This window comes from Larimichthys crocea, chromosome XXIV (genome assembly GCF_000972845.2).
Source record: "Larimichthys crocea isolate SSNF chromosome XXIV, L_crocea_2.0, whole genome shotgun sequence".
Classification (NCBI taxonomy): domain Eukaryota; kingdom Metazoa; phylum Chordata; class Actinopteri; family Sciaenidae; genus Larimichthys; species Larimichthys crocea.
In genome coordinates this window covers 9,078,507-9,222,685 of record NC_040034.1, presented here as the reverse complement: position 1 = coordinate 9,222,685, position 144,179 = coordinate 9,078,507, and the positions used below count along the sequence as shown (strand labels likewise).

At 39.7% G+C, this 144,179-nt stretch overlaps 5 protein-coding genes and 2 long non-coding RNA genes across 14 annotated transcripts; 5 read left to right on the top strand and 2 right to left on the bottom strand.

Moving 5' to 3' along the window:
* Positions 1–32,522: 32,522 nt before the first annotated feature.
* On the top strand, positions 32,523–35,592 carry htr1d (5-hydroxytryptamine (serotonin) receptor 1D, G protein-coupled). Its single transcript, XM_027274590.1, has one exon. The coding sequence runs from the start codon at positions 33,351–33,353 to the stop codon at positions 34,488–34,490; it is 1,140 nt and encodes a 379-aa protein (XP_027130391.1). The 5' UTR covers positions 32,523–33,350; the 3' UTR covers positions 34,491–35,592.
* A 19,849-nt stretch (positions 35,593–55,441) lies between these two features.
* Positions 55,442–57,476, top strand: LOC113744572 (serine/threonine-protein phosphatase 2A 56 kDa regulatory subunit delta isoform-like). The gene is made up of 3 exons (XM_027274760.1): positions 55,442–55,708; positions 55,802–55,867; positions 56,852–57,476. The coding sequence occupies exons 1-3, from the start codon at positions 55,682–55,684 to the stop codon at positions 57,104–57,106; spliced, it is 348 nt and encodes a 115-aa protein (XP_027130561.1). The 5' UTR covers positions 55,442–55,681; the 3' UTR covers positions 57,107–57,476.
* A 6,088-nt stretch (positions 57,477–63,564) lies between these two features.
* Positions 63,565–78,988, top strand: ppp2r5ca (protein phosphatase 2, regulatory subunit B', gamma a). 3 transcript variants are annotated; one of them, XM_019279064.2, is made up of 14 exons: positions 63,565–63,787; positions 69,000–69,199; positions 70,664–70,774; positions 70,972–71,064; positions 71,162–71,292; positions 71,436–71,495; positions 72,061–72,169; positions 72,437–72,490; positions 72,623–72,793; positions 72,915–73,042; positions 73,617–73,718; positions 73,909–73,981; positions 75,161–75,242; positions 76,246–78,988. In XM_019279064.2, exons 1-13 carry the CDS (start codon positions 63,694–63,696, stop codon positions 75,224–75,226), a joined length of 1,392 nt encoding a protein of 463 aa, XP_019134609.1. In that variant the 5' UTR covers positions 63,565–63,693; the 3' UTR covers positions 75,227–75,242; positions 76,246–78,988. The 3 variants fall into 3 exon arrangements, with proteins under 3 accessions (XP_019134609.1, XP_019134607.1, XP_019134608.1); XM_019279062.2 differs by having other exon boundaries at positions 75,126–75,242; XM_019279063.2 differs by lacking the exon at positions 75,161–75,242 and having other exon boundaries at positions 63,566–63,787.
* LOC113744574 (uncharacterized) lies at positions 69,209–108,798 on the bottom strand. 3 transcript variants are annotated; one of them, XR_003461660.1, is made up of 4 exons: positions 108,363–108,798; positions 101,973–102,070; positions 84,598–84,733; positions 69,209–69,922 (listed from the first exon to the last, which is right to left on the bottom strand). It is a non-coding gene; the product is annotated as an uncharacterized LOC113744574 (long non-coding RNA). The 3 variants fall into 3 exon arrangements; XR_003461659.1 differs by lacking the exon at positions 108,363–108,798 and adding an exon at positions 107,235–107,386; XR_003461661.1 differs by lacking the exons at positions 101,973–102,070; positions 108,363–108,798 and adding an exon at positions 87,835–88,028.
* LOC113744573 (uncharacterized) lies at positions 87,634–98,651 on the top strand. 2 transcript variants are annotated; one of them, XR_003461657.1, is made up of 4 exons: positions 87,634–87,902; positions 97,002–97,108; positions 97,273–97,976; positions 98,473–98,651. It is a non-coding gene; the product is annotated as an uncharacterized LOC113744573 (long non-coding RNA). The 2 variants fall into 2 exon arrangements; XR_003461658.1 differs by having other exon boundaries at positions 87,644–87,710.
* A 13,042-nt stretch (positions 108,799–121,840) lies between the features above and the next one.
* On the top strand, positions 121,841–124,063 carry dio3a (iodothyronine deiodinase 3a). The gene has a single exon (XM_027274759.1). The coding sequence runs from the start codon at positions 122,378–122,380 to the stop codon at positions 123,164–123,166; it is 789 nt and encodes a 262-aa protein (XP_027130560.1). The 5' UTR covers positions 121,841–122,377; the 3' UTR covers positions 123,167–124,063.
* Positions 124,064–130,391: 6,328 nt separating this feature from the next.
* On the bottom strand, positions 130,392–138,125 carry dlk1 (delta like non-canonical Notch ligand 1). 3 transcript variants are annotated; one of them, XM_019279043.2, is made up of 7 exons: positions 137,919–138,125; positions 137,762–137,776; positions 137,331–137,414; positions 137,054–137,117; positions 136,435–136,565; positions 135,537–135,678; positions 130,392–131,748 (listed from the first exon to the last, which is right to left on the bottom strand). In XM_019279043.2, exons 3-7 carry the CDS (start codon positions 137,380–137,382, stop codon positions 130,959–130,961), a joined length of 1,179 nt encoding a protein of 392 aa, XP_019134588.1. In that variant the 5' UTR covers positions 137,383–137,414; positions 137,762–137,776; positions 137,919–138,125; the 3' UTR covers positions 130,392–130,958. The 3 variants fall into 3 exon arrangements, with proteins under 3 accessions (XP_019134588.1, XP_019134589.1, XP_010755284.1); XM_019279044.2 differs by having other exon boundaries at positions 137,762–137,779; positions 137,919–138,124; XM_010756982.3 differs by lacking the exon at positions 137,762–137,776 and having other exon boundaries at positions 137,919–138,124.
* Positions 138,126–144,179: the final 6,054 nt, after the last annotated feature.

The following is a 144,179-nucleotide window of genomic DNA, read 5'->3' as shown; positions in this document are numbered from 1 at the left end:
GCTTTGCGTTTGCACTGAAATAACAACCATGTTACGTGTCAACAACTGCAACTCGGGCTCACTAGACAATCTTTGTTGTTTTCTGGCTCACAATCTCTCACATGGTTTTCATCTTGGCTTGGCAACACATTCCACTAGGATGGATCTTAACAAATACTCCCAAGCCATGCTAACGTGCAATCCTTTGTTTAGTCAGCATTTAAAAGTCGGTCTGCTTGGTGGGATTTGAACTGACAGGCCTTGGGTGAGGTGCCAAGATCCCGGAGCTTTCAGTGGCAGCTGGCATAAGGATTAATGAGCTGATCCCGATTTTATCATTTCCACTACACAACACAACTGTAAGGAGCAGAAAAGACTTGACTTAATGTCAAAGTGTGGTGTGTGTGTGAGCGCAGGTGAGCATGGGTATGTGACCGAGTGGACTCACCAGCGTTAACTGTATCAGACAGTTGAGATCATGTGGAAACATTATCCTGGGGCAAACTGAAGGGGGAAGAATCCCGCTGGGATTTAAACTCATGCCTAACTTAGAGAGGAAAGTTTCTATCACACACACACATACACACACACACACACACACACACGTCTATCTCTGTGTGTCAAACTTCCCAAAATAATATAGTTGAGTGCTGCTTTAATTTCCACAATAGGTCCAGCAATTCACACAAACTGAGTATATGTCAAGTTACAGGGGCACATGGCATCCCTTTAGCGCAGTAAAAATGCTTCGAATTAGACTAAATAATCTGCCTCTGGCTCTCACCCAGGTCTATTAAAAAAAAAACATATTCATTAGTCCAGAGGGTCTTATTTAATGGGACATGTTACAGTTATTTATAATCCATTTGGCGAAAGAATACTCATTAGTGGCTTGCCATTGGAAACAGATCCCGCCATGCATCGCTGCAGTCACAGAAAACTCCATTTGCTGTAGATGTATTGATATCGGGACACAGCAAGGTTTCCCTCTGATTGCATTAATCAGGGCAAACCTCTTAACAGGCCATGTTTTTTTTTTCATTATTTCTAAAGCCTGATCATTGATTGAGCTGCTCAAGCTAATAAAGTATATGTCATATATATTATATATATATATATTATATATCTATATATATATATAATAATAATATATATATATCGAATATATATAGATCTCTATATAGATAAAACTTTTGTGTGCATGTATAACTGCACAACCAAAACAACAATGAACGGATTAAGGTTTAGTGTCAACTGACATGGAACATATTTTGAATTAATGCTCACCAACTCTGAACCCGGTTCAAAATTCAAATTCAATGTTCCAACCCTGTTTCCGAGAAATGATGGTTGGTCACTAATTTGTTTTGCAAATTATAATTTGATGGCAAACATGATCACTGCATGGATTACTCTTTCTGGTAACCTCTCTTTGAATACCCAAATATATATATACAAATATATAATACCCAAATGTAACAATGGGTAATACACACTACTCATAGGGAGGTGGTCAGATTGGGTCATAGCTGCTACAAGTGGACATTGTGTTTCAACATTTTGGCATTTGGGAGTCTAATGAAGAATTTTAATGTTCTTGTTTCTCCTCTAAACTTGTGTGTGAGCTTTGACTATAACTATGACTCCATGTTAAGGTCAACACATTTGCAAAAACAAAACGACTCTCTCAGTCCCAGTTTAAACCAGTTTCTCCGTTACACCTAGACTGTATAGTGTATAGAATTTCTGCAGCATAGGTTTTATGTTAAAATGTAATTCAGGTATGTCTCCTACATAATTATCTGTTAAAATGTAGTTAATAAATGTGATGTCTAGTAGACAGATTTGATCATTCACTGACACTGCAGATACACAGTAAATTTTAAACCACCTCGTACCTGCATGCATAGCCTTATCTAGACCTGGTTAGATAAGGCTATGCATGCTGGAAAGTTAGGACCTCATGAGGTTACCGGTCTTAACATACCAATAGAAATGATAAAAGTGTACATTAAGTTACCTAAACAGGTGCAATAAGAGAGTAAGATGTCAGTCGAGCACATTTTTATCAGTTACTGTGATTATTAATATATCTACAGTGAGTGTGCAGTTCCAGACGTACATGATGGAGCTTATCACAAGTATGCTTGTTCATGCTATTTGCTGCACTTTTTCTTGACAGCTGCTTTTATTTAGCGATTAGTATTATAAACTGTAAATCCAGCGTTTTCACCATCACTGTGAAATGAACTCACAACTGTGTAATTTTCTTTCACCTCTGGCTTTTGTCCGATCTATGTGACGCAATGATGTCGGCACCGTGGCTCATATTCTCCAACATTTCTCATACTGTCGACATGTTTCCTCATGTTTTGGTCTAGCTATGTTCAAGACGTCACTCAGCTCAGACATGAGTAGCTGTCTGAGTGTATTCTCAAATGTTTCTCAGTGTAGTGGACGTTTAGTTTTAAAGTTACATTTGAGGTGGGTGGCACTGCACCTTTGGGAGCAGCTGATTCTTCACATATTCTGTAGATAATTCACCATGTCCAAGTTTGAATGGAGCACTGATTTATCCCACAATTTCATCTAATTTATTCCTGACTGTTCCTCACTCAGCTATCATTACACAGAAATGTGCACTAGCATAAAAGGAAAGTGTGTGCACGCTGGTTGACATGCAGTGAGCTGCCCTATACACTTTAAATTTGATGTGACAATTATGATCCATTCTGTACTGGAATAAATAGTACCAGCTGTCCCCTACTGCCTAGCATCATCAAGGAAAGTATATCAAGGAATCTGTGCACAGTATGCAGGTTCTGTTTGGGACAATTTGAAACTGTCTTAACGTTTAGTCACAAATTCAGCCTTCAGAACTATCAAATAAAATTATTGTTTGTATGATGAGATCATTTAGAATATTGAGAGAAGAGTGCACAAGTGTGCATAAAAAAATACTCCATGAAAGAATTGTATTTGTAAAAATACTCTACATTATACCAGCTCTGAGAGCCTCTGCAGAACGTGTTGTTTGACACCATGCTGCATGTTAATATTTTATGTCCATGCAGGCATGTATCAAGGGGTATCATTAACATTAATATCACAACAACCCCAAGGCAATGGCGTAAATAAGAGGTGAAGTCCAGCTTATGAGATGCTGTGAAAAGAAATTAAATGACCCGGAAGTATTAACATGTCCGCCATGATAAGAGATGTCCGAATTCTCTAACTGTTAAGGAAAGGAGCTTCAATGCTTCCTTTATTATCTCCTATAGCACAAGATACACCGGACCATCCTTTAGGAAAGGAAAGGAGGTAATGCCGTGCCACAATTCCTTACGGCAGCGACAAAAATTAGGCGCACCGTTCAGTCATTCACAACCACAGAACATTAATGTATTTAAACAGTGTGATGCAGCCTGCACCAGAGAGAGTGTGTGAATATGAACGTGATCTAAAGACTTTGATCATGAAGTGTGTTCTGTTGCTGACTGTGGAGCTGCGTTCACACACGGAGTAAAAACTGTTAGTAACTGTGACATCCAGCGTCCTCCAGATCATCATAAAGTTACCGTTGCTGGTTAATCATATATGTTTGCCATAACTTGTTAATATGTTTATACATGAGTGGACAGGAAAGTGAGCAACCATACCAACGTAACACAAGCTTCATCTGAGTTCTGTGACAGGTGGACAATATTCATTTATTGTTTGAATTCTGACGTTGATAATGAAGTCATATTTTTCACCGGGTTTTCCACGTTTATCGGAGTATCTAGTAAGTATCTCAGATGCGCGTTTTGTAGTCCATCTTCTGGACTTTGTAGTTTTACCAGAGGTCACGTCAATAACATTCACCGTTGCATAATGACGAAACTGTAAGTGCAGTCGGATTCTCTGAACACCGCGGTCGTCTTCTCCCAACTCCTTATGAATTCTCCTTCACATCTTTCCGTTTTCTATCGAGGTCAAAGAAAAGTGGTTAGGAAAGGACTTAGGAGCTAAATTTTTTTGACTATTCGACCATACCCACTGTGTTTCCTTTAAGGTATCATGCAGCATCAAGCCAGATTTGGAGCACCTGGGCCGAGTTCTCCTACAGGACCCAGCTTTGTGTTGGCTCTCTCACCTGGACTCATTCCCGCCAACGTCAGCAAGCTTGTTTTGACTTTTTGTTTTGCATCCAGCACACCTACACCTCATACTGCTCACATCTAAATCACTGATGTTCAACAAAACACTCCACATTTGAAGTTATTTTATTTACTGCAATAAATACATTAATATACCATCTTCTGTTGTGTCCATCTCTGTATTTATCATGAGCGAGGTAAGCACAGTACATCTTAGATGTGTCAAAAAATAAGAGAGCAAAACTGTGTGTCGATCTGTCACTCAACCTGCAACTGAATCAATATTTGATGGCTTCAAACATTTCCTCCTCAGCTTTGACAGCAGTATTACAGCTGTGCGGTATAAGGAGTGTGTGTGTGTCTATTTATACTACCTTTGCTCTTAGAAAAACTGCATTCACAAACATCTTTTTAATATAGCAAACCTGTATTTGTTAAGTTTGAGCTTCCACTGAGTGCTGGACCTGCAATGTCGAAAAGACTACAGACATGTGTAGGCTTAGAAGGTTTATTTACAAAAAAAAAATAAAAATACACAACAGGGGAGGAGGTCTAGGGATGATCTTCAGGGCACGAGGGTGAAGGCTAGGGAAAAAACAAAGGAGGCTGAACAAGGCAGGACTGGAGGACAAAGCAGACAGACGAGCATCAAAGCAGGTATCCAAAAAAAAATAAAAAATACAAAGACCAACAAGATGCTTCAGAAAGGTTTCGCAGAGCTGGGAGGTTGAAATGCTACCACAACGGTAGAACGGTGAACTTATTTAGAAGACAGCCAGGTAAAACACCAGGAACACACAGGGATTTGCAAATCCTAACAATATTCTGAGGGGGAAAAAAACTAAATGCTGCCAATTCTTTATCACAATATCGTGAATGCAGTCGTTGATTGTGATGACATCTAAAGAGTCTGCCTGTCTGTGATCTCTACTTTATCTGAAAATAGTCACATTTATGCAACTAAACTTTCTGCAGGTCTGTGGCGTCAAAGTCTGTCACTGCACGTATGATGAGAGGAAAACAACTGTAATCTTTTCTTTCATGGAGGACATTTCAAACAAATGAATGTATAATTCTAAATTGTTTATCACGTCGTTCTTCTGACTGTTGTGAGTACTGTACTACCACTATTGTTTTATTATGTCTTCTTCCTTTGCTTTCCATGATTTCTGCCTTTGTATTTCATCACTTTGGTCTTTGTACAGTACCGACGCTGCTTCATGGTGAATAATCAGCTCTGCAGCCAAATTGCCTAGCTTATCTTCACACAAAAAGAAAGTTTGAAAAAAAAAAAAACGGACTTTGTGTTGCATATTTTCATGATGTATCTCACAGCTATCCAAATTTGTAATTAATAAGTTCTGGAAAGTTTTTGCATTGTTTACAGTGAACAAAACTACGACATTAGCATTCTGTGAAGAATCCAGCGGGATTTGTGCAAGTGAGTTTCTTCAGACTCTCAGTGAAGAATAATGACCCTGGCGTCTGACGTGCTGCCACCAGTTTGATATCTGTTGTTGTGGCTAAGGGCTTGTTCTTTTGCACAAACAAAGACATGCATTCGAAGACCCACTATTACCTAAAACAACAGGCTGCTATTATTCTATATTTTTCTCAAAAATCCCATCCAATGATAAATCCAACACTGTCTTAGTCTGTTTTATCAAAACTTCACGACACTGCAAGTTAGATTTTCATATATATCCAACTTGATACTTCACACTATGGAAAAACCACACAAAGATGGATCACTCAAAGTTGTGAGGCAGCAGCAGCGCAAGTTAAAACATGCAAAGAAAGAATAAATGGATCTTGTTCCTTATTCTGATGTCACTTTAATAAATCATCCTCATCGTCTACGATGTAAAAAAAATCAGTCAGAAGTTTAATCAACAGCTATAATTAGATATGCATGCCCTTGTTATATTTTTAATCTTCATTAATGCAAACTGTTGAATAAATTAGTATGCAGCCAGATGTTTTACATACAGCACATGAGCTGAAATAATGATATGAGAGTTTTAACTTAGGAGCCTGTCACTAAATGCATGTGCACAGTTTGATATTATAAAAAAAGGCATCAGGATTTCACTTTCAAATAACCTTAATTATGAATGACGATGGATGGTGTGAGAGGGCTGAGCATCCATCGTGCTCATTAATTAAGGCTACAAAAGTAAAATACCTCCTGATGCAGCCTGTGAATGATCAAATAACAATCGTCCTCCTCATTAAGATATTTTTAACCCTCTCAGCTCCTTCTTGTGCACCAGGTGCCAAAAAATGTGTTAAAATGTTTGAGTCCTGTTATGACTTCATGAAACCGAATATCTGAATCACAAAAATCTTCAACAGATGAAAACAATCTTACATATTTGTTGCCTGAAAAGGGATTTATATGCAACCATAAAACCGTCTGTTCACCAACTGAAATATCAGCTCCAAGTCCATTAAATTCCTACTGAACACACCAATCTTATGTAATATCTGATATTATATATCAACAATATACATTAGTCACATTTTTGAAAATGAATGCAGTCTGAAACGTCACACTTGGTGGTGGTTGTACTGAAATCTAGTGCCTGGTGAACCTAAACAAAGCACTGATCCTTACAGATTCCACATGCATGTAAAGCATGTATCCAAGTTTTTACAATGAATATTGATACCTGTGCTATTAAGTCCAATCAACTTTATTTAGATAGCCCAGAATCACAAATCACATTTTACCGCTTTAAAGTCTGTACGGCCTATGATCGATCTGCCACCTCCGTGGAACTCAGTGTGGAAGTGCCAAAAACTGCATTTTCTTGAACACCCACTTGAGGCTGGCTGCAGAACTGAGTCAGTCTCCATAAGCCCCCATGTTAAAATGTCAAACTTCACAGCAGAAATAAACATGTTTACAGACTGGTACAGTTTTGGTCTCAATAGGTAATTTTCTTTAACTCACCTGTTCAAATTGTATTAAAGCTTCAAGTTTTACCTAATTAACAGCATGGATGCTTTGATTGACAGTCAAGCTGTCACAGATGGCTTGTTTGAGCATCCAGGCGTCATTCAGCCCACATCAGGTCCTTTGATGATTCACATCTTTGCTGATTTTTAAATTAGCTGGAGGACAGAAGAGGCAGCGTTCTTTAAAACAACTCCTATGAGTGACGTCACAGATATTTATACATTACAGGAATTATAAATGTAGCATTGATCCACATGAACTGCATCTTTCAGAGTTAGACAACATTTGTTTCAGCTTCAAGTTCAGTCAATAAAAAACTATTTTATGCAACACGTTTTAAGGTACAAAGTTATTAAAAACCATTAAAACTTTTTATCCTCTCTATCGATTTATCTTCTTGCCGTGAGTGATATGTTTCTGCATTGTGGACATGATAATACAATAACGTCTTTGTTTTGTGCTCTACACACGGGGAGGGGCTGCAAATGTGATCTTTTAAGTGTTTACAGTGCAGAGGCAATAAAGATATCTGGTTCCTTCTTGGTAAAACTCCAGGAGACTATAATATGCACACTCATCCTGCTTCATCTGCCACTATGTCATATAAAAGTCTGTAAAATAGAGATGTGACAGGATTCATTGGAGTTACCACATGGTGCTACCACAACAGCTCACAAGGCAAATTAGAATAATTGTTTCAGACGAGGTTTGTTTTCAGACTTTCACTGTTTATGGTATTTGTAAGTTTTATCTCCATTTTACATTTGTTGAATATATTTCTCTCGCAAGTTGACTCCATCCTTTAGTGAATTTCATTTACCTGTTCAACACTTCATGTATTCTTAGCACTTTGAGTTATTTTTCCAAACTAGAGGCAGAAGAAACGACACACTCAGTTCTGCTGACGGATGTTAGATGGGCTGCTCTGGTCACCTTTGCGATTTAGGGACCAACCATAAATTGCTGCACGGCATTCCCCATTTCTGTCTCCCTCCATCTTCATCTTCTGTCATGCCAAAAACTGGTCTGTGCCCTGTTGTCGGAAATAATAGTATTGGAGATATTCAAACCTTTTACTTGAGTAGTACGTCTATCACTCTGTTAAACTCTGTTACATGTTAAAGTTCTGCAAAGAAAATGTTATTTAAGTAAAAGTGTTTAATCTGCAAAACTACTCAATGCAGAAAAAAGTTGTTTTACTATTGTTATTATTAGAGATTGTTTGGTTTGTAGAAAATAGTGAGAAAAACTGACTAAAGATAACCAAACCTTAAAATTATTCAAATAAATTTAAATTATTAAAAATAATCCAAAGGAAAAAAGCATGAAATTTTCATATCTATGAAGCTGAATTCATAAAATACCATTTAACTTTCTGTCGTCTGACTAATCATTTCAGCTGCATTTGTACAGTTAAATTTATAACAAAGACATGTTTCAAAAAGTTCTTGTGTTCTTTCTTTCTCTTCTTCATTTGTAAAATAACTAAGCTGTCAGATAAGCGTGATGCAGTATTTCCCGCTGGTATTGGAGGATATGAAATGATTGATTTGTGCTTATTCACAGACATATGTTCATTGGTCCACCGCTGCTTTCCACAGTTGTTATTTGGCTACAGTAATTTTGTGATTTTGTCATCAGAGTAATAAATATAAAGTGTATGTTAGAAAAATGTTATTATTCTTTGTGACTGCTTTTTATATATATTCTGTGTTGAACCTTTGAACATTTACTGAACCACAGTGTCTGTAGGTTCTTCCCTTGCTGCAAGTTACTATTAAATGATCTATCTTAAAAGTCTGACGGCGCCCTGAGGGTTGCTGAATCATTTTCTTAACAGTGTATATGGAGCGTAATTGCACATTGTTTTCAGTGTGTCTGATGTTTCAGCCATCCTTCCTGCTGAAGGTGGAGGGGTTATAACAGTTTGAGTCCTGTGGTGTTCTGCAGTGCGCCTCAGTGGTCTCAGTCTACGGCTGAAGGTGCTCTGATATGACTCCAGTGTGGCGTGCAGGCGATGAAAGGCACTGTCCATAATACGGAGTAGCTTCCTCAGGCATACCCCTCTCTGACATTTCCACCAAAGGTACCAGCTGCACTCCCAGGACAGAAGCAGCTCTTCTGATGGGATTATCGAGTCTGTTACAGTGTAGAAAATGATGCTGGCCACAGTGGCATCAGACAGCGCCACAAGTACAAATGCAAGTAGGCCCTTTTTCTGTATGTTTGTGTTCACAGCTTGTTTTTGGTATTTCTGACTCCCCTGACACCTGAAGGCAACATCATGTAAGCATCAATCTGTCAGCAAAAAATAAATTTATAATTCTGTCTCATACACCTGAATGGAGGCTTTAAAAAAGGATCTAACCACAGGAGACATATCTAATCTTTTTGTATCGGTGCTGCAAGACTCACCAGTTGACCTGTCCGGCGTCTACTGGGAAGAAAAAAACTGTCCAAACTTCAAGTTTAGCCTCTATGGGAAGAAAAAAACTGTCCAAACTTCAAGTTTAGCCTCTAAAATAAAAATGTGTAGTTCCTCAAAGCAGTTGTTTGAATAATGAGACAAATATTATTATCAAAAAACTGTTAGAAAAACTCAACTCAGGCACACTTTTGACCATCCGTTTCAAGAGGAGTATTTCAAAGAGGTAAACTGAAAAAAAAAAAAAAACAGGCCGGCACTGTTCATTCTCACGTGGTCGGTCCATCTCCCCAGGATAGAGATGATGGGATCAAAGACTCTGTCCACTTAAAGCTCAGCAGTTTTTATTTCCATTTATAACTGCCCATAAAGTGTGTGTGTGTGTGTGTGTATGTGTGTATGTACATGTGTGCAAGTGGTGTGCTCCATTTCTTCATTAACGTTTTCAATACACCGCAAGCCTGCTAATTAGCTTTCAAGGAGCTGGTATTGATTCAATTAAAGATAAAATAGGGCTATACAGAAGATGGGAGCCAGAAAGAGCAGTTCAATCAGCATTTAACGAATGAACAAGACCGCGCTTTACTGTGAATTAGGACAGATCATGCAATATGATGTCAAGAGACATTTATTTGTGTTTAAAAAACTGAGATACAAAAATTCTGAGAACTCCTTGGAGATTAAAAAGAAACGGAGCACTGTCTGTGACGAGGTACTTCGCGTAAAATATCAGTTTAAACAGAGACGTTGCTTGTCATGAACAGCCTGAGCTGTGCTTTCCTTTCAAATGTATTCGTGTAAAACAGGAGGAACAGTGTTTAGAGTATTGTACGCTCCCTAAGGCAACGCTGAAAACATTCCCAATCTTCAGTGCCGGTGTATGTTTTCACATCATTTTAGTTTCTCCTCCATTCATCCAAACAGAAACTTCCCCAGAGGTCAGAATAGTTTTCTTATGGCAGCTGCTTATTTTTTGTGACTGCTCATTATTGCAGAATCTTGACAGTGTTTGGTGATAATAGGCTAGCTAAAGTTATCAAACCACAGTTTTCATTTACATTTGTACGGCTGGGCTGAATTGTCTTTTCCAGAAGAAAACAGGAAACTTTGAAAGCATTAGTCCCTCATTAGCGATATTCTACACCGTTGTTTATCCTTGTTTTCTGCCGACGTTTGAAGAGTCCTGCTGTCTTTGGCTCTTCTTGTGCTAAATAATAAGTACGATTTGTCAACTTTTCAAAACTTATAACAAAACACAGCACAGCGAGCCAAAGCTAGCAACACTTCTTCCTCCTCTACATCATGTCCGTCCACTACTTCTTTTGTGGCTACGTCGGCAAAATAGTATCGAAACACAGCCTCCAGTGCCCTTTGCCCTTTCTGGGCTGCTGTAACGAACATGGTGGCGCATCATGGTGGACACCATGTAAGGCGACCTACGACATATGTAGATAAAACGACTTATTTAAGGTAATAAAAACAGATTAATTTTTATAAAGTGTTCATATGTTACTAAAACATCCATCCATTAGCTGTAACCACTTCTCCTCGTCAGATTCACGGTGGGGCTGGAGCCTATCCCAGTTGACTTTAGGGCGAGAGACATGGTACACCCCGAACGAGCCAACAGCTTATCACAGGGTACATAGAGACAAACAACCATTTGCACTTTCAAGTTTTTGTTCTGTCTCGTCATTTCCTGTTTTATTTTGATATTTACCTGCCCTCTTGTTTCAGGTCACTTTCCCTTCCTCATGTGTCACCGGTCTGATTGTCTTCCCAGCCCTGATTGTTTCCACCTGTCTCCCCATTACCTTGTGTATATATTGTCTGTGTCTCCCTTTTGCCTGTGCCAAAGTGTTTCATCCTAGGATCAATCACCAAAGCCTTGTTTCTTGTCCGCCCATAGCATTGTTGCTCGAGTGTTCTTTTGTCTTTTCCTCGATTGAGTGATTTTTTTGTTGTAATTTCCTTAGTGTAGCCATTTGTTTCTTAGTGCTTAGTATAGTTGTTTTTTCAGCCTCCCTAGGAGAGATTTTCAGTTAATGTTTTGCAGCCTTTTGATTTTCCTCGTTGTGAGTGATTTTGATTTTAATAATTTTTATAAAGCAGTTTAGAGTTTTTTTCTCCTTTTAGAGTGATTTTTGTTTTCCATAGTTTAGGCCTGTCATAGCCTCACTCTGTCGAGGGATTTTGTTATTTCAATAAATAAGCTCATTGACATCTCTGCGCCTGAGTCCTGTTTGAGTCCGACCTGACATCACGTCGTTTTCAAACATGACACATTTCACTGTAAATGCATCCTGTATCAGCATTGCAGCACGTCATGTCAATAATGTAATGACATACTGATTGAAGGATGTGTGTAGAAGAGGCTTTAGAAATAATCAAATCAATGCATGCAGCTAATCTCAAACTCAAGGATGTTTGTGCATCATTTATTTGTCAGGGGGCCTCTGTGAGGTCCCTGCACCCGATCCTGAGAACCTCTGCCCGACAGTCAAAGAAATGCACTTTGCAAACACATGCCTGTGGCTGCAGTCGATACAATTCACGCACAGTGTGTGTGAGAGAGAGAGAGAGAGAGGAGGAGAGAGAGAAAATGGGGAGGAGGAGGCTCCGTCGTGAAGCCAGTCCCATCAAAACCTCCAAGAAACGCACAATTGAATGCAACTTGTTGACGGACTCTCTGATTTAAACCCGGAGCACAGTGGACCGCATCAGCACCGGGAAGCTCCGTGTGTCTCTCAGGGAGTTTAATTGTTGATGGAGAAACCCCTCAGAGAGCTGCGCCCTGGTGCATCAGACGGAGCTCCGCACTTTTCCGACACTTTTCACACATTCTGGCGATTGAACTCTGGAAAAAGCGATTACTGAAGTAACGGCGGCGGACTAAAGTTCACTGAGACACACTCTCCACCTTTCAGATGAGATGTGAAGCAGTCTCACTTATAAAGGAGCAGTAACACCTACAGAAGCTGCGCGCTGGTGCTTTCTGTATGTGACCACTTCGCATTTGTTTGTGCTGGACGTGCGTAAATGAAGGACACTGCTGCCGGGATTCCCCTTTTTTTGTGCTGCCCTTTAATCAAACACAAAGAGGAGAGAAAATCACACAACTGAGAGAAAAACATCGTAAGTTTAACGATCTTTTCCCCTTTTCTTTTCTCAAATACCGACTGTCCGCGTTTGTCACCATTGCGCACGGGTTTGAGGGGCGCAAAACAGGTGATATTAGAAATGTTCCAAGTCGAGCCAACAGTGAAGTAAAATCTTTTTACTTGTAAAAACAAGCTGAACTAATATTTCAGGTTAAAAAAATACCACAGAAAGCTCAAACAGCTCCGCAGAGAACCCTGAAATATTCCCCCACACACAAGCGATGCAACAGAGCATGGAAAGGTCACTTGTGATCACCACTGGCTCCGTGTAAGTAAGATCACTATAAGCTGTTAGTATATATTCCCTATGGGGGGGAAAAAGACCTTCACATGGGTTGAAGCTTGTTAAGGAGTGTAAGACACGGATAAAACCAGCATTGAAGCCTCAGTGTGCCAAAACTGATTTGCAGGGTGAGTAAACAGCTGGTGGCTGCTGCTGGTTTCAAAAGGAACAATATATTTAAGAGCTGAAACAAGAAGAGCGTCCATTTCAGCTCCTCAAGGTCATTGAAGACCCCCAAGGCACTGGCGTTTCTTTAAGGACATTTTCCCTCAGGTGACTTTATGTGCTTAAACTTTTATATTCAATGATCCGCAATCCTCAGCATCAGCCACGTTTTGAAGAGGAAGCTTCACATGATGCAGGCTTCTCTTAATTTCTGTGGGCTTTATGGCTCTGCAATATCTGAATCAAAGCTTCCCCAGGGGTTCAAATTGTTTTCCTGTGACATTATTGCCAGCCCTGCAGAACCTCAAGTAAATATCTCTGCTGTGTGGTGGAGTTAATATAAGATTCTTCTCTGCAGGTAGTTTCCTCAATTTCTAGAAATAAATAGTTAATGGCAAACTGACAAAAACCTTGCTTTTTAATAATAATACATAAGTTTTGTTGTTTTTTTGTAACATACAGAATCTCAAACAACATTCTGCTGCATCGCAACAGTAAATATGTTACTGACATGCATTTTCACTAGTCAAAATTCAGTGCAGAAGTGCCAGGCATGCAAGTCCTCATGGATAAAACCTGCATGAACGAAGCCTCAGATGTCAAAACTGATTTACAGGATGAAATTTCTAGCTCACGGATTGTGTGAAAGACCTGTCCTTTAGTTATTCGTTACCTCAAACACCATGTTTACCCTGCAGAGTAATTTCTATGAAAATAACTGTAATATGAAGGTCGCAGGCACTTTTTTTCTAACTTCTTCACCTCTGAGTTAACAACCTGAGGATTAGGCGGGTTGCAGGAGAGAATTTAATAATGTGATAAAGCATATTTAGCTTCACTTGCAAGGCTTAAACTCCTATAATAATGAAAGGAGTATAATGTATGCCAGCAGCCTAAGAGAGAAGGTACTGGTTGACTGGTCGTGATGCTGACACTGAAGGTGTTTATCTCCAACCCAGCACACATGCGGCTGAATTCATTTAGCAAATGTAGGGCAGGAGAGAGGAGCTACATTTTGATATTGGTTATAGGTCATCCCATAAGGCTTATGTGTGTTGTGGCAATTTGGCTTCCTGCTGAATGAGACACTTTCGATATCATTCTCATTAAAAAAAAATAAAAATCTGATCATCTTGACTCTGAAGGAAGAAATGAAAATATCTGAACGACATGCCAAGATGTTTCTTCTGTCGTTTGTTGTTGCTGGTGAGGAGGAGAGGTGAGCAGCCACAGCATTAAGTCCATTTCAAGTAGGAAAAAAATAGATCTGTCCTCTGTGCTCTCAAGATTTTCACAAACCCACCTCAGGCTCTCTTGGCAGAGAGAGGGTTGCATTCTTGCTTTAAGTAGCTGAATGATGTGAGAGATACTCAGGAAAATGAAAGAGCATCACCCTCATGGTGCTCTGATGAAAAGTATTTTCCAGCACACAGTGTCCCTCCATTTTGTTGGGAGCTTCACACATGTGGGGTTTCTCACCCTTTCCTCCCCCATCCTCTCACACTGAATCAGACCTGCTACAAACCAAAAATTAAACTGACAACCCATTGACATAAACCTCATATTAATATGATGTCCTCCTTGTTCCCTGCTTAATAATGACACTACTATAATTAAAACAAATTGGAAACAATGAATCTTGGATAATGATACAGTTGGATATGTCATTTCTTTAAACAATGATGGAGGAGGTTTCTCCCCTCACGGGAGACCAGGTCACAAAAATGACTCATTTGTATCTCATTACGAAAAGTATGGTTTAATAATTGATATAGGAAGAGGCAATTAAGGCCTGATGGTTTCAAGAGTGCACCATTAGCATAAAAAGAACAGTTCTGTCTGATAATATCTTTTTACATTTAGAAACTATAGGGCTCTCTGAAGTAATATTTTTCTTCTTTCTTGAAAATGGAGCTGAACATTGAAAATTCAGACCTGGGACTTGTACATTCAATCATCTGTGCCAGAAATCACTGTTATCAGTCAGGTACAAATGATGCTGAGAGTCAGGTGTGTATAAGATGAGGGAAATATAGCTAAAGGCAATAAAAACTCTCAATAATTTCAGTACTTCTAACCTGAACTGAACAAACACTGACATATAGTTATAGCGAATGATCCATTTGATGCACCCCTGCTTAAAACAGCTTTGTATAATCAGCGTTTGTAGGGAAGTGTATTTTATTTACAGGGTAACCTCCAAAAATCTAAAATACAAGCACAAGGAGTCTCTGTTCTAGCCTAAGATGTAATCTTTATTTATATTTATATTGGGTTAAGAATTTTTTTTACTAGAACTCGCTCCACACTGCAATGTAAGGATGCTGCGTCTTTATTTTCGTGTTTTCCACATGTGCGATGAGGATGTTGGCTTTTTGTCAGTCTTTCATCATGATAGAGCCATCATAGTGCATATTTGCAGAGTTTTCGTGTTTAAAAAAAAGCCCGGTTTGACATATTAAAAGGTGAGCCAGAGAAAATATTTTCAACCGTGTATCTCATCTCATGGAAATAATGTTGGCTTAAACAGCGAGCTAGCTGCAGGTGATAAGATCTGCTACAGTTGTCATTTCATTCAGACATGATGTGCTGTGGGAATGGAAAGCTTGACCGCCTTAGCAACAGTAACCGTCAGTGTATCGGCTCCCAGCGAGGCACCTACAGAAGCTTTTCATTTCTCACAGCATGTTCATTGTTATTCTCGGGAAGGAACATATGAACAGCGCACGGCGCATGTTATTTTTCAGTCTGGCAGTACATGACAGATAATCCACTCGCAGGACTGAAACTTCTCGAGAACGAGAAGCAGATGTATGCAGGCGAGTTACGACCTCTTTCCACAATTTTATCATTTGTCACCACTTGGCGTAAACCGGGGATCGGGATCTGCTGCGAGACGTAACATCGCAAAAAAAAACACACACTAAAGCACTTGAGTTAATTTAACACAGTGTTATCGTCACATTGTTTGTCCTGCAGACTGTTTACAGTACCGTGCAGCACGTGAGTTGGCTGAGTAGCAGCATCACAGCTGAGCAGATGGTGGGGCAGTGTCTGTGAAGAAAGTCTTTACCATTCGGCTGTAAAACATCCTGCTCGGCTATCGCTGCCACAACTCTTTGAAATATTCGAGAAAGCTCTAATCGTGTGATGGAAGCAGGCCATTAGAATAATGACCAGGATACACTGGATGTGCGATGAGCAGGATGAGATGAACACTGACACTGTAGTTATTAATAGGCCCAACTGCTGACACGAGACAGAGCTAACTACTGTCAGACGAACTAGGCTTTCTAAACTCAGTGAGAAGCTACTGTGTCACACAGTGTGACAGCAGGTCTCAGTGTCCAAGTCTCAATATGTGAGCAGTAATAATACACAAGGCCAAAAGATGAACTGGGAAGTGTCCTCCGATCAAAGCAAGATCAAGTAACAAGTCAAGATCAAATAAACATGCAAAATGTTTAGGAAGCTGCGTCATCAAAGGCTGAAACTGAACAGTACGGGAAGAGCAAGGGGGAGAAATAATCATCACATAACACCAATCATCAGTGGCATCCAGAACAGGAACCAGTCACCATCACGGTAATCAGAAATCCAACTATGAGCTATAAAAACACCAGCTGAGACGGAACATAATCCACAAAGAAACAAACACACTACTGAACATGTAGCAGTACGAACAAGTTACTAATCTCTACAAACAGATACCTGCACATGGATGTGAAATCTGCAGGCAAGGGACTGAGAAGCGTTCAGGTTTTTCGTGTGAGGTGGAAATCTTAGAACCTTGACGTCGATTTACATTTTATTAGCTTTTTTAAAAGTAATCCTCGTGTATAAAGTTGTTAACCGGACTGCAGAGGAAGTCTTGGCCTGGATATTTGTTATACGTTCTCTGGATATCTGCTGGCTACAATGGAAGCCCAGAAACATCAGCCAGATGGCGATAGCCAATCGATTCCTCAGATTGCTTAAGACTGGCTAACATAAAGCAGAACAATGCAGTGGAGACAAGTTTAAGGGACCTTTCACCAGCCTGCACCTCTGTGGTTCAAGAATAATCCATCTTATCAGGATCTACAGCCATAATCAGGATGTCGGTTGGCACCAAAGCCACGGGTTAACATAACAAACACATAGGGCCGTTTAAAGAAACTATGGATGACGAAAATGAAGAGGAAGCGGGAAATCCAGACAGCATCATCTGAGTACTACCACAGAGTAAGACAGATGTGCACATACGCACAATGTACGCTCTGATGATCATCAGATATCGGCTGCTGTAGAGAGTCAGCGAAGAGAAGACATGGAAGCTGCCGATAGTCGCGCTGAAGTTCATGAATGGCTGTGATTTGACCTTTGATCAATTACCTTTAATTTTCTGTCACATGCTTAAAGTCTTCCCTTTCAGTTCCATAAGCATGAGACTTTTGCAAATGTATGTGGATGTTTACACAAATGTTCTTCATTTCACGTTACGCTTCCCTTCTCTCATCAAATCCTCTTCTCTCTGTGTATGCCGTTGTGTTTTGTCTTTACACTGAAATTAAAGCGATAGAGAAAATTGCGACTACCAGTGGTAATCCCATCAGATGTACATGCAGGATTACTCACAAGGGATTGGAGTGAGTGTGAGAAAGCAGTTAAAATAATATCCCTCTATCAGTCCCTCTTCCACCCCATCTCTTTCTCTTCGTCATCATTTTCTACCGCATTGTTTCAGCAGAGGGGTCAATCTATTCTATTTCCTTCTCTCGCATTATCTTGTTTTAATCCTCCATCACTCTACAGTCAGGCTACCCATATTTATATTTATAATTAGAGCTAAATCCTAAGATTGGGTCCTCCTGATGAAAGTCATAATTATAGATCAGGACAATTTGTCACTTAGCATGAAGATGACTGCAGGGGTCATCAGAATCCATTCAGGTCTGTACTCACAGCGGCAGCTCAGCCACTCAGGCCATTAGTGGTCAATATCTCAAGATTGACTACTTGCTGAAAGATGCCTCTTTCCATTACTTGAAGCCTGTTGAGGGACGTACTGCAGTTGAGAGGCTGTGATTTGTTGACTGAAAGCCTGCAGAGAAAAATGTTGGATAGGGGTAAAATAACACAAAACAGCACAGAGAAATACGAAGTGTCTGTACTTATTGGATGTGTACAATTTCACAGCTTCTACTCGCGGCAATATGGGTTTGCTCTCACAATTCTGTAATTTGTAACACTTTCTGTAATGTGTGAATGGTTTGTTTGAAACATGGTCATCCAACATCTTTATAAAAAGCTCATTCTAAGGTACAAAAACAACAACAAAGATTCAGATTTTCAGGCGATTAAACACTAATGAAAACATAGTTATGTATATTATATATTCATTTCTGTTGTCCATATTCTGTACATAAAGCCCTACTACCTATATTACTGCAGCCACACACAGTCTGTGCTGCTGAAGTTAAGTGTGGTGACTTTGACAGAGTCCATTGCTCAGTGTGCTGAGATGACACCTAAATGTTACGACTGTACAGATATACTACACACGAAAATAGATTGATAAAATGTAGAAGCATTAATTCAGGAAAAAACTGGGAGCCTGAGCCATGGAGGTCTTAAGGCCACCATCTTAAAGTACTCTTTTGGTATCAGTGTCATTTTAAGGATACTGAAACTGGTATTGTAATGTTTTAAATGATACTCAGCAGTCTGTATAGACCTGAAATATGTTACAGAAATTGACTAAAAACATATGACTAATACATATTTAATGTAAAATGTAAATTCAGTTCACTGTGTCATCATCCTGAGTTTTCTATTTTTAGATTTTATGATTTTATTAACAGATTTTTTTATGCTCTTTGTGGAAAGTAAATTTTCTCCATGGACAATAAAGATTTAATTAATTCTTTCATTTCTGCACAGAAACCTCCCTCTCAGTAGTTTCATCAGTTTCTTACTGCTTCACCGTCTTTATGCAGGACTCCATTCAGTTTCATCCTCTGTAGTTCTGACAGTGTAACATATTAGCTGCAATGTCATCCATCTAATATCTCCGCAACTGTGGTAAGACCACCTCTCATTTTAGTCACGGATCACTTTGCCTGAGAAAAATCCTCTCTGTACTAAAAACACACAAGGAGCTATTAACTATTTAGCCATTTAGAGGCACAAAGGATGATTTTTTCTCTTGCATGTAGGGCATCATATACAGCACAGCAATGCATTTCATTTTTTTCACCACTGGAACGGCTCCCTGGAGGTTACTTTATCGATTTTATCATGTTTTCTTGTAAATTGGGCTACACAGGAGGGCACTTTATCATGTATTATCTTCAGGGGAACCCAAGAGTGAGAGTGCACCAGTGCAGCCTGTTGAAAACAGCCTTTCTGATTTCACCCGGATTGGTTGATGTGAAGAAGAGTCCAAAGAGTCGTTGAATATCACACAAGCAAACCTTTATTTCTGTCACCAAAGATCTCTGGAGATCACACTACAGAACATACATCTGTTCAAGCCAAATGCAAAGTGAGATCTGATTAATATCCGCAATAGCAAGCTCATAAAGTCCCTTCCTATAAATCATCCGATCTGTCCCAGCCAATTAAAGAGGAACTCGGCCTTTATGTGTCACTCTTAGGTGACTAGGGTAATGTTTTTATGCTACAAACTGTTCCATATAAGGACATCAGAGACAGTTTGTGGGTGTAAGATTCACTTCCTCTGTAATTTGGGCTGCGGTTACTTCCTCTGAAGGCTGAGACAAACAAGAGACAGTTGTTGACCTTAACTTAACCCTTAACCCCAAGTATAACTGATCAAGCAGCAAGTGCATATATGTATAAAATATCAACCAAGCATTAATATATTTTGTGTGATGCTGCATGTGTGCTCAATCCACAAGCCTCGTGATAAATGAATGTGAATTATTGCACATTATCACATTTTCACAGGTATAGTTTGAGCTGCACTCAAAAGGTTGAAATCTTGGTTTATTAAGCTGAGTTAAGTAGTGGAGTTTGATTTGACCATGCTCATGTCTCTCTGCACATTAGCATATAAGACAGAGGTTTTGAAGTTTCCATCGTGTCTTCTGGAGTGAGATTTCAGACAATACTCAAACTTGATAGCGCTCCTCTGTCACTTGTTCACTTTGTTCTTTGTGTAAATTGGCAGCGGCTTCCTGTCTTGAACTTGATTATAATTTTTTTCAACACTCCATCCAGACTCAAGATGTCAAGAGTTTCTGTTGTTTTTACTTACAAATGAGATTCCACGTGATTTCTCTGGGGTTCTGCATTGCTATATGGATCCATCCTGCTTAATTGACAATAAAATCAATCGACTGTCTCGATGAAAGTTGCAGCCGTCTCACATGGAGAAATATTCAAAAACTAGTTGAAGATACAACAAAAGTTAACAGATAAGAAATGCAGACAATTTAATAAAAACAATATAAAATGTGCTAATATGTTGGTCCCTATTGTCAATCACACATTAATTAATTCTTAACAGCATCTTTAAACTCACATTCATAAGATAAATTCTAATTTAAGCTCTTCCCATGAGGCTGATCATACTTTTTAACATTTCTAAGTAATTCAAATCTTTTTAGGGATTTAAACAACATGCAGAAGGCAACTTTTAAACTAACTACTAACCTTCCAGTGTTAGTATCAATCCAGTATATCAATCCTTTGACAATATTCCAATTTTATTTTTAATATTCAGACTTATAACCATCATATTCATGGTGCACAAAAAAACACAGATATTTGTGTACTTGGCACGAATCATACTGTGGGTTGATAAGATTGTGCACAAGATCAAATCAACCCACATGTGAGCGTCTCTGCTGAGATCACTCTACACTGGATCATCTGCTGCTGCAGCTACAGATCAATCTACAGAGCGCTGCAGCTCATCCTCTGCAGGGCTCAGTTCTTGGTCCAATTTCAGTGTACATGCTAACCCTCATGTGACTCCTAATGTGTCATTTCACTGCCATGTTGTTCACATCCTTTTAAAAGCCTTTAAAAGCTCTGCTCTGTATTACCAAGTCTGGCTTCGTAGGATCAGGAAGTATGATTTTTTTTCAAATGTAAAGACTATATAAACAAAATCCCTGAAATCTTGAGACAGTCAAGACTACTTTACTACTTTAGAAATGTTTGTATTGAGCCGCCCTGTTCTCTTAAATGTCAAAATGACCCTTTTATAGAGTCACCTTAATATTTGTAGCATGAAATTTGATGACTTTTCCTGATCTGATCCAAAAGAAAAAAATATATAACTGTACACCACCAAGGTACAAATATTGTCCTCATGGTACTGACACACAATTCACAAACATCATTAATAGCAGTGTTAGAAAAAGGTATGAAAGAGAGGATGTGCATATGCCTGAGAAAGTGAAAACTTTCTTGGGTGCATGTGGCATCTCTGGGACAGGTAGTGTTCAGTACTGGTTGGTTTCTGGGTCTCAAAATATAATGAAGCTGTCACCGTGTGCTGTGTGCACTCTGCGTGATGGATGCAACAAGGGTGAAACAGCGTGCCATAACTTTCTATTTTTGTTATTTTTAGTTAAGTGCTATTTTTATTGTTCTCCACATTCTTTGGATGTATCATTACTTTCTGTCGATCTCAGGGAAACTAAATCTCTAAAAGCCTTTTATGTTGGCCTCTTCAGCAAAACAAACATCCATTTTCTCTGGATGGATTGTTGTTTCCTACCCTCTGTTGTATCATTGCCCTTTCACATTTATGACTCATACACACACTCAAACCAAGCAGATAACGATAAAGGCCTTCCCGTTTGTCATTATCTCTTCATATGAATTCCAACTGCAGAGCTTCTTCACTTTACACTCATCAAATGTAGATATATTGATATTGTTGGTCAATCAGCCATCCTGGCATCTGGAGCTTAACTTATGCATCTCACCATTGTAATGAGCTTGTATTATCATTTTACTGAAAGAACAAGTTTGTTTGTTTGTTTGTTCGTTTGTTCTTTTGAATGTGTATATTTAAGCTTTAAAAAAGAATGAAAAAATGGTTGGACAAAGAAAAAAAAACATTCTTATAAGGCATATTTTATGTGAGTGGCAACCTACATGGCTCTGAAGTAAAGCTTGTGCAGAAGACTCAAAAGCTGCATTTCCAAGGACGTCCACTTGAGGCTCGCTGCAGAACAAATCAATCTCCATAAGCCTTCATAATAATATGTCCAACTTCACAGCAGAAATAAACAAGCAGTTTTGGTGCATAATTAACGGCATGGCTGCTTTGATTGACAGGTAGATGCCACGACAGGTGGCTCGTTTTAGCACCCAGACATCATTCAGCTCGTTTCAGGTCCACCGGTGATCAGGTCAACTTTAAGGCAGAACTACCAACATGGAAACATGGCAGTGACCTCACTTCAGTGACGTCATGCAAGTGCTGTCCATTCTTTATGCTGTCAGTGACTTTATGTAATGTAGTCTATATGTGAATATGTGATTCAGCAGTGATGCACATGAAACTACAATCCCTCAGTAGATTCTAATGACGAGCCGTCTCATTTACAAGGTTAAAGATAGGTTGATTACACATTCAGTAGAGTCTGTAATTGTTTATTTTATGTACAGTAAAAAAAGGGGTATATCTTATATGCTGTGTCACATAACCCAACGTGGGTTAACATGGCACAAGTGCAACATTAGACAAAACTTACCCACAAAACCAGACAAGGGGTCATTTTGATACTGTGACCCGGTAATATAAAAATAACACTGGGTCAAAGCAACCTATTAGTACTAGGTGTGCATGCAATCCAGAAGAGTGGAACAGCCGGTCCTGGACATTATGAAGAAGAAACACTTATATTTAAAAAGAACACAAGTTGCCTCTCTTCATACAGTATGTCCTGTTTTTCCTGCTCCCAGTGAATAATGAATGTGTCATTTTGAACTAAACTCTTGGACAAGTACATAGTGTAACCACAACTAACCAAAACAGTCAGACAATCCATGTTTGGAGTGTTTATTGCAGCAGCAGAATACAGTTAGACAGTCATACCTTATCACTTCCTGCAGATATATGCATAGAGATATTAAGAAGTGACGAGTAAATATCTTACCCGGAGCCTGTAGGTGGATGCTGGGGTGGTGGTAGGGTTGAAGAGCAAGCTGTGATACTGACGCAGGGTAGCAATGGAAATTTTTGCAGCTTACATAGGCTGCCAAACTCGGAGGGTGTGTTGTGGAGTGTGAGGGATGTCACGTGTGTGTATGCATGTATGTATGACCTAAAAACAAGAAATATAAAAGAGCCATAGAAAGGAACCAGAACCTTTAAACATTTTAAGCCACGTGAGTGGTTAAGACAGGTACAAGATAGAAGTCATGTCGAATGCTATAAATTTAAGAAAAAACTTTAAGGGCTAATTTTTACCTACCAGTTATCCACAAAGCATCAAGTAGCATGTATCAGGAGCTATCCTTTGGGTTGATCACTGATGTGAAGGTGGCAGGAGTGTGAATGTGAATCCTAGTGAGGGTACATACTTTGTGACACAAACATGTATTTTTGTGCACGGTAAACATGATGGTTATGACTCCAGTCAGCACAAGCTCCTGGTTTATATGTTTTCAATGATTTTCAGTACAGTGTAAAAGATGGATTTGACATTATGAAGTCTCACCAGACACAGTAGATCACACCAAGCTATTCTAAAGTCTGTCCCAGTCACTTTACATCACTGACATCCTTAAAGCACTGCCTGTTCTCACCCATCTTCACTGTGTCTTTGCACAAAAATGCTTTGCTGGCAGGACACCAGCAACTATATACGACTGTCTGCTCTTCGGTGGCTAAAATACTGTGTTTTGAATTATGACAAACATGCCTGTGGTTGCGAGGAACAACATTAAGTGATTCATTTGAAGTGGTCTATTTCTGGAACATGCCCCTAATGTCAACACTTGTAATGGATAATTACCTCAGTCATGTAAACAAGATTAATATGGGGAGCTTGAGCACTTTCAGTTGGATTTCTTGCATGAAATTGTAGCCTGAAACAAGTGAATCTGCAAATATTTTTTTGCAATTCACATCCATGGTGTGTTGTCAGTGATTAGCTCTGTTTAAAAATGCAAAAAATCTAACAATTATTTCCTGGAAGACTACAAATAATCTTTTTGCACATAGTTTTACTTTGTATACATGAGTTAGGCTGTAGTTTTGTTTACAGGCACTGCAATAAAATGTTAAATTTAAGGTTATTCATAGGTATAAGTTTGGGTACAAGCTTAGATGGTTCAGTATAGGTACAAGAATCTAAACGGTTTGCTCAGATGGGACTTGGTGTCACTTGTTGGAGGTAAAGTGCCTGTAAGTAAGAACTGTCTGTGAAGGCATCAAGTCAGTGTGTTTGTAAGGAATTTGCTAGAGGTGAGGTTTTTATTTTATTTTTTGCATCACAGCAGTGCGTGGAAATTATTTTATCTCAGAAATTGCAGCAATTTTATTGTACGAGAGCAGTTTGCTATGTTTTGCAGAAATGCTGCGAGGACTGAGAAAGTGCAAACTCTCACAAATGATGCACAGACGGGTTGATTCTGTGTTAACTGCTCACGAACAAGGTCACGAATTTCAGGAGCGACTACCTAAAATGTCTCTTTTGTTTTGTTGATACACAGTTTGCACTAACAACATGCAGCACACACTCAGATTTAAACCAGATTTCCATTTGTCTTGTCTGTTGCTCTCCATCTCCTCTTAACACACACACATTTACACACAGTCGGCTGTGACAGATAATCTCTGCACCAGTTTATCCCGGGCCCACTCTCGGTAAAGGGCCTCTCAGGTGTCCTAGATTTGTACTGGACCTGTTCCACTTTCTAAGGGTCATATAGTGAGGAGTCTATTGCTGTGGAGTGGTGTAAAAAAAGGAGGCTTTAGTATGTTAAGGTTTATTTTAGGCAGACATGGATAGAAGGATGAGCTGCATTTGAGACAGTTTTAACACGATGCTTTGTAGCCTGTTGATTAAGGGACGTTCATTAGCCAAAAATCGTCATCATCATCATCCCATTTTCCACAATCTCTTCCCTTTCTATCGGCTTACAGAAGAGCTGAGATTATCCTTCCCGGCCGCTATAATGAGTCCTGAGGTTTGAGCAGACCACTGTCACTAGTTAACTCCTTCACGCCCCCTCTGCAATTCAATTTCTCACAAAGGAATCAGTTACCATAAATCAACACAAAACCTGTGAAGCTCCTTCAGTGTCCTCCAGCTCCAATTCCTGTGAGAATTCATTAGCGTTTTATGTTTGTCTATGCATGCATTTGTGTGTGTGTGTGCGTAGGTGGATGGTTGGAGGGTGGTGGAGATGGTGCATGTATGTGAGATGTGTGCATTCTTGTGCACACATGCAGCTTGAGAAAAAAAACCCTACCCTGCACCCTTCCAGGTACCTGCAAACAACGGAGATGAGCTAAAACCTCTGTAAATAATACTTAGATTGTAGAGTAACACGCCAGCATGTTGCAATTCCCCACATGCCTGCCATTCATGAAATCTTCTTCCATATTTACAGTACACTCTGATTATACAGACTCATCTTTGCACTGTCTGTCATGATCGTATGTGCTGTACTTTAACCTTTAGGCTGAGCTTTGACAGATATCGGTTCTGAAGTCATGTTGACTGTTCAAACGTTCCTACTGATCTATATTTTATAGTTTCATTTTCTCATACATGATGCAACCCAGCTATCTATAATTCAGAATTCACATTGAGCTAAGCAAACTACCTTGTAAAATTTTATTTCTCTTGCTCAAACAAACAACAGCATCCTGGCCTGCATACTGGATGTAATGATAAATGGAATGGGCCAAAGACTTTGACAGTGCTTGTTTGGCTAACTCTACTTAAAATAGTTTCCTATAGATCAGGAGTCTTTAACCTTTTTTAGCCCAAATGTGTGAATGTGTCACATTTTAAGCCTAACCTATAATAACTTTTGTATTTACTTTATTCATCTTTTTATTTCACCTTATTAACTGTGACAAATGTATCTATTCTATTCCATCTATTTGTATCTATATATCATTTTTGTTATATTTTTTTAATTCTCACAAATTATTTTGACATAAATTGGCAGACCCTCTGCAGTACCTCTGTGGACCCCCTAGGGGTCGCGGGCTCCCAGTTAAAGACCCCTACCATAGATGTTGCCTCCTGATTGACATTGTTGTACTTGCATCTTTATTACAAAGTAATAATTCGCCCCTATTGACACTAGTGTAATTCATGGACAGAGATTCTAGGTGTGTAAAGTGGACACTGCGAAAGCGTGCATTCTTCTAATGCCCAGGGCTTCTTTATTGGCTGCAAAATTAAGGTCTGATTGTATTGAGCCTAATGGGGAAATGGCCCTCTTCTCACCTGATTTATTACCTCAGTTAACAGCTTCCTTGTGAGTTTATGGTCTGAGTCGCTTCGTTCAAGTCTTCCTTACAGCCTGATGTTCAGTTTGTAAATCATCACCCCATTTAGAGCAAAATAGAAGATGTAGCACGGTATGCTTTAGGGTGTGGCTACCTTGTCAACCTATTTATTATCAACTCACTTCTTCTCTTGTTTGATCTGTAGGACAAAAATGGAAGTGAGTGACTTTGTTAAGTAAATCAATCTTAAACAATAAAAGCAATCGTTGATCCCCCAGTGGAAATTACGTCTTCGTTTCACAACTAAATGGTTCACAACATGATTGATGATCCTAAAGCTGCAACTAAACAGATATCCTGACTATCCTGATTCTTCCATTTTCCCCATGACGAATCTCCAACCTCTGGGTATGTGTGTGTGTGTGGGTGGGGTGGGGGGCAATCGCATCAGTGGAGGGAACTTCCACCCCCTCTTGCACACACAGTACATCCATGCTCACCTACCGTTTAGTGCACACTTGAGCAAACACCAGACATTAGCTGACAGCGGAGGTAGCTTTGTGCTCTACCTCCTCTGAGCTAAATCAATTAGCCTATCTCCAGTGGGGCCATGCGGCGTTTGCAGGCCTGCGGGTATTTCTGTTTCACCCAGACCAACAAACAGGCTGCCGCACATGCTGCAGCATCTGCCTGGATTTGGCTCAAGTCTAAAAGGGATGAATTGGATTTGTAGTGAATGGGGTGTGATGCAATGGGGCCAACTGGGCAGGGCTGCGATATTGTACAGTATTGTCCAGTACGGTACGGTGTTGTGGTCCAATACTGCTTCACCTCAGACCGACATAAACTAATGTGTAATCTTTTGTGCGTGTTTGTTTTATTTTATGTTTTAGCTTCGGTGTACCCACTTTTTTCATGTTTTGCTTGGGGTAAAGGTCCAGTGTGCCGGATTTAGTGGTGTCTAGTGGTGAGGTTGTATTTTGCAACCAAATATATGAAGGACACTATCCAGAGAGAGTGTTTGGTTTGTCTATTCTGGGCTACTGTAGAAACCAGTGACAGTATAAAGAATGAACAGGGCCTGAGTGACGTCACCTGCAGGTTTCCAAAGTGCCACCATGTTGGATGTACTACTTCTTCCGCCTCCCGGCTAATCTAAACATCGGAGAACATCAGCGGATCTGAGACCTCGAATAAGCCATCTGTAACAGCACTTAGCTGTCAATCAAGTGGTCATGCTGTAAATTATGGGTAACCTACAGCCTTAATATCATCTGAACGGATGAGTTTAAAAAAATGTACCCCTCTCATAGTTGTCATTGATGAGGAAATTAGCTTTAGATGCCAAAACTGTTGTCATATCCAGGTTGTAAACATGTTTATTTCTGCTGTGGTATTTCTGATTGATACTTCGTAGAAACATGGCAGTTTAACATGGTGGACCTGTTCCTGCTTTAGATAAGAGTTCATTATAAGGTAACAAAAATGTATTTTCAGGTGATTATACGCTAATAAATACTTACTTAAGAATATTACGTTCCATTTCTGCCATATTCTGTAAACAGATCCCCTTAAATCTAACACACTTCACCTTAAAGGATGATAAATACATGTCTCACCTCATGGGGCTCAGCCATGCCTCACTGTATTAGATCTTCAATTTCAAAGCCAGATGTAGAAGCTAATATATTTCACACAAACAGTATACAGCCCAATTTAGGCAAGGCCTGTTCTTGATTGAAAATCTTTTCCTCTCATTCATTCATTATGAACCTCATTACCTCATTGCGCTGTAAACCAGATCCTTTGGAGATAAGCCTTGTCCTTGACTGTAAACAGATAAGCTACTCACCCATCAATCAAAAACGCTGCTGTACGCGTGTGTGCGTGAGAACTGATATAGAAACGTATTAGTATGGGAGCCTCCAACAGAGACAAGCGAATGAGTTGATGCCGTCCACGGCAATCTTCTTCCGAGTTCACTGTGTGGTGTTCTCAATATTCCAGCAGTAGGACGGAGCACAACGCTTATCAGTCTTTCCTGAAGAAACCAAGTGTGACTGTTAAGTAGCCTCACTGTGTAATTCTTCATCCGTCAGTGGTTATCTCTGATACGTCTTCACATTATGTTTTGTTCTTGGAATCGTAAGTGCATGCAAAACAAATAGAAATTTTACTGGTGCAGAGTTTTAAATACGCACTGCACCCATTCTCAGTATCAACTACCATGAGATGCAGCATGCTGGGTAAACCATAGCCTGTGCTATCACTTTATTTGGTATGTACTGTATTAAAACATGCAAAATTAAAATATGATAACATGAATGTGATTTTAAGCCCTCGGTTTTAAACCATTCCTACTAATTACTGAAAAAGATGAGAAATTATATGAAATTTGATCATTTATTTAGCATGAATTGAAATAAAATCACAGTCACTGTTCTTTCAGCTGTCACTCATGTCAACAAAAACTTCTACAAACATACAACAGCGCCTTTTTCTACCAAGATGCAAAGTGCCAATTTATGACACCATTGTGCCACAAATCTAATCTGCTATGTTCAACAGCTGTAACTTTAACTTGAAACGGCAACAAGCACAATTTATTTTCTCTCTTACACAAAGACAAAAATAACAAATGTTGGCAATGACCACAAATAAAACAACCCAACCATTGCAGGCCTGAGTGCAGCATGGGTGCGTTGGCATTTTCACTCAGCAGGTTACACTGCCAAACAGTTCAATCATTCCTTCAAACAGTCCAAACACAGTCCCAGTGATGATGAAGACAGCGATGCTTGTCCAGGAAAAAAAATGTGACATGCCTCTATGGACTAATCTGAGACAGATAAAAAGAAAAAACCCACCTGTGAAAACAGTATGAAGTTTTGTCTGTCTTTTTGGCTTGAGACCTTCAGATCACAAAGTCATGCCATTAGTCTTGTCCTGTGTGTGGGGGCTAAAAACATTCTTTTATCTTCAAGATCCCTTGAATGGATTTTGCAGCACACTGTTTCTTCTTGAAAAATACTTAATAAATATAAAAATATACAATATAACATTAAAGAGGGCACAAAGTTGAAGTACGCTGGTGGGTATAAACCAGCCATTGGATAACTATTTCAGGCTTCCGAGCATAAAAAACCATTACAATGAGCTAAAATAAATAGGTCAGGGATTAAACATATTCAAATGGTTATTGTTCAGCCTAATAATCAAACACTTCTCAATAATAATCCTCTACAATCTAAATAACATGAGATGTATTCAACATGAGGATTTGAAGGAATTTGTCTTGATCCTTTGAAACTGTTGCTACACTGTAACAATAAGGAGCTATTTTCTGTTTTGCAGCATTATTAAAATTCATAAAAGCTGAACTGTAGATCCGCAGGACTCAGTTTGTGTACGTGGATGTTGAGCATGTGTTTGCCTGTGTGGGTACGAGCTGTTCTCTCTGCCCTTTTCTTTGCCGTTAAACAGTATGTAAGGGTCTTTGATGGCGGGAAGTCAGTGGTCGACTGCCCTCTCGGCTATTTGAATGTCAAAGTGCAGCACAAAGAGGCAAAATATATGTTTATATACGTGTATGTGATGTGAGGATGCTTCAAATGAATGTTTTTCACATCCTTATTTCTCTGTTGGTTTTCCTGCATCCGAGGTTTAGTCCCTGTTAGACCAGCTGCTTTAAAATCTGCCGAATCTTTTACCATGAATACTTTTTATACTTTTATATAAACAGTTTACTAATGATGGGAACTGAACAGACATCCATGTATAATTTCTGATGTTCGTGATGCTCTGGCCTTTCATCTAGTGCCATCTTGCTGTTAACATTTGTCTTTTTCGAGTGAAACTCCTCAACAAATTTTGGATAGATTGGACCAAAATTTGGTGGAAACATTCATGCCCCCCCTCAGGATGAAACCCAATAACCTTTGATGGTCACTTAACTTAAAATAGCGCCATCATCAGGTCAAAATTTAAGACCTTTTAGACGGGGAGCGACTCTCCACTTGCATACATGCTTTGCTTGGCTCTCACCCTGGCGCTACGCTCCTCATGTGAATAGACCAGCTGCTCGGCGAGTAGGCCAGGTGCTCTACCTGTGGTAACCATGGAAACAGCTCCTGTGCACTACTGCCATCCATGCCGGCACAACTGTATTTTCTTTACAGTAGCAACATTAAACATTTATCTTATATGAAATATTGATTCTATAGCTGTGACTTTGGTGAGTCTTTAACCAAATAACGTAACTAACGACTAACTTTCAGTTTAGTTCAGTAAATAGATTTACCCGTGAGTTAAGTTAATTAACAGATATCTCTAACCACAGGTCGATTTATTGACACCTAGTGATAGCTAGCTAAAGTTGATCAATACTGAGTTTGGTTCATCGCCTCGCCCGAGAGTCTGTAAATGAATGTGCTGAACAAAGAATCTTCTTTTCATCTGCTATTTAATATGCCTATTTATTGTTACGGCCAAAGCACAATAGTTCTCAACAACCCGGCTGTCAATCAAACACTTCAGTTAATGGAGAATTTGCAGAGTTGTATCAGGAACAAACATGCACTCGGAAATCAGCCATAACTCTCGTAATGTGTTAACTGTGTAAAAGCAAACATTTGTAATTACTTTGGCAAACGCTGTTTGTTTGTTGGCAGCTTTGTTCCCTAATATTCCAGCAGCACTTCACAGCTCGTTGACGTGTGAAATACAAAATAGTTCTAAGAAAAATAATTAACAACGATGCAAACCATATTCCAACAACTAAATCTAATCCATTCCTATTTTTCCATCTCTTTTAAACACTTCAGTCACTTTGGCTTTAGTCAGGCATAGTAAAATTCACAGTGCACATGTGCATAATATTAAGAAATATAGTTTTAGTAAAGAATTCACCATTTGTCACCAGCTTTTAAGTCACAGCAGCATTTGCTCTTTAGGTTGTGATACGGTGACAATCAGCAGTCAGACTGATGGCCCATTAAAATAATTACTTAATGTATGTTTCCCTATTTCATCTGAATTATAAGTGGTCACTGCCCATGCTGCTGCTCCTAAATAATAAATTAAAGCAAACGTGGTATATAGAAGGAAAGCTTCAGGGGAGGGAGAATGCTCACTATCGTGATCAACAGTCATTTGAAGTCCACATCCCCATTGGCATGTAAGACCATATTTCCACATTTCAGTTCCTATCTCTTTCATTGTACTTAAAAGAAAGCCAGCTCGCCGTCCTGTGATCATTTTCCGTTACTCTCACCTGGAGGCAACATGGTCACTCTTCCTACTGTGCTCCAGTTTCTGAGCACTATAACACTGACAATAAAGCAAGTAGAGTTCATATATTGCAAGAATAAAAGTCTATCTGGTCCAAGTGAGAGAGAAATTATCTTATTTTTTATGAAATCTGTGTCCTTTGAACAAGAAATGTAGTTGTTTACAGTCAACCAGAGTGGGTCTGATATAGATGCAAAGGTGTGACCAATTGTACATTTTTCTTGCAGTGTTTGTTTTTGGAGATGACAGGAAAAGACCATATCAATAACAAATGTTATTTCAAACCATGTTACATGGTCAGCATGTCGAATCACTAGGCAATGAGAACACCCCAAAAGTGTAAAACATGTCATTGTAACAAAGGAATATTGCTAAAATGATCTACCAGCAAATATACATTTTGCTAATCTGAAAGTATATAATTTATTATGACGAGGGTTTACATACATTGGGTCTAACTTTGGTTTATAATTTCGTCTTCTGGAGATTTCGATGTCAGTCTTCCAACAAATATAATAGATCAGCATCAAGTCATAATGCTTCACTTACAGGTCGAGATGTGCATTTATTGCCCTTATGAATGCATGTGTACAGTATGGGGGGAGGGGATGATGGTTAAGTTGAATATAGCTAATGTTCCCTCTTATTTTTCCCTCTCATTTGTCTCACCTAGGATGAAGATACTGCAGAGGAAGCTCCATGAAAAGCTGGCAAAACCGTCTTAGCTGTATGGACACAACCGAGAGTTAATCCAACAGTGAAGAGGACAAGGAGCTGAAATCATTCAATACTGGGAGTCTGAAAAAAGGCTGATCTATATAACTGCCAAAACCTTTATGGATACCAAACATTTACCTACAAGTGGACTGGGTGGGATTTGATGTGGATCATGTAACTGTAATGTTCTGGTTTTCCAGCATCATCAGAGTTTCAGTAAAAACCTCATTTTAGAGGAATTCACATGGACTTGAAAATAGATAAAAGAGAGACAACAAGCGAATCTGTGTATCTGTCGTCATCGTCTTCCTACATGCAGCTGCCCGCTTAGCTTTATTGAAAAGGAGGGGCCCATTAAAGCCTTTGACAGATAGGAAGGCTTGGTCTGAAGGTGTTGTTGCCGGCTTGCTGCCAGTTGGAGATGAGATAAGAGCGCTGGGAAGAGAGAAAAGATGTGCCTGTCTGACAGGAGCTGAATACAAATTAGGATTCGTATCCCCTGCAGCTACACCAGTGAGGCGAATCAATATTGGAGAAGAGAAATGGACAAATTAGTCGGCTTCAATTACGGGAGCGTTAGTTATGAACTGAAATGATGGGAATTGATGTTTGCTAAAGGTCGATTTAGAATCACATTGCAATACAAAGGATGGGGAATGAAGGAAAATAAGCTGGATAAAAGGCAAGCACACTGTACAGCCATCATCAGTACCATGCCTGAACTGATCCATGTGCAGTTTTAGATAACAATCATGAGGCTGGTCTAAACTTTGGAGAAAAGAAGGCGAGATGGAGCTGGATAACAGCTCAGTGGACTACTTTACCAGCAACTCCACAGAGATCCCTAACACCACTACGACTCCTCCCTGGAGTGATGCCACGTTACTCGGCCTACAGGTCTCTCTCTCTGCGCTCTTAGTTGTTGTCACGCTGGCTACCGTGCTTTCAAATGCCTTCGTCATTGCCACCATCTTTCTGACCAGGAAGCTCCACACACCTGCCAACTTCTTAATCGGCTCCCTTGCTGTCACAGACCTGCTGGTGTCTATTTTAGTGATGCCGATAAGCATCCTCTACACCGTTAGCAAGACCTGGTCGCTAGGGCAGATTGTTTGCGACATCTGGCTGTCGTCTGATATCACCTTCTGCACGGCCTCCATTTTGCACCTGTGTGTGATCGCGCTGGATCGCTACTGGGCTATCACAGATGCGCTGGAGTACTCGAAACGGCGCACCATGCGCCGGGCGGCTGTCATGGTTGGGGTGGTTTGGGTCATCTCCATATCTATTTCCATTCCTCCATTATTCTGGCGGCAGGCCAAAGCCCACGAGGAGCTGACAGAGTGCATGGTGAATACAGATCAGATCTCTTACACGTTGTACTCCACCTTCGGAGCCTTCTACGTCCCCACGGTACTCCTCATCATCCTCTACGGACGGATCTATGTTGCCGCTCGCTCTCGAATCTTTAAAACACCATCCTCGGGCAAACGCTTCACCACTGCACAGCTCATCCAGACCTCTGCAGGCTCCTCTCTCTGTTCTCTTAATTCTTCCTCCAACCAGGAGGCACACCTACACTCTGGCAATGTGGGAGGAGGAGGGTCGCCGCTGTTCATGAATAGTGTGAAAGTGAAGCTGGCAGACAGCGTGGTGGAAAGGAAACGTCTTTGTGCGGCTCGGGAAAGGAAAGCGACCAAGACACTGGGCATCATCCTGGGCGCCTTCATTGTCTGTTGGCTCCCGTTCTTTGTTGGCACACTTGTCATGGCCATATGTAAAGAGTGCTGGTTTGACCCAGTGCTTTTTGATATATTTACCTGGCTGGGATACCTGAACTCCCTCATCAATCCTGTTATCTACACCGCATTCAACGATGAGTTCAAACAAGCTTTCCAAAAACTCATGAAACTCAGACGGCTCTCCTGAAAAACATACATAATAATAATGATAATGAGATAATGAGAGTACTGTACAGTACACTTAAATGTTCCATCTTGTAAACACATGATGATTGTGATTTTTGTTTTGTTTTTTACATCAAACAGCTCTGTGCCATATAGCTCTTTAGATTCCTACAGAATATCCTCCATATAGACCTGCATGCTAAAAAAATAAAAATAAAATAAAAAACAGAGAAAATCTTCACCCCTAAGAATCGTGGAACTCAACTTAAAAAGATAAAGAAACGGGGATTCGAAGTCTATTTCATGTCACCGGGACGTGGCTGTTATTTCTTGGACAAAAGTAGAAAAACAGGATTAGTGTAACTGTACGGAACGAGCAAACTCAGAGTGATTGGATTTGATCCAGCGGAAAAGAAAAGCCATGAAATATATGTTGTCTTAATCTCTGTGTCATACTGTATCTGCTGCTCAAATATAATGTTTCTGTGGTACAGTAAAGTTCTTACTCTAGAGTATAGAGTATATATATATGCAATTATCCTTCAAAATCAGTGTGTGTGTCTGTATGAGTGTATGTAAAGGTAGTTTACATAGGTAGTATGTTACTGTAATATATGCTTGTTTGACGAAGGGAGGATTGTCAAGTGTTTGACATCTATACGTGCTATTCTCCAGTGAGGCTTGTTTCGTCATCACAGAGACTGCGATGGAAACAGACTGCGACGGAAACATTTTGCTCTCTGAATATTAAGTTTAATGTCATAGCAACAAATAAACCGTTTCAAAAGTCTTATGAGACACTATGCTCGAGCAACAAGGACAAGGTAAGGGCAAACATTCACAGTCACGGTTACTGAGCATGCACTCATTTTCCTAAATGCAGATGCTTTGTTTGAGTGTCTTTGGCAGATGCTACACACTCACAGGGAATCTGATTCACTGATGTTAAAAAAAGACCACGACAAAGATTTCATTGTCTTCACGGAACAGCTGTGCGTAATTGTATTCTTCTGTTGATGTGCTCACTCCTGACAACAAAGTCAGGAGTCTAAAATTATTCTGATAATTTCAAACTTACTAAACGTATAAAGCAAGCGTCTGTCTTGATGGTGACCAACAAGCAACTAAAGATTCATTTACCAATTTATAATCTCGACATACTTCTAGTGCACATATTAAATGACAAACACACAAAAGCAAACTTGAAATAATATGTAAATGCCAAACATAGCTGTGATGATTTACCAAAATTATTAACATTTTCCACCTTAGCAGGAGGTTTTTCTAATTCTACATCAGATATAAAGAGCATTTTTTTAAGATCAGAAACATCTAACGTCTCTTACAACCGTCATTTTGATTCACAAAAACGCAAGGAATGCAAATCGACGTCAGACAGAAAGTTAGACTGCATCCAGTCAGAGAAGGTCAGAACCAATGACAGTACAAAGAATGCATGTTGTGTTGTCGTTGTGTTGCTATCGTTGACCTCAAGAATGTGGTGGCTCTGGTCACCGCTATGTTGGTAGTCCTACCTTTGCCACCTCTCGCCTAATCAAAAAATCGGCAAAGATGCAGATCATCGGTGGACCTGAGGGGGGCTGAATATAATGCCTAGGTGTTCAAATAAGGCTTCTGTAATGGCACCTACCTGTCAATCAATCTGACAAGGAAGAAGAAGATTGAGGTAGAATATAAAATAAGTAAAAGAAAAGGTCCTGAGTGAGAAATATGTGGTTGAATCAGTAATTTATCTGTAGTGCAATCAAAAACTTATCTTATTTCAATACTCAATTTTCAAGAGTAACATGCACATTAAATTAATCACACTAAAGTTGTTCCACATTGGTGGAACGTGCCAAATGACTAAATGTAGATGTGACGTTAAGACTTTAATCTGCAAAATCAACAAACAGTTGAGTTTGGATAACCTTCACTCGTTTGTCCGCTGGATTGTTTGATGGAAGGACCACTGGACCTGGTCACAGTTCAGTGGGTGCCAACTCATACGAGTCAAAAACTTGTCTTTATTCTTTGTTCAATAGGATACAGAAATGAAGAAGTTGCTCAAAATAAACTACAACATAAAATAGTTGTATATAGTGCATGCATTAAGAGATGAAGATGAAGAGGTTTGATGTTTACCTAAGTGATTCACATATGCACATCAGACCAGAGTCAAACCTCCTGAAACACCAACACTGAGTGACCTAATGGACTTTCACATTAATTCTTCATGTGCCTGCTGTGAATACATATATACATCTCTGCTGTCACTCTCTCTGCTGTTCTGTAAATGTCTGGATCGAGGGGTGGAGTGGTCTTCATGATAGTCAGTGCTAGATCAGACTGAATTCAATGCACATGAAATAGACCTGAAGACCAGCTTAGACACTTACAGTACATTTTTTATTAATGTGCGTGTCATTCGTTCGCATTTCCAAAGAGAGTATGACTTTCATAAATGTCAACCAGTTGGTTTTTGGCTTTGCCAGTAGCGTGGCTTTATGCTGGATCTCTCGGTCCACCTCCTTAATCCAGTGTGAGTGTCAGACATGGTGCCCAGAAGACGCATTATACTGATTTTAGTAATCCTTTTACTTACTTATAGCGCCACTGTGAGTTGTTGGGTTTTAAGTGAAATGTCTTTACAACTATTGGATGGATTGCCATAGAATCTGCCACTTATATTCATGTCCTCCATTTGATGAATCGACTTTAATGAGCTCAGCCATCAGCAGATTATGTTCATGTATCCGGTACTTATCAGAATTAATGACATTGACTTTGTGATTTGTGCTTACTAGCAAATGCTAACAGGCTAAACTAAGATGGTAAACATGATAAATGTTGTGACCATTTTAGCATTTAGCTTTAAGAGCTGTTAACAGGACTCATAAAGCTATACTATACTTACTAAACAAAAAGTGACAGAAGACAGAATGCACACTAAATACAGTCGATTTTTAGTGTGCTGTGCTTGCACACCATTTTCTAATAATGCAATGTGCAAAGGAAAAAGTAGCTCACAGCTACAAAAAAATATGGTAAACAAAATAAAATGATTAAATCTTAGTAGCATTGTATTATTTCTTAAATTAAATGGTGAAGTATGCAGATATTTTTATATACAAACTGCTAAAACTCTTTACTATGGAGATTATGAGAAATCATGGGATGGATTTGGGACACAAATTTACTGATAAAGGTGTTTAAGATAGTCCCAGAAGCAGCTCTCCATGCTGACTCCAAGAATACGGAGCTATTCTATTTTTGACGGACGCCACATCCAGCTGTGCCATTCAGCATGGAGCACATCGAGCTGGCACACAAACAGCGTTGAGAATCTGGTTGATTTTCAAAATAAAACACCCTGTGCAAACTTAATAATAAAGTCCTCAGGTCTCCTCCTACAGAGTCTGCCATGTGTGTTTAGTGGCCACTGTAGTTTATCCTTCAGGGTTGGAAATGGAGGATGAGTGGAGTGGGTTGTAATCCACAACTACAGCGCCAGATGCCTCTAAAACCTACACTCCGGTCATTTAAGGGCATCAATTTCAAGAATGTTTAAGAAAAAAAAACTAATGAGCCATTGGTAGGACAGAAGTAAGAAAAATACATTCAGTCAAGAACCAGACTTGAACACAGGACTCAGGCACGGAGATGGTATGGAGACAGCAGGCTTTAATAAATGGCTACAAGGTTTACCTCTTGCAAAGTGGTAAAATAACAGGGCTATGAAATAATAAAGGATCTAATAAAGGAAATGCTAAACTGAAAATCACTCCTAAGGAGGAAAAACAAAAGGCTGAACTGAAAATCTAGGACTAGGAAAAAACCTAAGCTGAACTATGAAAAATACTAATCAAAATCACTCTGAAAGAGGAACAGCGTTAAGGCGAAAACAGGCTTGATGATAATTCCTGACTGTGGACTTGGGACAAGGGCTGTAGGAGACGTACGAAACGAAACACACTGGCAACAAGACAAAGGGAGTCGCAGACTATATGAACACATGGAGGTAATGGGGAACAGGTGGACAATCGGGAATCAGGGAAGACAATCAGACCGGTGACACATGAGGAAGGGCAAGTGACCTGAAACGAGAGGAGAGTTACCTTTCAAAATAAAACAGGAAAAAGACAAGACATGGGGACAGAACAAAAACCCAGCTTGACTTCACAATGTGTGACAGTTGTATATGTGTGACACATTCATACTTTTGCTTTTAGCAGCTGCAGATTCAAATAAATCATCAGTTGTCATGAAAGCTAATGGCTAATGTAACCCTCACAGTGTCTAGTTTACACTCTGAACATACCAGAGCTCCTGGAAGAGAAGCCACATTACCCTACAGGGTGTTAAAAATGTTCTTTCAAATTCATAGGTGGATAACATTTAACACTGTTAAACAAACCTAATTATTCGGGACACAGCATTAAAGATACCATAATTAGCTCACCAGCAATTGATTTATGCCTTGGGGATTCACAGGCGTACAAATGTGTCTTAATTAATTAGTATGTAGAGAAGATATTGAGACAAATTATAGTAAAGAAATGCATATCTGCAAAGTCCCAAGATAAGGCACCAAAGAAGCATCCTGGCAGCTGGCTTAAGCAAACGGCATACAGATGGCTACTGTGGGTCTGTACTGTGGAGAATTGAATCAAGGCTAAAATGCCAAGAAATTGCACATTTAAAAAATGAAAGGCAGCCAAAAGTAGTTCTGTCACTGTGGATTAGCGTGGATAAGAGATGGCTTCAGATAACGTTAGGCTGCCTTGAGCAGTGTAACCAAAAGGTCAGGCTGCACTTAACCTCATGGGATGAGGAATGAGGACTGTCAGTTCTTAACTCATGTAAGGAGTACGAGTGAAAGGGAGCACGGAGGAAAAACAGTTGGAGGAGGGGAAGTGAATGGAAAGAGAACGACAGCCCCTGCAAACAAACAAAATTAGCCTCCTGAGACAGAGCGCAACACGCACTGTTAACCAAGTCAAGCTAAAGGATAATAAGGTGCCACTTCAACATATACTGTACATTACATTGCTTAGCCAGCTAAAAATATCAACTCTGACACATGCACTCACCAGCTGCTTCACTGGGTATACCTGTACAATCCAATACAACAGCTGTGCTATGAATTCTACTTTCACAAAGCTTCATCAGAGGTGTTCCTAACATTTTGGCCACATCATTTACATGCATGAGACAGCTATAATATTATACACACCTTTTAATATAATATAATGCACTCTGGTACAGCACCAGCCACTACTATAGTTAAATTATTCCCATTCCAACAGCAACAACTCAAAGCTTCATAAAACCAGAGTGTACAGGTGTACCTAATAAAGTGCATATCAGTTGCTTTTTATTTCTGTGCTACATCATGAATTAATTATTCAAGTTAGTCTTCCCCTGTTTAGTTTAGTCAAATCAAAACAAATCACCAATAAAACATAATTATATTGATTCAGTCTAGAACTGGCACGGTTCATTTATTCACAATAAACAGTGGCTGCATTAAGATTTATTGTTGTGGAGATGTTACTGTAAGGGAGTTTTATTTTATCCTTTATCTGTGATTTTTTTTCCATAAGGCATCCAAAATGTTTTCCCACATTCACTCCATTAACTTTAATTTGCTCCAATTTGCTTTAATTAAGGGAACAATAGACGGACATCCCCAACTGCTGCATGTGCCAGGCTCTGTTGAACTTACAGTAAATTTGTACTGATGTTAATCATTACAGATTCCATATTTAATGTTTTTATATTGCACACTCAAAAGGCTATTTACAAAATAGTTATGCAAGCGATTAATGGTGGTGCTTTGAGTCAAACATGAGCATGCTAATATGCTCACAATGACAATGTTAACAGGCTGATGATTAGCAGGTATAATTGAGTGAACATGGTGCAGCTGATATCTACTAAAAAAACAACAGACGGTAACCTAATGGTTGAGCAAAGAATCACCAAAGTCAATGAGATAAATCATCTGGGGGATGTGAATGTCTGTACAAAACTTCATGACAATTCATCCTATAATTGATGACCTCAGTCTGGACCAAAGTGGTGGATCTCACAGACTGCTAACATGGCTAAAAACATTGACAGATCTCATGAATAGAGGTTTAATATTCTCACTTCTGATTTTAAAACGGGTTTTAACGTGGCTACATTCTTACCAAAAACCCAAATATCTAAATCCAAAATAAAAGTGTCAACATCCTGAGTCAGTCAGTCAAATATTGCGTTCTTACTTCCTCTAGCCTGACAAAAGGAGTTGCAGTGGGTTAGAAAGAAAGGATACACTACATATATATATATATATATACAGTAAGAGGCACATATGTAACCTGGCTTCTCTCCACCTACACACTTGCACTCACCTGGACTTCATGTAGCTACAGTAAAAGGCATGCATATATTCAGTGCGGTCTAGAGGCTTTGAATGTATACATCCACACAGAAAAACACCTTGGCTAAGTCAACATACATGATCACAAACACAGGAGATAAATAATTTAAGAGGCTCCGTTAATATTTTATATTTCATGCCTTGCGCAAGACAGTCAAGTCAAATTCATACGTGCTGTGACGGCACAAAGAAAACAACATGTGACGGGTGAGCTGTGATGAAACAGAAAAACATGCTGGCCTTGGAATGAAATTGTATAGTGATACAACACAAAATAATCATATCATATAGAAACAGTGAGATATTGTCTCCAGGGAGACAATGAATGAGATTTACTTAAGAAGAAAAAAATCAATCGCTAGTTAATTAAACTCACAGGAGAGTTGCGATGCTTGAATCATAGCTGAGATTCAAAAGTCAGTGTTACCTGTGTATACTCGCACCTTACATGCAGTATTCACATTACAAATGAATAAGTAATGCTGATAGATTGTTTCAAAGATTACTTTATTCTTTTCCCTCTTCAGTATGTGTTCATACACAGGCCAACTGTTCCTCCATACAAGCCGAGAAGTCATATTTTATGTATGGAGCCTGAGCAGCAGGAGTCCCTGAAAACATTTGTTTAAAACATGTATGAGTTTCGGACACATTGCTGTAGACCTCTGACATGTGGCACGAGGTTAGACTGAGTTTAAGGGGTCATCTCATCAACAACATGAAGGTGTGATGTAAAAGTACTGCTGTAAGTTCATCAGCAACCTTTATGCCAGCTATGCAACTTACAATCCTGACTGAGGCGGTTCAAATCAGGGCGTGTGGGGAGAGCTCTGGGTATTTGCTGATTCAACAAGAAGCTACAGATTGAACTGAAGGTTAACCAAGCAAGAAAATGGACTCAGAGGCAACGGTGTTGAGCGTGGTTGGCAGGCCGGTGGATGAAAAACATGATAAATAGCTGTAAGGGCAGAATTTAAAAATGTACAAATCAAACCACCTCTCTGGTTATTTTTTGAGCAATGCAGAACTCGCTCTTACCAGATCGTTTTTTGTACGAGATACTGGTTGTTTGGACATCGGAAAAACATCCACCAAGAAGCAGGACAGCAGAGTCAGTGTGGGTGCGTGAGCTAGATATTTACACCAGCAGCCAAACATTTTGATTTTAACTGTGCAATGTTTGGTTTGAGGCTCTGAATAGTTAAAGGTTGACTTGCTTTCCTGCTAATGACTCACACCAAACAACTTTATGAAAACTTGTTGGTTTGCTATTGTTAGGTTTTAGGTTTTCAGTTTGTTAGATTTCATCCTTTAAAATATTTCAGTGCTTTCAGTTTCAACAAGTTATTCGATTGTTCTGTTTTAAAAATTAAACAACAACAGTAACACAGACCTCGTGCAAGAACACCTGTATTCTGATCCTAAATCTCTTGCTTATATGAGTGTTCCCAGTCAAATTAACAATTTTAATCTAAAGTCTGTCTGTTTCACTCCATGTGTTGACAAGTTTCTTTCACAAAAACGTTACCAAAGAGTAAAAAAGAAGAATCTGCGAGGCAAAGCATGAAACAATTAATATGACACGTGGTCATGTGACAGTCACAAAAGGATATTATAGCAGGTCATGTTACGCTGTTGCAAGACCTTGAGGCAGCTGTTGGGGTGGAACAGCTACTGTAATGTGAGTTACTGAGCCAAAAAAATGTCAAGAAAATTATATAATGTTTGTTATTTTTGTTCATTTCAATGTCATATTCAATCCACCTATTTTCTGTAACCGCTTTTCCTCATCAGGGTCGCGGTGGGGCTGGAGCCTATCCCAGCTGACTTAGGTCAAGAGGCGAGGTACACCCTGGACAAGTCACCAGCTCATTGCAGGGCAGACAGATACAAAAACAACTCGCATTAACACCTACAGTTAGAGTCACATGCAAACTCCACAGGTTCAAACCAGGAACCTTCTTGCTATGAGGCGCTAACCACTGCACCACAATGCCGCCCAAACTGCAAATTCAGATTAAGTAATTATGACTTGGTCTGGCCCAGTTGTGAAATGTAATGTGTACAACAGGTTCCAGTCCTCCCATTGCGCAGTTAACGCCTGCATACGAGCAGGAGGTTTGTAACAATATAGTATTCATAAGGCACTGTTACACAGAAGCAATACACATGCAGTTAAAAACCTACATTTTCAAGGACCATTTGCAATGAGCTTGAACCTGTTAACCCTGGAAATGGTTCCATAAAAGCAAATCTTTGAGTAAGTATTCAGCAAGCACTCATGAGAGCTCGAGAGAGCGCTTGTCCTTCTTTCACCTCCTCCTCCTCCTTCGAAGTCATCTGTGATACAGCAGTTAAGTCTTGTCTCATGTACTTCCCACAGTCAGGAAGAAATCTCATGATGAGGTTTATGAATGTTTAAACCTAGAGGAGGGTAAAGCGAACATGAGCGTGAGATACAGATAATGTAAAAAGATAATAGGTTAGAGAATACTGAAGTTTTTATCATCTTACAAACTTTACTGAAATGCAAGTTTTGTAGGATGAGTGTCAGATTTTTGTCCCAGTATCCGCAAGTAACAAATAAAAGGAATAAATTTAATGAGTTTCAGATGTGAGCTGTCCGAAACTGAAGCTGCATTCAAGTTGTACTGCATGGATAATGTCAGCGTTACAGTTTTACGTTACTGTGACACAATTAACCTTTGATAGTCTTCTCGTGACGGCAAGATGCTGGGACAGGAAAAGGTCAGAATATTAAAGTTGACTAAAAGTCCACGTAGCATTTTAGTCACTGAGGCTTCAGCAATTATCCAACACATGGCAGGTAAAGCCATCATAAAGGAAATGTAAAGCTACCATAACAACACAGAAAGGTCATGAAACTCGATATACCTTTTTACATAGTGTTAACGTGCTCTGACCCGAGAAGACGAGCTGCATGCACAGGTCACAGATACAGACGCACAATGACAGACTGATGCACAAACAAAAGCAAATACGAAAATGGCTGCCATAACAACGCAGTGAGAGTGTATACTGCTCACAACAATGTTAATCATGCTGAGGAGCTCCTGGCAGCGTAAATGCAAGGTTTTAAAGTGAGGGAAGGAGAGAGAGAGCGCACACACAGCCCAGAGGTTGTCTGTTCCAGTCAGTGATCTGTCTGAACCACGGCTGAACCCAAAAGGAATGATTGCATGGCAATCATCTTTATTTAATGAAGGATTCACTGTTAAACTTTAAGCAGAGTTTAAATGTTTTTGAAGACTGCATCCAAAGTTGCGCAGTGAAACAAATTAAATGATCTTAGGGCAATGTTGTTGTAACTTTTCTACCATAAAATAATTGTAATCCTTTTGATGCTACACTGACACGTAAAGAGGTGGAGAGGCGTCTCCATACGCATGTTCTTGCACTATGTAACTTTGTGCTCCAGGTACAACCACCTGCGTGAAGTATGTAACAATTAACAGCACTAAGTTTCACTGATTTGGTGAAACTGGATCATATTATGGAGAAATGTTTTCAGGTTTTCCCTCTGATGTCCTCTGGCTGCTGTGCATCAACTCTTGCTGATTTACAGAGTTTACTGATGGACATTAAAGTAAACTGCTGCAAACTATAGCTGCTAATGTTAGCTCAGTTTGTAAGCTGGACTAGCTGGACTGCTGTTTAGACTTGGCCCTTTGGGTACTGACAGGGAGCGGAGTCGGTGTCATGCCAGAACCGGAGCTGGGCAAGCAGGCAATGCAACAAGGATTTGCAGCATCTGTCCATATTTATTTCTAAATCACCAAAATACCAATTTTTATGCGTCAACCTAATTCTATTTTTTTGTTGTCTTACATCATCTTTAATTATTTTTTCTTTGACTAGAGATGACAATGAGCTGGGAGACTAATCTAACAACAACATACAATAACTTAATTCTCACTGCAAATCAGTAAGACTCACAGACCACAAACAGAACCCCAGAGACTGTAACAAAACATATACAAGGCTGCCTCAATGTTTTTCTGTAATTAATGAATAGATACTGTGAAAGAGAGTCAGACATCAGCCCTGTGATCCTTATCTCATAAAAACAAGAAAAGATTCTGCAATAAAGAGGAAAATGTTATTAATTATTCACACTCTGAAGAGAAGATCTGCAATGAAATCTCATACTAAATCCTAACCATATTTTTTGCAATGGTTATTGTATTCGAATCCCCCTTTAATACATTCTTAATAATACATTATAAGGATGTTCATTTGTTGACTTTAACCTTGATTTTCTATCTATGCTGTATATGTTTTCCCATCTTAGACAAGTGAAGAACCCTTGATTAGAGATGGTGGAATACAGAGTGTTTGTTTTAATGTCCTCTTTCATGTCGGTCTTCACTATGCATTACTCTGTAAGGATGCTGGTAAAAGCTGCTTCAGTTGCAGCTTGGATTCAGTTACAGTGGGGCTTATAGCATCAGTGTTGGGATGAATCTGCACTGCTGAGTGGATAACCTAACCACAGCGAGCCTTCTATGCTGTCCAGTGACGGCTCCAATAAATACTTCATAGCTCCTGCTCCTTTAGAAAGCTGCTGCAGGGCTAAAGAAAATGTAGCAGTTTTGTCAAATGAAATTCAGAACAATGAATATACAGGGGTTTGTCTCTTTTGCTATATATATTTCAACGTTTTATAGTTTTATATCTGATACACTTATATTACAACATACTGTGTGCATTAAGGAATATGACAAAGGATCTATATTCTAGCTATTGGCTCTGTAGCCTGTACTTGGACAGGGTACCAATGAAAGATACCATCTCATTCATTCCTATAAAAGTTGCTCACAGGGCACACACACTAAAAAACTGCTACAGACTCCCTTCACTACACACACACACAGCATTTGCTAATTAGAACTAAACCTAAAGTACAGTTAAAGTTGAATGATATTAGATCTTCAGTAAATTTCAAATTTTTTGAAGGATTTTCAAAGTATTACTATTCATTATGAAGGGAACAAGCCAATATCCTGAGAAATTTCACTCAAAAAACGCAAATGTCAACCTTATGGTGGTGCTAGGGAAAAAACACTGGATCACCAAAGTTACTGAGTTTAATCATTTGATAACAATGGATGTCAAACTTTTATGCCAACACATCCAGTTGATGTTGAGATATTTTAATCTGGAGCAAAGTAGTGGACAGAGCGACGGACACTGTTAGTATGGCCAATAATAACTGGACACATTTACAGTATATTATTATTGTATATTGTGTATTATTACTTAAGAAAGTGTATTTTCTTCCTACAAACCATACACAGTCAACTTTTAGGACAAAATATTCTGAGCTGTCCTGAAAATCTGGTGTCTGCCTCCAGCCGAGTTGTGCTCAGACACACACACACACACACACACACACACACACACACACACAAAAGCAAACAAACAAATAAAACACACTCGCAAGCAGCAATAAGAACATTTCTCAGCCTAAAGGGCAACAGACATCCTCCGCTGATTTTTTTTCTTTTTGCCAGAAAAATAAATTTCTTCCTAACATGCTGTAATGTGCTGCCATACAACCATGGGGTGAAATAAAATGTTTAAGTAATTTCCATACTTGTTATAAATGCCTGCAAAAGTACGAGTGAGACTAATTAGTGTGGCAAAACCAAAAGTTGGGGTTTTTGCACATTTCGAAATACCTCATTAAGGCTAATTATACAAAATCATACCTGGCAAGAATCACATTTTACATTTCTGCCTTGAACTGAGACACTGAGACTTTAATTGCAATGAAAAAAGTGTGAATTAATAAGACCCTCCTTAGCTGTAACTCCCACACACACTAACGTGCATTTATGTAATTATGCATTCAAAAACCTGTTTATTTACACAGATGATTTGTGCAATATTATTTATTCCTCTATTGATGTTCTATCTTCAAAACTGCCAATAAGAAGCATCAACTTTTTCATCACTCTGAGGCCCTAATGTCAAATTTAAATTCCTGCTTCTGCAGGCTGATTTTGAACTTTTTTTTTCCAGTGATGGAACCGCTCCAGACATGAAGCTGCATTTCTTTTTTCTGTAGCCGTGCAGTACTTTTATAGGTCAAGTTGGTTGATATCTGATTTGAGACACGAGCATAGCCTTTTATCATCGTGGAAAAGCTGGCCTTTCTGTCAACCTCTGTCTCGATCTACAGCTGCATGTATTCCCCAGATTAGCCTGGGCAGCTGGCTCGTTTTCTGACCTGAGTAACTCCCCAGCAGAGAGGAACTGAGCCGAGGCTTCAAGAGAATGCAGAGGGTAGAATGAGGGGGAGATAGGATGAATGTGAATGGGAACGAGAGCTAGAAAAGACGAGATAGAGGTGTGGAAGAGAGAGGTCACGATGACCACTGACTGACATTAGAGAAAAAGCGTTAACTCATTTCAGAAGCACTCAGTCGCTAAAGAAATGTGGTGTAGGCAAGGAAACGGACATCTTTAAAAGCTCCCATCATAAAACTAGTTCCTCAATCATTTGTTATATTATTGCTAAGATACCTTTTAACATGCTGCTGTGGACTACCATTACAAGCTATATTGAGGAGAGTGACTGGCAGTGGAGATTTCAGTTTCTGCTGTGTAAATATGTAAATATTTCTACAAAGAAATAAGACTTTCTCTTCATGCGGATGCTCGTGTTGCTTCTCAAGCTTCAGACCATAGAACAAATTTAAGAACTGTTAAAGCATCAGAAAGTGTCAACCGTAGTTTGAATGATTGCTGCATGGCCGAACATCTAAAACTCTCTCCACCCACATGTTTCTGATGCAGTGATTGTCCAGGTGTGCAGTGATGAGAGAGTTGACTGAGATTCAACTTCTCCATCAAACACTTCTTCACACAACTGCTTCTTTCACTTTTCGTATGTATAAATGTGTGAAACACTATGAATTGTTTCCTTTATCGCATCTATGCCGTCTCTAGAACGACAGGCTTTTCATCCCGCCTGTGACTGTGGCTGTTTGGAACAGATAAAACACTTTTGCCCTTAGATGTATTTGTACAAGACATCGCACAAACTAGTTTATTTCGGTTTTCCTTAACCTGTCACAAGCACTGCTCCCTCAACCTTTTGTCCAAAAAATCAGAATTCCTCGAAGAGGAACTCCAGCGATAACATTGGTTGGATCTGAAGACTACAAGGTTTAAAATGAAAACAAATCTGGGGTGTGAGGTTAGAACGCAAGCTTTACCAGGCATCTGATGTTCACTTCTTATCTCTGCTTGAGGCTGGCAGCTCAAGCCTACATTAGTCATGACTAGAATAACACAACCAAATCTCCAGCTAAACTGCTGGCAGTCGCGTTGCGATGAGAGTGATGTAGATGGCAGGTTTTGACAAGAAAGAAGAACGTATGGAGTGAAAAAAGATGAATCATCCGATTCTGCTGCATTATTTTGCTTTTTAACTGTCCATCTTGTGAGTTGTGAGTAATCTTTAAAGAACTTGGTTTTGTCTTTACATCTGAAGAGACAGAAAAGTCCTGTGAGGAGTTGCTGTAGGTTTAACCAATCAATCACTGCGACTTGCTCCTCCTCGCTTGCCCTCCCTCCCTACTGCTTCCTTTATTGTAGTGCCAGCTGCAGCTGTGACAGACCTCTTCGCTCCCCTTTCCTACTTTATTGTAGAGGTAACAGAGGAGAAGACAAAAAAAGAAAAGAAAAGGTCTGACCCCCACACAGGGGGGATTCAGTTACACTGCTGTCATGCCCCCCACGGTGCTGGAGGAGTCTGCAGATTTCATCTACAAGAGTGATTTCTTCTCTTGCCTGCAGCAGCAGTGCCGCTCTGCTACAGGAACCTAAACTCCAGAACGAGAGGAAACTCTCCCTTATTATAACCCAAATCTGACAAACCGGTGTTGACAGCTGTAGCTGCAGACTTCCCACAGAAAGAGCCAGTCACAAAGAGATGACAGCAGGTGCTGCATAGAGCAACTTACAGAGTGGAGACTTCACCCTGTACATATCACTGAACAGTAATTGGGGCTTGTCAAAGGGATTACGTATGTTTCAGCTGATGGTTGTGGTTGCATGAGTTGCTCTGTGTCTCTCCATGCAGGCATGCGTAGGAGTGCAGGTGCTATTATAAAAGCAAAAGACATTTTTTTTCAGTCTTGTTTGTATAATATTAAAGTCTTCTTTAGAGGTTAACATCTGAAGTGATGGAAATATTTACATTTTTACCTGATTTATTAAGATGGGCTGGAGGTGAGATCTACTATAATGACGATGTAAAGCTGTTGAAGGCTCTTTTTAACAGAATATATAAATTATATATTCTGTATATATATGTATATATATATACAGAATATATATATATATGTATGTGTGTGTGTGTGTGTGTATATATATATATATATATATATATATATAGTTTGTTTTTTGTTTGTTTTTTGTGGCCACTGTAGTTTCTTCACACTTGGAACAGTACGGTGAGAGTAGAGGGGAGTGTAGAGATTTGTCATCTGCAACAACACTGAAGTCATACACACTTATCATTTATGGTTTATAGAGATGGTTCAACATTTTGGGACATTAGAAGAGAGAATTAGATGCCAATGTGGACCACATATCTATCCATCAAAAATAAAGCCAAAGCCAGAAACTGTTCTGTTCGGCTCTGTATAAAGGTGACAAACTGCTCATTAGCATCTTTAAAGCTCACTAATTAACATGTTATATCTTGTTTAAGTCTAAAAACAACAATTTGTAGTTTTATAAGGGGGTGTGTGTGGACCAAGCAGTGCCATCATGAACACGCACCAGGAAAGCGACTAGGCGTATTTTCCACAATGTTAAACAAATCTTTTAAAAAGTGGTGCAGGGCACAAGTGGCTCTACTATGTGTGATCATTAAAAATACACCTGCAAATGCCACTACTCAAATGTGTGTATGGTTTTGTCCATGCATATGTACGCAAGCGGATGGGGAATACATGTATTACAATGACAGTTCCTTTTAATGTTTCATAACCACATGACAGACAACAGAGCTCTTACAGGCTTTTCTTCATTCCTGCAATCTCTGACATGCTTTTGTCTTGAGCACTTAAAGGCAAGAGGCAAGAAATATCTGCAGTCAAATCATATTATCACCTCAGTCCCAGCTCAGGGCTCAGGGACAAAGCTTAGATCTCAGGTTTCAGTACAAAATGTTATTTAACGTTTGATTCACAGCTAGATTTGAAGTCACACAAATCTGCATTACTGTATCTTCTTGCAGTGTTAAATATATTAGTTGTACTCACATTTGTATGCATGTGTATGCTTTCTCTGAGAAGCCCTGGTCCTTCTGACCTACCAAAATCCAGGCAAAGACTCTGACTGTGAGAGAGATGAGAGAAGCTGAAAGCTGGAGCTCTTGTTTTCACAGAATCCTTTTCATGACCTAAATCTGTGTCTTATTTTCTACCTACATCTGGACTTTCTCACAACAATTAAACTCAACAAAGACCTTGTAGTGCTTTCTAGGAGTCTGTAACTTTTTTTTTTCTGGTGCTGAAACAACTGAGAAGGTCAGACGCCTGCACCAAAAAGAATGTACAATCTGATTCTGGAAAGACGTTTACAAGCTTGTATGGTGGGATGAGTCTTGTGAAACAAAATGTAACAACTCTCAGCCGATCAATAGCCATTATGTCCGTTTCAGAGCAGGATGGTTGGCGTAATTGTTCTTAATGAAATTCATAATGACATGACAAAGCAAACTTCAACTCCGAGGATCCTTATCTTCTTCATATTCTCTCTGTTAACTTCTTGCACTCTACAGGGATGTTCCTAAGATAAAGTTAGGAATAACAGACCTATGAAATGTTTATGAGGTTGACACAAACATTTTGAGTCCATCGAACAGCTTCAAATGTAACTTACAGTTAGTACAGTGTAGGTTTAATTTTCCATATTGTAGTTGGAAATAGTGTCAGTGTTGTTTCTCCCCATTGTCATTTATGTTCATATAAATTTGAGTTTTATATTATCTTTTAAACTTTCTGTTTTATTGCAGGGAATACAAACAACATTTGTGAAAGTCCTGCCTTTAGATTTTGGTGGAAGATGAGTGTCAACTTTGCAAAATGAAAGCTACACATGCTTAAATATACAATCAGGCTGGATGATAAAAGTACAAAGGCGGAAATCCAATGCAAAGGGTAGAGCCCAGGGAAGAGTTATCTGAAGAACACCCCAGGGAGTGTAAAAGAGGTTGAAGCCGGTGCAGCATGAGCTGTAGGCTTCAAAACATGAGGTGAGATCCGGAAGAGTCAACATGAAACAGCAAGATAACTGAAGAAAGTAGCTACAGGCAGAAAGACTATTAGGTCACCTTGGAGAAACTGGAAAGCTGAATCCCAGAGGAGGATGTTCCTGAAGCAGGCCGTACACGATGTTCTACCAAGCCTCATCTAGCAAACCATCTGCTGGGACAAGGTGAGGTCACCAGGATGCTATCTCTGTATACAATGAGACTGAGAGCGCTCCATCATGCTGAACAGAAGCATGTTGACATCCAGTCTAATGCTAATGTATATGTTATGCTTAACAGTAGCATGCTGGTAACACAAATGGCTTTTCTTCTTTTACATTTTTCCTCCATTTGTTGTGTTTGACACAGTAATTCTAAAACAATTCTTAAATATTTTTAATATTCAAATAATAATAGCATTTTTTTCTTGATGAATATCATGTGATATCATACAAATCTCCAGAACAGCTACTAAATAGTCCTTGAGGCCAGATTGTTTTGTCAACTGCAATTTCCAAGCGACGAACTGCTGTTTTTGGCACTTCCATAGAGGTCGCCGCTTTGTTTGCGCACAATGACAGCCTCAAGTGGATGTTAGCATTCTTAACCCCACCTACTCTGAGCTCTGATTGGTCAACTGTTTCTCCAAAAACAGCAGTCAATAGACAGAGCGTGATCATCATTGAGAGATCTGTGAAGATCAGGAAAGCAGCTGCACTACTGATATTTTGTATAGCAGTTACTGAGTGTGGACAGATAAGATAAAACACAAACTACAGTTTGTTTGGTTACTGTAATAAACTGTTTGTTATTAAGTGTTATTAAGCAGACGTATAACTGCATAGTACTGAAATTACCTAAAAGTTGCCTAAAAATGGCAACACGTGGCAGCACATTTTCATTTTTTGGCAACCAAAAGCTGAAGCCTGGTTGCAAACCTGTCAACCACTTTTAAAAGTAATTGTTGAGCACTGTTTAATCAAAACACTACCAGAATAGGTTCCTCTGATATCACTGCTCACATTCACTTGTTTTTACACCCTGATATTCATCAGTTTGACATGTATCCTGCCATGAACTAAACTGACAAGTGGCAATTTCAACCTGTCAGTGGCACTTAAGTCAGAGGATCACCAACATCGTTCAGATTTATCATCTTGAAAAGCACGAGTTACCCTCTAAACTGATGTGCGACACAGCTCATATTTCACAATGAAAGCAGGTAAACAGACAGGCACGCGAAGTGCGAGCTTGTGCGTGACAGATTGTGTCACAATCGATACACATTTATGTGTTATCATGGGGGATCGTGCACCTGCGCTACAACCCAGTGATTACAGTCAACCAAGCCATCTTTCCTCTACTACCCGTTGCTTCTCCTTTGTTCTCTCCAGCAATCTTCTTCCATCACAACAAGCTGCCCGTTTCTCCAAGCCGTTATCCATCTTTCTCTCTCCTGGAAAAGTAAACAAGCTCTTGTTGAGCAGCCCCACTCATTAGCCCCAGCTTGGACAGCTTTCTCATAAAACACGCTGGTGTTATGGCAACTCACACTTCACTGACTGTGCTGCACAGCAATGGTGTGAAATAGGTTCAGTTCTTGTAGCAAAAAGAAGAATTTAAAATAAAGAATTTAAATCAGGTAAGCTAAAAAAACGGAGGTAATGAAGAGTCGGGAAAAGAGAACATTTCTCAAGCTGAAGTTGATAAATAAAAAAAGTCTATTGAACTGATTTATGTGGAAATATATTTATTTGTTCTAACATTTATAGAATGATGGTAGAAATCTTCCCTCACATCACTGATATTCTTCAGTACACCAGCTGCCTATGAAATACTAGTTCAGTTATTGCATTTCTTTGAAGAAGAATGGACATATTGTGCTGTCTCACACAGCCATCTATCCTCCCAACCATGTACGCACACATGCACGCACAAAAAAGCAACCCCCTTTTTTCCTCTCCTTATGTTGTTGCATTCACTGCTGCTCTTGAGACAGGAAATGAAGGGAGCCATATCGCCCAGTAATAACACCATGTTGACGATGAAGCTCTGACTGTGGACCGAGGGAGAGATGGAAACACAATGATTCAGAGAACAGAACATTCTCACAACCTGATCAATACACACCAGTGCACTGCATCGACAGCCAGAACAGAAAACAATCCTACTCTCTTTGTAGCCCACACATGCATTCATTGCTCATGTTAATCTGTACTTTCTTCTCTAATCACAGATACAACATGTGTGCTTAGTGTAGAAGTGAAAGGTGTGACAGGACAGGTGAAGCGCTGTTCAAACTCTCTGGATTAAGTGGGAGTTTAATAATCTTTCAACCTACAGGCAGAAATGAAGACATTCAAGAAGAATAATCTCATCGAGTTTGGTTTAATGCAACTAAAGCATTAAAGGATCATGTGGGTGGTTTATGTTTTCATGCAGTTTTACTGAAAAGAAAATCTGATTTTGTGCTTTCAAAGTTACATGGCGTGGTAGTCTCTTATGACAGGATTTCCTGCAACTCAAATGTAATATTTATCAACCCTCTGGCATACACCTGCCTTTAGGTAAATGAAAACCATGGGGACCGAATGTTTAACAAAGTTTAAAAGCATGCAACACTGCCACCATATGGACCGAGTGATGCATTACAACAATACAAAAAAGACCAAGTAAGGGAGCCAGTGAGATCACACTGGAATAAATCAAATGTGGATTTATATGTTGCACTTATGGGTCATCTTTACATTGCAATTTTGTTACTGTATAATTTGTTTTATATCTATTCAGTGTAATTGGAGATGTGAGAATCTCTTCTCCAGACACTATTTGCAACAACAACAACAAATTAGTGTACTGTTACAACTAGGTAGCTAAGTTGAAAAGCAACTAATGTAGGGCAAATTGGTTAGGACAAAAATGAAATCTTGTCATCTAGCCATTGACATCTGAGATTTTCTGAGGCAGAAGTAACTATATTTGGATGAGATTGTGCAGCTGGTGAGTGATCTATTTATAATGTTAAACATTTAAGGTAAGAAATAGGCAATGCAGTAACATAATCTTGATTCATAATTGATCAGCACTGCCTAGTTTGACAGTTTGATCTGAGTTTCGTGACCCTGATGTGTTGCACTGGATGATCTCACTGAGTTATTAATCACAAGGTAGCCACACCCTGAAGCATACCTTGTTTTAAAAGTTTTGGGAAAGTTTTAAAAGAAGTTGGGTTATTTTTTTTTATAAAGCAGGTTTAAGATACTTCTGAATTGGTTTCCCTTCATAGACCTGTGAGTAAACTGTCAATGACCTGCACATATAGACCGTTGAAATATTGTTTCTGAGCAACAGTTGAAGGACTGAACACAACATCTTGAATTTTACATGAGTTGTGATCTACTCACAACTGACATCGACATTTTTCTCTTCTGGCAGGTTGCTGAGAAGTCCGTCCATCCATCCATCCATCCATCCATCCATCCATTTTCTATAACTGTTTATCTTTTTCAGCATTGTATCCCAGCTGGCATTGGGTGAGAGGCGGGTAAACCCTGGACAAGTTGCCAGTTTATGTGACAGCGCTGCACCACCATGTAATATATATACACTACTCACAAACAGTTCTTACTACAGTAATATTATATCATGAAGGGCATTTAAGTAGAAACATACAATGGTAATATTTTCATTTCAAACAATTTATTAAAGCAAAAAATTACAACAGTGGTGGGGATACAACAAAAACAAAAAATGTAATGACTCAGTAATTTGTCATGCATACTTACAGCTTGACTTGACGTCTCATGCTGTTCACAAATTGACTTATTGCAACCTGCTGATGACACTCTGTGACACTCTAAGCTCGGTGGCATCCCTAACTTTTTGTGAGTAGTGTTTTGTTGTGTGTCCATTCTTAGGCCTTGAATTTGTTTTTGAAACACACAAAACAAAATGAGTGCAAATATATATCAAGTAGGGATTATGTTTTCTCAAAGAGATGATCATTTGTATGTAACTCCAAAGTGTTTGGTACAAATACTGTGTACATAAATGAATGGAGACCCCAGTCAATCCCTCGCTTACATTTGCAGGTCTCTCTACCTCCTCCTTTCTTCATACAACACTACCCCCTTGTGGCAGCCAGCAAATATTACAACCGGCAGAGGACACACGTCCCTGGGCTGGAGGATACAGCGGGTACCATAAAGTGCAGGCACGGCTGCAGTAAGTTGGACGTTGACAGCGAATGTAATCGGTATTTTCCTCAATTATGAACTATATCCTCTTAACAGCGGGTGAGTTGTGGTTTGCAGCCGCCGCGGAAGTGGGATGACACCTTGTTGTGGTTCGGACTCGGTCACATGGTGTTTGGATGGTCAGTCGTGAGATCCACATCAGTGTGTACAGACGTGTTAACCAGCCATCTGCTGTTAGTGTGTGACCGCAGTTTCACCGCCGACTTGCTGACACTGGGGTTTCCCTTCTCAGCATGCCTCACAAGAGCAAGAAAGAAAAGGTAAAGTGCATACTGAACATTTATTTATATTAAATGTTAGCGTCATATAACTGTGTTTGATGTTGTGTTTTTCATTTTCCTCTCACTCTTTAGGAATCCTCCAAATCTGGAAGATCTAAAAAATCTGGAAGTAAAAATGGGCCTGCAGATGACAACGATGTAAGTATTATTGAACTTTGCACTGTGCAGACAGGACATGCATTGGCTACTTTATAGAAAAATATGCAGAACATATAAGAAAGGCTTTACCAGCATGTAGAAACAACATACATGAAGCAACACAGTGTGTGATAATCCAGGATAATACAATAAATAACTTATTTGTTCTAACAGGGATGTTTGTATTGGGGCACAAGCTGTTTTTGACTGTTGTTTAGTTCATTTAGCCTTTTGTGTTGGTTTGTTTTTTAGTTTAAATGTATCACATGCTTGAATATTACATACATGTTTTACACAAGCCCTCAAAACTCTGTGTTTGTACATTTGTTTTGAAGTTTAATTATCTTTTGTCCTCATGAAATGAAGGCAAAGTTGCTCATGTGACCTCTCAGCCCGATCTTATGACTTTATTTTCTCTGAAAAATACTCACATTCAATCCCTCGTTCTCCCCACCGTGACTCAGTTTGGCCTCTGAGTATAACACAAGGCTTTGTAGCAGCTATTTCTGTCCTCATCATTTCTGATGCGCATCAGTGATGTTGAGTATAGTGAGTACAGTGAGACTGGAAGAGACCTGATTGATTGATTGCTGGGCCTGCTGTTTGTTCCCATTGACAGCGTTATCAGCTCTATCTGTGCTCATTTATTCTGTCCACTGAGGTCCACCCCAAACTCTGTCAGCAGATGCAGTACAGTACACCACCAACTGTGATCAGGTTGCTTCACTGAGAATCACCTGATCTGATTCGGAAAGGAACTTGACCCTTAACCACAACGCCCTCACCTCCTCTCCTCTCTTCTCCTGTCCTGTCCTGTCCTGTCCTCTCCTGTCCTCTCCTTGCTCCTCTCCTTTCCTTTCCATGAGCTCCATACTGACACTTGAGTATAGTGATTCCTGTGCCATTTCCTTCAGGGCAGGAACTACCTTGCCTTACCCTGCTCCAGTAACGGGAGCCCTTCCTTTGCAACTCTTGTTTCTGCAGGGCTCCAATAAGAAAGTACCTCCCGCAACTCAGCTGATGAGGGTGAAGCAACCAGGGTCACACTCGGCCGTGAAGAGAGAGAAGAGGTTCAGCACTTCCCTTTTCCCTCTCAGTGCTAACAGAGAGCTGCATAAACTACATGCACTGGCAGGTATGCCTCCCTCCATATGCAGTGTCTCCTTCAGAAGCGATCACTTCTTTCTTCAAATGCAACTCCACGACATTTCCCTCCTCTGTAATACCTCATTTACATAGACAAGCTTATTCTGGAAAATTCTAGATGACCTTTATCTATGATTGCATGTTTGGCCTATTTGGATGAAGGGAATCATATTAACAATTCATAGCCTTAGTGGATCTTCATAACCGCCTTTTTAACCTTGAGGTCCATGCATGCTACATAATTTATAGCTAAGCAGACTGCCCATCAGCTTTATCTGTAATGCAAATGATGTGCAATCAGCTGCATCTGCCGCCGTACCTGAAAGAAACAGATATTACCCCGGAGGGCTCCATGATGTAAGGTAACCCTGACCCAGACTTCATGGACAGGTGACCAGAAGACAGTGGTGGAATATGGGTCAACAAATAAAAACTCAAATCAGTCAATAAACTCTGACATATATTGGAGCATCAGACATCTTAAGAGTCCTAGAAATACTTAAATCTATACTGCACTGACTAGTTTCAAAGTTTTTTTAGTGATCACCGATCAGCAAACTAACCGTAACCTAACTAGAGTGAGCTACCTGGTTTAATCTAATTTATCACGTTGATTGCTGAATCACACTGATGCTGATTCCGAAACGAGACGTTGCGGTTGAGGTTTGAACATTTACATCAATCTTTCATGGCTTCTTTGTTTACGCACCGCATTACAGGCAGGATCTGGCGTAAGTGGTTTCCTGTAAACTATACCGAGCTATGCTTTGTTCTCATACCTGGATGAGCTGGGTGACACTACGGAGGAACAATAGAAGTGTACAGTCCAGAGGATTTGCAAGTTTAAGGGAGACGTGGCCACTGGTTGGCAACGTGTGGCGATTAGTCAAAAAGAAAAACATAATGAGCTTTGTTTTATTTGATGAAATGTTTTTATTCTGTGAGATTTGAGAAGAATAATTTGAGGCGGACGAATGAGAAAATAACCCCCCTGACCATTCAGACCTGAAGAAATATGCAGCAGCAGACAGACTCTTGAATATCATTACAAATTACACTCCTGACAGTTCAAGGACTACTGTGTGATTTTAGGCTCTACAGTTCAGATAACTTGCTTAGTCACCCTCCTGCTGATGTAATACATCTTCTTTTTTATTTGTCTTATCTGTCTTTTTAATTAGAAAAATCATTTTTGATTATGTATTAGTTTTTTAAGTAATTTTAAAGCAAACATGCCAAATATAAACTAGTTTCAGCTGTGTGAAAGTGAGGATGTTCTGCCTTCTCTATTAGATATCATTCTAAACTGAACATTTAGGGGTTTTGTACTGAAAAACAAGACATTTGAGGACATCACATTGTGGTTTTCTGATATTATATAGTCCAAACAATTCATTGTTTAATTGAAAAATCAGCACATTAATCAAAATAATAATAATGAAAAGAGAATCCAAATTTGGATACCAGCTACCAACTTTTGTGTGACTAATTTACTTTTAAAACCCATTTAAAACAGGTTCCAGTGCAACATTTGTGGCAGTATTTCATTATATATAAGAAAATAAGATCTGTTGTTGTATGGTATAAGCCTAAATAACAAACATATTGTCTCATATACATAAAAACAACTATAATATGGAGCCTAGTGTGAATTTACAGTTACATTCAGGTACAGTACTTATAGTTATAGACACATATATACTTTGAATCTTTCTAAAGAGGAAAAGCTTTGCATGTTGTCATTTAGGTAAATATGAAGATAAAGTCAGTTTTATGTTTTCTATTATTTATATGATGATGATTTAATGCTATACTTTTTACTAAAATGTCGCTCAGTTCTTCAGAATTAAGTTGTGTTTTAAAGAGCTTGTTGGACAGATTTTTATTTCTGATTCTCCTCCTAGAGAGGATAAATAAATCTTTGAGTGTAAGTGCAAAACGTGGCTTCATCCCTTTAACCAAGATTTATTTGGTGCTGATGTGAGCTCAATACTTGTGTGTGCATGACACAAATATCTAACTTCAGCTAGCTTAGGTCCTCAAAATATAACTACAGAGAAAACAACAACAAAAAATATCCCATCTCAGCACTGTGAGACCAGAATCAGGGCACAGACCAAATACATGAGAGGTCAGGACGATACTGAATGGGACATAAATATTCACTCAATTGACTCAATGCCACAGGCTTCTCTCCGTATCAGCGCGTGTCTGTGTGAGGGAAAGACTGAGAGAAAGAGAGAAAGAGCAAATGCAGGCCTATAAATGTTGATGTGACAGTATCAAATGAGATCTCACAAATATCTCGATTGTCGATCAAATGTGAGACATTCATCTCTTTCTTTCTACTCTTTCGTCTGAAATATCACATCGATCACAGTTGACAGAGTCTTACTTGATGGACTGGACAAAATTTTGTCAGTGTTGCAACAATGCATGTTTGATGAAGAAGGGTAAACAGTGTGTTGTTCCAAGTGTTAGTAAAACATTTAGTGATGGGCTTGTGTTACAGATAGTTATTGCACTCAATGATCCAACCTGTGCTGCCATCTTCTGGCTGAAAATGGGAGCTCCGTTGTTTCCTTGCCCAACTCGGCGACGTTCACAAATGTTGAGATTGTCGCTGTATTTTAATATCATTTCTATTTCTTTATTTGGATTAAGTTCTTGCCATATGATCTCTCTGTTTTCTGTATGTTTTCTTATTGTCAACATATCCCTTGAAAATGCCAAAACTAAAAATGTGTTAGTTAAGCTGTCAAAACTTTCTGACTTCCTTACCCTGTCTGTGGCACTCAGCTGCAAAATGATGTTTCATCGGGTCACAATGTACATTTTGTTTTTAAGAAGACAGCAGAATAATACACATTTGGCGTGTCCCTGAATATTTACAGCAGTCAGCATGGTGCGTGTGAGCCTGACTCAAAATAAGCTGCGCTGTCTGAGTTCATGGTGCAACAGTGTGGAGGAATAACATATATATAACACTACACACATAGTACTTGTTAGTAGGATCAGTTTATGTTGGATTTTTTGACAAATAGAAACATGTAATAGGTAGTTGGGTGGACCTGTACACACTCTGTGTACACCTACCTGGTCTGTCCAACCAGTAGGAAGTAAGTGGCAGCTTTCAGAAAATACCGCCGCCCGTTGTCATGGCTATGGAATGTAATGGCACCTCTTGGAGAGGCTTTGGCCCCTCAGTGACAGAATGCCAAGAGAGAGAACTGCTTAGTGATACACTTGGCCTTCCTCCTTTCCCCTCCTCTCCTGCTTTCCTTGTTATTATTGATGCACCGTCTGAGTATTCCTCAGTGTAGAGAAACGTCAACTGGTCATTTTTCATGTAGGTTATAAACACACAAAAGAAAGAAACATTGAGAATAAACACGGTCTGCAATTAAGTTATTACTTGGCCTGAAAGTGCCTGCCAAGAAGTATTTTTACCTGCCAAGAAATATCAGATACATGTATATAGTTTTATAATTATATATGCATTCAAGCTTTAAATTTTACTAGGATTGGAGCACTTTTGAGCTCTCAAGATCATTAGTGTGATTGATACAGATGGCGAACTCTTTATTTTTATACTACTGTCACTTACTGCTGTTGACATTGCCATTTATATATATTTTCACTAGTGTTTATACCTGCATACTACCTGTTTACAAGATGTATAACCTGTTCACAGTATATTTATTATATTACTATATGTATTATTAGTGCATAAACCTGTCTACATTACAGTTTACTTTCTATATTTTAACTTCTGCCCTACTTTATGTCTTATGTAGCAAATTCTCATATTTCCTTCAATGATTTTGTATTTATACATATTGTTTGAGCATTTTATTGCCAAATACTGCTTCACTGTAATAGTTGTGCATGTGACAATAAAGAAGTTTCCTAAGTGGTAGGAAAACTGTAACATGACATACCGTAAATCACGCCCTCCTCATATGTGGACTAATTAGCTGTTAGATAATCGTCTGACTTTGTTCATTGTTGGAAAACAGTGTAGTGCCTTTGTTATTAAATGGCTGTGAAATGACTGTGAACATGGGGCCTAACCCTGATGTTTTGAAAACCCTGGTTGGCCTTGTGGTGTGAATGTGGTTTCACTCTGTGTCTTCTGATAAATCACATGAAAGGAGGAAAAGCCGCTTCATTATGCAAAGATGAAATGCAGATTTTGCCTCGGAGTTGGACTTAATCTGGTGTACAGAGTCTTGAAATAATCATTCACTAAAGAGTTAGCCTAAACTATATAACTACACAATACTATACAACTATATCATTTTTAGAGTGATGTGTTATATTCAAGTTGCATGACGATGATGATTAGTCACCAGACAAACTTTCAGAAAGGCAGCAAAATGCTGCTTGGAGCTGCAGCAGTTTCCTGCGTTGTGTGTCTGTGCATTAAATTTTCTGTCCTACTGCTTTCATTTCCTGTTTACTGCTCGTTTTGTTAAGCGCATGTACGTCACTATGAATTCTGCCATTTCCCTGAAAAGTGTGTGAACCCTATCATAAAACCCTATCAGAAAATATGCAGAGCAGGGGTGTCCAATTTTCTTTTTAAAGAGGGCCAGATTTGACAATGTGAGGATGCCCGGGGGCCAATACTAACATTTAAAAAATGATAAATTACCAATAAAAGTTACATACAAATGCACTGTTCTTTAACAATGTTGTTTTTTTGTCAGATAACAAATAATATATTGTATGGAATGTGACTTGCATAAACTTGCATGAAGTTGATACAAATGTTCACCTCATTTTAAACGTGACTTATTATGAGTAATGCAAAGTCTGTTAACATTTAAGTTTAAAACACATCACTCTTGCTCTTGTCTTTAACAAAATCATTCATATTTTGTCTTTAAATCTTCCAGCCATACAGTATCTGACAATCCTAGCAGGCCATAAATAATATATATTATAAAAATGAAACTTCGGCCCACATGAAATCTAAACGCAGGCCCCCGGGCCATACTTTGGACATCCCTGATGTAGAGAAACTAAAGGTGGTAGCTTATTGGAGAGTACAAAGTATGTTATATTTTTTTAGACTTCAACAGGACTGGGTTTACAACATGATTTCATCTTGTGTAGGGAATAATCACACCGCAGCTTCCTTCTGGATTTCTTTGGTTTTTCTTGCTGGAGCACCCTGACAGTCTTGTCCTCAGCCCCTCGTGTGGTTTCTTCCTGTCTCCTTTTGTTCCTCATTGAATCCAAAGATTTGAGGGCCCCCCTCTGACCCACTCTGCCACCTCTCTTTGATAAAGAACCAAGCAGAGATGACAGGAAGAAACAATGAAAGACTTTGAAGATTCAGCCAGGGCCTCTCTCACTCTCTGAGCACAGTCAGAGTAAGTTATTTCCAGCTGCATATCCTAAGTCAGATGACGCTGAAAACCCTACTAGTGGTTAAACTAGCAACTCCCTCCTCCTTGGCCTCACCCACAAATCTCTCCATAAGCTGCAACTGGTCCAGAATTCAGCTGCCCGCATCTTCACCAGAACCCCCTCCATCCACCACATCACTCCTGTCCTGCAACAGCTCCACTGGCTCCCGGTCAAATCCTGCATAAACTACAAAATCCTTCCACTCACATTCAAAGCCATTCATAACCTCGCACCACCATATCTCTTGGATATTCTCCATGTTGCTGCTCCGCCCCGCTCCCTCAGATCTTCCTCCTCCATTCACCTGACTGTCCCTTTATTCATCCCACCACAGGGAAATTTATTTCTTACAGCAGCAGAGGAAAGTGTAGCATACACTACAGGATTAGAAAGAAGTAGAAAAGGCAAAAAAAACTAAAAACAAAACAGACAGAAATATCTATAACCTACACAATAAACACAAAAAACAATCAGCCTTCAGAAAAGACAAGTACTGAGGATAAAAGTGGCATGATATATAAAAAGAGTATTTTAATGTAACATGACCATAGTGTAAGAAATATTGTGTAAATATAAATATAGTGAAAGTGACCATGATACAAATAGTAATATTATTGCAAGAGTAGTGACCATAATATATATAATATTACAAAAGTAAGTGACCATGATATAAATAATATAAATAATAACTGCAAGGTATAAGGAACATCAACTTCAAACTTCAAACCCACCTGTTTAAAATAGCCTTTTCCATCTGATTTAATTGCATTGCCGTATCTGCTTTTAATGTATTCTTGTAATTTGATATACTTTTATGGTTCTTTTTTGTTTGTTGTCTACTCTCATTTATTGTACGGTGTCCTTGGGTGACAGAAAGGCGCCTGTGAAATAAAATGTATTATTATTATTAATAATAATGATAAATGCAGGCTTAAATCGATCTGATCTCAGATCTGTGGCAGGGCCTGCCTCACAGCGCGTCACTGGAGTGAGAGAGAAAAAAAAAATTCCAACGCGATGTCCCGCCCCTTGTGCCTCCCTCTCAGCCAATCACAACCCGCCTCTCATAAGCAGCCGTTGCCTGGATTGCTCCGGAGCCGCGGCGCGCTCGTCCAATCAGGCGCCTTCCTCCACTGCTTACATCACTAACTAGCCAGTTCCCTCCAGCAGCGGAGGAGCTTCATTTTCTGATCTGCTTTTGTGCTAAAATGGAGGCTGGCCTCTCGCCCTGAAGTGGATTCGCCTTCCTGGTTGAGGTTTAGATGTTGACATGCAATAAATCTGGAGACAGGATGGTTGTGGATGCACCTAACTCCAATGGGCCCTTTCAGCCGGTGGCTCTTATGCACTTCAGAGGTACGTAAGGACGAATTATTCCTCCTGTATTGTCCCGGGGAATTAAGCAGAGAAGGAGAGGAGAGTGTGTTGCTGTTCCCCTCCACTGGTTACTGCCTGGTTAGTCAGCATTCACACGTCTGGGATGAGATAACTGTGTGTGTGTGTGTGTGTTTTTATGGGAGGTGAATCGTTTTGAAAAGGCTGCTAAATGCTCGCCATGTTTGTATCGGCTACATTAAAAAAAAAAAAAAAATCTGGTTTTACTAGCTCTCTCTCTCTCTCTCTCTTTCTGCCCATCCCCCCGCCAAAGCTAGTGATGTCAAAGGAAGTGAGGTCATAAGCCCAGGGAAGGGTCTTCTCTCCTTTATAGTTATATGTTATGTTTGTTTGTGACATAAAAAATAAAATGTGTATTCATGTCATCAGCATGTGAAGGAGAAGCTCACATCATCATCATCTCCTCCTCCTCTTCTTTATGTCACCCTCCGGTTCATCTGAGCACACATTGGTCACACTGTGTGAGGCTGGAGACAGCCACAGCTCTGCAGCAAGCAGCAGCAGCCCACCTCCCCACCCTTTTCCACCCCTTGTATATACCCTCCTGTCATGTCATGTGCATGCATAGGCAAGGAAACCTTGCATCCTGATTGTGCATCAGCAATAAGACAGTCATGTTTTAGGATTACAGCATCAGCCTCTTTTTTTTAATAACGTGTGTACAATGTACTCAGTCATGTTTTTTTTTGAAAGGCCCAGCCTGTGTTAGCACTGTACTCGGGGTGGAGGGGGTGCAGCAGCCCCGGCGTTAGATGAAGCCCGGGGCAATTATTGATTACACTCTATTGAGCCATAGAGGCGACTGCTTTGAATGACAACTCAGTGTTTGGGGAGGAGGAGAAAGGAGGGAAGGGAAGGGAAGGGAGGGAGGGGGGACAATCAGACTCTCTTCTTTCTCTTTCCTCTCTTTGTTTGTCTCTATCGTTCGGACCCAAAATGTCTCGTATAGAGTCCACATTGTGTCTGGTTTCGGCCCGAACAGAATCGAATGTTTCGAGTGATCACCTATGAGAGGTTTTCGCTTCCCCTTCTCGTGTTCGATTCGGCGCACATAGGGGAAACTGAAACAACTACCAAAGCAATAACAAAATGTGTCGTTCCTTTCGGTGCGTGCACACGTATTAGATTAGTTTGTTTAGGTGGTTCTTGAACGTCAAACTTCACAGAATCCACATCCCACCATTGCCTGCCATTCATTTACCCGCCTGTATTTATAGCCACGTTCGAGTTATCAGAAATTTCAGGAGACTAAAATGAGTCACGGTGGATTGTTGTGTGAACAGAGTCTCTGGATTTCTTTTTCTCCGTGTTCTTTTGAGATGAAAGGCATCGTCCTAATAACTTAAACGCTGCATTATTAGTCACAAGGGGAGCCTGCAAATTGCAGTGCAATGATGCACGCCCCTACCATCTGACTATTCCCAAATAACACCTGGGCAGTAATCCGTGAACTTTGCTCCACTGCACGTATCCTGGGTGCATTCTTAGGCGTCGCTTACCAAAACTACCTCCAGTGAATGAATGAATGAGTGCGTCCGTCCAACCTGGTCGCTCATATGCCTTCAAAACCTGCAAGCACACTGCACTATAAATAGTAATCAGTCAATGTTGACATCGATCATGACATACTGTCGATAAATCGGTCCTAACTCCAGACCAGCTGCTGTTCATTTGACCCATTTCCAAAGAAAAAGTAGAAACTGTGCTTCCAGTGTGACTCCAGTTATTTATTATTATTGTTGTTTTGAACAGGGAGGGTCGGCGGCAATTAAGATCAATCTTCCTCTGTCCTCCACGAGACACGATATTTTCGTGTGTGCTCCTCTTCCTCCTAAGGCTTCTGTTAGTTACATTAACAGAGGTCACATTGTGGTTCACATCCATTTTTAGGATCACAACAACTGGCTCTTTATCTGTTACACAACAAAACCCGGCTTGGGTATTTTAAGAGTGTACAGAAACTTTCTAACGAGGCAGGCAGGCAGACAGACTTATGTAATAGGAGAGTGAGTCTGACGGGGGTCAGGGGTGCGAGGCATGGCAACACATTCCAGTTCGGCTTCATGTCCCGGTGCTAACTAGCACACATTACAAAATATGTTAGGAACACAAAGCTTATGTCAGAGGAGAGAGATGGAAGTAAATAAATGGTAATCTAATCCTCCTTTTTTTTTTTTCCTCCTGTTGGCGCTCCAGTCGTCTGGTGCACCTCGGTTCACCCAACAGGCCTCGTTCTGAAACCACACTGGAGACGAGTCTTATCTGATCTCGACTGCATCATAAAAATGATAAATCTCTTCCAAGAAGCCGCTTTCTCTCTCTCTCTCTCTCTCTCTCTCTCTCTCTCTCTGTCTCTCCCTCTCTTTCTCTCTCTTATGTGTTTTTAATCAGGAGTGCTGGCTCTCGCTGTGTTTTCCTATTGTGACAGTGACGCCGCTCTTGGCGGTCAAATCTTTATGGAAATGGCCGATAATGGCAGCTCGCACACTTACCCTCTCTCCCCTGGAATTCCCAACCTCTCGCTGTCATCAAGATAAATTCGCCGACTTGAAACTGACACTGCAGAAGTGTGTGTGCGTGCATGTGCACGCTCGCTCGTGCGTGCGTGTGCGTGTGTGTGTCCGAGCCAGGTCTCCATTATGTCTGAATAGGATATCTCTCTCCTTACCTCGAATCTGCCTGTTTGCAAGAATGTGGAGCGCTTGTGTTTTTTGTGTTTGTGTGCCCTTCTCTGTTCTGCGCTATGGCCTTCTGTCACTCTTTGTGTACATTCATTGAAATGAGGTTTAGCTGCTTGTTATTTCACTTTTTTTAAAAGTCTTTCCTGCAGGGGTTGCACACCTGCACGTCTGAACCCGGGTGAAAATCTTATGGTGGTTTGTTTAATTGGGCTTTACTTTGAGTCTGATTAAAACAGAGAGGAAGGCGGCAGCACAACAACACAGATGAAATGAATTAAACTCAGAATAATGTTTTTTTTGTTGTTTTTTTTTTTAAATACACATTTCTGCTTCACATAGCATGTCTGCCTTCATCAGCTGGCTATTATTTATCCGTTTTCCTTATTTGAACCTGGCGCCATGTTCATAAATCCTGATTTCTCCCACAGCTTGATTTGCTTATCTCTGTAATTGAAGTTGTCCACAGGTTACAGTACAGCCATGGGAGACGGATGGGATTCATTTATTTTATTTCCCTTTTGATGTATATAGTGTGTGTGTGTGTGTGTGTGTGTGTATATCTGGTCTAATCTCACATCCTCATCGTGTGCAGACAGCCTCCGGGCCTCAATGCCAGCCCATTGTTAACACCACACCCTTCACTGATTAGTAATTATGGGGTATAGGAAACCTAGCTTTTGCAGCTCTGGTATGACTTTTTGAGATTTACTGCTATAAACAATGCACATTGTGTGTGTGTGCATATTTTTACAGGTTAGGATTGAACCTTGCATTGTAACCATGGGATTGAATGTCCCAAGAATACCTGTCCTTAAGAGGCCTGTCTGATTGCAAAGTCCTCCCGCAAAGCTGCTGTAGGTGTCGAGCCGTGCGCATACATGTGGGCAGTGAGTGCTATAACCTCGCCGTCTGTCGGATTCAGCACATAGGTCACCAGCAGAGACGACGGATGGAAGCTTAAATATGAGTTTAGCAGACTTAACCGCCGTTTGATAAACCAGAACGAGAGCATCTTGACGCGACAGACGTTTTTACGCTCGCATGCAGCTGCCTCTGTCCGTTAAATTAACCCCCGCACCTGAGTTTGGTGACATTATGAATTTGCCTATTATATCGCAGCTGCAGCTGAATCGCATTTAGATCAGGTGAGTCAGGGAAGAAACCCGCGATGACAATCTTTTAAAATAAACGACTGTTATTTTAGTGGGAGTTATCTAATCTAAAAAAAAGGGAAGCGGAGACTATTGTGAAATGTTAATTTTTAAACTCTGAACCTTAACACCTTATTTGCATTTTTTACGATACAACACCACACACTCAAAAAGAACCACGCTGACAAAAGTTTGGCACCGGCTCCACAGTCTGCTCTGCAACTCTTTTCATAAGAAAATAAAAGTTGCACAAATGGAAATCGGTATCGGATGATTGCCTTCACTGACCTTTTTGATAAATGTGCTGATTTCCTTTCTTGCACAGAGTTGGGGCCCGGATGAAAAGACTAATATGACTTCCATATCTGTCATGTACAACCAGCAGCCATTCATCTTGGCTTAAAGGCTGGAAGCAGTGCAGGCAGCTGGGCTGTCCCAGTTCTCGGACAAGGCGAGGTGTCATGTTATAGCAGTTTGCTACCTTGCTGCTTCTTTTTAAGGCCTTAATGTTCAGCTAAGACAAATGAACGACTGGTGTTGACCGTTCTGTGTTTTAGAAGTCCAGTTCCTGATTTCGTTTTTTAAATAATTAAATCGTGCCTTTAACGGTGGTTCCTCGGGTAGCTGAGGGTAATGAGTAGATTCTCCCGAACCAAACATCATAAAGAGAGACGAGCTACAGCAAAGTTAGGGTCACGTAACTACATAATTATGGTGTCACTGTGTGTTCTCGCAGCACCACACGAGCAGGTAGGAATTTAAAGTTTCCTCTCCGTGTTGTTATGTCGAGCAGAGATTTGTTTGTTTACAGGCCCGTCCTCTCGAGTGCTCGGGTGGAAATGAAGCGAAATCAGGAAGTCCTCAAACCACCACGGACAAATATAATGACAGACTTAAATAGCTAGGATTCCTTTTTGTATAAATATCTTTTCTCCCAGTTGGACGGTGACCATTCACCTAGTTCCCGAATCCTTCATCCTCCTCTCCATTGTGTCTTTGCTCCTCCACTCTGCTCTGTTGTTACCTTCCCGCTGGGCTCCAACCATCTCAGCCTTTCTCTCAATGCACTTTAGCCTAAATGACTCAATTGTCGGTCTTCGTCACTCCTTATTTCCTTTTTCTATCACGCCGCTGTTTTAACTGTCATTCTCGACAGTTAAGCCGCCCCCTCCTTTCTCTTGTGACCCCTCACTCTTTTGAACATATTCTTGTACCGCCTTATTTCATCACGCTGTGTGGCCTTGTTACGCATTCAACTCTTCTTCGGGTTGTCCCTGGACTCTTTCTTTTTTTTTTCTTCCCCTCTCACCCGCCTCGCTTTTTTTCTTGTCTCCTTCTCAGATGTGGCCCCCGCAGAGCAGGAGAAGCTCTTCATCCAGAAGCTACGACAGTGCTGCGTTCTCTTCGACTTCCTGTCCGACCCGCTGAGCGACCTGAAATGGAAGGAAGTGAAGCGGGCGGCGCTGAGCGAAATGGTGGAGTACATCACCCACAACAGGAATGTCATCACAGAGCCCATCTACCCGGAGGTGGTGCATATGGTCAGTAGAACCGGCGCGGGTTATGTTTGTGGTCAAAGCTGAAGATGAGGGTGAGAATTAAGGGCAGGTTGAGGCTGCGTGTCGAACGCAGATTGATGAACAGTGGGCTCATGTTTGATCCGGTTTTGGTTAGGCTGGATGAATGTTGTCCATCTGTTGCATTTCAGATTTATGTTTGAAAAATTGTGGATCAAAGCCAAAAAGACGAAGGTAGTGACATTTGCTTCTTGCAACAGCTGTAATAAGCCGTAAGATGTAAATTAGTGTTTGCCTGGAAAAGTCCTTTTGTACCAGATGATTGTTCTGCGCAGAAGCATTAGTGATATCTTTGAAATTACAGAAAGCCTTCTTTGATTTAAAACTTCTCCACAAAACAAAACAAAATTCCAATTTTAGTGTGCAGCGATACAGAAATGAAGCCACAAACATACCAAACCGTTTTTTTTTTTCTTCATCATCAAAGCCGACAGCAGGATTGCTATAATAACCGTTAAAGACATTTCCTTTTACAGTCTCCATTGTGGAGTTAATGCACAGTCATCTTCGCAGCCTGTGTGCTGGGTTGAGGTGCAGCACAGCACAGCACAGCACAGCACGGACAGTCTATCTACCTTGTAGCCTGTCTTTTTTTCAAACAAGGCTCCCTGTGTTTTAGTAGGCCACCTGCACTGTCCCATGATCTGCCTGGCAGGGAACAGCAGCCCACAGGGGAGTCAGTTGACACTGTAAGAGACCAGAAACACAACACCCTTGGATTATTGTGGGCCCAAACCCTTTGAGGCCGGTTGCAAGGACAAAGTTAACATTAACCTAAAAAGAAAAATTTATTTTAGAATACTGAAGATGGGGCATTTCAGAGACATCTGCAAACACTGTTAAAATTGAGTTAAATGTATTATAGACTCTGGCATTAACACAGTTATGCTTTTGTTTTTTGGGGGGTTTCCTTTGCTGATTTGTTCAAAAATTTACACATTTTCTAATCATCAAACCTAATGAGCTGCATTTATAATCAGCCTTTAAGCAAACTTCATGTGCTTCAGACTGTGTGGAGACTTCTTTCCCTCCAAAGGAGATCTTTGTAGCAGAAGTGCTGCAGGTACTTTTAATTGCATGGACTGTTTTTTTTGTTTGTTTGTTTTAAACGGTAGAAGATTAAAAAGTGACTGAAATAAAAAATCTGCTGTTCTCCAAAATCAAGACTCACGTCTATTGATGTGGTTTCACTGTGTGATGCCGGTAAACATTCATCAAGAGAAGGGAAACTTCTGACAGGAAGTCGGGGTCAGGTTGTGCGTTTTTTTTAAACTCCAGAAAACCTTTTTTAACCTGTCCCGAGTAGAGCTATCGGTATCAGCCACACTACGACTTATTCAAACAACAAAGGGAAGTAAACTCAAAGCAGCGTGCAGTCCAGGGAAATAAACATTCATGGTATCGTTTTCGTTTTTTCTCTCCTTCCAGTTTGCAGTGAATATGTTCAGAACATTGCCTCCGTCGTCCAACCCCACCGGAGCAGAGTTTGATCCGGAGGAAGATGAGCCAACACTTGAAGCTGCATGGCCGCACCTCCAGGTTGACATTTAAATAATTTAATCATGTGCAAAGCCGTGAACGGTTTAGAACTGGTTATTCTCAACTCAGAGGAGCCTCTCAGCATGACGGAGGCCTGCAGTTCTTTAGTTTGCTCTATAACTCCTTTTATGTTCATATCTGTGTCTCCTTTAAAATTGAGACCATTATTAACACTTTATTTGTTGTTTCCGTTGCAGCTCGTCTATGAATTTTTCCTTAGGTTTTTAGAATCACCCGACTTTCAGCCTAACATAGCGAAGAAATACATCGACCAGAAATTTGTTATGCAGGTAAGAATATTTTTAGCAAACTCCCAATTTAAGTATATGAAATATAAACCTGAGCTGCTTGTCGTTAGACTAACATCTCACCTCTGTCGCGTTGTAGCTCCTAGAACTATTTGACAGCGAGGATCCCAGAGAGAGAGACTTCCTCAAAACTACCCTCCACAGGATCTATGGAAAGTTCCTGGGGCTGAGAGCGTACATCAGAAAACAGATCAATAACATTTTCTATAGGTCAGTGCAGTTCTCCCACCACTCTGCTCCATTTCTAAATCTGTATAGCAAGTTATATGGTCATCATATGACTCATTTGTTTCATTAGTTAATACACGGCCTGTGTATTGCCACTGAAAGAAATCCCTGTTTGTTCTTTTCAGGTTTATCTATGAGACAGAACACCATAACGGTATAGCTGAACTGCTGGAAATACTTGGAAGGTATGGATGACCCTCAACTTAAAGGCTATTTTGAGATTTCTTTCAAAATACATTAAATATGTTGGAAAATGGTTGCTGGAAACATGTGACAAGACTTAAAATGATGTATTACTGAAATGTGGAGTTGGAGGTTAAAACAGTTTTTCACCAGTTTTCAGTCCAGGATTTTGTGGGCGGTCCTAAAGGGTGGCTCGATGACACACTGAGGCCACCCTGAACATACCCCTGCACCCCTGAGCAGAGAGATGAATTTATCTTGCTCAGTGCTTCAAAATTAGTCATGTCATTTTCTGAACTCATGTTTCAGTCACTTCAAATTGCTGCTTGACTGCTCTCACAGTCCTGGAGTTGAGAATACTGCTTCATTTTTACCCAATTTTCACACCGAATTTCATAAAACCTGTCAGGTTTTTTTCATTATACAAATTTGACCGGGTGGTTAATAACACTTTGTTCTTTGGTCTGACAAACTCAGAACTCATTTATTCTGATTTGATAACTATGTAATGATGCCACACTTCTTTTCAGGTGTTCTGATTTGTGTCCTTTTGTGTTTATTTCTTAGCATAATCAATGGATTTGCCTTACCACTAAAAGAAGAGCACAAGATTTTCCTGTTGAAGGTTTTATTGCCTCTGCACAAAGTCAAATCACTCAGTGTCTACCATCCACAGGTACGTTTGTTCAACACGAAATGAGACGCTGTAAAGAAAGACAGACAGATTACATGTTTGTTTTAAAAACTGTATTTAAATATTCGTGTCCAACCCTGCTCTGAGTTTACTCCTCCTCCTCCTCTTCTTGAGTGCAGCAGGTCATTGTGCAGTTAAAAACCGGTGTTGCATGTTCCAGCCAGTCTGTCCCTCGGGCATTATGTGTCGCGTGCTTGTGCGTAAATTCAAATGCTTTTAAATGGTTATATTTGTTTATGTGTTTTGCAGCTGGCCTACTGTGTGGTGCAGTTTTTAGAAAAGGACAGCACTCTAACTGAGCCGGTACGTCGAAAAGACAATTTCATGTTCATGTCATTTTCATGATTGAAGATGAATTTGATTCTCAAATTGATTTTTAAAAGTTTTTTTTGGTTTGTTTTAACAAGATTTTGTCTTTCTTCATCATCCCAACAGGTGGTAATGGCTCTCCTGAAGTACTGGCCAAAGACTCACAGTCCCAAGGAAGTGATGTTCCTCAATGAGCTGGAGGAGATCCTGGACGTCATCGAGCCGTCTGAGTTTGTGAAAGTGCAGGAGCCTCTCTTCAGACAGCTGGCCAAGTGTGTGTCGAGCCCACATTTCCAGGTAACTGTTGCCCGATCACAACTGTACTTTCATAACTCGGGTTATTCAGGTACGCTGCTGCTGCTGCAGGTGGTCGTGGGTGCATAGTACATTTCTGACGGAGGCGTTTTGTGTTCTGTAGGTGGCAGAGAGGGCTCTGTACTACTGGAACAACGAGTACATCATGAGTCTGATCAGCGACAACGCGGCAAAGATACTGCCGATTATGTTCCCGGCTTTGTATCGTAACTCTAAGACCCACTGGAACAAGTAAGATACTCAACCCGTCTCCACGCAGGATGTACTAATTTCTGTAAAAGCTCTGTACACACTGCATGTAACGCCAGTCTGACACAATAGTGCTATCTCTCAAGTGTGTGTAGATATTTGAGCGTGGTTACAGAATGTACTGTCCTGTGCAGCAGTTCAACGCCTCACTACATCTATTTATCATGAGAGAGGCTTCAAAAATTGCAGCATATCATTGTTTGATACATGTTTTATGTGTGCTGCTTTCAGTCATCCGTGAGCCTTTTAATTAATTTAATATCTCAATATCTAATATGTTGAATTTATATAATCATAAACTGAATATCTTAAGGATGTCACCTTGGACTAGTGTTGCTGTAATGATTGATTAGTCGATTAACAGAGAAATAACTAGCAACCACTATATATTTGCTACTTTAGTATTATTATTAACTTTCTTGTCAATCCATGATACTGATGTATAAAAATGTTAGTTGCTGTGCGACAAAATCGACCTTTACAGTAATGCTGCGTGTCTTTTGTAAAGCTTTGACTCTTGACCTACTTGTGCTTCCTTCTGTGTGTGTGTTTACAGGACCATCCACGGCCTCATCTACAACGCTCTGAAGCTTTTCATGGAGATGAATCAGAAGCTCTTTGATGATTGCACACAGCAGTTCAGGGCCGAGAAAAACAAGTAGGTTTACCGCAGACTCTTCTCCCACTCAATTCATCTTTTAAAAAGGAGAAAGGAAAGAAAAAAAAAAAGATGTCTGGGTGACACATAACTAACAATCGCAGCAGCTTAAAATCATGTTGGGTTTTTGCGTTTATCAGCGGAGTGGAACAGATTTAATTACATGAGGTTTGGTGCTTTTGTTCAACAGAGAGAAGGCAAAGTCAAAAGAACGCGAAGAGGCTTGGCTCAAGATCGAGAACCTCGCCAAGTCAAATCCACAGGTGAGCGTGTGCAGTGTCGTTTAACCGCACCTGTTTTTCCTGTGCTACCAAAGTGTCTCTTGAGTGTGTGTCTGTGTGTGTTTGTGTGCGTGTAGAACTAATATGTATGAAATAAGTGTCTTGTGTTGTTGTTGTTGTTGTTGTTGTTGAATTGTTTTCCTTTTCCATCTTATCCCATTTATGTTTGCTTAGACTCATTTGTTCACACTCTTTGAGTTCATAGTAACTGTTTTCCAAATTACACTGCTGGTAAAGATGGAAAGATCATAATGAGTGGTCCAAAGAAATGTGCTTAGTTGTGGTGAGCGGTTGAATCAGTCCTCTCTACAAGTCTCTGAAGAGGCATTTGATTTATTTGGAGAGTCAGTATATACAGGTTGAAAATCCTGCCTCCATCCCCAAAACTTATTTTAGCATATCACTGTAACTTTAGTGTTTTAATTTAAGGAATAGTTCAACATTTTTGGGGAATACAATTTTCTTGCTGAAAGTTATGATAGATACCACTCTCTTGTCCTTTATGGTAAATTTGACTCCACTGTCTCCCAGCAACCAGTGGAGACTCCGGGAAGTCACTCCGCTTTTTATACTTTTGGGTGTACTTTCTGTTCAAACAAACAGGATGTAATGTTTTTGATTAGTGAGCTTCAGAGGTGCTGTAAACAGATTTCACATTTTTTGAGCTAAACTAGGCTCCAGCTGGCTCCAGCCGCATGCATTAGTTACAATACAGATGTGAGAGTTTTATCTATCTTATTCTTAAAGTCTCAGCAAGAAAGCAAGTAAGTATATTTCCCCCCAAATGTCAAACTATTCCTTTTTTTAAAATGGGCAATAAAATGAAAATATTCAATCCAAAGAGATCAACGATGTTAATCTGCCACAAAAGATTTAGTTTGTCACCAGCAACTGATCACTAGTCTGTTTTATTCATGATCAACAACCGAATAAATTTATAAATGAAACTTATTTCACTCATTTTTAATCCTACACCTCAACTAAGTCACACCAAACCTCACAGATCTATATTTTCTTTTTAACCAGTTGAGAGCCTCTTGATTCATTCTTCTTTGCATGCGACTGAAAGTCTTTTCTCCATCCTTTTGTGTTTTTGTTTTTTTGTTTCCCTTTGTTTTCAACATAGTTCTCTATGTATGTTGATTCCTCTGACCTCAATAGTCCTGTAGCAATGGAGACGGATATCCCTTTGATAGAAGATGTTCAGAGGTTAAAAAAGAGAGTTGAGGAGGGCGCGACTCAGGTAAACCTGACTTTCTCTCTGTCTCTATTCATCTTTCCTCTATACAGCATATTAATAGATGTGTGTTCATAGACGTTTTCCAATTGAAGCTGCTTGCTTTATTGTAATTATTATTGTATAGTCTGTAAATTATAGTCTTTGTGTTTATTGTTTTAAAAAATCAAACTATGAATAGAAAAAAAAAAAGTAGGAATGGACTAAACACTGGAATCAAGAGCTTTCTTTTTTGTGTCTGCTTCCCCATGCATGTTGTATAACTAGTATGGAGCACCAAAGAGTTCAATATTATATAAATAAGTCACAATTCAAGAATAAATTATGCATGAACCAGTAACTTGTATGCATGTCTGTTTATAGTGACTAGTATTTTGAAATAATCGATAAAACTAAGTATACAAACAATAATATTTGACACAATTTATTCATGTAATTATCTCATGTCTTACGTTCTTGGGGAAAGGGTTGAATCTGGGGCTCCTGGACTTGGTTGAAGATCCACCTGTCATCAAAGAAGTTAAACTCGGGTATTTAGCCTCGCAGGGATCATTGACCAGGTTATTGTTTCCACTTGGTTTGTTAGTGCTCCCCGTTGTGGTGGCAATACTGAAGAAACCTCTTGGATGAGAGGTGAAACATCTCAACAGATCTTCAATCAAGTCCAGTTGCCCCAGATTCAACCCTTTCCCAAAGAAAGATGACCTGAATGACCGAGAACTGAGACATTTATGTATATTGAACATATTGGGGGCTCCATAAATTTAGTTCAGGACATCTGATGTTGTGTATTTAATTTAAAGTCGTTAATAATATTCATGTGGACTGGCTCAGTACATCATGTTTTAACTCAGTCTTCCTCTGTAAATTAGATTTTGTCGTACGTAACTGAATTGTGCTCGAGCTTGTTGCGCTTAATCTCAAAGATATGATCAGAACAGGGACAGTTTGACATGTTGACAGGAGACGACGGCGGAAAAACGTTTTAATTGCCCTCGTCTCGTCTCAGTTGCAGCATGAGCAGCGGAAAGAGCGGCCAATGGTGCGACGCAAATCTGAGTTGCCTCAGGATATCTACACCACAAAAGCCTTGGAGTCCCACCGCAGAGCTGAAGACATGTTGACCACCCACGATGGACTCTAGGTCCCACCACCTGCCGGCTCTTGGTTCAACTGCCCCCTTCTACCCTTGACAGCCATGGACATCCTCTTTGCCCAGGTGCCAGAGTTACACTGGCGACCCGTGTTGGGCTCCCCAACCATCCCTCCTCTTACCTTGAGTTTACCCAGAATCCTCAGTTCTGTTTCATTCCTGCTGCCTCAGTGCAGAAGCCGTGTGTCCGCCTCCCTCAGATTTCTGCTTTCTCAGGTTTTTTTTCTTTATTTGGAGAGGAGCGGGAGTGTGTTTGTGTGTCTTTTAGCCCTCGCGACATTCAGTGTGTTCTCCACCTATTTCCCCTCACCTTCCTTTCTCCTTCCACCCATGCCCCCCCCCTGTGCGCTCACTGTAAATGTGGAACCTGGGAGTACGGACGCCACAACGCTGGTTTCTTCATTCCTTCTTGCAAAACGTGTTCCCAAACGGATTGGACATGGAAACATAGGAACTGACTGACTCACTGTCTAAGGATCGTCTCTGCTTGGTTTTCTTTTCTTTCAAAGGGAACAAAAACAGAACCTGTTGGTCAGATGAAAGACAAGACTTTCCTGTCATCTGTTGTATGTTTTCTTTTTATGTTTTTTTTTTTTTTTTTTTTTTTTTTTTTTTTTTTTTTTTTTTATTTGCTCAATCTAACGGACATCTTGTCAGTGCCAAGATTGTTGTGTTCTTTATGTTTGTTTCATGTTTGTATCTGTGACTTTTAACAGGGACGCCTGCCTTTTTTTTTTTTTTTTTAAACTGGTGTTTGAAACAATTTCATTTGCTTTAGTTTTTTTTTAGCACACCAGACCAAACTGAGGCCTGTCCTTAGCCTTGCAATGTCCAGGAAAGATGGCAAGGAAAGGAGAAGTTGTCTTGTGGACATCCGACACTTTCCATTTTATTGTTTTGTGCCATATGACGCTCTACTTTTTACACGCTTGCTTCCTTTTACTTTCATTGGCAATATTTGAAAACAAGACCGTAGTGATGCCTTGACAGTTCAAACAATGGTACTTACTGCTTTTGGAGTTGTAGTAGATGAGAATGAACCTGAATGAAAGCAGTTTGCTAGCCAAGTTGCAGTAGAACTATCCGTGGGACTCAGATGCAAATAAAGGCTGCGTATAAAATAAAAAGATGTGAGAGCAGCAGCGGGATGTTCAAGGTTGAGTGGTGGGTTTTATATATACTGTAAAATGAATAGGGATTATCTTTGTAAAGGAAATATAATCAGATTAGTTTTTGTTGAATGAGAGAGGAGGCACAGCTCTGTACTGTCACCTTAAAAACTCCACTTAATGACGATTTTTAGCAGCCGTTACTACATTAGGACCTCTGCTCTTCTTTAAGAGCACGAAGGTGTGTTGGTACTGTATGCTTTAAAGATTTTAATGTCCTCTATAATTAAAAAAATATTAATTTATGATCAAACTTAAGAGCCGGTAACCTCAGTAGTTTATTAACGTACTGACATCAAACTATTAACAGACTTATGACTTGATGAGAGCTACCAAAACAATGACGTCTTTAAAATTTAAAGGTGTGACATGTTTGTGTTGCTGCCATTCCTAATTTCAGGTGTTTGGTGTGCGGGTTTTCATATATTGTATTCTTCTCAGTGAGGAAGTTGCTCAAGGTTGGAAAATATCTTCCGGTCAGTACCATTGTTTAAACGAAGGATGTCTGCTCGAGTTCTTCATATTTGATGTGTTGTATTTCTTTGTCTTGTCTCTGGAGGTTAGTAGCGTGGATGTCAGGTTTTGGATTTTTTTTTTTTTTTTTTATTAAATTTTTTTTATTTCTTCTGGCCTTTCAGGATGCCCAACGCTGAAACACACTGGTATCAGATGGCCACAAAAATGCCAGATGCTGAAAATAAACTGACATTGTGACTTGGCTTGTTAACTGTATTAATACTGTATTTGCTTGAATGCAAAAAGATGTAAATTAAAACTACCATGTTAAACATGTACCTTTTACCCTGGAGGAATGCCATTCACCAAACTGATTGATTTCTGTTGTTCGAGGTAATTGCATTTATGAAACAGTCCTGCTTGCTGGGAGAGATGTTTTATGGATTTTATGAGTTTGAGTCAAGAGATGTTTGAGGTTTATTTTAGTGCTGAAAAACAAGTCACCCGTGATAACGAGATGATTTTGAAAATGATTCGGTGGCTTGTTCTGTCTCTGCAGGATCTTTGCAGATCTTTTAATTTTAACATATTATTTCCAAAACATGATAACTTAAAGTGTCCTTTTGTATGTGACCTGTACTATATGATTCATTTAATATTGTATATATGATTTACCTTGTTTCATGTAGTGTTATATATCTAGATTAATTTTGTACAAATTGTCCCTCTGTACAGAATAAAACATCGATAGCAAGTGAAAGAAGTCAATCTGGCACATACCGTCTTTTTCTTCTGTTCTGGATGTACTTTCAGCGACATAAGGATTTAGAAAATGTTCTTATTTTTATTAAAATCTGCAACGTTTCTTCCCTCCTCTATATAACTGACAAATGTTCATGCCCATTGTGTGCTCCTATCACTGTCTTTAGTGGTGTACAACTATATAGAATGAATAAAGAGATTATTTGAATATATATTTTCAACCATGCATCCATTTTGGCTTTACTTTACTGGAAGGGCACGTCTTAAATGACTATTTTGAAGCATAGTTTTATACTAGAATGGCTAGTGCAACAGAAGAATGATCAAAGTCATATTTGGATTATTTTCTGTATGTCAGTGGTAAGTAGCCAATTTGGCAGTGGGCTGTTTTGAACACAAGGGGGAGCCAGATACCTGGAAAAGGACATCTACTAACCAGTCCAAATGCAACACTGCAACACTTAATGTAGCATTCAATCAGCATTCAGACACAAATACAGCTACATCTCAACCAAAGCCAACATTTTCACAATCAGTGAAACTCATGTGATGAAAGCTTTAAAGCTTACTTGGAATAATTTTAGTCGTCCGTTCAGTGTGCTTTAGATGTTTACTGTGTTCACCAGCGACCAACTTAAACTATAGGAACAAATCTCACCCAGTTTTATCTGGAACAGCTGAAAGGACAAAGAGAGTTTTTAATCAACAGGACAGTTTTGTAACAGAAATAATCAGTTTAGCGCAAAAGGTTCAGTCTTAAAGCAACCGTCTCTATCTATTTCAGCTGATTCATCTTGTCTTTGTGCAGAATAATAACGTAAAATACTGTAGTGCGGACTAACATTCTATTTTGTTGTTGAGTATGAATTGTAGTGTGGTAAAGAGTGCTCATAAATATACATTTGAACTGTAAGATGAGTTCATTAGATTAGTTTCTTATCATCATGATAATATCTTAAGATTCATTCGTTTTTACACGTGCGTATATTATACATATAATATATACATATTTTTCAAGCAAAAATGTCAAACATTATTTGATTTTCTTCTTTTCTTTGTCTTACATGATAATAAACTGAATATATTTGAGTTTTGGACTGTTGGGCCATCAAAACAAGACATTTGAAAGATGCTACCCTTTTCATTTTTTCATCTCTTCATCTTCAAAACAAAATGATCAGCAGATTAATCAATAATTGATGAATAATTAATAGTGGCAACCTGACATTGAATTCAACCGACAATGGCCTGAGTTGTTCAGTTTCATTCATTCTTCATAAAGGGGTTTCAGACTCATTCTTCTGCATTGAGCAGATTACATGTGAGGAAGTGACGTAGGCAAAGAGATGAAAAAAAAAAGGGATCAACTATTTTTTATTACAAGTGCTTTATGGATTACTTCCTCTTTCAGTAATGAGAGTGTTTTTGTTTGGATGTTGTTGGCCCTGTGTTTCTGTAACAGTTGGCTGTAGTAGCTTATCTCCTGCTAGAGTATTAAATCTTGATGTCACATAAGGTGAAGGTGAGGCCATGAGTCACAAAGGATTGGTGAGAGGAAGGCCAGTTGTAAACAAGTGAAATATTTCGGGGAAACCAGACATTTGTTGTTTCCCCGAAGACATTTCCGCAAGATCTGCTGCCTTGTCCTGATCTGACACTGCTGTTGGAAATAAACCTGGGATACACAGTTGGCCTGAAGTACCGGCGCTGTAAATTCACTTCTCACTCTATTAAAAGAAGGCAAGTGAAGAGAAGGGGTGACTGAACTTTGATGGCAGAAGAAGCAGAGAAAACGTCAGCATTTGCTTTAGTGTCAAAATCATACATGAGAGAGCTGGAGAACACACGTTTTAAAGGCAGTTCTCGTTCCCAACAGTGCATGACAATAAGTAGTACGCTTAATTTTTTTAACCCACAGTTTTGTGCCATCCGTCACACCTACAATGCATGCAGGCCCTGTGGTTAAGACACATACTGTTGTCTATCCAATAGAAAGTCACATTTGCCAAAGAACTATCAACATTTACCAGATGATTAAGAGTTCACCCATGAAAACCGCAAATTGATTTACTTTTCTCCTGTCTCTGTGCAGAAGCTCCTATAATCCCTTTTAACAGTCACATATGTTTTCCATCATTCTGTATCTAGTCCTGATGTCTGAAAAGTTAATGCGATCACATGTGTCTTCACACTAGAAAGTTCCCTTTTTTGAGCTCTGCTATTCATTCCAGCAGAGCTGCAGGCCTGAGGAGGAGAACTCCTCATTGAGTTTGAACTACTGCCTGTGTATTTTTGTAATCACATAAATATTCCTGATGCATGAATATATATAAAAATGACGAATTCATAGAAGCTAATGCAAAAAAAACTGCTTCCCATATCCCACACCGAAAGGATTGAAAAAAGTTTGGTCTACTCATTTAAACATACTGTGAATATATATAATTACGTTTTTAACATAAAAGGTTGCAGACAAAACAGCGCAAACACCAAAAATAGTGAAAATAAGGCTCAAAGTAGACAAAGAACAGACACAATATGTAAGCATATGTTGCATGTAAATCTACCCTGAGTCCTAGGGACACTGCAGTGAAACAGTAGCAGTAACAGAAGGAGTGTAGAGCCTAAACGTGGGGATTTAAATGATTGTGATTTAAGTCAACATAATACCAAAGTTATAAAAGCTAATGTGACTCCAGATGTGTTTTACAACAGCGTCTTCTGCAGTCGGGGAATTAGACGAGGTAGCGCAGCTGCCAGTCTGCTCTAAGCAAACGCTTTAATGTGCCGTGACCTCGGTGATAATGAAAGATTATCGAAGCAATTTCACCCCCCCTGTCTTTCCTCACATTAACCATGAGTCAAAGTGAACCTGCAGCCATGGTGTCACTCATTTTGTCTCTATTTGGGACTTTTTAAACATCTTCACTGAGAGATTACTTAAAGAGGGAAAATGACTATATCACTGCACTTTATTACCGGTTCTTATGATGTTTCATTTGACAGTTATATTGCTAACACAGCCTACCGTGACCATGTGGGCCTATGATCAGATATGTGTTTTTCTTGGACGTCTGCCAGTGTGACTGTTGGGGTTATGGTGTTCACTTTTCCAGCAAATCAAGTTCTGCAATGATGGAGCAGCAATGCAGATAAAAATCAGAGGCGCCAAAAGGCTAATCTCATACTGTGAAAATACTCCACTACAAATCGTGCATTCAAATCTTATTATCAACAATTTCTACTTGAATTATCAAAAGTAAAATGTGCAGTAAAGTGGTCCCTGCCAGTGTTTTGTTATTATATCTGATGTTTTTGGATTAACATTACCACTGGATTCATTTGTATGTTGCATTTTACTGCTGTAGATGTTTAACCACTTCAAGTCCTCCTGGATAGTTTAAATCTGCAGCGATACATCACAATATCATCATATCATCGCCATCCTGTAAACTACGTTTCTAAAAAAAAAAAACCTGTTTCATGAGAAAAACAGCCTCTTCTCAGCTCTGTGATAATACATTTTCCAGTTAATCCAAGCAGGGTTTTAAATAGTTTGTTCTCTCTGCCAGGCAAGCGGGGAATCATGCGTTTGGTTGTGTGTGTATGTGTCCAAAGCTAACCTGGCATGCTACTGGCCCCATCAACCTAATATCTTTGTACACCTTTATGACTGTATGATCAGTGACCTGTTGTGGTTGGGGTCATCCCAAGAAAAAAAAATAAAAATATTGACTGCTGACTCCTCCTAACTAGCCAATAGGGGCCACAATTCAACAACTGCTTCAGTTTGAAGTCTTGTTTCAGCTAGGGACAACGTACGTGGTTGTCATGTTAGTGTTGGCAGATTCTTTTGTTGGCTTTCTCACTTTGAAACCGACCTTTTACATTGGTGTTTGGGGATTGTCTGACATTCCTCTCCATATAGACTATCTACTCTGATTACACCTTGATTATGTAACCTACATATTGTTTCTTCTTCATTTCACTGAACACACAACCTGCCCTGAATTCTCTGACCCCCACCTACATGCCCCCAGACACACCTGGGGGTTTAGCTCAGTTGGTAGAGCAGCTGCCCCTTGTGCGAAGGCCGAGTCCTTGCTGCGGAAGCGCAGGGTTTAAATCTGACCTCTGGCTCTTTCCCGCATGTCATTCCCTGTCTCTCTCTCCCTGCATTCCTGTCACTCTTCAGCTGTCTCTATCAAATAAAGCTTAGTTACATTTCACCACTGCTTTTATCACACCCCACTGAATGTAATACAAGTTGAAAAGTATCAGTATTCCAGGAAAGATGTAGGAGTACCAAAAGAAACAAACGAGAGAGAAAGAAAAATGCTGTGTCCTCAAGGAAATTAACATTAAATTCACTGAATTTGTTGTGTACGTAACGTGTTTGAGAAATTAAGGCTAAATTAATTCTTACTGATCCAGGTCAGAGACCGGCCTGCTCTCTCAAATCCCACAGCATCTCCTGGGCTTGTGTATCACAGTGTATTGTTGCCAAGCTGTCCTTACTTGCCCTACCTGACTCACAGGTGGCCCTGAGCCAAGACTGACAGACTGCTGGAAGGGAAACCTACCACCATCTGGAACATCACACGCAGCTAGTAACAGCCAACTCATAGACAAAAGGTTACGTCCCCTTGCTATATCTATCTATCTATCTATCTATCTATCTATCTATCTATCTATCTATCTATCTATCTATCTATCATAGCACTGTGTACCTTTGATGTGTATTATTGTTGTTGAGTTGTATCGATAAGGATTTTTAAGGTTTTAATATTTGTTGACTCCAATTAGTTGGCTACCAACTAATCATTGTAATCATATATATTTAGGATCCCATTATAAGATAACAAAAACAGAAGCTTTATTGTGTCTTCTTCTTTGTGCTCTTTAATTGAAATGCCTGTGCAGCATCAACTAACTGCACGACAGGGACAGCGGAGCTGTAAAACGAGCTCTGGAGTGATTATATGTTGTGATGGAAGATTGTTTTCAGTTGAATTGCAAACAAATTGCAGCTTTTCATTTCACAATCAAATCTGCCTGAGCAATTGCCCAACTCTATATTTTTGAGTGCCAGTGATGCTCACACACGCCTCAGTTTCCTTCAGATACTGAATCACACCTGAAGCAGGAGACTGAAAGCTATAACTGATGCTGTCATGAAGCTAAATGTGTTTATTGTTGAGTAATGAATAAACTCAGTTCATCTCCGGACGCTGCTGTCATTACTTGAATGTGAATGACATATTTAAGTAGGGCATGAGTCAGTTTGGAAGACCTTTTCAGATCTTGACGTTAATTAGCAGCGACTCTAATAAAACCTGACAAGGTTTTTTGTGCACCTGATTTTTGTGTACCCTCTGGTGTTAAGCAACACACAAACACACACACACACACACACACTAGCAATCATTGTTTAGGATCATTAAGCACTGTGGTGCAGGACACCTTAATTTCTCAAAATGCAATTTCCTCCGCTGACTAAAAAATGTGATATTTTAGATTACATGAAGGCAGCCACTGAAATGGAGTATATTAAGCCACCCCAAAGGTACTAAGCTATATTAGACAAACTGTCAAATAAGAAAAATATACATCCTAACTGATGCTGGGCTTGCTCTTTCTCGTGATGCCTGAAGGATGTACAGTGATATTTTAATGTTACAGATAACTTTTATGGGAGAAAACACGAGAGGTATAAAACATGCACCATCTGTCTCTTGTACAGTCTTGAACCCTCTGCATCATCGTGATGATTCCTTTCCTCGTGAAATGAAAAATAAAATTTTTAAAAAAATAATCCAACCTGAACATGTGCCATGTCGATTTGCGCACCTCAGGAGCCTTTGTGAGATGCAGCCAGGCGTTTGAGGTTTCTAGGCTGAAGTCCTGCTTTGATCCTACAGGGGGAGTTGTTACTCCGCAGGGACCGGCCCACGAGCCTAGGATGAAGAGAAAGATGTGAGATGGAGGAGAGGGCAGCTGAGGTGAGTGGCGGGGTGGCAGCCGCAGCCTAAAGCTTCACCACAGCCCCAGCAGGGTAATCTAATCAGCTGTTTCAGAGACTCTCTTGGACTGTGCATCTCTCTCTCTCTCACTTCTTGGGTATGAGACGAGCTCATTCCTTGTTTTCAAGTGATATGCCTCATCTCATTATCTTCAGTCAGGTATGTGGAGAGGTTTGAAAACAACTGATAAACTCTGTGTTTTTTCCCTGTAGAAAGATATGGTTTAAGGTATTTTATTTGTGGGTGATTTTAATCTTTGCTTGTCTTGTGAGTGAAATTGCCCTTCATATGAGGGTGTCTACCCACTTCAGATGATCTTATTATACTGCTGTTTTGTAATGAAACGTTTCCCCAAACCACTTTAGTGCAAAGTAAATGCTATTAGTGTGCTGTATTCATTTTAAAATTGCATATCTTTCCGATGCAATTTAATATAAACCTCTATTTCACTATTGCACTGAGACACACATCCATATGAAAAATAAATCATGAGGGAGGGTGCGAATGTTAAAGAGGCAAACGGTTGGTAATTTTCAGGCAATATAAATGATAACTGGCAGGATTTACTCATAAATAGTCTCTCAATCACAATGCACAGCAGGAACAAGTGAAGGTTAAAGCTACAATATATAATGTGTCAGCTGCACAGCTAGCCAGCACTTGCTACTGACATAATAATGTCTTATTTAAAAAAGGAAAAAGTATAGAGTAAGAGTAAGAACTGGAAAAAAAAATCATTTCTTGAATGATTCAACACAGATATCTAGTTGCAAGGAAGTTTATTTCAAAGTTAATTAAAATTCTAGAGGCTGTGCTGACAGTAGTGTGCCATCAAAACGTCTGACATTTGATCATGCACCTGGAAAATTACAATATTTCCAATCAGTGAAAATCAGATGGGACCAAAAATATCCCTTAATGAGAGTGGAAATCCCATGACTTATCAAAGACTGCATCAAGTTGTGTTTCTGTTGGGCTAACAACATGCACTCCATTTAATTATCTACATACTTATGATTTTAGATGATAAGTTAAGGGCAAAACACACAAGACAAACCATTCAACACCTTAAGATCTTTGATGGCATACCCTAGAGACAGCATGACATCAACTTTAAGGAACAGTACATCAGTGAAATGCCAAGACCCTGACCAGAAGACTGCATGGACTGGGAAGGAAGGTGTCAAGGGAATGACATAGGCTAGGATTTAGTGGACAAAGGTGGAGAAAGATCAAGACGAGGATGCCCCCCACCATCCTTACACTAAGTAAGTGTAGTGCTGTTACTTAGTTAACATGATGACAACTGATCTATCTGATGAGACAGATATATATGCGTGTATATGAAAAGACATTTAAGAACATTCAAACGCACCCAATGACAAACTTTGTCCACCAGAGAGAACATTTGACCAATGTACGAGGTACATCGACTGACCTCACCTGGTCTCTCAACATCAACTCCACAGCTAAGAAGGCCTCAACTTTCTGTGGAGACTGAAGAGAGCCAGTCTGCCACTTGCCGATCCTAACCATCTTCTGTGCAGTCACTGTAGAGAGCACGCTGGCCAATTGCATCACACCCAGACACTGAAGGAGCACGCAGATCCTCTCCCGCCCTGAAGGATCCCTCCCACACAGACTGTTTGCCCTTCTGCTATCAGGCAGAAGCTTTCACAGCATCAGAACCAGGTCTGCAAAGTTCTGCATAGCTTCTTCTCCCAAGCTGTCAGACTTGCTTAACACTGTGCTGCCATCCACCACAAAAGACACCTCAACCCCACCCACTTTCTTCACACATAGCTCACCTGGCCTACATCTCTCTGCTTCTGCAATGGATGTTTCATGACTACCCTGTACCGATGCATTACACCAGACCATCGTCAGCACTGTGCCCCAAATTTATACTATGTAATTGGTGCATTATTATATTATCTTTTCACACACCACACTTAAACACCAGCAGTCAAGTCTGGCCACAATCACACATTTGTAGTTCTGTTTAAAATTGTACTTGTTTTAGAAGCCAAAATGGATCTCGAGTAACATTTCTTTTGTCAGACTACTAATCACTAAGGTAATATTACTGCCTCTGAGACACAAATGCAAGCATTTTCAATACAGATCTGTCAATAACATTAGCTCATTTAGATTTTTTTTTTCTTTATTTGACAGAGACAATTTGAAGAGTGACAGGAATATGGGGAGAGTGAGATGGGTAATGACATGCGGGAAGCGGGAAAGAGCCACAGGTCGTATCTGAACCCTGGGCTGCCGCGGCAAGGTCTGAGCCTTTGTACATGGGGCGGACACTCTACCAACGGAGCTAAACGACACCACTTCATTTAGAAATATTACAAACAAAACACTGAAAATGCTTAAACTATGAAATCACAGGAATGTACTTTAAAATATGTTCTGTATTTCCTGTAATATTTTGTCTGGTCAAAGAAGGTAGCGTGTAGCTTACATCCATGATTAGTTATGAGCTGCAATATGACACAGGAAATATATGGAAGGAGTGCAGCTCAGGAGTAATCCTCCCTCAAGCAGGTAGCTCTGGTTCTCCAACCAGTTCTGTTCAGGATTCAACAACAATAAATAATCTTATACGAATAAACCTGTTTCCTGTGTGAACTGTCTGTAACTAAATAAGGTCGACTGTATTTTTAACCTCTGTTATAACGGTGATACTTGAAGAGTTGAGTGTTTTCTGGAGTGGTACACGGTGTTTGAGAAACACTGCAATGCATGTGATCAACTGGCAGCGGAGTGTATATCCAACGGACACGTTTTCAAATTGGCGGGACATTTAAACTGCAGCCGCTCGTTGCTAGGTTACAGCCGCCCTGCGTAACACAGCATGTCATTATCAAGCTCACCTGCCAAAAGTCGGGCTACGTCACGTCAGGTCAGTTTTGTGGGTGAAATGTTGTCGCTCTCCTGCTGCTCTTAGTCTGTGATAGTTTCTCGGTAGCTCCTTACAAGCTGACAACCTCAAACGCCACTACTGCCCTGACTGTATCCGAGCTTACCTGTCCAGCTGTGGGTCCGTGAAGACGTCCGACACCGCCGGGCCGCCTCGTTTCAACAAGCTAGCAAAGTAGGCTATTCTAACATGTGTATGAGTTGATGTCTTGATTCTGCTCGGTTTGTGTGCTGCAACATTTACTACCAGGTGCCACAGACATATATACGTAGACGCCGCATTGAACGCTGAATCGTACGTCGACGTCGTCGCCATTTTGGATGTGGCAAAGTGGAGCGCAACCCTTAAGTTGCAGAGTGGCAACACACGGAAAAAGCTGTGCAAGAGTATTCTTTACCAAGGTTTGTAACTTACACACACACACACACACAGACTGCAGTTGTATAGCTGTATAGATATGTATGTTCATCAATCCCCCCTGTGTATGTATAAAATATATATAGATATATATATATATAATATATATATATATATATATAGAATATATATATATATGTATGTATATACAAGGGGCGCCGCCAAGAATTTTGGGCCCCATGACAAAAAAATCAAATTGGGCCCCCTCTGTGCAGTTATTGTCACCACATCTCTAGGACCTAACTATCCCATCAAAAGCTTTACATAACTCTAATTAAAAGCTTGCAACTGTTTTGCGTCTTGTAGTTCAATACTAGTACTAGCACAATATTTACTGCTGGTGATTTGTACATGCATGCAAGTCTGCATACAGTATGCAGTGCAGTTCACTATTGGATGCGAGATTAAAAGCCACCATTAAAAATGTGCTAAAGGCCATTTTTTTACAGTATCAATGTATTTTATTAGGGAAAAATTTTCGACCGAAACCGAATAAAAATTAAATGGTTTGGCCGAATACCGAACCGATATGAAATGCTGGTGTTAAATTTTTCACTATTTTTCTACTACGGCATAAAAAGCCTAGAATAAATTTGTAGACATGTGTTTTTTTCAAAGAAAGTAAATGTTTATTTAATATCCTTCAAATATTCCAGTAGAATTTCCAGTTAGTATCAGTTCATTTATATTGTTAGAAAGCCCGTTTGTTTAATCCTGTTTATTGTTCTTGAAAGAATATATTAGTTTTATTATATTTCCGAATTTCCATTTTCCCACGTTCTTGAATGCATCTTAGTCATCCGACGGTCATTGAACGCACCTGGTGGTGAGATGCAGTAATGTAGAGAGAATATATCTTCGCTAAAGAGCAGTGTATGATGTATTTTTTCCTGTGTTTTTTCCTATATCCTGCATCGTGGGTTTATTGTGTGTGAATGAGAAAGAATCAGCAACCCTGGCCAGATCACTGCGCACGTTGTTTCATTGCATCAATTGCACACGCCACTACGCCTTACTATCTGCCACTCACCGAAGGCTCCTGTCAGTCGTGGGCTCTTGGAATGCCCTAACTTTTCCCCAAATATGTAAAATGTATATATGTTCATCAATTGCACCCCCCTCTGTGAGATATATATATAATATATATAGATATATATATATATATTATATATAATATATATATATATATATATATAATAGTATGTATGTGGTGTGTGTGTGTGTGTGTGTGTGTGTATGTATGTTGGTATGTATGTGTATATATGTATATAATATAAGTATATATATATATATATATAGATATATATATATATATATATATATATATATATATACAACACACATCAGATCATTATATCTCAATAATATGAAAAGGATTAATCTAAATCAGTTAAATGTAAACGTTAGTGCTCTTTATTCAGAAAACCCTCATGTCACGTCTACATTTCATGATCTGGTTATTATAGACACAGATTAAATGTTAAATATAAATATTTCAATATTTATCATCACAGTAACAGTGTTACACACATTATTAGCTGTAAACACTCAGCATTAGAAACATACATGCATTGGTTTGGTGCTTACATAAGGAGTAAACATTTATAATCATCACTTTAAAAGTTACATACGTTGTTTTTGATGCCTATTTGTTTCCCAGATATATTAGTGTGTGTGTGAATAGGTGTATAAGAGGCATTGACTTTAGAAAGGCGCTCTATGAAGTTCAATCCATTTCCCTTTATTAGTTTACAGGGCAGATCTGCCACATCCGATATGGCAGATGTGGCAGATCGTAACGCAGCAACGGACCAACCTGCTCAATGAGGCGTCTACGTATATATGTCTTTGCCGGGTACCTGCAAGGCTTGCTTGATTTGCTTTGATGTCAGTTGTGAATTAGCTCATTTAATTCAGTGACTGAGCTTATAGCTGTTTGTTGTTGTTTGACACATATTATGATGCTGATTAGTGTTATGACTGCTGTGGCATTAGGCACTTCTCTCCTGGTTATTAGATTGTTTGTGCTGGATAGTGTAATACAACATTGGTGTAAGGTGTTTAAATATGACTTTTGTCTTGCTAATTGGAAACTCAGCATATCTTCTTAGGTACAGGATGGGTAGTCACATTTTCAATTTCGAGACATACTGTTCTACATTCAGGTAAGTGAACAGTTTAGACTTGTCATGAAGTGTTGAGCTCCTGTTCTGTGGTTTGCTGCCTCTGTCAATCTTGACTTTATAATCCTCACTCATATGCTAAGTTTGATGCTTGTGGAGTGACAGGGTCAGAGCCTTTATGCTGAATAGCAACACTATTATGCAATAAAACATTGACCTTCGTGCTAATAGAGCAGGTGGACTACTTCAAACAGCAAATGCCATATATTGAATGAGTGTGGCTGTTGTTTTAGCTGGCATCTTCTAACTGAATTGATCACAACCTGTTTTTTATGCAAATAGGGTGTTAGAAGATTTTTAATCTTCTTGGTGTGCCCCTGAAAGATATCTGAACTATCATAGATGTTTCCAAGGATGGAGCAAGCACTCTGAAATGCACTCTACGCTACGAAGGGATGGATTTGTCTTAAAAATTGTGTTATGAATACGAGCACTGAATTAAAATATGGTTATAAGTTTGAACAAAATGAGATGTGTGAGATGTGTTTTTAATCATCTCCTTAACAGTTTTGTTCAGTTGTATTATAATGAACTAATCCTCAGCAGAGCTGCACAAAATGTACTGCGTGATGACCTCTTCAGATGTGAAATAAACAAGGCTTAGCGTTGCTAAATCCTCAATGAGCTTTTGTTTTGCATTTTGCTCGGCGCGTTCATGTATTTGCAGCAACCAGCACATTGAGTGTCCAAATCAGAGCAGAATGAATTGGAACAAATGAGAAACACACTTCCAGATGTCTTTGCAAGTGTTTACAGGAAAACTTGAATGTAATTTCTGTGATTTTGTTCTCAAGAGGGACTTGATAGAGTTTGACAAAGGAAACCTCAACAAAAATAGAAAAATAAAGTGGGTGACTGTGGTCCAAGTCAAAGCACATAAATGTGAAGATCTTTTGGTTTCCTTAGATGGTGAACTGAATATCTTTGAGTTTTTGATGTTAGTCGGATAAAGATGACATCAGCTTAGACTCCAGGACTTTATGACATTTATGTCATTCTTTACTAGTTTATGGCCTCTTTTACACTATTTGATTAATCAGTTAGGTAAAGACGTTATGGTTGCAGTATGGATTGTTGCTCACAGTATTTTTAGTACTCTACACACTGTAGGGCCTTCATATTTATTTAATCTTTGTTCACTTTACAGCTTCTCAAATTTAGTGGTTTTCATTATCCTCTTTTATAATAACTTAGCTAATCAAGAGAATAATTTGGCGGGAAAAAAAAATCAACTGAGAAGTTAAGGAGCATGTTGCAAATTGCAAACCACACTCCATTGCTTACTGCCACAGTAACAATAAAAATCAACAAAAACACAGGGTGAGACACCCAGATAATTGATTATTGACTATTGATATTTCAGTGCACTATTTCAGCAATAAAATCAACAACAACAACTATAAAAGTACTAATAAAGTACTAAGTATTACTCATCCAGTCGTGGTGGGCAGCCAACTTGCTGCTTTTTTAGCACCATATCAATCCCTGTCCTTGTGATACCTTACATAAAAATGGTTCCCATGAGTTCACTGCAGTGATGTAAACACATTTAAAATTTGAGAAAAATAAAGCAATGGTATCAGATTGAGATGGGCTGACTTGAGGTATCTGGAGAGAAAAAGAGGGATCTTGACATCCCTAGGATGAGATTACTGGGAAATAACATCGAGTGGTGCAATTTTTACTAGAAAGAATATTCTGTTTTTATTCCAAGAAAATTATTTATGTGTCAGTTGCTGCCGTTGACGTCAGTGGCTCCAGTTTTATTCCCAACCACCAATTCTTAGCCATGTCATGGGGATAGTGTTGTATAAATTCATTAAATTATATTGCTGTTGAATCTTTTTGCGCTTATTTAATTATCAGAAAGACAAAAGCATGTGTTTTATATCAAATAGAAATTAGAAACCTATCTTCCATTTATTATAGATGAATTTAGCAGTGATGGAGAAAATGTTCAACATACTGACTAATGATTATCTGGCATGCACTCCTCCCACATGCAAGCTGTTTTTATGACATTTCCTCTTTTATAGCATTCATGTCTCCTGCTGATCTCTCCATATGGTTTATATGTTTGAGTTACCGCACATGTTCTGTACTTGAGTCAGCCCCTCACATATCTCCATCACTTTCTAACATGAGATGAAAGGGAGTGTATCTGAACGCTGCTGACGACCACTGATCACAAATGTTGAAATCTGTAATCATATGGAAGCCTAATGTATGTGAGAGACATCTGAAGGTGTCTGAACGTTTATGCTTTATGAATATTGCTTGAATGTTGAAGTTTAATGGCTTGAGCTATAATTATCACGTTGATGAGAAGGCAAGATGTTCATAGTGACACCTCAGTAATGACCATGTTTGCCGAATTATATACATCCACATCCTACATGGCGTGACATGCTTACAATTTAAGTTGAGTTAGGTGCGAGTATGAATGAAAGCCGGAGTCGTTGAACTCTTTAGGTGCCCGTCTATAACCTCCCAAAGGATGAGGATGTGGGTTAATTTGTCTTTTTATTAGGTTCAAAGGGTGCCATTTTCTTTTATGAGCCAAATATCATGGAGATTTGAATAAGATTTGAGGCAGCTAATGATGGGAAGGATGGAAAGTTCATTCATCACCGACTGTCTTTTCTAGTGTTACGTGTAGTTATTAAATGTTTATATACCTCTTTGAAGAAAAGTAGATGCACACATTCTTGACTGTAATTGCTGGAACTTCCATGTCCATAATAACAGAGATCTCCAGCGTTCACATGATTAAAACTTACCCCATTGCGGACAAGAACATACAGCAAACTGTGATGACTTAATCTTTACTGGCATTCTATATTTTGAACTTGGAAGAACCTAGCCTCTCGGGTAGTATAGAGACTAGAGGAATTCATGGCAGCATTCCCGCTACGACATAACGTATTCATTCGTGTTTAGTAGTAATGAGCACAACTGGCAGTAAACTAATAAAATTCAGCATGTTCTTAGACATTCAGCTGTTGAATATAGACAGCTGTTGTATACGTCCCTTCCAGCTGGACGGTCACGGTGTCTCTCCAGGTGTGCTCATTTACTGTCTGCACCATCATGTGGTGTGTCAATGTGCAATCTTTGTACCAAAAGCTGTTATGGCATCATTTATAGACAGAATGCTTTCATCCATGTACATATGTGATGTTTGTGCTGTTTTAGCCATGCTGGTGGTGTTGGTGTTGTGGCTTTATGCATGGAAATGTAGTTTGGTCGGTTCATCGCTTTCATCCAGAGTAAAATATCTGGACAGCAGTCAAATGGATTGCTATGAAACTCTGAACATGCATTGATTTCCTAGAGGTCGAATCTTACTGACTTTGGAAACCGTAGCGTATCCTAATGGATTGATGCACATCAACCTGCGATGGTGCGGGCTCACATTAGGTGCAGGGTGCAGGTTTTGATACATAACATTTGACACACGTGCAATCAGTTAGTAGTGTGTGTTGTCCTGTTGATATGTCATATTAGTTAGCACAGTGGTTGAGTCATTGAGTCATTGCCCTATTACTTCGGTATCATGGAATATATACGCGTATATATGGGTGTGTCTTTATTAGGGATGCACCGATCCAATATTTGTATCGGTATCGGTACCGATATTGAAGAAATTTCTGGATCGGGTATCGGTGACAATGGGCCGATCCATATCGGTCGATCTATTCAGTGTAATTCTATGCTGTGCACTGTGAGTGACGTCATACGCAAGCGACACGCCGTGCGGAGCCTGCAGTGTTACAAAATGGAGCGAGCGAAAGGGTCAGCTATCTGGAGCTATTACACATTACCTCAGTCAACAAGCTCCATGGCTACGTGCAACATCTGTAAAGTTAATGTTCCGAGAGGCGGTATTAAAACGTCTGGTTATAATACAACAAACCTAATAAAGCACTTACAAAAATTTCACGTGAGAGAGCATGCAGAGTTCGTTGAACAGAATAAACAAAAAAAAGGCAGCATGAAGCAGCTAACCTTAAAGGAAATGAAGGAAAGAGGAAACAAATTTCCAATAAACGGTGTGCAGGCAATCAAAATCACCAAAAGGATTTTGAACTTTATCGTCATGGATGGGCAACCGCTGTCGGTTGTTGGAGACAAGGGATTTCGGCTGCTAATTAACCACCTGGAGCCACTGTATGACATGGTAAGCCGAAAATATTTGTCCGAGACGGTTCTACCTGAACTGCATTGTAAACTGTCCAAACACATATTGGAGAGGATAAAAGACGTCAAAGCTCTGCGTTTCACGACAGATATCTGAAGCTCTGACGTTTCCTCCGTGTCACTTTTGAGTTTAACAGCACACTTCCGTGGGTCACACACCAGTGACGCAGCTACCCTAAAAGAAATGCTTGATAAGTGGCAAATTCCTTTGAATAAAGTCCATGTCATTCTGAGGGACAACGCCAGCAACATGCGAAAGGCGATGGACAACATGAGAGTGCGTAGTTTAGGCTGTGTTGCACATACAATGCATCTCGTTGTCATCGATGGACTTCTATCACAGCGCTTCACGGCTGCAAGATATCCATGAACTGCTAATTTTTAGAAATAAAGACTTCTAAAAATTAGCAGCAAGTTTCAGGACTTCAGGACAGAATTAAAACTGTCAGGGAAAAGGCGAGAAATATATTATATTGTGATTAATTACTATGCATGCTGCTGAGAGTAATCGCAGTCCACATAGAAATTCTGCCAACGTCTGCGGTCAGGAGTTCAGGCATGTTTTTCTCCAGATGCCTGGATTGTGGATTAGGGTGGTCTTATATTTTATATGTAGACAGTTTGTTTGACCTTCTCCCTTTCTTTGTAGATTTCAATTAAGTGCCCTGTAGTGTTTTTTTGTAAAAAAAAAAAAAAAAAAATATATATATATATTATATATATATATATATATATAATATAATATATAAATAAATAACAATATAAATCAAAACTATGCAACTGCACCACACAGATATAAAAACATAGGCTATATTAAATATCCATGTGTAAGATTTAGGGGTCTTCATTTACAGAATATGGCATTAATAAAAAATAATATAATAACCTGTAAATAAGAAATATTGTGTGTTTTTTTTTTTTTTTTACATTTTTTAACCCAGAACAGACAAACTAATTTTTTGGCGTATTTTGTAGTTTCTCCTAAGCGAGAGGCAGCTACCTCGCTACAAACGACTAAATCCTACACAATGGTCCTTTTAACTACAACAATGGACTTGTCTGTGATTATTAACCTTTGTCACCAATTTATCACCAATTTAAATCCTTACATGTTAATATCAGATAAAGCTGCACATCTGTCACTGTCACAACCAAGACCAAACAAACAACCAAGAAAAAAAAATGTTCAAAGTCTTCATTATCCCAGACATGCAAGGCTATCAGTGAATGTTGGAAGATGTGGGTGCTTCAGAATTCAAATTAAGTTCACAGCAGCAAAGCTGCCTCTCTATGCAATGGAGCCATCAGCAGAACAGCAGGGGTATTGAACAGACATTCACTCTAATTATAAATCAACCTCTTTCTGCTCAGCCTGCTCAGATTGCTCACACTGGTCTCTGTCTTTCTGTGTGTGTGTGTGTCTCTCTCTCCCCCTCTGTCTCTCTTTCTCTCTCGCCCACGTCTACCCGCAGCCAAATACTTTGGTTCATCCAAGGTAAATCTGCACTGGGTAAACAATCACCACCATAGGGGTTACAAATTAGACCAGCATTCTAAAAAGTTGAAGTGGAATGAACAAGTGTTCTCGTGCCTAAAGACACACTTTATCAAACATTTAATAAATATTAAGGTCAAATTACAGCAGCCCATGTAACTAGACCAAAGCAGTGAAGAATGATTCGTACTGGTCTGTACTTGTCTTGAATTTGTTTATATTGTAGTGAAGATTTCCAATTTTTCTAGTTTGTACTTATAGAGCTTTACCTCATAACTAATCTCCTGCAGTTGTTAGGGTATTAACAGGGCACTATGTCACATTCTTAAGTGATTCCTGGTAAGTCCTGTGACCTGAAGGTACAGATCCATAGCCAGGTCACCATCCTAGTTACCTCAGTGACTCGTGCCTGTCATGCTTAATGCCAATGTCTGATGTAATCTGCATCTCGAGTAAATCTGTCCTTAATTGCAATCAGTTGTACAAGGGGGCACCAGGTCCTTATTTTAACTAGCAAAACGAATGTTGGCCCTAAAAATATTTTCTAATAATTTCTTTGTGCAACTTTGCATGGTTGTCACAGTAACGTAACGTATACTAAGAAGACAAGTGTTAAAAGAATTTTTAAATGACTCTCCAATAAGGAAGACTGGATTCAAAGTATGAAAGTTGAATTTATTATTCTTGTACAAGAAGGAGCGTTTAACAGTGCAACACACAAGAGGGGTTACAGAGAAAATGGCTCCCAGAAGAGCCTTGACAATTAGTTCTTATAAACTCGAAAATGGGCTGTCTCGGACACCTCCCCATAGATACAGATAGCATCATAACGTCTTTCTCAGTTCTCTAATCAGTAGTAGGCAGAATATCCCTTTGTCTAAACGACACCCCCCTGACCCATCTCCGACCCTTTATCCTGTTCTGAACTTCCTCCTTCTATACATTAAGTTGAACTTCATCTCTCCCTGCTAACCTCAGAAAAAATGTAGTTCAATGCAAACAAGATCCTGAAGAATCACGACAGAAGGAGAAGTCAAAGCCAGTGATACAGCAGTTAAACCCCAGGAGATGACCCTTGCACTCCGGTAAGTAAGCTTGGCTAAACAATTAAATCAAAACCAACACACCTACACCAAAACAAAAGCACTCATTGGTTATAATCCTGTGTGTCATTCAACATGCCATGAAAGTCTGAGAGGAAATGCTTCCACATGCATGTGCTGTCATCTTCCTTCCTTTGCCTTTCCAGTTACCCAAACCACACCCTGAGGTGAAATGAGTCCAGAGGAGTGTGAGGGGCCCTACATTGTGATGGCTGAGCTTAAAAAGGATTTAAACACTACTACTTAACGGCTCTTAACCTCACCGACCCTTTTGGGACTAATACAAATCCTGTTGTGCTAGAGAATTACATTAAGCCATTGCTTTGAACCCGGGTCCCCAGTGAGCACATGAATTGGAGCATTTATGGTAGGTTTATTGTTGTTTAAGGTTTTCAGGCCGCAATTCCCTAACTTGACAAGTATGAGCCAAACCACACCCTGATTGTGTATGGGCCACTCATGAGCGTATGAGTGATTTTATTTAGTGAAGATTGTCCACGTTTTTCAATATTTTGTCAACATTTACTGCCAGTAATCAAACACTGAAATTAGACAAGTGGAAAAATCATCAGTGGTTGTTTTTATCTCTGTATTTCTCGTTCTTATGACTTGCATACAACTTCAACAATTAGCCTGAATTTCATGAAGTCATCGTCTGAACATCCTGATCTCACCTTATTCAGCTGTGACTGAAACTAAGTGGAGCCTGTGCTGCAGGTGCAGGAAGTGTTTTGTTTGGATTTGTGTTGTTTGGATTTTATCTTGCCTCCCTTAGAAATGACATGAATAGGTTCCAATTCTCTCCCACCACCTAATGATTGGCGAGCATGGCAGAGCTATAACCGTGACGGTAAATAAATTTCAAGCTGTGTCGAAATTAATCTGTTTGTTTTGCTCTGATTCCTGAACTCAAAACCACTTCATGACACACACAGATTTGTTTAATTTTGCACACAATTTATATCTTGTTTCCCCAGCAAAACCTTTTTTTTTGTTTGTTTGTCCCACTAAATGTTCAAACCACCATTTAATTGTAGAGATATACAACATATCTCTGTGTAATTTATCCCATGTATTACAAATTATAGTGAGGGGAGACCTGTATAGTTATAATCGGAGTTGAAGATTGAGCTTTGAACTACACTTCTTTCAGACTGGAAGCACCTCCTATAACCTGGGATGAAGCTGCATACTTTGTAGAACAATATAAGTCCTCCGTTCCACTCTGAAATCTGTTTTAATTCATTTGAATGTTTGCCCTTCACTTCACTGATTCACTTGATTCAATTTAAGCCCAAAATAAATGTGTGTATTCTGAGATTTTTTATTTATGTTGTTTGGTCTAGAGACAGTGCCACTGAGGAAAAGACAGGAGGCAGAGCTTGAGGTAGCAGAGATGACGATGCTAAAGGTTCTCTTTGGGAATGACCAAGATGGATAGGATCAGAAATGAGTACATCAGAGGGACAGCACATGTTAGAAGATTTGGAGATAAAGTCAGAGAGAGGCCAGACTGAGATGGTTCGGACATGTCCAGAGGAGAGATAGTCAATATATTGGTAGAAGGATGCTGAGGCCTAGAGGAAGACCAAAGAGGTTTATGGATGCAGTGAAAGAGGACATGAAGGTAGTTGGTGTGAGAGAAGAGGATGCAGAAGACAGGGTTAGACGGAGGCAACTGATTCGCTGTGGTGACCCCTGAAGGGAAAAGCCGAAAGGAGATGAAGAAGAACATTTGTATGGTAAATTCACATGGCAACATTCATACACTGATGGCTGAGTGGCTGTGCCATGCAAGGTGCCAACCTGCATATCCAGAGCAGTTATGAGTTCAGTTTCTTGCTCAAGGACACTTTGACACGTACTCTGGAGCAGCCAGGGCTTGAGCACAAATTAGTATTCAATTCAGAGTGTTTACAACATGTCTGGAGGGGATCTTTAACAACCACATACCTTATTCATACAATCACACTGTGTTATTTGTTACTTAGTGGCTGTTAGAGGAACGTAACAAATACCACACTACCAAAGAATGAGTCACTTTTATGAACAGTGCTGAAATCTACAGTTTATAATAATGATGATAATACGAACCTTTAAAATCCTGAAACTTATGGGTAACAAAATACATTCATTGGACCAGAAAAAAGTTTAAATATTTCTAGTAATACTGAGACAATTCATGTAACATCTTCAACCTTTTTTACTGGGGCAGATTGCTTCACTGCAGAGTAACTCAAAGCTACGTGCGGTCTTCTAACAGGTCGTAAATATAGCAAGGAGTGAGACAATGAAGAGCCTTAAATGTAATCAGTAAGCTCTTAAAATCTCAAAACACACTGGGAGTCAGAGGTTATGCGGTCACATCTCTGAGCAGGGCTGTCAGATGCTCACGATAATCTTAACCCTGACCCAACCTCGGACATGACTCCTCTTCTAACATTAATCCTAACCCAAAGATTAAACACAGCCTAGACATTCAATATCTATACACAGCTTTTCACGCATTAACAAGTAGGCAGACACGTGAAGTCTGGTACATTGTTTCTACCTCTTTTCTATGATAACAAGCACCAATGAAACAATGTATTTTTAATCTAAAACAATGGAGTCCTCGAATAAAGCAAGATGAAATACCTAACCAGATATGGTACCCATCTGCGCTGTCTTCCACAACCACATCAAATGAACAGATCTCAGTTGTCAATTAACAAATGGAAAGGAACAATTTGCTCTACAGAAAAAAAACAATGACTTTTAGAGCAGACTTGTTTGTGAAACAACCAACGTATTGTACCAGAACTATATTGTTATTTCAGCTGAACTTTGGTGAGTCACCATGTTATCTACCATTCCTTGATGTTTCCAGTAAACGTATCTTGACTCGTCCCAAGTCTCTACTGGAAATGTATCACTCCTTCTACAATGTAAGTTGAGACTTGGCTGATGCAAGAGCAAATCACAAAAGCATGCCTCTTTTCAAGAAAACCTCACTGTGTTCTGAGAAATCCTGACTGTTTTCTCCAGACAGTAAAAACGATTAGTCATGAGTTTGTCCCTTTGATGCAAAATTTACTGTAAGTAATTTACGAAATATGCTCTCCACATTCATTCTTCACCTATGAACTTTAAATATGAATGAAAGAAAGATCTATTCAGCTCTTTCACTACCAAATGACTGCTAATGTCTATGTAAACCTTTCTATCAAGTAGGTCTTTTCTACTATTCTTGGCTCACATTGGCTGTTGCAAATTAATTTGCATGCTTATTTGTTCTTCCTCTCATTTGACAAGCATCAAACTCCCACTATAAAGGTTTAAGAACACATTCACACATGTAATTACAGTAGCATACATTTGGCAGTGTTGTTGTTCTCGAAACTCACCTTACAAGTGAAAACCTGAACATTATTAGGTGAAAGGCTAATGTGGAAATCAACCCTGGGGACTCATTCACTCGGGCTCTTTACTGGTTATTTCAATGGCAAGCTGTTGGGCTGATATTCAAAAGTTCTTTTTTGGCAAGAGAAAGCTGTTTTAGATTAACAACCCCGCAGAGTTTTGGAGAGGTCCATACTGTAGGCTATAGAAATAGGGCCTCACTGCATAGTAAATGGAAACTTTAGGGAATAGTTCATGGTAAATTCATGAGACATAACAGTGAACATAGGGCAATCTTTTTAGTCAATAAACAGAGCGTCAACATTTGACAGGACATTGATTTATAATGTTTTTGAGCAGCATCTGATGAACACAATATGAGCAGAGACATTAATCAGTAAGAACAGAGCAACAACTAGTACAAGCCAGTTGAGAAATGTGCCGGTCCTCACACATGCAGAGCACGTAGGCGCTCTCTACATACATTCTGCTTCTCATTATGCTTACATACATGCTTCTCATTATGTTCAGGACATCCTCCCCCCAAGCCTATATCCATTTAGCTATTTATATGTCAACAGAATTACCACGGAGAAGCTCTCTGTCTCAAGTGGACATTTTCTGTTACTTAAGCCTTTTGTTCAGCTCTGATGTGTTACTCCATATGTGAGCCTTTCCTGATGCTTAAAGATCCCCTATAGTGCCTATGTGTTCCTTGTAAACCACGTTACACGGACCAGATTTTAGTGTTGTGTATGACCACATAAAAATAGATACATTTGTTTCATATTAAAAGTGGGATGCATTTTGTATAGTTGAAATTCACTCCTTCTCTCCCGTCTGCAGCCTCCTGAAAAGACTTTGGCTAATCTCAAGGCAGTGAGTGTACAAGTCTGTCCTCATCTGAACTTTGGGTAGATGCAAATACACAGCTGAGTCCGCTGCTGCTGCCTAGTCTCTCTCTCCCTCTCCCTCTCTGTCTCTCTTTGCTCAGCATTAGCTTGCTTTGCTGCATTGCCTCCCGCCTACTCACAGCATGTCAACAAGTAAGATCTGATAAGCGACTGTGTCAAGTTGGAATCATATCTAAATACGAGGAGTGTCATTTGGAATTCACAGACGAGTAAAGAGAGGCAGAGGGCGAAGACGAAGAGACGCAGAGGGATGCAGTCAATCAAGAGATACCCGATGCACACACACACACACACATATTGATGCAAACAAACAATGTAAAAAAGTTGCTTTATTTCCAGTGCCACGGAAAGAGCAGGAAAACCAAAAATACTGCATTGCATCATAGCATTAAATCCCAGTGACTTGTTTTGATCACAGCTACATTATGTCTCCATGCTACTCCCTGACTAAACTCCAAAGCAAGGATGAAGATAATGACAATCCACAAGAGCGATTTTAATCTGCAGCTTCAGAAATCACCAGCAAAACTGAAATAATCTGTTCAACCCACCTTGAATGCACAAGGCCACAGTTCGACATTACAGCACAGGATGTTGATGCTTCTCATCGGGGTTTGTAGCCTTCGTTGTGTAATTCTTGAGGAACAACCTGATGAGAGAGGAATTTTGGAGGGATTAATACTAAGCATGAATTCAACACAGCATGATTTTGGACACTCAAATAAAATGACAGTAAATATAGTGCAGTGAATAGTGTATTGAATGATTTAAGACACAGCATGGTGGTAAAATCATTACACAGCCTTAATTAACTACTTTTGTCTGTCATGTTGGCTAACAGGTGAAACCAGATGCAAACAAGCAGTGTCTTCGCTCGTTTAAAAAAAAAATGAACTGAACTAGTTGTTAGTGTTCAATGTTAGATTTGCAGCCACTTTTCTGCCAAATTGGAGCAATCACCATTGATAGAAATTTTTAATATCTGCGATTCGAGCTTATAACTAGGAGGCAGTTTTTTTTGTTTGTTTTTTTGTTTTGTTTTACTTGTTCCTCATTATGGCAATTAAATTCTGTATCCTTCTTGCTCGGCTGTATCCGACTCTCACTCTTCACCATATACTCCAAATACTCCGTACACAATACCATTCTCAGTCCACCCAGTGAAAAAAATTGTTATTGTCTCTCAAAACTCAAAGAACTGATCATTAACACATCAAACAAACCCCATACCCCCTCCATCCATGGCAAGACAGTAGAACAAGTCAACAACTTTAAATATCTTGGACTCACTATAAACAAAAGTTTTGATCAACACATCACTTTTATCTTAATCCCAGAAAAACTCTTTTCATTATGTGTTAACTCGAAGCTGTCTGTTGCCCACCCTGTTGTTGCCCCTACAAAAGCATATTTCAACCCATGGTGTTGTATTGTTTTCCCTGCATCTTCACCATGTTGACAATCTCCAACATAAATAAGCCAGCATCACACATACTACAGCTCTAAAATCATCTCCCTTCCCACACCCAAACCATCAGACATAAGCCACTTATAATATCCAATGACACCGATCACCCCCTTAGTCATCACTTCACATTGCTGCCATCTGGACGGAGATACAGGACCTTTTTAAAATGGTGAAGACACTGCCTCGTTGACTATGTTGTGCTGGGATGTATATATGTATTATGGGGACTATGTATCTTTATATGTTGTTGTGGTTTGTTTGGTGTATGTTGAACTCGCTGTAAAAACAAATCTGCCTCTGTAACAATAAAGTCTAAGGCTTAGTTCAAACTGCAGACAAATCAGATATATTTCTCAAATCAGATCTTAAATCCACACTGTAATCAGATCGCATTTGTGTGTCCAGATATCACCAACCTATCTGCATGGGTTGCTGTGGTAACGACACAGGCACCAGTAACTACGTAGACTGGTGACGCAACGTTGGAAGCAACATTGTTTGTACAGAAGCCTCCCTAAGTGCCAGCTTTTCTGCTCTATCGGCTCTGTTGCAAGACACTTTGAAATCAGATATGAGCAATCAGAGTATCCAGAGTGAGATGCATCTGATTGGAATAGTATCACAAACCACCTGCAAATGTAGCTTGTTTTTGTATTTTTGCTATCATGGCTTTCTGAATGAAATCTAACATTGCGAAGCACCTGGGCTTGCAAGATCACGTGATGATGCAAGTCAAGTTATTTGCTTCTGTATGAACCCTATTGGTTTGATGCAATCCGAATCTTATCCTACATCGTACAACTGGCAGCTACTGAATGATGGGTGTGGTTTATCTCCAGGTGTGTGTGACGACCGTTTGCTTGAAACGGCCTAAATCTAAATGTTGAAAGACTAAGCCACAAAACTTGATTCAATATGGGAGCTATGAATGACCAATGCAGGCTCACATTTGATTGCTAGCACACAGAAGAGTGTGCCCACAATCAGCCGCAATCAACCTGATTGTGTTGGCTACCTGGGAAACCTTCATTAAACATGATACTCTAGTGCCTGTATTTTGCTTTCCATGTGAGACAGACAGGCTCAGTTTTTATGACTTTTTTGCAGGAGGGAACAGAAACCATGAAGAGTCATTTGTAGCCAGAGAAATGCAAGGTTTGAGTGGATTTAAAAACTTCTTGATTTATGACCTATCTACTTACTCTGTTACAGATGTAAGAAACACATTGTATGGACCACATTAAATTACACCTGGCAGGCTCTGGCTGAGATCTGATCACAGTGTGAGCCAGACCACCTCTGGAGATCTGGCAGGCCTTATCACATTCTGATCACTCTTAAGATTCAGATTCAAATAGCTCTTTAATACCAGGTGTAAATGTGGTCAAGCCAGGTTTTCCTATTTTCTTCTGTTTTCTTCTCATGTGTGGTTTAACTCTCCCTGTCTGTTTTTGTTTTATGGTTATGGTCCTTCTGAAACATAAATAGTGGATGTGTTTGGGGGAAAAAAGGCTTTGAGATGTTGAAATGTAATAAAATGATCAGGACAATGAAAACACATCAACACCCAATCAACTGTAGAAATGTACAAATTTATTGAGAATTTACATAAGGATTTTGGGGGATTGGAACTTTCCTGCCTAATGTATTCAAATCTAATTAAAGTTGCTGTAATGAGTTTTGTAAAACTGCCTAAATTGTTCAGTAGTCTGCAGCTCAAACTTCTGAGTCTGTGTCTTTCCTTATGGCTCTGTCTTCTTTTTTCCTTTCAGACAGCTCTAACACATTGGCTGGTACGTAGGTAGGTGTTTACTCCTTAAAAAACCTCTCACCTCCCCCACAAACACATTAAATATGGAATCACAAATTGAAAGTGGACTTGTGTTGACTCCTTATGTAACCAGACTGTCAGGATGTGATGATTTTGAACAAAAAGTTTCTCAGTACTGTGTAGGAGGCAGAGGGCATCGACAACAGCTTTTGCTAGACTGAAAGTCATGTTTGAAGAAGTTTGTTTTTTTTTTCCCTTTGTAAGACATACTGTGGAGTGAAGTCTTGTTGGAGACATCGTACATACTCTTTAGTCTTACAGCTCATAAAATACTCTAGACCTTGGAGTCAATCATCTGTTTGAGTGTATTTTTCCAAATGATGAGGCCAAAGAGACTGTCCTTGTCAGGAAAAAAATAGCAGCGGTTGTATGGTTAACCACTTACCTATGCTTATGTTTTTCTGACAAGCAACCTCTTGTGGTTCTTTGAGTAATGACTGTCCTTTCTCAGAAATAAGAGCACAACTATGTAATGATGTAATGCCACAGCCAAACCACCAACCAGGTGGATGGTTAAGCGGTAAGTATGCTTCAAACGAGGTTCTTATTGGATCGTTAAACAGTGTCTGAAACTCTTTCCCCCACACCTTTCTAATCCTGTCACATACCAACAGTCAACTTTGTTTTTTAAACCCTTTTATAAACCAAACCTTAACCATAGGCGAGGTAGATAATGTCCAGACAATAGGGACAGATGATTTGAAAAAAACTCCCATATGAGTCATTTTCAAAGGAATAACACATGGCCTGTGTTGATGTTTAGGCTCTAAATTCCTGTGTAACTTCAAGAATTGAAGAAACCAAGACATGGGATAACTCTGCATCTGTGATTATAATCCAATGTGAAGGCATTTTAGTGTCTAACCCTGATAACATCTGAACTCATGTACAGCATATACATATTCCCTTTCCATCTGTGCAGTAATTCAATATAAGCCATAGCCCTAATTAAATGCATATAGTGAGACTTTATTCTTAAGAGCCCCATGCTGATTTTCTCTGAGTTTTTGTGAGCACTCTTGGCTTCCTTTCTTCTTGCCCATACAAGCATCTTATTGTAGACTGCTTGCATTTTTCCCAGTTATCTCTGCTTTCAAAGCCTCGGCTAAACATGGGTCCTCTTAACCTCCTTTTTATTGCTCCAGAACCTTTTTCCAAAACACCTCGCCCCTTGCCTTATTGGCAATTTGAAATCCAAACAAAATGTGCCCCAGGGTCTTAAACCATATTGCTCTAATTTGTTTTTATTTTGGGTAAATTAGACATCGGCACCAATCATTCTGGATGTTCATCTTGAAGGGAGCTATAAGCTTATTAACTGGTTGAGAACCCCGTGCTGGTGCATGTGAGAGGACTCGGACTGAATAACCCAGTAGATCTGTACTGGGTGTTGTCTTGGAGACTTTAATGAAATGAAGTATGTGTTTGCTGTTAATTAAATGGTATTTATGGGTATGACCTTTATTGCTGCAACAACACTGATACAGATATTTCTCCTGTCTGGATAGTTATTTCTTTAAACTTCTGTATTCAAACCATGTATCTTAATGCACAACCCTGTCTCATAGAGATTATGTTTAAATATATGCACCTAAATAACACTGTCTATTAAAGCAACAATTTATAATTTATAAAATACAGGGCAGCATTTTACCTCCTCCCACCCTTTTCACCTATCAGATTGTTTACAGTTAGACACAGACACAATAAATCTTGCAATATCTTCAAGAATGTATAACTTTTCATAACAGTAATGCCAAGTGGTCACAATATCTTTGGGATCGTTTTTTTGTTCGAGTAACTGTAACTATGAGCTGCTGTGAAACCATCTACTTACATTTCAGTGGTATCAACTCAAAATAAACTTTTTGGATTCTGTTGTATTTGATGGCGATTTGTAAAAAGTCTTAATTTTATACTCTGTCAGGCCTGTCAAGACAGCAAGCAAAGAACTTTTTACAACGCTTGTTTTTTTGTCCGTACTCTGTATAAATATGAAATAGTATCATAGAGCTCTGGGTGTCCATAGACAGCTGTAATAAATCCGCTTCAGCAGACAGGTTGAAAAGCCAGAGTAAAGATAAATCTACTTTTTGATCCCAAAAATAAAAACAAAGCAAAACTCTAAGCTCTCCTCCCTCCCGTCAGTAAATGGCTGCAGAGCAGACTTCGAAGCCACTGTTTGTTCCTCAAGAAACTGCAGCTCTGCTGCTGCTGTCTCTCCCTAGAGCTTCCCCCAGCTTCTGAGGTTGGTAACCTTAAGCCTGGACCACACCAGGCACGTGTCTGTCACGTCGTGGCCTTGATGCTCCACGTGACTCCAAACCCCACCAGGTCAGTGCTCAGTATTTGCTCTGATTTGGTAATTTTTCCTGGTTTATGTGCCATGAATATGCTACATAGTTAAATTGTTTCCCTTTTGGCTCTTTTTAACAATTAGAAGTTTGATAGAGTCCTTCAGAAGCTTCTGGAACACTTCTGAAACCCCAGGGTGCTTCTGGTGCAATTACTAACCTTGTCCAGGCGTACTCAGATGTGTTGTAGCCGTCCCTGTTGAAAGTTTTGGCTAGCAGCAACTCTTTACCTCCGCTCAGCCTGGTTCTCTACCTTTTTGTCCTCGTGTTGGACTCAAGTCAGACTAGATGCTTCAGTGAGTAATCGTCACCTCTCCCAGCACAAGTAGTATTACAAGAAAGTACAGGTGAAGCTAGCTGGATTGGAGTTATTTTCAGTAAATGTCTCCCAATATAACACATGTATTGTAACATGCCAGACCCTCCAGGAATTCACGATGTTGCGATTTGCAACTTTAACGCGACTTTAGTGAATCCCTGTGAATTCAGGTTGGTGTTGCAATTTTAACCAATTACCGCGATTTTTCCACAACTTCCACTTCCAGTCTGCCCGGGGGATTTAACTCCGCGGGTCAGGGACGGCCACACGGTGCGGGAGGATCCCCTCGTGGGACCTCTCCCCGGCGCTGGCTGGGCCCCACCGGGCGCATTTCCTCCACAGGAGTGCGCCGCGAGCGGCTCTGGGCTCTTGGAAAGGCTCGGGGGCGAAGGTGAAGCCGCGAGCTTTACATTGCCTGTCGGACCTCGCCGCTTCCTGGGGCACACACGCAAAGCACTCACAACTTTCGCTTCCTCCCGCAACAAAAATCACGCAATTTTTTTGAAAACCTCATGCAACATCAGGCATTTTAGGCCGCAACTATCTTAAAAAAGGCCCGTGAAATCCTGGTGGGACTGATATAACAGGCATATTGGCCCTTTACCATAAAACAATAATGTTGTTGACATACAGTATTTTATTTGTTTTGTGCCAAAATGTTTGATTTTGCAAAACAGTATTTGCTCAAAGCAACTGAGGCATTACTAAACTTTTACAACATAAGCTACCTTCCAGATATGTTTAGCTTCCTTGGTATTTATCTTTTTCTAACCATGGGCCAGACTCTAAATGCAAACCCTGAAGTATGTTGACAAAGTCCTGTGCCTACCATCCTCCCTATCACTTAAATGTAGAGCTTCATACACTAAAAAACACATTTTCTGTGCACATATTTCAGACAGAGAGTACATTTGTCACCACACTGTAATTGGGCAAACACACTTCTAGGAGACAGAGTTAATACATTACATTATTAATGCTGTTCTCTGTGTTGTTCTTGCTGTGGCTTATGCTTGGATGCCCGCCTCCTTTACTTGAGTGGTCAGTAGATCACAGACAGCTAATTATGGCACACAGTGTCCTCAGAAAACAAGAGCACCAAAGTAGCTCATGCCGTGTCCTCAGAACGTGCCAGTTCTGTTCAAGTTGTCTCTCTGTCACTATCTATTGCCTCTCGCGCTCTCTCTAACTTACTCCCTCGCTCGTCTCAAATGGGACCTGAAATGACCAGCACACGTTCCCACTGGGGGGTTTAGACTGATTCATGTGGGAGCTGCAGCAGAGCTTCGCATTTTTTGTCTTAATATATCCAGGCAGATGAAAGGGGGGAACAGAGTAAACTGATGGCACAGACCAGTGCTGCATTTTCATTCCTTTGAAATAGAAGTGTGATGCCAGGATTCACCAGGGGGTCTTACAAAGCCAAGGCAATAATGAAGAGGAGAGGAGGGTTACGGGGGAGAGAGGAGGTGTGTAGTTGCAGATCGGTGAGAGAGACGGAAAAATCAGGAAAACGAGACAGGCGGAAGGGAGAGGCTGGAAAAAATGAAAGCCATCACTCGGCAAATGCGGATGGCGGCAAACACGCGAAAATCCTTTTAACGACTGGCTTTAAATGACGCAGAAAATATTCTGAAATGTTCCGAAATAACTGTGAAGGAAACAATTTCTCTCATTTCACATTGAGCATAAATAAATTTGAATTAAAGACCCAGTTTATGTTGGGTTGTTAAACACTCTGAACATTGGGAGAAAATGAGTCCAAACTCTCACCTGTTAAACATTTCAAACAAACCCTTCTTAATCCCTGTGCCCACCCACAATGATGAATTAGCATGAAACATTTTATCTCTTGCTTGCATACATTTATATGTCTTTTGGACAGTGCTACTGCTTTATTTATTGGACTAAAAACCAACCAGGGAATATGACGAGAAACCGAGAAATCTTTCACACTGTTGTGTAGAGAAGAAACTCAAGAACTGCATTACGTCTGAACTGGGGTTTTTTTTTCCGGGTCTTTAAGAACTAATAAGATAAATAAGGAACACACAACACAACATCATGGTTTTTCAGCCACGTGTTCATGCCTCTAATTAAAGTATTAAACCATGTCCGTCTCACATATCCAGACATGTCACTGGAGAGATCAAAAGAAGTCCTCTTGCACATGAACATGTTCATTATTTTGCTTCATCAAAAAAAAAAATCTATAAATCTATTTAAAGAAAAACAGTTTTTTTTTTATATTATAGAAGAGAATAACTTTATTTAAAAAAATAAAAATCAAGTGTGTTTAATTACAATTAGAGCATGTTAACTAGTAAAACAAATTGTGTTTCCATCATGTTGAGCTGGAAATAATATGCCCCCAGCTGATCTAGCTGCTTACTCAAAACTCACACAAACAAGCTCGCCGATCTCTTTCATGGTCATCACATGATGCCTCTACAGTTTTTCACAGTTTGATTGCAGCTTCTCAAATGTGCTGATTTATTCTTAACATTATTTTATGTCATTTTAATATCAGTATCTTTGGGTTTGGGCTGTCGGACAGACAAGACAAGACATTCGAATACCTCCCCTTGTATAATGGAAATCAGAAAATCTATAAATGTGAGAGAATCACATAATTGATGATGAAAGGTCGCAGCCTTACTAACTGTCCTCAACTTGATGAGTGACTTTCAGCTTTGATTTATTACAAAATAAACAATTTACTATTGTTACTAGATTAGCAACACTTTTTTCAAACCACCTATAAAACTAATCACATCTTACAGAGTATCTTCGCTGTCTCTCAACCCACTCTGCCCTTAGTTCGCCTCAGATCTCAGTCTCATCAGTGTTTTGCTTCACCTTCCTGTGAATGCTGCCAGTTGATGTTTGTCCCACTGTTTTAGCGGTATCCCGCAGAGACAACTCAGGGCAGAAAACACATCCTATTAAACACTGTTGAGTGCACAATGACCTTATGAGGACAGCAGCGCTTTGATTCTCCTCCTGGGGATTTGGTTTTTGGTAAACACACAAACCTCACATTAAAATTTTTTGCAATTCAAACATGTTTACAAAAACATAAAAACTGCTAACAACTAGTTCTGGTGTGCAGAAGAAGCACACTTCACTTTTAGATGGTATCCATTACACGTAAACAAACCGGGATAAATGCTGTTCATGCAAACACGCTTACATATGTATATCCATTGCACTGCAGCAGAATATCTAAAATGAACACATAGTTAAGGCGTAACATTGGTAGTTCAATTTTATTAGAAATGCTGACAATTGTCAAACAGCCATTAAATAATACAATAAGATCAATAAAGACAATTGGTCACAGCAGCTGTGGATGCTTCAGAGGGCGAGAGACATAGAGGGGGAGTGTGTGTGTGTGTGTGTGTGTCAGAGGTTTTCTCACTCACCCTGTCTTGCCACCATCTGTCCTGAGGACTGGCATCAATGAGTGTACAGACGGGCACTCACTAATAAGCTCAAACAGGCAGCAGCGAAAGAAGCCACATGAGGACAAACCCGCCGACATGCTCACCATCATCATTACTCGCAGAGTGCAAGTAAGGGCAGAGACAACTGGAGACGCTAGCTCATGTGAAGACTTGCCAGGAACCCCTAAAACTGCAGAGAGAATATCTGTAACACTCAGCGAGGGTTTTTTGTGAAATGTTTGGATTTAATAAACAATAAAAAAGAATTGCACTGCAGGTTAAAAGTGAGGCGTAGTCACAGATCAGTTGAATGTAGGTTAATCCAAACTTCTCACCTTCGTTCTCTTTATCTCACGTTAAGATTTTCGCTCACTGGTTTTAACATTTTAAGTGTTTGAACAAAAAATATGGGATCAACAAGTCCATAAAGCCTTGAGTAACACAGTAAAAAGGGTTCATGTATAGAGACTAAGGTTGTCAAAAGTATCAATACTATTTCGATAACACATGTTTAAAACAATAGTATCATTGTGTAGTATCAAAAGTACCAAAGAAGTGAAACAAAGGACAAATTTTTAATGAGACTCTTAACTTGCGGCTGCACAGTTGAAACAATGGGGAACAATGTGCAAGCACTTTGGTGTTTCAGTCTCTCTGCTGGCTGGTGTTTAGCTGGACAGGAGGTGATTGATTTTAACAACAGAAAAAAACCCTTTGTTTGTGACAACCATTCATCTAGATCAGTGTACAATATCTAACACCAGCCGCAGCACTGATGGTTTCACACCTGAAGTCACTGTCCAACATGCTCCACCTACAGGCCATTTTGACTTGTCGCAGCAGACAAAGCACAGGTGCTTCCATGACAATGTGATCTTCTCAAGTCTCTTTATTTGTGTCACCTTGTCTCCTTGTCTCTTCTGTCCGCCTGCCTGTGACCCAGAAATCGATCACAGCACACCATCGTCTCAAAGAAGTCTCACTGAAAGAAAGAGGAGGCTTTCCGAAGCACGCGTGAGCAAAGATGTGCAGATGTATCTTGTGGAAGCCTTTTAGGCATGTGCAATGTATAAAAGAGGCTGAAAAGGACAACCGAAGCAGTGTGCCACACAAGGATGTGTTTTTGTGTCGTCTACCTCGCCTCATCCATAAGAGGAAAGGAGGCAAGGAAAGGAATCTATGGAAACTGAGAAATGAGAAACACAATATGAAACTGATACAGCTAAATGACACCCTTAATTTTGTTATTTGAGCTTGACAAGTCACATCTGTTACAAAAAGTGGGTTATTTGCAAGTGCAAATGCAGATGTGCGCCACCTACAGGTAATGAAAGACCCTGCCGTTTTCACTCGTGTGCGTCCTGCAGGCAAGTGAGCGTTGAGTTATTCTCAACGTGTCTAATTTAAGGGAATTTGGCAGCTGGATGTTTTGTGCGGTCAAACAGTCAGTTTGCGGCTGCACAGACGTTAGTTGTAGCGAGTTAGCACCGTGTGCGTGTGTGTGTGCCTCTGTGTGCGTTCACAGTACTCACCACAAACTCCGGTTGTGTTATTTTCCTCCAGTCTCAGTACGAAAGAGATTTTTAAAGCCCTGGGATGAACGCAAAGCTGCTAAATATTTTCCAGTCACAAAGACGTGTCTAAGCCTCAGTTCACACCACCCTTTGCACCTATTGCAGAGCAAATTTGCATCTGTTAGTGCCCACTTGTGTCTTTCCCTTGACTTAAAATTCAGCCCGTGTTTCATCCAAACACATCTTTACAACAGCAGTTTCTTTGATATAAATTTGCCCAACTACACATGAGACATCCTTTGTTGCCTGAAATATCTTTGTTATTCAATGAGATTGTTGACAAGATGAAATGCTGACCTCCAACAGATCAGGTGTCAGTGTTTTCCTGAGATTTCTTGAGGTTGTTGTTTTGCTTCATGTCAAACAGGGACATCATTAAAATGATACGTGTAGTTTAAACTTCCCCAGGTTTTATATTTGTAACACTACCATGAACCATAAAGCTACACTACAGAGACATCACAATGCCACCAGTCACCAATAGTATAATGTTACACTATCAGTGACACCTTGACAGTCACATAGAAGATGGCGACTTCAAAAACATTGAGCTTTTTTTTGTTGTTGTTGTTGTTGCCTGTTTGTAAAATTATTAATTCTCTTTCTTCAAATACTTCTCTAGAAATTCTGTAGAAACAGTGATTTGTTTGGTCTGTCAGTGATGTCCACGACCCTATTTTGAATCATCACGTGTGATGTGACTAGCAAGATGAAACAGATTATTATAACATGTTAGTCCACTCCTCATTGGCTCACTAGTTGCTGAGATACAAACAGCCCACAGGGCAGGCAACAGCAGTTCATTCAAGTTGAGCATGAACACTAGTGCTCTGTGATTTAGACAGGGTCATGGAAGGTGAAGCGGAGGATGGGAAAGAGGTAGATTTTTATCCTCTGTTCTATTCAGCACAAGGAGAGAGATATCAGTGACTTGAAAGAGAAGGAGCCAGCATTGAAACTTATCATAAATCTGTTTTGTGGGTTAGTCTTTATGATATTTCATCAGTTGTGGTTTCTGGAACCGTGCCATTTCAATAAGTAAGCAGCAGAAAAAGAGCTGTTTTCCCAGATCTGCATTGTCCTCAGATGAACCTGGAACCACTGCCAAGTATCCAGCAAAGTTTATTGGAGGAATAAGTAAGCAGGTTACAATACATCTCTGGTTTTCAGCCGCAACAACAAAAGAGTAATTCCTTGAAGCAAATTTAGGCACAGCGGGAGATCTTTTTTTTTTCTTCTTCTCCATGAAAACACTTCTGTTTTCTTGCTGTGAGAAAGTAAAGAGGGTTCAGATAATAGAGTGTTAATACAGTTTTAGTGCGGTAACAAAGGAGGGGTGAGGATGCCTCAAGTGAAAGAACCGAAGGACGTAAAGACGACAGATTTGTTAAAATCTCTACCAACAAAGAGAATGACAGAATGAGGAACGATGAGTCAGCTGTTGAACTCATTACAGCTACAACAGTCATCCTCCTGTCTCCTAATCTAGAGGGGCTGCACTCATAAAGAAGCAGTCTGTCATATAGTAATAGCGAAGTATGGCAGACGCATTAGCAAGGGTCCTCATTTATCTTGCGTAAAGTCAAACATTATGTTAATATCCATTTGATATTTTTTGTCATTAAGTCTGGTCAAGAGCGTGTGTACACACATTTGAACACATTAAACGCTGAACAAGCTTTGATTTGCAAGTACGCTATATAATAATGACGATCGGAATCTCAAAAATATTCAATTTACAATGATATACAAGAAAGAAATGTGACAATTTCTCAGTTTTAGATGCTTAAACGAGTAAATATTTTTGGATATTAGCTTAAATGAATTTGTCAAATACATTTATGTTAATCGACTAATTGATCAACTAGCTAATAAATCCCGCACTTCACACGCCACAGTAACACCAACATAAAACAGGTTTTCATTGAAATGTAGCACACATTTTAACCAAATTTACAGAAAATTTGGAGCATAAAATGTATATTAAGGTACTACTGAACATTATGGGCTTAATAATGAAGATAAACAACTGAGGGTGCAATGTGATAACGTACTTAAAGCAGCACCTCCGGTGTTGGAAAAGAGAGATTGAAATATGACATTCCTGTTTGGGTTGTGTTTCGTTTCCTCTGTTTCCAGCAAACTTTGCCACATTTTGCTTTTAACTTTTCTACTTCAGCCAAGCATTTAAACTTATTTGTGATATTTCAATTTTTTTTCACTGCTTATTTCTGGACAAATTTAAAATGTGCTCAAAAGCTTGACAGAAATCCGGTTACCAAAGGGCAGATAGAGTACTTTATTAATCCCAAAGGGAAAATATTCAGCCAAATCACATAAAACAGAAACAAAGAGAAGGTCAGAACAAGACAAAAAAAATAGAGCCTTTTTAAGACCTTTAAGGAAGTTAGTTTAGCCGTTGTTAATTAAAACACTGTTCTTTCAGATTATATGATTACTCATATGTATGGCACTACAGGAAATGTATTCATTTTCTCCAGCATTTTGAGCTTAACCTCTAAATTTGCAAGATGACGCTATAGTGAGACAAACCTAGATAAACCTACCGTTCGACTCCCCGTCATCTGTTGTGTGAGTCATCACCACGACTGTAAGCTGCAGACAAATGACATCTCCCCTACATGTCTGGTTTGCAGCCACCCTGCAGTCAAATATGACATGGATTTACTGTAACAGGAGATTAGGGTTTAACCAATATACCATGTGCTCACTAAACCTGGAATGGTTTTGTTGAATAAGCACACCAGACCAGTGTGTGGCATTTGGCCAGTAATGGCTAATATGGGTGTCCAGATGTTGAATCCCTGTGGCGCACAGAGACAGACACTGAACACCTTCCAGTACACAAGACCCTACACTGACTTATTAACGATAATCTCTGGGTGGACATGTATGAACATGACGAGAATATATGTGCTTCTATCTACGTCGTATTGTAATGTATATGTAGGTGTGTAGTCATTAGCAGTATCAAAGGGGGGTGGGAATGAACCCAAAAAAAGAAAAAGAAAAAAAACGTTATTCATTTTGTTTTTTCATGTTGCTGATTCAAATTAAGAGCTGTACTCTTATGATTTTGATTATGATTGTGGTTTCTTTTGATTGAAACCAAAATTACACTGAAATCCTCATTGTCTCACAAAAAAGCTCACAAATGTTACATTACAACTAACATAAATGTTACAGTCTGCTGGAATAATGCCGAACACACATTTCACTCTCAGCAGCAGCAGTGGTAACTAGGAGTGAATGATATATACGGGGCTGATAAATTATTGGTTGGTGATGGGAATTTTATTTTTAATTAAGTTATTTGATGTACTTTACAAGAAACAAAAATATGAACATTTGAAGAGTAAGAACTCTTTTGTTGTTTTGTTTGATCAGAGCTATGGGAAAATAAATCATCCATCTTTGCTCACTGCCTTTTAACTCGAAGATGTGCAAGAGCTACAGGTTATTAACTTATTTTTAAAATGGATACAATTATCTGGATCGGCCATGAGAAGCAGGCAATTGTTGCAGGTATGTTAGCAGTAGTACTGCAGCAGCTGTAATATAAATATATCTGTATCAGAGGCAGCTGTGGCGGCTGTAGTACATCTACCCAGTACTTAGGTTGTCATACACTCACCCCAGTTTACCTTAGGAAGGGAAATTATTTTAAGAACAACATAATTTAAAGCAGCATTGTATAACTCTAGAAGTACGTAACGCTTTACGGCATTGAGTCACACACCATCAACCGTTTTGGTTGAACCAAAAGTAATATTTTATGGAGAAAACGTGTTCTGGTTTTCCCTCTGATGTGCTCCAGCTGCTGCACATAAACTGTGATTTACAGAGTTTCCTGATGGACAGTAAAGTAAACTACTGCAAACTATAGCTGCTGTATGTGTGTGCCAATGTTATCTCAGTTTGTTAGCCGGGCTATCTGTGTCTTTGTATGGGTTAACTACTTGTTTCTGTTGTCATTAGTCTTTTTTCCTGTCTGTCTCGGTTTACTTTAAATACTGCACAAGACGTCGGTGTGACTATTTTCCTAAACCGTTCCTCGTTTAGACTCCCGTGCAGCAGATTTCACGTGTGAAAGACATTCTGACAATATTCCTGTGAGAAAAAGCTTTTAGACCCTTTATTATCTTTTCCTCTGGAAATTAGTAAGTGGCCTTGTTACACATGTAGCTTGTGTTTATTTCTATGGGTGAATTCTCACCGGTGTTTTGCATGTCGTCCTTCGGCTCCCTGGTGAGCGCAGTGCTTTTTAAAGGGTTTTCAAAAGTGTCTGGCAGTTTCCTTGAATAAGGTCCCCTGTAATATTTCTCTAAGGTGAAGTGTTTCCTGCTTCTTTAAAAGATGTAGTGAGAGTCTGAAACTACTGTGGTGAGAAACTGTGGACTGGTTGGAGGGGGTATAGGCTGAAACGTGTGGGCATGTTTAATGTATTGATATCACTATATATCAACATTGTGGAGAGCTTTTATCATGTTGCGTCTGTGTTCAGCAAGCAAGCATTTCCCCGAGATAACTTGAGTTGTGCCAAATTGAAAAGCTCTAACTCTTACCGTGTGCTCCAGACCTCAAATCCTGTCTCAGTTTTACGACGTGCGCAGGCACCGGTTTGAGCTCCATGATTTCACTATTAGCTTAGCTAAGATTTGTAGTTGACATGTTTTGACTGTCAGACAACTTTACAGCTATTAAACACAGATTCGATTGTCATGAAACACCAAAAGCTCAGTCAATTAATTCCAGTTTCTTAGCACTGCAACACCTAACACATACTGTTTACACACTGAATTCCCAGTACCTTGTCACGACATCTGCTGGACAACAGGATATTTAAATGTACTCTGGCTCTGGGTAAAAGTTCAGGCGGTGCAGGTGCAACTTTTTTTTGGTTTTTGATTAGTTCATAGGAAGGTATTTTGAGAAGAAAGTGGTTGTTTTAAATAGGGCAGCTCTTCAAACACCTCACAAGCAACCTACAGAGACTGTTTTCAACATTCTTTAAGGTTTTATGAGTCTTCAGACATCAGCCAGGATACATTTAAAAGGATCCTGGCCCGTTAAACGTTGGACCTGGCCCCTTTTACTCCTGGATATGTAGGAAAGCATTAGAAAAGTGCCGCCTACCTCCCTCCCTGACAGAAGCAATCAACGCAGTAATTTTAAAGAGTGGCAAAGTCCCGGCTGACTGTTGGAGTTTTAGGCCCATCTCACTTCTTGGAAATGCGGTAAAGGTCTTATCAAAGCTATTGGTTAATCCGCTCAATAAAGTCATTATACCCCTGATCCTCCCGGATCAGGAGGGCTTCATCCCTAAATGCAGCTATGCCAATAATATCAGACATCTTATCGATATCATGTGTTCCACTCAGAACGATATTCCCCTTGAGCTGCCATCACTCTAGATTCAGAAAAGGTGTTTCATACAGTAGAGTGGCATTATTTATTTCTCACTCTTGGATGATAAATTCATTGGTTGGATAAGGCTCCCTATGCTGTCAGAGAAATCAGTCCAGTTCAGAGGTTTGAGTTTATTGAAGCATGCCAGCACACTGATACAGTGAAACAGTCGTGATCAAACAATATTCAAATATGCAGATGGTATATTTGACAAATGGCAGGGACAAGAGGCATTTGCATTAAGAGCTAAAGGTCAAGTCAAATAAATAAGATGGCAGGAGGCAGGAAGGACGCACACTTGGCATATCACAAGATCAAGGCTGAAACGGGGCTGGAAGCTGCCCAGACATCATTTGATGATCAAGTTTCTACTATGGCAAATGTGTATCACGCCTAGGGCTGCCACAAACGATTATTTTGATAGTCGACTAATCACCGATTATTTTTTCCGATTAGTCGACTAATTGGAAAATAATCGGGGAGAGGTCCCACGAGGGGATCCTCCCACACCGTGCGGCCATCCCTGACCCACCCAGTTGAATCCCCCGGGCAGACTGCACGGAAGTTGCGGAAAAATCGCGGTGATTGGTTAAAATTTACGGGGATTTGCGTTAAAGTTGCAAATCGCAACATCATGAATTCCTGTGTTATGGTATCATTTACGGTACAGTCAGGCCTGACGCCGATTACCACTACTGCGCATGTGTGTAGGGGTGTGTATGTGACAGAAAGGCAGACGTGGCAGCGGAAGCTGCAGCCGCAGTTTCGAGAGAAAAGCAAAGTAAAAAAAAAAACGATTTTTTGCATCGACATAATCGTGACTAATCGACTAATTGTGGCAGCCGTAATCACGCCACACATTTTTTGGTTTGTTTGTTTTGAACAACAACAAGAAAAAAAAACACTAAAAAACTCAAATAAGTTGACCTAGAAACTAACCCGCAACTAGCTGAAATTGGTTTGAATTTGAAATAAAATCATCCCCAGATTATCCTGGTTTTCTTTTTTTGTTGTTGTTGTTTTTTGTTTTTGTCTAGACATTTTTCCTTGTCCTTTGTTTACTACATCCCCATCAGCTTGAACTCATGTTTTATTCATCATGTCCTCTTTGTTTCTGTTTTCGTCTTTGTCTTATTGTGCATTGTGACGACTTTATTGCAGAATGATGAAGAATTTAATGAGAAAATAGATGAGAAAACATGTACAAAACTCTTAAAATAAACAAACAAAAGAGAAACTCTCCTTAGTCGTAATTGATTAAAAGAAAAACTTCTCATTTCTTTTGGATGAGGCACATTTCTTATTGATTGAAGTTATTCTAATGAAGTGTAGAGTTATGTTTGGATGTTCCCAGGTCAGTGTTTCCTTTAGCAAACTGTTTCAGTGGCTTTGAAACCATTGTGAGGGTTAGGAGTGTCGCGGGAACAACAGTTGGTATAAAGTTGCTTGCAATATAATAATAAGTGTCTGAGGGATTGGGCTCATGAATTAGGTGTCTTCCTCTCTGCGTATACGGAAAGTTTTTGTTCCTAGTGTCTGTAGATTCTTCTGTTTGTTATGCATAATCCACTTAGAGTTTTTCTCTGCTCCCCTGATAACTGTGGGTGTCCAACGTCTTCTTCTGGGACTACAGGCTCTACATTGTTTTTATACTCCCCTGACATCTGTGGCTGTCCAATGTATTCTTTTGGGGCTCTGGGGCCTGTGTTATCCTTCAGGAGAGGAGGTCCTTCCCAGGGATGCAGCCAACATTCTCTGTCTCCATATGTGATGAACGATTCACTAGCATGGACCACACCGTCAACAAGATATATTTAAATGATTTATTGGCAAATTGAAAGATTGAGAGTTACTTCTTCGGTCTGATGCTGCAGTGTGGGGAAGCTTCAATAGGGGATCTGCTGTAGCATCCTCTGGCATTTTCTCCTGCTTGCTCTGCGTATGTAGTAAGATACAGTATTTTAAAAAGCATTGCATTTTGACCCGTTAACATGTTTTTTTGTAGTCTTAGATATATATCGTATCTTTCCGCATTAAAGTAACTCTTTAGGATTTGAAAAGGAAAAACAGACAGACATGACAAATATGAACAAAAAACAGTAATATAAGATCAGATATTTAAATTTCCAGTCAACGATTCGCCATCAGTGCGTGAAGCCAACTGGATATCACGCCCAGCAATCTGCAGCAGAGAAGTTGAGCCAGATTCAACTTTTGAAGAAACCCAACCTGACATTAGGATGCAGTAGCCAATCCAACAATGAGACTTCCATTTCAGGCTTAGTTTTTTCATGTACCCAGCTTCTACTACTGTGTCTGGCTCACTGCAAAATAGAGACACAAAGAAGTTTCCTTTGGTTCATCTCCAATCTAGAGAGAGCAGTGGTTGAGCAACATAAACCATGAGAGTAAGGGAGCGCTGATAGAGACCCAACCTATCCTCCTCAATATGCAATGGATCTGGAACAGAGTTACACTCAAGATGAACTTTAATCCCCACTTAAATTTGGCAGCAGGTATCTGGTTAAACCTCATGGTAAAAATAGACAAAAGAACATTCCTTTGGAAGCAGTGGGCGGAGAAAGGTATTTTGGTACTGGGACACATAAATATCATTTATGGCACTGGCACAAGAGGCTAGTATTCCTCAACAGCAATTCTGGAGCGTCATCAAATTAGACAGCTCATTACTCAAACCTTCGGTTCTTCTAGCGACTATGACAGTAAGGTCTCCAATTTGAAATAATTTGCAGATGGAGAGTGGGTAGCATTTTGAAGATCTTTAAGATAATGTCTAGAAAGCTTAAAACAAGACACCAATTCAGTATTATACTTAACTAAATACTTAATTTCAGGGACAGTCCAGACTGTGGATAGAGCGATGGTACTTTTGTCCATGTGTTGCGGTCTTGCATCCATGAGAACATCAAACTCATCTTTAAAACAGATTTCCCATTCTCTTCAAGTTTGTTTGTTCCTGGGTGATCCTTTACCACTAAGCCCTCCATGTCCCTCGGGCAGACTGGATCCACACATGCCTCACTGCAAGAGAGAGGACCTCAGTAAGTGTGTTACTCAGTTGCAGCACACACCTTCAGGCTTGTCAACCAAGTGGAGAAATGTTGGGCACGAGGGGCTGAATATGGTTCACATCCACAGGCCTCGAGGCTCTGACTCCTATAGGCCAGCACAGTGGCTCTGACCCCAACTAACCTCATTATGTGGCATAATAAGGTCAGTTGAGATCGTGACATATGTGACAGTAACAAACTGACAGCAGATGTGTTTGTCTGCTGAGGAATGCTATATTAGTCTATATTGTTCCTTAGATTAGTTAAAATTGTATACAGTGATGTTGGTTGTCTATACGTTTTAAATTTTTTACATTTCTATCTCATAGTAGTTGTTTTTGTATTTGGATTTTTTTTTTCTAAACAAATCCTGACCTGTTTAAGTGCTATATGAGCCCAGGCTCTACAGAGCACTGGTGTCCCCACATGCATACAGACAGGAACTTTGAGGAGTGAGTGAGTGAGTGTATCTGTCTGTGCTTGTGTTCATGGATAATGTTACTTTAGTTGACACAGGAGAGCACCTAAGAAAGAAGATTAAGGCCATGTGAAAAAAAAAAAGCAGTTTAAGTGTCGGGACTATTTTGAAATATGAGAACAATGAAAAAAAGTTTTAAAAAAATATTTTTTTTGTTTTACAAAACTCACATTTCATTGAACATTTTCTGGAAATCAGAATTAAATTATATATTGTACTTGATCAGAATTTATCCTTTTCACATATTACTGACTTCTTTTTTTTTTAATCAATAAGACATTTTTCTTTCTTTTTTTCCAACATGACTTTGTTATATTAATAACATTTTCATCTCTGATTCTTCCATGACTTTGCAGAATCAGTTGTGATTCATCACAGTGCGTTTTTATTATACGACAAATTAAATTTAACGATCTGTGGAGAATGTGGGTGTATTAATAGTTCCTCAGTTATTGATATAGGTTGTGTGAGTTATATTGGTCCATATAGACTGATGTGGCATGGCACTGTTTACGTGTTGGTTACTGGATCATTTGAGGACAGCCTTTTTTTTTTTTTAAAGTGGAGTAGGCTACAGCTCGCCTGCATCTGCTGAAAATCTGCTCCAGTTCATTGCAGTAAAGTTGCTGCAGCACCAACTCTGTTGCTATGAGTGTGGGATCTGATCACACATCACAAGCATTTTTGATTTGAACATCTTAACAGTCTAAGTGAGTCTGGTGTAAGAGTATGACCCTCTCCAAATCACGCACTGCTGTGCCGCACCCTCTCCTGCATGCACCCTTGGCTTTTGGCTACGACTCAAAGCTGTGGAGTTGACAGAAGGTAATCTCCACCATGTGAGGCCTCGGCCCCAGTTTGGAGGCGGGGTGTGATTCATTCAAATCTGCCGGTGCTATAAAAAGAGGGGAAGTTGCAAGTAACCCAACTTCAACCCACAAGATCGTGGCATAGCAGAAGATCATCCGTGTTGTTATTCTACGTGATGATGAATACGGTTAAAGCTATTAAAACTGCAATAGTCTGTCTCGTCTTGCTGCCCCGTTTTCTGATGGCAGCGGTCATGTTTTGGCTTCTTGACTTTTTATGCATAAGGAAAAGAGTTTTCTTCAGGATGAAGGAGCAGGAGGGCGATGCCATCGATCCTCCACTGTGCATATCAGACTCCAATCGTCTCTTCAGCCTGGAGTCCCTCAAGGCAGTATGGCACGGACATAAACTGGACTTTCTCAAAGCGGCGCATCTCGGACACGGAGCGCCCAACACTGAAGTTGTTCAGCTGGAGGATCAGCGGCGCAGCCGCATCCTGGATTACGCAAAGGACAAGAGACCGCTCATCCTCAACTTTGGCAGCTGCACCTGACCACCGTTCATGGCGCGTCTGAAGGCGTTTCAGGGAGTCGTGCAGCAGAACGCAGATATAGCAGACTCTGTAGTTGTGTATATCGAGGAAGCGCACCCCTCCGACGGCTGGATGAGCACTGACGCGCCCTATCAGATCCCCAAACACCGGTGTCTGGAGGACCGGCTGAACGCGGCGCAGCTGATGCACCTGGAAGTGCCCGGCTGCCTGGTCGTGGTCGACAGCATGGAAAACTCCTCCAACGCTGCATACGGAGCTTATTTCGACAGACTTTATATACTGCAGGAGGGAAAGATAGTTTACCAGGGTGGCAGAGGACCTGAAGGATATCGGATCACAGAGCTCAGAGACTGGCTGGATCAATACAGAGAAAGGCTTGAAAAATCCAATAATCTAGTTATTCACGTGTAAATAGGTTCTGATCTTTTTAGAGCTGCTATAACAAAAAAAAACAAATATGGTGCAGATTTTACAGTATTATAACACCACTTAGAAACATTTCCATCAATAATGGTGTATTTATTTTATATATGGTTGGATCAAAGTAATTGTAAAGCTGTAGGCTCCTTCATGTCATATTGGACATCTATACATCCTGTTAGGATCCATCCACAAACAGGTTAGTTTGTTTTGGACCTTTTGTGAACAAAAAGTATTTTATGTGTCAAAAGTTTTTTCTTTTTGTTTTTATCTCTTCTCCTCGTGTAAATGCGTAAACGCATGATGAACCCATCAGGACGTTGGCATTAGCGCATCACTGTGTTCATCAGTATTGTTGTGAAGTTCGGTTTTTAAACGGATTGAATCCAGAGAACCGAGACTGATGTTTTTCATACTGGAGATCATGGTGAAAGTGCTGCTGTCTGCCCTGCATGGCACAACTTGTTTTTTTTTTTGTAAATATTGTTCCGTTTTATGGATATATTTTTCATACAATAAAATGCTTTGATCTAATATCTTCCTTCATTACATTTTTGTTTTTTGCAAGGTGTATTTCTTCTCTCTTTTTTCTTCTTTTTTTTTTTTTTTGCAATAACAGCATGCTGTGTATAGGTTTTACAGTAATTTGGTTTCTTATAGTAGAAGATAAAAGGATGAATGTTTAATTTCCTGCACAATAAAGCACAACAGGCCCCAAGAATTCCTCTGGAAATCTCCTTTCTGATGTGCAGTCCTTGAAAATGGTGTGGAGAAGTAGAAAATATGAAATCACTTCAGAAAGGATAAGATTTCCCCAGAAATCCCCAAGCAGAAAAAGTATTTAAACGTGGTAATTATTGCGTTATTTGAATGCAGGTGATTCACAACTCAACCTATTCCAAAAGTGAAGACACTTTGAAGAGCTTTGTGTAATTTAGGCAGAGCTTTTTAATGTGACATATTTTTTTCTCAAATTATTTCTTTTTCTTAGTCTCGGCAGTCTTTTTCACACAGCAAAATGTTTAAGTCTTTCCTAAAGTCAGCTACGTCCTGCTGACGTGTTTGGGCTCTGCAATCATAATAGAAATATCTAGTGTCAGATTAGTTGTCTGACACCTTTAAAACTGCACGTATAATGATTATTAAAACTGCGGTGAAAAAGCTGAGCTTTGTTCTTTACAGCCCCTTCCTAAGCCTTTGACCTCCCACAATTAAATGAGGATAATCACACTTGATCCTATTATACTGAGTTATATATCCACCTATAAGGGTCTAAACCGCAAATGCTTTCAGGGCTTAGCACGCCAATCCCAGAGCAGAAACACAGTGTTAGGTGTGATGGCATTTAACTCTGTACGTAGATATCTGTAAGTTCCTGTGGGGATTTAACGCTCAATTGGTGCTTTGTCGAGCCTCCATAAACATACACTAAATACCATGAAAATCACCATGTTAGTGTTAGTATTCATGTAAAAGCATTTCATTCAGCTTTGTACTCTATGCCAAAGTGGAGGAAAATCCCCTCTGTGGCTTCAAACACGAGTCACGATGCAAGAGAGGGCAACGCATCAGACACAGATAAGTAAGAAAACGAGATAGTAACGCTGATACAACCTGTAAATGGAGCAAAATCTAATCAGATTCTTTGGTCTCTTGTCTCTCTGGCATTCACAAAGCCATTATTCATAGTCAACTTTGGAATATTAAGCCATCTCCTCCAGCAGGGAGGTAAAGTCACAACCAGTAGATAAATCACTGTAAACACAACAGGGCTTTAGTAATTCAAATATAGTGACAACACAAGGATGTTCATTGTTGTTAAAGTGGGAAACTTGACCAGAAAACAGTGCTTATGAATCACAGCTTTGAAACAAATTTGAGTCAGCTCATCTGCTATAAATATCACTGGATGTTGGAATTTAGTAGTTATAATAAAGTCGACAGAAATGAGAGAAAGCTTTTGTTATAGGTCAGGAAAACAAGATCCTTTCTATGTATCTGAGGGACAGCAGTAGAAATAAAGGTCATGTCCTTCCAGATTTCATCAGTTCTACTTCCTGACACATTATGTTCACACATGAAGAGATGGTTTCCACCTTGGGTGTCGTGGGGACCTCTTAAAGGGTCATAAGACTAAAGCTGAAATTCACTGATCAGTCAATCTACAGAAAACAGTTGATTACTTAAAATTAACTCAACAGTTTTGATAATGAATTAATCGTTCAAGCAAAAGTTCAAGACATTTGCTGGTTCCAGCTTCCCAAATATGAGGATTTGTGGATTTTCTCTGTTGTATAAGTGTACGTCTTCTTTTGATTCTGGACTTTTCGTCATACAAAAATGGCTATTTGAGGACATCACCTTGTGATCTACTGTTTTCTGATGATTTCTATGATTATACGCTCCATTTAAAGTCAATAGATTGATAGCTGCAGCCCTACACGAGGCAGTCAAAGATTGGAAAGCACAAAGAAATGATGCTACATAAAGTCTATTAATCTTTTTCAGGTGTCTAATCTTTCCTTTTCATTTATTTTTTCTTAAAAAATGAATAGATAATTCGACCTCTTGTAGCCTCTAAATGTCAGGAAACGGAAAGAAATCATCTTGTCATCTTGGCTGAGCTGATCATAGACGATACATATACAGTCTGCAGCAGGTCAAAAGCCAAAAAAATGAGAAAAGATTATTTCCTAAGTCTAGCAGCATTAGGAAATGCAGTGCTGGGTTGACTGCAGGGTTTTACCGTGACTTTACTGCTCATCTGGAACACATTTAACACACAAACATATAGTATTTATGTACAGAGGGGTACCTGTCTAAATGAAATATATCATTTTAAGTGTATCCTGTGTGTACCCCTGAAAAGAAACCCCTCCTGGAATTCTCTGAATCTGATCTGGATTCTTTCCATGTGTGATTTTCCATGGATGTTGAGTTTCATCTGTCAGAGGAGAGGCGAACAGGAACAAAGGGTTAAGGGTCTCAGGCTGGTGGGAGAGATTTAATTTTTTGCTGCTCTGTTTTGTTTTTATGACTCGGAGGGAGCACACAACGGGTCTGCTGAGGTGGGTTTTCAGCTTTAAAGGTGAGGGCCCCTCTCCTCTCCATAGGGTCATAACTCTATGTATGAATGTCTGGTAGTGGGGAGCCGGGGCCTCAACACACAAAAAGGTTCCAATGAAACCTCTGTGATTTCTGGTTTAATGTGTAAGCATTTAACCATGCTTTAAACAATCTTTTTTATACTGTCCTCCTGAGCCTCTTTTGTGGACTTTTTTTCAGTATTACCGACATTGTAAGAGAACGGAACGTGCTGTTATGTATAGAGGTTTAATCAGGAGCTTTTATTGGAGCCTTGGTTACAGCATTCTTACAAGTATTGACTGAATTAGCTGCGGTAAGAGGCGTTTAGTGCACTGCTTCCAGTTAAAGCATCAAGAGAAGATTGGAATCCATATGCGATCCATGGTCATTACCATACAGTTTACATTTAAACACCTTTTACTTATATAACAGCTACCAGATAATCAGATCTACAGGACTGTCAGTGATTTTTAAGGCTAGTTTTTGTAGGTCAGGGACACGCTGTAACACAGCAGGAGTCTCCGAAACATTTTCCAATAAAGTCAAGTCTGGGCTGAGAAATGGTTGGATGTGGTGCAGAAACCTCCCCATCGCCTTCACCCCCCACAGATTGTCACTCAAATGGTGAACTGAAATAGCAACAAAGTGGAAAATGATGTGTTATGTGGGACAGGCTGCATTCATCATTGACTCCTGTCTTTATTGTTGCTCAGAAGACGACCAGCGAAATGGAAACAAGGAACCATTGGCTGTAAAATCAGCTTTTTGCTTTCACTGATACACTGTTGGGTCTATACATTATACTGTTTTTTTCAAAGGGTATTGGTATAAAATGATACTAAATAGAGATAATAAATACAACAATACTGAAACCAGGTATTTTATATATTGAATATATATATGAATATTAATGAGTGTTTAGTTAATTCGATAAATGTAAATATAAGAAAAAAAAAGTAAGATACTCAACATTAAATATAAAATGCACCACTTCATGCTGAACCCCCGGCTGAAGTCGTCGACTGTCTCCTTTTAGATGGATGACACCTTGTGGTCGTGTTCGGTGACTACATGAGCTTCGATTACAAGAGGCTGCATCGGTGGTTGGTGGCAAAGAGTTCAAGATTAAGTAACATCTGAAAGAACAACTGAATAGCCCTCACCTCATTGTTCTCCCTAGGAGAAACTGCAGTGGCTCATGAAACTCACAAAAACCACCGTAGGCCCCATCGGACTCTTTGGAAGAGGACCTGCTCTGTCTGTAGATATACAAGACTCATTCTAAGGTAAGAAAAAGGCAACAATATGTATTTTCAGGTGATTATACTCGAATAGGAGCTTAGTTGTAAATATTGTGTGCTGAATTTTTGCTATATTCTGTAACACCCTAAATCTTACACACCGGACTTTTTAAATATATGTCCACGTGTAAGATGACACTATGTGTTATATATGTTGTAATGCATAGAGTGAACCGGATTCATTGTTCAAGTGGAAATTCATTCAAGTGTTATGCAGCAGTTTTTTTCTGATGAGTCATGAACGCTTCAAGGGCAATCTGGCACACACAGCTGTGTCTGAATCGAGGAAACCGTTTTGAATATTTAGATTTTCAAATTCCTCACAGGTGTTTTCATGAATGTTGCCCGGCTAGACCTCTTCTCAGGACACTGTGAGGTGAACAAACTGTGCTTGCTTTATTGACTTTTCCAGTCCACACATTTCTCTTGGTTTTGTTACACTGATTTTGCCAGGTGAACCTCAGCAGTGTGACAAAAAGCAGATGGGACAGGAAATGCCATTAGTCTCTGTCACTGCTCTTTGCATTCACTTCATCGTCCCACCTTTTCTGACGCTTTTATCATTTCACCATGTGGTTATAGAAATATTTTTGAATGCGAGGTCAGACCCGGGTCTCTCTCAATCTTGCCAGACATCGGAGAGTCCCATTTTAAGGTTAAATACTGTAATCTGTGTGCAAAGAGGTCACAGTCTGAAGCAAATATGTCTCACCTTGTTCATGATAGAAATGAGCGGGTAGAGAAATCCCCTAATTACACGTTCATCAGTTATATTAGTACATAATTTAGTGAAATATGTAATTACCAGGACTCTAAATTGCCAATGGTGAGTGTGAATGCTAGTTTGTCTCTTTGTGTCATGAACTGGTGACTGGTCCAGGGTGTACACCGCCTCCTCCCCAATGCGAGCTGGGATCGGCTTCAGCACCTGCGACCTTTATAGGGATAAGCGTTACAGAAAATGGATGAATGGATTGATGTAATTACTGGTATAAGTGCACCCACTTTCACTAGGCATCTAATCAGCATCACACAGGGAAAGATCATTATGTGATGTTGTGTAACTTCAAGAAAACAGAGAGATAGGTGCACTACTAAACTAAACTAAATCCAACAATATGTCAATGTTTCAGAGCTGTTAAGATATCTTTTCATTTTTTTGATTCATTACCTTCAAGTGATACCATAGTGCAATTTGAAAAAAAAAAAAAAAGATGAAACAACAGGGGACAGATAGTTACCCAGATCTACTCACTCAGTTGTGTTTCTACGTCAAGATCTTGCAGCTTACAGTCTTTATGATGTATATAGCTTGCACCACAAGGTGGAGACAGAGACTGTCATCTGAAATTGTCACACCACTGGGGACAGTGGAGGTAGAGGAGTGCTGACAGAGCCGGTGTTATCAGTCAGCTGATAATCAGCGAGTTTGCCCTGAGGGGAAATTTATTAAGCATCACAGAGCAGGAGAGCAGATGTTCCACCGATTTCTGAACAGGTAGGTGGCGGTGCATACAGCATGTGCATCGGTTGGATTTCACACTGTGAAACATCTGACGTGTTGGCCTTGCCAAGCATCTGATCATGTCTCAACCTGCTTGCTGTGTCGAGAAAACAACAGCAGCAAACAACAAAGAGACTCAGTATGAATCTGGAATCAATGGAGTCTTTTTTTTAGTTGTGAAAAGGATGAAACAGACAAAATAAGATGGTTTTATATGTTTTATTAAAAGCAATGAACAGACAACAAAACATTATCTGGCCAAAGTACAACAATAAATAAATACTGAGAAAATCCGCATGGTTACAGTCACAGCTCCCTTGTCGAAATGCCACTTTCCTAAATCCTTAAAATTTTACTTCTACACTGCACAACATAGCCTGAAATGTAACTCTATTGCACCCTGACAAAGAACTGTGATAAACATACAGTAAGCACCACATTAACAGAATCTCCTTACAGGCTGAACGGGGGCTGAAGTTGAAAACATCTCCCACTCTGTGACCACAATGATCCTGATGTCAGAGGTTGATAGATTTGAATATTTCTACATGCAATATACTCCACATATTAACTGAACAATAGACTCATTTTTCTTTTTTTAAAGTAGGTGGCTGTCTCATGCATGATGAGACGAGCCAGTAACATTGAACCGATGTAACAGTATTGATTTCAGTGCTCAGATGTGCACCACGGTGCACGACCTGTGAAATCCCAATACCGGCAGTAAGAAGCAGTGTTTGCAAAGCTGAAAAAAACTCAAATTGCAAATAAGACTGAAGGTGTAAAGATATTCTTGGCTTGCACACATAGATGGTGAAATGGAAAGTGGCATTTCTTAAAGGAACTGTGAAACAACCTGTGTCTTTAGTACAGGGCCCACACCTACATATATAACTTCAACACTTCAACATCTAAAATGACACATCTGCAGAGAGAGAAAATTGGTATTTGGGAGAAGAAAATACCTCCTGGTACAGACTGCACAGCAATACCTTTACATGAGAAGTATCTTGTGTTGCAGAGTTAACACCTGCAGCATTTGAAAGTACAGCTTTTTGGGTTCCATGTAGTAATATATAATTACACATTTTAACTGCACATACTGTACAAACTCACAATATGGATTTTTGCATTAATTGGCAAATTCACAGTATGCTGTATGGAGATGATTAGGGCTGCAACAGACAGTTATTTTATTGTTAATTAATCTGCTGATTCTTTTCTGAACTGATTATTTATTTAGTCAGAATTAGTTAAACATCCCACAACCCCAAAATATTCAGTTTAATATCGCGAGACAAAGAAAAGTAGCAAATCCTCACATTTGAGAATTATCAGAATAGTTCCTGATTAATTTTCTGTCTGACCGATTCATGTTGGCAGCTTTGGTCTAAAATCTTAGTATAATTTATTCACAAATTAAAAATCAACAGTACAAGTACTTGAATTACAAATAGTTAGAGGCTATTTTTAGATCATTAGATAATTTCTCCTTTTGTAATATTAATCCCATTATTATCCGATCAAAATGTAACAAAGCAGATGAACCATGGCTGTGAAGTCAAAAATGGCTTTAACAAATACAACACAATGACATCTTTTTTTTTAACCGGCCATCTAGGTGCTATTTGGAAGAGCATCTTTTATAATTTCATACATTTTTAACGGGTCATTTTTCAACAGTACAATTAAAAGTACATTTACAATCCAGCGTCATGGTTGTCCACTTAGTCCAGTAGACTATACATTCAAATATAATCCAGTGTAGTCCAGTATCTCACATTTTATTAACACAACTGTACAACAGTCATAGTATTTGCTTCGTGCTATTTTTATATTCATATTAAACTCCTTCCACAGGGAGAGAGGAGAGAAGGGAGAGACAATTTAATCAGATGGAGGTGTAGTGTCTCCCAAAGCTGGTGAGTCTAATCTTCTCTGGCAGGATGATGTTTACTGAGTGCTCCGGTTCTTCCTGGCTCACACCGCCGGCTTCTCTCAGCAGGTGTTCTCTTTGCTGCCGGACAAGCTGGCTGTATTTGGCATTAGCCAGCCACGTCTCACAGCGGCCAAAAAACACAATGCCTGTAGTGCCCAAGATGACCAGGCAGGTGAGCAGAGCCAACATGCCGAAACAGACGAGCTGACCATGGGTGACGAGGACGCCGGGGGAGTGGACTGTTTCCTTCAGGGTTATCTTGAGCAGGTCTCTCTCAGGCGGTCTGAGAAGCTTGTGGAAAGTGTGAGCGGGGAGGGAGTAGTGCTGCGGAGTCAGTGCAAACACTCTGTGGTCCACAGGTCTGGCACTGACCGGCTTGGTCTTGGCCTTCGGCCTGTGCTGCAGGGAACATGTGGGTCCTGTAAACCATTTCTGGCAAATGCACTGGAAGGTTCCATCAGGTTGACCAACACATGTGCCCCGGTTGGCGCAGGGCCTGCCGGCGCAGGGGGAGAGGCTGGTGGTGTCATTACAAGTGAAACCAGTGAAGCCATGCGGACAGACGCATGTGAAAGCTAGGCCGTGGTTTGTACAGTTGCCTCCGTTGAGGCAGGGGTTAGGCTGGCAGCTGTCAACACTGATGTCGCAGAAGTCTCCAGAAAATCCAGGGGGACATAAACAGAAAGAGTAAGCTGCTGAGCCATCCGCATCCGCACATGTGCCTCCATTCTGACAAGGAGAGCTGGAGGACAGAGTAACACAATGTGAATATACATCAGGGGGAAATAAAGCTTCCTATCTACTGCACAGCTTTACTGCAACACATTTTATCCCATGGTTATAAATCAGTCATCACTGAAGCAGCCATCAAAAGCTTCTAATCCTATTCTACAGGTAGTTTTTTTAAACCGGGTGTTAATACAACAATTTCTAGGTCCATAATTTATGAGGTCCCCCAGAGCACACCCCTGGAGCCATTTGTTTTTAAACAGAGGTATGATCACATTAGGTGTAACAGGTGGTGTTGCCACCTGTTTCATTTCTCAGCCACACAAGAGGATTAACATACCTTTAGCATGGAAAACACTGGTTCCGGTTCAGAGAGAGGAGGCTACAGAAGTCTCATAATTCACAAGGATTCATGGAGGCTTAGATAAGGTGGACAGGTAGACAAAATGTCCTTACTTCTAAGTCTAAATAAACCATTTAAGAACTCACCGGTATATGAATTATCACAAAGCTGAAAATAGGGCTGTTTTTATGTGCTCATGAAAAGCTGACATTTTGCAAATTCATGGTTTCCCACAGCACAGTGACACAGTGTGTCTCCCTGATAATAAATGTTCCTTACATTTAAAAAGAACTGAGGCAAATCCTCTAGGATGTTGAATTCAAACTAAGAATATCTTGAATTATTAGTTAAGGTCGACCAGACAGTAATTGCACCGAAAAACTACTGTTAATCATTCATGGTTGTTTTTAGATATCAGCTCTCGAGGGCGACCACTGAAAGCACTTAATTTGTCAAGACTTTGCCAGGAAAGCAGCCCTGCTACACGGTGCAACTGTAATTTTTTTGTTAAGGCAAGTTCAGACTGCTTGAAAGATCTAAAATTATCTTTGTTGTCCTTTTCTTCTGCTTTTAATAATTATGCAATAACCAGGAAGCTTTTACTTGGCTGCTGCAGTCCTTGAAAACTGATGCATGCCTTGAAGATCTAAATAATCTTTTAGCTTTGATGTAGTTTTATCCTTCACAATTTGAAATTTACATTGTACATCTTGTGAAATAACATTTTTCTCATCTTGAATAATCCATTTTTCTTTTATTAATTGATAGATAAATTACTGAAACATGCTCATTGAGACTCAAGGGTAATGGCTGTAAATTGCTGAAATCTTTTGCTTCAAGCATGACTTAATTAATCAGTTCAGTTGCTGTGGATGATTTCTGACATCAACCAAATCAGTCAACTAATGTTTCAGCTCTAGAACAATATACTTATTTATCCTGTAGTATTAATTTCAGTCATTTTGCCCAGCCCTAATGAAAAACAGCATTCGGCTCATTTACAGCTAATTACAAATCTGTACCAGAAAACAGAAATAAAATAGAAAGTATAGAATAAGTCTTTGCTTTGCCGCTGTAGTAATGATCCTGCAGCCACATGTGTAGTGTATCTGATCAATGCAGCCATGCTTCACAAAGTGTACTGACTAAAATCCAGCATAAAAATAATCAATATCTCTAATAGTAGCTTGTGTAATTACCCAAGTCTCTAACATTCTGTTTCTGTGAGTCAAAGGAATAATAGCTCTGGCATACTTTTTAGACATCTCTGGTGTCTCACAGTGGAGCTGATTAATGAAACCTCATGTTGGCTTTTTAATGGTGACGAATTCCCCTAGCATGAAAGTGAAGCTCAACTCGTTGTGAAAATTATAATAAGACTCACATGATTTTAATAACAAATCCTTGGTAGGAGGAGGAGGAGAGCTGTCAGTTCACTGACACTGAGCTGTAGGCTATCGAATTTTAGGTATGTTCACGTCAATAACAAGGCTCCCTGATGGCGAACAAACACGGTGGTGTTCACAGTCTGGCGGCTGTGTCAGCTAGCTGTGTCCCCAGAGAGGCGTATCTGACAGGCAGCAGGATGATCAGCCCTGACTGTAATCCAACAGACGATGCAGCGATTTCTAGAGCTTAAAGAAGTGATCTGCTACTTTTGGATTCTTACCAAAAAGCAAAACATGTTTTTTTCTTGTTTTTTTTCTTCTGGAAATATGACTTGTTTGTTTCAGTGGTCTGTAAAATTACATTACTCAGAAATTCTGTCACACTTCAACTGTGTGCCAATTCTACTGTAGGCTCTTAACAAACATTTGCAAACATTATTGTTCTGCATTGCCTTCTTACGGTAATTGTAATTGTTTAATTCATCAGCACATTCATCACCACCTGAAGGCAAATTACCAATAAATGGATAATGGTAATATGAGATTTCCCTGTCTGATTGAATCATTTAATACTGACCAAAGCAAAGCATCAGTTGTGTCCTCCACATACCAGCAAGAGAAGGCTGAATTTCAGGTTGAATACATTTATTATAGAGAAGTTTGACAGCCTTGTCGAGCGATTATGGTGTACACTTTTTTTTTGAAACGATGACTTTTGAAAGGATGAAGCTCCTGAATTGGGATGCAAGCTTATGATGCTGCCCAGGTACACACTGCCAGCTACTGCATAAAGGTGTCTGCTTGTCAAAAAGGGAAAGAGCAGAATAAACATGGCTGCTGATGTATTTATGATGGAAGCGGGGTAATTCATTCTCTGAAATATCTTATTTCTACATCAGAAGATTTGTGTGTCTGAGATGAAAACTAAATTTATGGAGAATTGTGTTTTGGCTATGTTTATTTGAGTTTGCAATTGCTCACTCAAAGAAAAGGCCGGCCTGAACATGACGCTAATGCTAGTTTACATTATGCTTATGTATTATGTCAGTGTCTCCACAGTCCTTATATCTATAATGGATATTTAAAAAAAAAAAAACAATGCATCAATGACAATGTGAAAACAATCGTTAACCTTAAGAGAATAGTCACCTGACTCTGCAGCTTCCCTTGGGAGTTTAATCTCATTGTTTAGCTGTCGAGCGTGCAGCTTTAGTGTTCTGGTTCAATCTAACCCCTCTCACAGCGTCTTTTTTCAGTGAAAAAGCTCTAAAAACCCACTATATGCTACCTGCTAAACATCAGCTACACTTAATGACATGCTGGTGAACAAAGAGGAGCATCTAGCAGCTACAGAGTCAGATATTTCCCTCAGGTGTTGGTGGAGACCAAAAATGGAGCTAAAAGATCACCGAGGGCCATATCACTAACAAGTGACCACATCAGCTTAAAAAGTCATGAATGTCGCAATGTTGTGTTGACAACTATTTGCTGCCTCCTCTTTTGTCCTGAGTCAGAGCTTCTTCGGTTGCAAATTACATGAACACACTTGAACCAGATGTAGGTGTAGATTTCTTTTGTGGCTATTGCTCGCTATCAGCACAAACATGTTGTTTGCCGTTATGCAGTGTCGCAGAGCTGGCCACCAGGAAACTCACTCTGACTAGAAATAATGAACTAGAACTGCGTTCAGGCAGAGTTTTTCTTCACAAAGTTGGAGACTTGCCAGTTCCCACGTTTCAGCATTGCCATGTTTGTGGAGGGATTGTATCAAAGCGTTTCTGTTTGTTTTCGTACAAATGTGCAAAAACCCTCCTGCCTGTCTGTTACAAGTCACAACAACCGAAATGGCTTTGTTTTGTGGAGCAAGGAAAAGAAGAAAAATCATTTTTTTGTCTCTGCTAACCGCCCACCAATAGGAGCTAGGTAGTTCGATTGGCTGCCTCAGCCATACAGAGAGAGCTGACAGACATCGCACCATGTATTGATTATGATAAACATGTGGAGATAAAACTGCAAGAGCTGGACTATTCCTTTACTTAAAATATAAAGTCACATAAAAGGTGCTCCTACCCATTTGTGAGACAAAGTCCTTTCCTCAGTTGGCAGTTTTCACCGGTGTAGCCCTGGGGACAGATGCACAGGTATCCCCCCTCTCCTGTCTCTATGCAGGTGGCATTACCAACACAAGGCCTGGATGAGCACAGGCGAGTATCTGTTGTTAAAAAAAAAAAAAAAATGCTGTTTTTAGATCTTACTCTTCGCCTTTTTGTTTCCACTCTCTCACTCACATTCACACCGCAGCATGCATCTTGTCGCCAAGAACAAAACCGCGAAACATAACCAACCATGTCACGCAGGAAAGCAGCTTACATGCTCCAGCAGAACGAGAGTTGTGCTGCGTTCGCTGATAAGGAGGTCAAACTAAGCCAGAAGCAAAAAAAAAAAAAAAAAAAAAAAAAAAGAAAGAAAATCTTTTGTCTTTTAATCTTTTCTCTTTGTTTCCTCTTTCGCTTGAGGGGCAGCAGGTAATTTGTACTTGATAATGTTCACTTTAAACAATGTAGGAATTATTAGTCAAGTGCTTTATTTCAATAGTTTGAAAGACCACTACATTACATTTTCACAGCCACAGTGCATCATTTTTGTCTGCGTTCATGTGCACAAGAGCTTAAGAGCACAAAAGCAGCACTTTATATCGAGTAGCTCTGCTCTGTTATTTTGTGGCTTCGGTTTTCAACATTGACCCAGTTTTTTCCATAAGGATCTTTTTTTTTTTCTTCCCCTTGTTAGATCTTCTCTACTGTAACTGCCCGTCTAAAAATACAGCTAACTGTATTCTCCAGACACAGTCTTCATTCAGTGACAACCTACGTCCGTCCCCGAGGCTCTGTGACTCACCCTAACCTCTGGCATGTCAGGAGGTGTTAGAAGGCAGATAGAGATGCTCGGTGTGTTTAATGAGACTCACCTTGGTCACAGAGGCTTCCCACCCAGCCCTCCTCGCAGATACACTGCCATGCTTTCTCACATGTGCCGTGCAGACAGCCGGGGAAGGGCACGCACCGGTTGCAGTTCTCTCCTTGCCACCCTGGTTTGCACCTGGAAGAGGGGAAAAGGGAACAATCCTGAACTATTAATATACCACCCAAAGAGCTTTGTAGCCCTGCTCTTGTCCTCACTGGGGCTTTTTTTCCCCCTCCTCTTAAAGTAAAAGTCATGTTTAATTATGCAGTAATTGGTTAAATTCCATAAATACTAACAGTGATGGGATACAGGTATTTTGGCTCATGTGTACATACGGCATCATTTGCCAGGAAAACATTTCAAACTGGGCAACAGCCTTTGTGTTATCTGCTAGGATAACAATGATTTTTACTGTTCAAACAAAGGGATGATTTGGCAGTTGACTTAACACAGTAAGCGCCAAACAAATGTAGAAAAAAAACCCCCCAGAATGATCCAGTTGGCTGGATTGTCATTGCACTGGGAGGAACAATTACAGCTCCAGTGATGTATTGAAATCATGCAGAAACCTGCAGGGTATATGCTCTATCATGTGCACAGGAATCTGAGGTTGTTTTTAGTACCTGCACTTCCCTGGCTTCTCACAAAACCCATTTTCTGTGTTGCACCCCCCGTTGCATTCCCAACCTTTTGAGAGAGAAAGAAAAAGACAGCAGCGTGTTTCCATCAGAACTCATCACAATAAATAAAAAAAAACACATGAAACATTCAGAGCAATAAAATATTCATCCGGTATACTTTCTTTGCACGCAGATAGTTTCTTTTTTTTTTATGAATGGGATCGATTCTCTTTGTTTCTCTGTCAGATGTCCCAGCGGACTGATCAGAATCTCCCATTACCTTTGGCGATGCCTGTCACGACCAGAAAGAAGACCACCGCTGTGAGATGCATCGTAATTTCGAGCGAGACCCCCTTTCTTTGTCCTGTAAAAAATATATAAAGCGGGTTAAGTCGCAAAGAGAGCTCCGTTTGTGTGAAGAAGCCATTTTTTCTTTCTGTCTAAACAGATGTCTCATTACTCAAAAGTTCATTTGATGAAAGCAAAACAAACCTTAAATGAAGAATTCAGAGAGATGTTTTTAAAAAAAAAAGAAAAGGCACGTCTTTTGTCTGGAGCTCTGAGCTGTGTAGTTAAGTATCATATCATGAGAGTTTAATAATGCCACTACTGTAACGCTACCAGGTTGAAAACCACCCCCACTGCAAATCTAAATATTATTATTAGAATAATCCTGTCTTATCTGTTTTCTCCTTGAAATAATTGACGCACCTGAACCAAATGCGTCTGCTCCAAAACGTATCCATTACGCACAAGCAGAAAAAAGAGAAAAGAGCAATTTAATTCCAAATCATCAGCTTTTCCATGTCAAAAAAAAAAAAAACTCATTAACTGAAATTATCTTGTGGCATCCAGAAAATTGCCTTACCTATGTCGCACCGGCGCTCTGATTCCAAGCGGCTTCGGTCATATTTGATCCATTTGGTTTATAATGCAAAAGTAAAATAAAGAAAAAAATCCAAGCGTCGTGCTGCTCACCACAGGTGTATCAGAGGTCGGGCTGCCGGAGGAGGACCTGGACGTTTTGACGGGACTGCTGCATCGTGCATCGTCCCAGTGCAACACGCTCCTCCCACCTAAAGAGGGAGAGTGTGCTCATCAGTCTGACCCCCCACGGGAGAGAGGTGCCACATTTACAGCCTGTATTTTATGGACGCATTATTGTTTTGGCAAAAGTTCTTTTGAGGGATGTGAGAAGGTCCCTGCAGGTCAATAACACCTGCAAAAAGCTTATTTCTGCTCATAATTCTTCTTTAAAAACACAGTCTGGTCTACCTGCTCTTACATTAAATCTCTGCTATGAGTGGAGGAAGTATTCAGATCATTAACTTCAATAAAAGGAGCAAGTCTTGCATTTAAAATCTTACTACAGTACAGAAATGTACTTTTAATGCTTAAATGCATCAGAATCACCCCTTTCAGTGATACGTTATTATACATTACAGTATCATAGTAGCTAATTCTATCTACTGAGTCTATATCAACATATCTTATCTTATAAAGTGATTGTATATTTTGCATAAAAATCTTAATCTGAAGTACCTCGTATTGATTTCAGGTCAATAGTGGATTATAAGTAGCAGGAAGTACTCAAACACATCTGATCTCAGGCTGATCTGCTGACCATTATCTCATACAAACACAACCACTTACCTTAAAAAGTAAACCTTCTGTATATTGAATAAATCCAGACCCCCTTCCCTCCATGACCCCCATTTTTCAAATGTTATTGAATGACTTCCCTTACACAGCGCCTACCTGTCATACATAATAATGCCCTGTTCTATTCTTAGTCCACTTATTGCTGTCCACAATCTCCCCACATCCTTCCCAAGGGCAGGTAACACAGAGCGTATGGTTTATAGACTAAGGGCCTAATTATGAGTTTCAGTTCCCTCTGACGTTATTAGATCAGCAATAAAGATTTTTGAAAATGGTGGTGGAGCAATCATCAGGGGAAATCTAGAAGAAAGATTCAACCTGTGTCTTCTGCCGCTTTTATAGAAAAGCAGAGTTAATGTCCTAGTTGGCGTGTACAATAATATATATATATATATATATACTCTATATTTTCTCTATATATATATATATTTATATATATATATATATATATATCTGGATAACATACAAGTTTGCAGTCAAGAGGGCACAAGAGTATATATGTACAGTTAACATAAATATACATACCTTTGAATGGTGGTAAAGGTAAAGAGAAAACCCCTTTCAAGGGCACTCACATCATATGAACAGACCAGCCACGAGCAGATGTGAGTGGTGGAGGCGAAATGGATAAGTCTCCTCAGATTCGATATAATCTCTAGAGGTCCCCGCTCTCATATCCCCCGGTTCAATTTGGCTCGTGTGTTTATTTTCAAACCTCCAGAGACCGAGCTCATAGCTGAGGCGTAACATTACATCGATGATGTGATTCTCTGCCTTGGCTCCCAACCAGATCCTCGTCACTCAGTCTTTTATTTTTTGTAATGAAATGTCTCAGGTTTGTATGTGCTTTATTAAAGTGAAGGACTCATCCATTGATTTATTTTTTTTCAACCAGCACCGATCTCATCTGGTATCTGATCTTTTATCGGCTCTGGTCCTGGGTGCTCCAAGTATAAATTGAACATTATGGATCTGAGTATATGAGTGTGTGACCGGGTGTGTGTGTCTTGTTGGCTTGTGTCTTTTATGACAGTTTGAGGTTACATTCAGTTCCCACAGACAGAAACTGTATGTGTATGTGTGTATACATACTGTATGTGTTATCAGTGGACTGACTGAAGTACTGAACAACAGTCTAGGAAGCCAAGGCAGCTCTGCAGGGCTGTAGCACTTTTATTTCTGCTGTGAAGTTGGACATTTTAACATAGGAGCTTATGTAGACTGACTCGTTCTGTAGCCAGCCTCAAGTGGACGTTTGAGGAACTGCAATTTTGGGCACTTTCGTGTAGGCTTCACTTCACAGCCACGAAGGTTGTCAATTGGGCTGTAGGCACAATGACAATGCTAACATGCTGATTTTATGTTTACCATGATCATCATCTTCGTTCAGCAGGTTAGCATGCCAATATCTGCTGATTAGCACTGAACACAAAGACACCCGAGGCTAACGGGAGATAAAAGTATCAGACAAATGGAAATTTGACCTGATCATGGCGCTAGTTGAAAAATGACCCAAGTTAAAATTTATCCTGAATGGGAACTTACCAAATTTTATGCCGATCCAGTAGTTTCAGAGATATTTCAATTAAAACCACAAATCAGGCATCATTAAAGCATAAATTGTCTTGGTAAACATGAATATCTGTACAAAATTTCATGACATTACATCAGTACTTCATTTCATAGCCAGGATGCTACAGTCTCCAGCTGCAGCCTCTTAAAGGTGAATATTTGCCAGTTTTCTTCTATAACTGAATATTGAGCATTAATCAATGACGGAAATAATCTGAGGTTGCAGCACCGGTGTCTGTTTGTGCATTCATGTCACAGGTGTTTAAATCTCACTGTGGCCAGATCTCATTTTCATTAGTTATGCATCCACAGGGGAGGCATTTCACTCTCGTCTCAGCAATTCAGTCGTATTGTTAATCTCTGTGAAGGTTATTCCCACACTGAGCCACTTCTTCTGCTCTCCACAGATGTGAGGAAACACCACATGCAATAAAGGGACAGTTAGATCTGCATATTACCACTGTAGATTATTACATTTCAAGTCCACTAGAGATTGGAAATGATCTCCTCTGAATTCTCAGCACGCAGTTGCAAAATGTAGAAAAGTCTATCAGTGCACTCTAAATCTGATTAAACAAATCCCCATTCAGTCAGACGTACACCAGCCAGGCTGTGGTCTTTGATACAGATCATTTCATTCAAACTCACACGTCGGTTTGCAGGAAATTAATCTTGAGTATTGAATTCTAAACACAATTAGCTGGGTAATAACACGTGGTGTGGCTGCACTGTTCCGCCCTGTCCGGTGGTTTTTCAGATGGATCATCAGGATGCATCATTAGACAGGATATCACACCAGGTGGAGCTCACTTACACACATGATGCACAGCAGTAAATCTGCCTGTCTGCAGTATATACACACACAGACACACACACATGAATATAAAACAGGATATATCTTTTTTATATTGTTTAGAGCACTGTAATTACTTTTTAAATTAGACTACGTGGTACAGACAGGAAGGCAACAGATTTATGTTTGTGTATTTGCAACAGACTGCATGTGGTGCTTCTACCTATCAAACAAATCTTTTTTAAAACTTGATATAAATGTGATATATTGACTTTTATTGCACAAACACCCGAAACATGGAGCAGCTCGCTGCTCTACTTTTAAAACTGTATCCCTCTGGAGTTTGTTTCCGAGTGTGTTTGGCTTTTTAACTGTTGATATGAGACATGAAAACTCTTCTCATCTAACATCAGTTTGGATCCAACATCGGATCCCTAAACCTCAAGTTACTCAGTATTTTATCATCGTTTTGAACTGATACACAAAACTATTTTATAACTTAGAACTGCTTCTTCCCAAACTTAACCTAATGTTTTGTTCTACAGCAGAAATATATTATATTCTCACTTTATTAAGGACACTCAAAAGATAAAATGGTCTATAGTACACTAGATAAAAAAGACAATATATATAGAATAGATGAAAAACAGAAAATACATAGCTTTAAAAGACAGAAATCGACAAACTCGAGCACAAGTGGCTCCATAATCTGGATAATACATGTAACTGCTCGGGATTGTTCAATACCGGCACATTATTACTTATTATTTATACATCATACATCATTATTAATATTATACATTAAGTGTATACAGTACATGTGATTTCCCAAAGCGGATTCTCTTAAGTATATGCAAAAAAAACTTGCTGTCTTATCCCCAACACCTCGTCTTATATTTGTCCTGCAGGTTTCAAGAGAGTGTTTTCTTGGTACAACACACATACTACATACACATACTAGGTTTAATTAATAATAATTAAACCTTGGAGTAAACTAAAGCTTTGCTGAACATCTACCTACATCGTAACACTAATATGAATCGTCCACGATCCATGATCATCCACTGGAGATGAGCTACAGATAAATTGTGCAAAAGATTTGAAATCCCTGTGCTGTTGTACGGCGTCTCGTCACTTCAGGGAATTCTTCTGTACTTGATAGACAGAGGCAATTTCTTCAGCCAGTTTGGTCTCTTGACACCAATTTTCATTGTCATGAAGATTTCATAACGTCCCATGATTGCATGGCAGTATCATTACGCCAGCTTCAGTCTTGCTGTCTCTGTGTGTAACAAGCAGACGGACGGAGACAGGAGACGTGTGTGTGATGTGGAGGCTTCTATTCTATTTCTTGCCTCCTCAACTTCCAAATACATTCAGTAATTAGTCACAAAGGAGGAACGTGCGTCTTCCTTCGGGGATGACTGGTTTATTTAATTGCACTGCGAGTTGAAAGGTGAAAGATAAAATCACATTGTCACTTGGCTCGTCATTTCTTTTGTTTCCGCGCTATGAGTCCCATTACATCAACGTCTACAGCTGGGATACCTTTGATTGCCGGACAGGACACAGGAAGACGTTGTATCTCCTTCAATGAGGCCCGTAGGTAATTCAACAAATGCTGTATTACTCATGAGTACAAAACACTTCAGTCCCTGAAAGATGCCTGTAGAGCCAAACAACCATGACAGGAGAGACGCACAGGAGTCCAGGTGCACTTGGATAATACATCAGTCTCTTTATTGTCAGCATGCTGAGGAGAGAAAAAGAAATCTCACCGGCCAAAGTGTAGAAATCTAGGATAGTGGCTGGAAACAGAGAGCACATTTCTCTCTTTCAAATATACCAATTATATAGAAGGTGGAGTGGAGACAATCCGTCTCGTACTGACTGGCGGCATACCATGCATTTTTCCTGGCTCTATCCTAAAGGCTAACTGCTCTGTAGCATCGGCCTCCAGGGTGTTGGCAGGACTTCAAGCGCCTTTGGCTCTGGCTTTCATGGTTGTGCTATACTAGAATATTCTCGAACAAAAAAAAAAACTGGTGAGAGGAAGGGCAAACTATTAGCCTCCACATTACTGTAGCCTCATTTTGTGTTCCTGCATGAATTAGCAGTTAAAAAGTCTAATGACAAAAACTGATTGTGTTGATGGCATTGGCAATTTAGAAGACTCGTCAAAGCGTTTGGGGACAATGAGTCTTTTAATTGTTACATATCGATGGAAGGTTCATGCTGGACGATTGATGTCATGTATGTCAGTCCGTTTGCTGTCTTGTTGATGGTTATTATATCTGAATCAATTTCAGCCTCAGGACTTATTGTTCATGGCTCATACCACTGTTTTGCACTGGTGTTACATCAACTTTCAGATTTATTCTGTGCAGAAAAGGGTGTGATTAATCTTTTTTTTTTTTTTTTTTAAATGTATGTTCTTTTTTGGCCTCTCTTGGAACAAAATGCTCCTCCGGCCCCAAAAACTGGAAACCAACACTCGCTTTGATTTTCTGATGCAACACTTTCCTTAATCTCTGGCCATTTAAAACCAAAAAGCATCCTCTTACTTCAAACGTGTCTGGACGGTTCTCTGGCTTTTGAGCATCCTTTAAAATGTTAAGAAATAAGAGCGCTTCATTGATCACTGGTGTGTCACTTAATATATTCTGTCAAGAGTGACTAATGTAGGTTTGATAAGTAATTAGAGGCATAGTTCGGGTTACTTGAAGTGGGGTTATATAAAGTAATGGCCCTGGTTTGGAGAAGCAGGCGGGATACAGCATGCTGTGAACGGGGAAGCAACAAAACACATTTTAGCCACCTAAAAAATTTAGTCTAAATGTACTACCCTATATTTAGAATAATTTCACTGCTTTAACTTGCCTTCAGAAAGCCCTTTTCGACAAGAAACCGAATCCTTTATATCAATCGATGCTCTCTTCAAAGCCAACAGACTTCATTGACAAAAAACGCAATTGTACCTCACACAACAAGGGAGCTTCACGGTCTACCGCTGTCTCAAACGGGTGGTTTGTGTGTGTAATTGTGTTTTTAAATCCAAAATAACGCTGGTTCCTGCAGATTGTAGTGCTGTGTTCAAGTTTT

Bases quoted from the DNA above. Each gene is read 5' to 3' on its own strand.
- dlk1 (XM_019279043.2), bottom strand. From the start codon at position 137,382: ATGCATCTCACAGCGGTGGTCTTCTTTCTGGTCGTGACAGGCATCGCC. The intron at 136,566-137,053 runs GTACTAAAAACA...CCCCTCTTCCAG, and splicing joins GAGAAGCCAGGGAAGTGCAG to GTGCAAACCAGGGTGGCAAG. The intron at 131,749-135,536 runs GTAGGAGCACCT...TCTGTCCTCCAG, and splicing joins GGACTTTGTCTCACAAATGG to CTCTCCTTGTCAGAATGGAG.
- ppp2r5ca (XM_019279062.2), top strand. From the start codon at position 63,694: ATGTTGACATGCAATAAATCTGGAGACAGGATGGTTGTGGATGCACCT. The intron at 72,170-72,436 runs GTACGTTTGTTC...TGTGTTTTGCAG, and splicing joins TCAGTGTCTACCATCCACAG to CTGGCCTACTGTGTGGTGCA. The intron at 73,043-73,616 runs GTAAGATACTCA...GTGTGTTTACAG, and splicing joins TCTAAGACCCACTGGAACAA to GACCATCCACGGCCTCATCT.
- LOC113744572 (XM_027274760.1), top strand. From the start codon at position 55,682: ATGCCTCACAAGAGCAAGAAAGAAAAG. The intron at 55,709-55,801 runs GTAAAGTGCATA...CTCACTCTTTAG, and splicing joins ACAAGAGCAAGAAAGAAAAG to GAATCCTCCAAATCTGGAAG. The intron at 55,868-56,851 runs GTAAGTATTATT...TTGTTTCTGCAG, and splicing joins GGCCTGCAGATGACAACGAT to GGCTCCAATAAGAAAGTACC.
- htr1d (XM_027274590.1), top strand. From the start codon at position 33,351: ATGGAGCTGGATAACAGCTCAGTGGACTACTTTACCAGCAACTCCACA.